Source organism: Bufo bufo, chromosome 7, assembly GCF_905171765.1.
Source record: "Bufo bufo chromosome 7, aBufBuf1.1, whole genome shotgun sequence".
Lineage (NCBI taxonomy): Eukaryota > Metazoa > Chordata > Amphibia > Anura > Bufonidae > Bufo > Bufo bufo.
The window spans coordinates 200474834-200619012 of NC_053395.1; the positions used below are offsets into that span (position 1 = coordinate 200474834).

A 144179-nucleotide genomic window follows, 5' to 3' on the forward strand; every position below is an offset into this window, starting at 1 on the left:
TGTTTCCTTCACCAACAGACACATCACCATGTATTGAAAAATACCAGATTTAGGTTGAGATTACAGAAGACACAACCTTTCATTTTCAGTGTTTTCGTCTTCGCTGTCTTTCCTTGTCTGGTAATAAAGGAAATGAGTTTTAGAAGGAGGAGAGGGAGTCTCCTGTATAAATAGCCCTGTGTTATTTAATAGTTTATGAGCCTTTCATATAACTTCTTGTGACTTTGGAAGAGGAACCTCATGTGAGATCCTGTCTGTGTGGTACAAGAGAAACGAGTGGCATTCTGATCCAAAGATAAAACACAAAGGATCATTATTCTTTATTAGCAACATACCTGTCTGGTAACCCTCATTCAGAAATGTAGTCTTAGGAAAACAATGAGGACATTAGTAAATCTTCTGAAATGTATGCATAGGTTATGGGTTACTTATGAATTGATCAAAGAGATCACCAGGAACGAGCCACTGGTTGCGGGTCGTTGGTTTAGATATTCAGGCAATTCAAATGTCAGACGACTAAAATATGGCCATACCCTATCAAGAAGAGTCATTTATAGAAGATTTATGACATACAAGAAATCAACTGAGAGACATTTTTATACTTCTGTATATTGTGGTGTTTCGCTCTGGTAGACAGGGTAAGCGGGCACAGTACAGTTGTGTACAGTTGAGGCAAAATGCAAGTTCTTAACTCAAAACGTCAGTGTTTATTCACACTTGAGGCAATTGCACAAAACAGCACGTAACTTTGCAGTCTTGGTGTTAATTCACACACAATGGAAAGTTCATATAACACAAGTCACCTTGCTGGCAGTTCTGCCTCCAGTAGTCCTCAGCAGGCTTTAGGGGGTCTGTTTCCCCAGCATGTGTCTCTCAGCCCTCCAGCACGGCACAAAGCCTCAGATCCCAAAAACAGAGACATCTCTGCTGAGCCCAGCTGCCTATTTAAGGACAGCCAGGTGCTTCCAAAACCCGGACCGACACTTAAACTCCGATCTGGTATTTGACCTCACCTGGCTGGAAACCAGCCCAGCCGCACATGCTGGGAGGAAAATATCTGCCTTGCCAGACACAACCCCTCACTGTGTCACAATATATTAACTCTTTCCTGATGCAGCGATTTTCATTTTTTTTGCATTTTTGTTTTTCGCTCCCTTCCTTCCTGAAGCCATAACTTTTTTATTTTTCCATTCACATAGCCGTATGAGGACTTTTTGCAGAATAAATTGTACTTTCTAATGGCATCATTTAATATTGCATAGAATGTAATGGGAAGCTGGAAAAAAATTCCAAAAGGGGTGGTATTGGAAAAAAAATGCATTCATTATGCGGTTAAACTGACTTGTCCTCTTCATTCTCCAGGTCAGTCCGATTATGGCAATACCACACTTGTATCATTTTTCTTTTCATTTTTTTTGGGAGGTAAAGAGATGAAAAAATGATGAATCGGCCATACTTTTTTTTTGCTGTTACGCCATGCACCGCATGGGATACGTTTTCACATGTGGTAATGCCCATGATTTTGATTTTTTTTTTTATTGTTTATGTATTTTGATTTTGGGGAAAGGGTGCTGATTTGAATTTATATATATTTTTTTTTACTTTTTTTTTTACTTTTTTCGGTTTTTATTTTAGGTCCCTAAGTGGACCCCAACATGCAATCATTAGATTGCAATTTGTATAGTGTAATGGAATTTTCTCCATTACCCTATACATAGATCACTATATTACAATTCAGTGCTACCTAGTATAGGCTCTGGCTCATTATTACAAGGAACACCTTCCCCGATCTCCGCCAGGGTAGGTGTTCCTGCCCACGAAGTGCGCGTTTCCGGGTTTTCAGACTCTCAGATGCCGTGGTCACATTTGAGCCAAAGGGCTCTTTCACACGAGCGGATGCCGTGCGGGTAATCTACTGCGTGAAAGAGTGCCAAGCCCCGTTCCCGACAGCAGAGACACGAGCATTAACATGACTGATAATGCTCTTTGCCTCTCTGTGATCTTTTTACTACAAAATCACAGTGAGATAAAGTTGTCATCGTGATTTTGTAGTAAAAAGGTCACAGAGAGGCACAGGGCATTATCCATCATGTTAATGCTCCATGTCTCTGCTGTCCGGAACGGGGCTTGGCTCTCTTTCACGCAAGCGGATTCCACGCACAGGATCCGCTCATGTGAAAGAGCCCTAAATCTCCACGATCAGCATTAGGCCTCTTTCACACTACCGTTTTGTTTTTTTTTCGTTTTGCGGCCCGTTTTTTGCGTTTTGGATACGGTCCGTATATGGAACCCTTCATTTCAATGGGTCCTCAAAAAAAACTGAATGTACTCCGTATGCATTCCGTTTCGCTGTTTTCGTATCTCCGTCCCGTGCAAAGATAGAACATGCCCTATATTTGGCAGCAAATCACGTTCCGTGGCTCCATTAAAGTCATCGGGTCAGCCAAAAAAACAGAATGCATACAGAAATGCATCCGTATGTCCTCCGTTTCCGTTCCATTTTTTGCGGAACCATCTATTGAAAATGTTATGCTCAGCCCAATTTGTTCTATGTAATTACTGTATACTGTATATGCCATATGGAAAAACGGAACCGAAACGGAAACACAAAGAAAAAAAAAACCTGAACAATGGATCCGTGAAAAACGGACCGCAAAACACTGAAATAGCCATACGGTAGTGTGAAAGAGGCCTTACTGCTGATAGTGAACGTTAGCTGTGGGTGTCTGCTGTTTATAACAGCAGGCACCCGGTAGCAATGTAACTTGGTCCGCTCTGGAGTGGACGGCATCTTTAAAGACCCAATATTCACCATACGTGTACGGAGGATGTCGGAAAGGGGTTAAGGTGTTTCACTAGTTATCAGGATTTTGATGGGAAATATCAGAATAGACTTCTTAGCCTGACAACCACATGCGTGGCGCCTGGTGTTGGGCTTTAATCTGGAGTGCCGTACGTACATGAAGGGAGATCAAAGCTCCTGCTCCTGGTCTGTCAACATGGGTGGACTCTGTATTTAAAGTGGTCCTGAGAAAAAAAAACTAAAAGTGTCCCCATGTTGTAGGTGGGTCCAAATTGACAGAAGGCAGGGCAACACAAGTAGGCAGGTAACAGAAGTAGGTGGGGCCCGCAATATTGTAGTGCAGCATAATATACCTCCCAGAAGAGCCAAATACCACAGCGCAGCACAAAATACTAGTGTCTGCACCACAGTATTCAACTGTATTACCATCCTGAGGATAGTGATACAGTTGAGCTCAGGAAGGCTCCTGCGGGTAGTGGCCATGTGCATAAGTACCTGATACTGCTAGCATTAATTAATACCTACAGCATCAGATCATTACGTACCCGGCTGTAAGGAGTCCCTGGGCATTGGCCCACCGGGGAACTTTCCTGTAGGGTCTATGGCCAGTCCACCCCTGGCTGTCAGTGACAGAGGTGGTTTATTACTGCTTCTGCCGTCTTCTTTTCTCTGAACATAGAGCTCTATGAATGCTATGCAGTGAATAGAGGAAGGGGCTATGACGATTCCTTTATTGGACCCATAAATCATGTGCTGCTGTTTTTCCCTAGAACTGGATCACCTTTAAATGCCCCAATTACAGTGGAAAAGTGCAAAAAATAAAATGTAAATATGCAAAAAATATATTGCAAAAATAAGTAAAAACAAAAAGAACCCATTATAATAATTAATTCTGGTATCAGTTTGCATATTTTAAATGATCCCCTATGCACATTATAAGAGATATCTAACTGATCGCTGGGGGACCAACCGTTAGGACCCCCACCAATCCTAAGAACCGGGGTCCAATGTCCCGGTCCTGATGGAGCATGCATCCTGTCACAGCCTACAGCTATTTATGGCTGTCCCATAGAGACAGGGACATGGGGCTTGGGATCGGTGAGGGTCCTAGCAGATGGACCCCCAGTGATCAGTTAGGACCTTCATACATTTATGCACTATTTTGCAGACCCCAAATGCTGCCTCCACTCTGTACGTGATCTTCTTCTGACCTCTACTTTCGACTGGGCAGAGTGTGCATGTGTTCTCTATGGGCAGAGGGAAGTAAGCTGTTACCAGAACCTCTGGCTGCAGCTTATCTCCGGTAAGAACAAAAGGATTTGGTATGTTAAAATTCAACATACCTGATTCATTCTTTCCCAAACATCTGCTGGATAATCAGGACGCCCACATACACATTAGAAGGTTTCTGGTCCCGCTCCCAACATTGCTTAAAGGGGTTGTCTTAGGGCTCTTTCACACCTGCGTTCTTTTCTTCCGGCATAGAGTTCCGTCGTCGGGGCTCTATGCCGGAAGAATCCTGATCAGTTTTATCCTAATGCATTCTGAATGGAGAGAAATCCGTTCAGGATGCATCAGGATGTCTTCAGTTCCGGACCGGAACGTTTTTTGGCCGGAGAAAATACTGCAGCATGCTGCGCTTTTTGCTCCGGACAAAAATCCTGAACACTTGCCGCAAGGCCGGATCCGGAATTAATGCCCATTGAAAGACATTGATCCGGATCCGGCTTTAAGCTAAACGTCGTTTCGGCGCATTACCGGATCCGACGTTTAGCTTTTTCTGAATGGTTACCATGGCTGCCGGGACGCTAAAGTCCTGGCAGCCATGGTAAAGTGTAGTGGGGAGCGGGGGAGCAGTATACTTACCGTCCATGTGGCTCCCCGGGCGCTCCAGAGTGACGTCAGGGCGCCCCAGGCGCATGGATGACGTGATCACATGGCACGTCATCCATGCGCATGGGGCGCTCTGACGTCATTCTGGAGCGCCCCGGGAGCCGCACGGACTGTAAGTATACCGCTCCCCCGCTCCCCACTACTACTATGGCAACCAGGACTTTAATAGCGTCCTGGGTGCCATAGTAACACTGAACGCATTTTGAAGACGGACCCGTCTTCAAATGCTTTCAGTTCACTTGCGTTTTTCCGGATCCGGCGGGCACTTCCGGCAAATGGAGTGCATGACGGATCCGGACAACGCAAGTGTGAAAGAGGCCTTACAGCATCTCTTCAAACAGCTGATTGGAAGGGATGCTGGCAGTCGGACCTTCACCGATGTGCAGGGGCGGTGTAACGGGGCGCCGAAGGCGCACTCGTTCTCCCATCAGCCACAGACCTGCTGCTTAGCTTCGGGAGCGGGGATCTGTGTTCGGCCTCGTTCCCAGGGCGGCTTTGCTAGCTGGGAGGCTCCCTGCTCCTAGGTCTGCCTTGAGCGCCGAGCTGATCACTTGGTGCTCGACTTGCCTGTCTGTCGGTCATGTGACGCTGGCCATGTCACATGACCCTCACTCCCCACTATAAATACAGGCAACCTGATGGCTACAGGTTGCCTGTGATTTTGGTCCCTTAGGCTGTGTATTATTATTGTTATTTATCTTACCTTTGGATTTGACCCTTGATCTGCTTCCTGACACCTCTTCTGCCTGCTCCCTGAACCTTGACGCTACCTCTCAGATTTTGACCTCGGCTTGCTTTTGGATTTTGTCTTTGCCTCTTCCCTCGTACTAACGGGACCTCCTGGACTGACCCCGGCTAGTTGACCCGCCCTGCCCTTCCGTTTTTGGTGGTACCTTGCTAGTTCCACCTCTCTGTCCGCTCTAGTGCTACCTCTCATTGGCTGTCCGCTTCTCTGCTGTCTCTATCTCTCTGCTTGCACTTACTCAGGTCAGGGACTGTCGCCCAGTTGCGCCCCATCACCTAGGGCGGATGGTGCAAGTAGACAGGGACAGGGGACCGGGTGACAGCTCAGGGGGTGCACCTCCGCTCTATCTTTATACCCGTGACGCTACTCTGTGACAGGCGGATTGGCCATAGACCCTACAGGGAAATTTCCCAGTGTGCTGATGCCCAGAGGGCCATCTAAACCCTTCTCTTGACCAAAAGCCAGGTACATACAAGATCTTATGCTCTCAGCAATAATTAATTTAGGGAGTATTTTGTGCTGCACTGTGGTATCTGGGGCCACTTTTAGGTTTTTTTCCAGGGCCACTTTGAGTTCCAGTCCGCCCCTGACGATGTGATATTGATGACCTATTCTGAAGGCCATTCAAACAGAACCTTAAAGGGGTATTCTCATCTTGAACATTGGGGGCATATCACTAGGATATGCCCCCAATATCTGATAGGTGCGAGTCCCACAGCTATACTTAGAATGGAGCCCACAAAGTGCAGGAGGGCGTCACAGCGCTGTTAATTTCTAAATGAACGGGAAACCCACCGCTCCATTCACTTCTATAGGACTTTCAGAAGTCTTATAGAAATGAATGGAGGGCGGCCGCACGTGCATGGTGCGCCCTCCGGCACTTTGCCAGTTCTGCTATCAGACATTGGGGCATATCCTAGGCTACCTGACTGATGAACTGGCATCACTGGCTTAGACCTCTTGCACACGACCATATGGCTTTTTCAGTATTTTGCGGTCCGCGAAAAACGGATCAGCAAAAAATACGGATGAGGTCCGTGTGCATTCCGTTTTTTGCGGAATGGAACAGCTGGCCCCTGATAGAACAGTACTATCCTTGTCCGTTATGCGGACAATAATAGGACACGTTCTATCTTTGAACGAAGTGGAAAAACGGAAATACGGAAATGGAAGGCATACGTAGTACCTTCCGTTTTTTTTGCGGATCTATTCAAATGAATGGTTCCGTATACGGAACGCAAAAAACGGAACGTAAACCGAAAATAAAAACGTTCGTGTGCAAGAGGCCTCAGGGCTCATGCACACCAGCATATGTATTTTGCGGTCTGCAAAACGCGGATCCACATAAAATATGTATGACGTCCATGTGCATTCCGGATTTTGCGTAATAGAACAGCCGGCACTTAATAGAACAGTCCTATCCTTGTCCGTTATGCGTACAATAATAAGACATGTTCTATTTTTTTGCGGAACGGAAATGCGGACATATGGAAATGGAATGCACACGGAGTAACTTCCGTTTTTTTGCAGACCGATTGAAATGAATGGTTCCGCATATGGTCCACAAAAAACGTACATGGAAAGCAAATACGTTTGTGTGCATGAGCCTTTAGGAGAGTCCGCAGCAGGGTATCGGACACTCACTGATCAGATACTGATGACCTATCCTGATGACAACCCTTTTAGAGCTCATGCACATGCCCGTATATATTTTGTGGTCCACAAAATACGGATTCGCAAAAAATACGGATGACGTCCGTGTGCATTCTGTATTTTGCGGAACGGAACAGCTGGCCCCTAATAGAACAGTCCTATCCTTGTCCGTTATGCGGACAATAATAAGACATGTTCTATGTTTTTGCGGAACAGATATGAGGAAACGGAATGCATATGGATTGACTTCCGTTTTTTTGCGGACCGATTGAAATGGAACGGAGACGGAAAAGAAAAAAAACGTTTGTGTGCATGAGCCCTTAGAAAGGGTCCGCAGTAGGGTGCTGGACACTCACTGATCAGATACTGACAATCTATTCACATTAGCATTCTATTGATTTATGATGCTATGTAACCCTTACAGTTCTGGAATGTATTGGATAACACGGACAGCATTATGCCAGTCTTATCCAATACATTCCAGAACTGTAAGGGTAATACATAGCATCATAAATCAATATAATACTATGTGACCCCTGGCAGCGCTGGGAGGTCAGGCCGGGAGCTGCCTTGCCGACTCGCTGCGGGAGGAACGCTCGTCTGCAAGGGGCCTGAGAGTTCCATTTGCCCCAGTTATAAAGCATTCTTGTGAATATCTGGTAGATTGTAAGCCCTCGGGGGCAGGGTCCTTACTCTTTCTGTACCAGTCTGTAACACGTCTTGTTCATGCTTCGTGCAATTGTCTGTATTATGTATGTGCACCGCTTATCATGTACAGCGCCTTGGAATGATGGGCGCTTTAATAATTATAATAATAATATATTGCTATATACCTATCACCCCGACAAAAGCTGAGAGAACAATAATGGCAGCCATACTGGTTGTCGGGGATGTAGTCGCAGACGTAGTGGTTACACCTGGAGACATTTAAGTAGACAGCAGTTAAATGTCTGTTGTTATGGATTTTGCATTTCATCCCTGGAGAGTGTAGTTACATCTCTGTTATAGCTGTCACCCAGCTTTCCCAAGAACAGACAGAAACAGCAGAGTTCAGGGACTTCTATTGATTTATAATGAGGGGAAGTGATCTCCATCCCATTACACCAGCACAAGACCCAATCAACACCCCAAATAGTATTGTAATGGATATGCAGAGAAGGTGGCTGAACCTGTCCCCATGTCCCTTCAGCCTCCCCTCACCTGCCCTCCTCCTCCAGCCCTGCCTGCCTCATTCATGGAGCCAATTCCCCTCCCCTGTCCTCTCCCAGCCCTCCCCTCTCCCTCTCCCAGCCGTCCCCTCCCCTCTCCTAGCCCTCCCCCTCTCCCAGCCGTCCCCTCCCCTCTCCTAGCCCTCCCCTCCCCTCTCCTCTCCCAGCCCTCCCCTCTCCCTCTCCCAGCCGTCCCCTCCCCTCTCCTAGCCCTCCTCTCTCCTCTCCCAGCCCTCCCCTGTCCTCTCCCAGCCGTCCCCTCCCCTCTCCTAGCCCTCCTCTCTCCTCTCCCAGCCCTCCCCTCTCCCTCTCCCAGCCGTCCCCTCCCCTCTCCTAGCCCTCCTCTCTCCTCTCCCAGCCCTCCCCTCTCCCAGCCCTCCCCTCTCCCAGCCGTCCCCTCCCCTCTCCTCTCCCAGCCCTCCCCTGTCCTCTCCCAGCCGTCCCCTCCCCTCTCCTCTCCCAGCCGTCCCCTCCCCTCTCCTCTCCCAGCCCTCCCCTCTGTGGAGGAAATGATGTGTAATGCCTGGTTAATTACAGCTCCAGACAGCCATTGGAGCAGCCAGCCACTTCCTTCTCCTCAGACACAGTGTCCCGGGCTCTGGCTGTTTGCACAGAACTTTTGCACAGTCCTTCCCCTTGGATCCCCAGGGTGACTGTATCTGCTCCCCCAGTGAGTGGTGGTGGGAGGTCTTCTCCTTGTCCTGGGTGCAGGGGGAGGTGTCCTGCCTGGAAGATGAGGATTGCTGCAGGGGAAACCCTCCTTCCCATCCGCTGTTGCTGCTGTGATTGCTCAGCCCCATCCATGGCCGGTCTATGGGATTGCTAGGAGGACAGAGCGCCTGATCAGCTGCACGACCGGCGTCAACACCGAGAAGGCAACACTGCATCGACCAGAAGGTAAGAGAATACAAACAGGAGGCTGCAACATTGTATCCAGGGCAGGGACACAATAGGACGGAGCTGGGCGTCCAGCCCTCCTGGAGGGATCCTCTGCACAGCTGGGCTGGGAGGTTCTGCAGCAGCTGAGGCATGCATTGCCGAGCTGTGTGGACAGGTGGGAACTTAACTGGCTGTTTTTTAGAGGGTATGACAGTCACTTATTCCATGGGACACCCTAGTGGTCACTTGTACCATGCTTATGAGGTCTTTCCAGGTGGTGGGGGCTGGTAAGAGGTGTCCATGGACTAGGGTCAGAGATAAAATTGAAGATGGTCTCCTGGTCTGTCCTATACTAATAGTGAGGATGTAATATAGATAGTGTTTGTGACACCTTCAATGTATATAGATTCCTGTTAGATTTAGTGGGTTGTTAGGTGGTGGCAGGGTCACACTGAGGTTCCTTGGTCCCACCAGAAGAAATTATTCTTGGGGTCCAACCCTTATATCATCTCATAGCTTTTTGAATCAAAGAAATAGACCTGAGTGGCTAGTGATTATCTCAAAAGGCATTTAGTTTTATTGCGGACCCTTGGGGCCCACTGTTTCATCAGAGAATGAGCCCACCAAAGGATCTTCTGGAGGGCCAGTCAGACCCTGAGCAGTGGGGTCATGTATATGTTGTCTGAGGCCTAGAACATTATTGGTGCATAGTCACTTTAACTATATATGACTGTAGTGCATCCCTAGAACATTGCTAGACATTGTTTATAGGGCCCTGAGACCTCTTTAGAACCACCCTGAGGTGGAGGTGTTGTGGACTCTATGGAGCCTGGGGCTGAAGCAGACATAGACCCTTGCAGTAGGCTAGCCTCCTCTGACATCTTGTCAGGGGTTGTTTGCAAGGTTGTGTGGCCCCTGGGGAAAGTTCTTACTGATATTTTTAAGGGGGGGTCTTTGCAGATTGGTAAAGTCACGTATGTGCTCGGGACAGAGTGAGAGATTGCACATGGTATCTTGCAGCACAGCAAAAGCCCCAGCTAGCTGGAATACTATACAAACATATTGTGGGAAGAGAGCCAGCGTTCCTCCCGGGAATTTCTTCTTCGTCTGCTGCTTGCTATGTTTATCTGTGTGGGTGGATGGAGGTCTATGAACTACTAGACAAATATATTTCTGTTGCTGTCTTTTTTTATTTAAAGAGCTGGGGAGATGTGATGGAGGGTGGGAACACTGGAGGCAAACATCCATGAAATCTGATGCTTCCCAGACCTCATATATTATACTGTGGTAGTGTCAGTCTACTCCAATAAGACAGGAATGTGACTTTCATCTGCACAGGGCAGTAGGCCTGTCCCCATCAGACACTGGGAACTTGCACAATCCCATTTGATAGGACTGCAATTTCTAGTATAGCTTGCTGGGAATTGTGGTTCATTCATGTGGAGTAGAAAATATGGAATCTATAATATACTGCACATAAACCACTTTTGGCTGCGTGCTTTCCGGTTTTAAAGTTGTGCCATTTTCCATTACTTACTATTTTATGGAGGTATTTTGTCCTAGAAGCAATGTTCTATATTATAATGTGGTGCAACATGGAGGTTCGATGTAAAGGCACAAGTAGGATCCACAAGGACTTGGTATCTCGCTGTACAGTCTCCAGATCGACCTATTTTCAGGCCTCTTTCACACGGGCGTGTGTGCCCCGTGGTCGTGCTGCGGCCCGCAATGCACGAGCACAGTCCGTGGGGGAGCAGATCGCGGACCCATTCACTTGATCCGGCCGTTCGGCAAAAAGATAGGACATGTCCTATCTGTTTGCGGAACGGAAGTACGGGACGAAACCCCACGGAAGCAGTCCGTGGGGTTCTGTTCCGTGCTTCCGTTCCGCATCTCTGAATATGCGGACCCATTCAAGTGAATGGGTCCGCATCCGTGATGCGGCATGCCCACGGAACGGCACCCGTGTATTGCGGATCCGCAAATGCGGTCCGCAATATGGCAACGGGGCGCGCACACGCCCGTGTGAAAGTAGCACATGCTCTAAGTGGAGCTACCACCACCACCTGCCCCCTAGACTGTGAGTTCCTAGAAAGTCATATTCGTCGACGTCCTTCTGGTAGAACACTTGCACTTTAAAAAATTTCCAGATTTAAATGTGGAAAATCTAACAAAATTCATATCTGCAGCACGTCAATTTATGTTGTGGATTCCGCCCTTTGTAATATTAAGGCCTCTTTCACATGAGCGTGACGGATTGGCTCAGGGTGTGTTCAGGGAAACACGCACCATTTTGCGAGCAAGTTCGGTTGGTTTTGTCTGCGATTGCGTTCAGTTTTTTCCACGCGGGTGCAATGCGTTTTCATGCATTTTTCATGCGCGTGATAAAAAAAAAAAAAAACCTGAAGGTTTACAAACAACATCCCTTAGCAGCCATCAGTGAGAAACGCATTGCACCCGGACTGTATGTGGATGACATCCGGACACAATGCGTTTTTCACTAAAGCCCCATTCACTTCTGCGGGGCCAGGGCTGTGTGAAAAACGCAGAATATAGAACATGCTGCGTTTTTCACACAATGCAGAACTTATGCGTGAAAAAAACCCGCTCATGTACACAGCAGGCCCATTGAAATAAATGGGTCAGGATTCAGTGCAGGTGCTATGCGTTCACGTCACGCGTTGAACCCGCGCGGAAAACTCGGTCGTGTGAAAGAGGCCCAAGTATGAAATCTGTGGCACATTTGCAGCATTTCCACACTGAAATCGGCAGAAAAATCTACTTTATTTGGTGCAGATTTCGCCAGATACTCTGCATACTTGTGACTTGGATGCAGTTTTTGATCCTGTGCATTTCAATGCAAAATTTGGATGCGGATTAGATGCGGAATCTGCACCAATAATCAATGTCTCTTCTTTTCTTTCCATGGCACTTTTTTTTTTTAAACGGGGTAAAATTAACAAGCGTTTCCCAATTGAAACAGATGTAGGTAATTTGCAAGCGTTTTCGGTGGGGTTTTGGTTGCAAAGTCAGCACCAAAATCAATGTAGGAAAAAAAACGGTGTAAACATGCCCTAAAGCTGACCTTTAACATTAGACCCTTTTAATTGGTGGATCCTGACAATTCCATTGGGATCTGTTCCAACTAGTGTTGAGCGAACTTCTGTTTTCAAGTTCGGCGTACAAGGTTTGGGTTATCTAAGAAGGTCCTTGGTAACGGAATCCGTAACGGAATTCTTAGATACGCCTAACTTGAAAACAGAAGTTCGCTCATCCCTAGTTACGTCGTCTACAGGAGCTGGCTGCTAGGCCTTTGCGGTCCGCAAACCACAGTTGCAGTTCATGTGCCATATGCATTTTTTGCGGAAAAGTTGACTTCAATGGGTCTGTGATTTATTTATTTGCGGAACGGACATAAGGATGCAAAAAGCACATGGATGATCTGTGTGCTTTCTAGATCCATATACCCTTCTGCAAACAGATACAGTGCCTTGCAAAAGTATTCACCCCCTTGACTTTTCGTGTTTTGGTGCCTCACAACCTGGAATTAACATGGATTGTTTGAGGATTTGCAGTCATTTAATTTACAGAACATGCCCACAACTATGATGTTTTTTTATTATTATTATTATTATTATTATTATTATTATTATTTTTATTTTTTTTAACCAAACAACAAATAGGACAAAATAACAGAAAAAGTCAATGTGCATAACTATTCACCCCCCTAAAGTCAAGACTTTGTAGAGCCACCTTTTGCAGCAATCACAGCTCCAATTCGCTTTGGATAAGGCTACATGCACACGAACAAATTAATTTTTTTGGCGGATATGATGCGGACCTATTCATTTCAATGGGTCAGCAAAAAATGCAGACAGCACACCGTGTGCTGTCCGCATCCGTATGTCTGTTTCTTAGCCCCGCAAAAAAAATAGAACATGTCCTATTCTTGTCCGTTTTGCGGACAAGGATAGGCATTGTTACAATGGACCCCCCCCCAAAAAAGGATGGCATACGGATGTCATCCGTGTTTTTTTTTTTTTTTTGCAGACTGCAAAACACATACGTGTGAATGTAGCCTAAGGGCTCATGCTGCCCGTTGCCATATTGCGGACCTGCAATACACTGGCACCGTTCCATGTGCATTCCACATCAATGGGTCCACAAAACCCTCTGCCCGCCCATCCTTTCCCTCTGACCGCCCATCTACTTACTTCTTGTTTCGCCGAGATCCCGCGCCTGCGCACTCAGTCCGTCGGCCGGCGCATGCGCACTGCGATGCCCATTCCTTGTACGGCATCACAGTAATTAATGCGCATGCACCGGCTTTGCGCCGTTAGCCGGCGCCTGCGCATTAATTACTGTGATGCCGTACAAGGAATGGGCATCGCAGTGCGCATGCGCCGGCCGACGGACTGAGTGCGCAGGCGCGGGATCTCGGCGAAACAAGAAGTAAGTAAATGGGCGGGGAGAAGCGACGATAAGGCTGAGCTAGCTGGGCACCTACGAGGGTAACGCCGCCCCTGGGCACTTGTGAGCCCTCATTTGCATATGCTACTAAGTTGTTTTTTGCCGGTTTTATAAGTCCAGGATTGCTCATAAAGGTAATGTTTTTATTAACTGTAAGGCTGCTAGAAAGCTATGGGAAGGGTTAAAAAGGTGAAATGTTGATGACAGACTCCCTTTAAACCACTCAGGTGTTGCTTTAGCCGTGTGTTTGAGGTCATTGTCCTGCTGGAAGGTGAACCTCCGTCCTAGCCTCAGATCACACACAGAGTGGGACAGGTTTTGCTCAAGAATATCGCTGTATTTAGCACCATCCATCTTTGCCTCCACTCTGACCAGTTTCCCAGTCCCGGCTGCTGAAAAACACCCCCCCAGCATGATGTTGCCACCACCATGTCTCACTGTGGGGATGGTGTTCTTTGGGTGATGTGATGTGTTGGGTTTGCCCCAGACACAGCGTTTTCTTTGATGGCTGAAAAGTTCAATTTTAGTCTCATCAGACCAGAGCACCTTCCTCCATACATTTTGGGAGTCTCCCATATGCCTTTTCGCAAACTCACAACGTGCCTTTTTGTTTTTTGCTGAAAGTAATGGGTTTCTTATGGCCACTCTGCCATAAAGCCCAACTCTATGGAGCATACGGCTTATTGTCGTCCTATGTACAGATACTCCAGTCTCTGCTGTGGAACTCTGCAGCTCCTCCAGGGTTACCTTAGGTCTCTGTGCTGCCTCTCTGATTAATGTCCTCCTTGCCCGGTCCGTGAGTTCTGGTGGGTGGCCGTCTCTTGGCAGGTTTGCTGTTGTGCCATGTTTTTTCCATTTGGTTATGATAGATTTGATGGTGCTCTTGGGGATCATCAAAGATTTGGATGTTTTATTTTATTTTCATAACCTAACCCTGACTTCTACTTCTCAACAACATTGTCCCTTACTTGTTTGGAGAGTTCCTTGGTCTTCAGGGCAGTGTTTGGTTAGTGATGCCTCTTGCTTAGGTGTTGCAGCCTCTGGCGCCGTTCAAAATGACAGATCATGTGACACTTAGATTGCACACAGGTGACATCATTTCACTAATTACGTGACTTCTGAAGGTAATTGGTTGCACCAGAGCTTTTTATGGGCTTCCTAACAAAGGTGGTGAATACATACGCACATGACAATTTTCTGTTTTCTATTTCTAAACAATAGTTTTATTTTTCTCATTTCACTTCACCAACTTAGACCATTGTGTTCTGATCCATCACATCACATTCAGATTAACAAAACATTGAACTTAAAGGGGTTCTGCACTTTCATTTAACTGATGATCAGCACACCCGCCGATCAGCTGTTTCAGAAGGCAGTGGCACTCCAGCAGCGGCGCGGCCTTCTCACTGTTTACCGCCGGCCCACTGACGTCACGACTAGTATCAACTAGCGTGGGCGCGGCTAAGCTCCATTCAAGTGAACAGAGCTTAGCCGCGCCCACGCTAGTTGATACTAGTCGTGACGTCAGTGGCCCGGCGGTAAACAGTGAGAAGGCGGCGCCGCTGCCTTCTCAAACAGCTGATCGGCGGGGTTCCCGGGTGTCGGACCCCCGCCGGTCAGGTGCTGATGATCTATCCAGAGGATAGATCATCAGTTAAATGGAAGTGCAGAACCCCTTTAAGGCTGTAATGTAACAAAACCCAAAAAAAGTCAAGGGGGGTGAATACTTTTGCAAGGCACTGTAGAACTTAGCCGCCAATTGTGGAGCACGGACCCATTGAAGTCAATGGGTCAGCAAAAAATGTGAATGCAAAACGGACGGTATCCGTATTTTGTGGATCCGCAATGTAAATACGGTCCTGTGCATGAGGCCTTATCCTGTGACCCCCTTTAGTCTTCATGAAATCCCTATATTGCTGCATCCTCTTGCAGAGCTGCGCTTTGGAGGCACATATATAACTGGCAAGTTTACAGCCGGCTGCTGAAGACTTGATCCGCATGCAGATGTCTTGATTTGTTATCCAGAGGACACAAAGGGGTTAACTCAATTAATGTCCATACTAATAGGGGTGGGGAAGACCACTCGGCAGCTCTCTGTCAGACAGCCATACCCCCTGATGATGAGCGTTAGACATTTACATTTTAATTACTCTTGCAGCCATTTCATGTGGATAAGCCCGATCCTTTTGGGAGCAGATTGGTTTCCCATGAAAGGTGTCTGAGGGGTGCTCGGCGCAGAGGTGATCGGCGTGCAAAACCTTGCTCTTTGTCATGCAGAATGGGCTGTGAACGTGACTTGCACTTTCCTGTTGATTTGAGCTCAGACATGCTTGGAGATAAGCGCAGTACAATAGACAGTGTGTCTGGGTCTCTTCACTTCTCCTTTGAAGTAACCCACCGCTAACTGGTCTGAAACCAGGGCATTAATTGATTTCAGATAAAAGTTTTTGGCTCATGCTGTGCATTGTGAAGTCGAGAACTGCAGCTATTGGAAGGTCACAGCACAGACAGCCTTTTTTTTTTTTTTTCTGGCAGACAACTATTCATTTTGCTTTGCAGTCCGTTACTGACTTTAATATTTAAAAAAATTAAAATAAATCATATAATCAAGTGTATTTAGAGTTAACATATTCCGTAGCTTAAAGAAAAATTAAATTACAGTGGTCATAAACTTAAAGGAGTTGTCTTAATTTTCTTCACCTTATCACCATCCACCCCCCGTCGGCTCCTTGGCTACCACGCCATCTACACCGGACTTCCAGTCCCCGTTTGTCATGTGTGCTGCTCCATCAATACCTGGCCACAGCGGTGACATGTCCCTGACTGCGTGTGACCAGCAGTGATGAGCTGCTTGGGGACACGTCTCCACTGAGGCAGCGCTGCGTACGTGACCCGATCTGTGGGGACTGGACGTCCAGTGGAGAGAGTCCAGGAGCCAGAATAGGGGAGCAGGTGAATATAGATTTCTCCATAGGTACAGCTGGCTGGGAAGCAAATAAAAAAAATAATAAAAAAAAATAATAATTTGGACTTGAAATGTCTAAAATGATTGGATGAAAGATTTGTGTGAAAAATTAGCAAAAATGTGGGAAAATATTTTTTTTTCTTTGTGAATTTTAAAGGGGTTCTGCTTAAAATATAATGGGGCAGATTTGTGTAAAGGTACCTTTTTACATGAGGCGATTATCGTGTAATTTATGGTTAAATCGAGCGAAACTGCACGGTTATCGAGCAATGTAAAAGCAATGAACGAAAGAGCGACAACCGACAATCTGTAGATTTCTCTTTGCTTCGATCGTTTGTGTGGGCACAAAAATCACAGTTGGACGCTAACGATTTCATACGTGTTAACAGGAATCGTTCACTGCACGCCACTCAAATTTTGCAACAGTCTTCTTTACAAACAAGGGAATACGCAATCGAAATTACGATTTTGTGAGCTATAATCGGCGCGTCTAAATAGGATAGAACATAAGATATATATATATATATATATATATATATATATATCTATATCTTCATATCTTTTTTTGCAGACCACGGAACCCACATCTTTTGCGGCCCCATTGAAGTAATTGGGTCCGCACCCGAGCCGCAAAAACTGCGGCTCGGATGCGGACCCGAACAACGGTCGTGTGCACGAGGCCTTAGTATGAACACTCGTTAGCGATCATCTTGCAGTGTTTGCCAATTTTTTATTTGAATTTTTTCGTTTGCAGGCGGCAGATCATGGTGTCTAATAACCATCTGCTGCCGGTAAACCACTATACAGCATGGGGACAAGCGATGACATAGCGATCGCTCCTCTCCGTGCTGCGGAGGAGATCCCTCCCGACAATCGTCTGTCACCTGCAGCCTCTTTCACAGTCAGTGAGCCAAAAACAGAATTGAAGCCCTTACATAGACACCGCATTTACATGACAATATTTTCGGTCCATGCCCAATCCACATTTTTGCGGATTGCACACAAACTCATTCATTTCTGCCGAGCTGCAAATTATAGAACGTGTCCTGTCCTTGTCCATATTGTGGACAAAAATAAGCATGTTTTCAATAGGGCCCATAAAGTGCGGGCCACACATGGACCACATCCATATTTTGCTGATCTGCGATTTGTGGACCAGAAAACTGCTATGCTTGTGTGAATATATCCTTATGGAAAGATTTGAACTTGAAGCTGTTTTTTTTTTTGACCCGTGCCTGGTTTTGGCTCACAGTCACTAACGGAAACTGCACCAGACTTATCACTGTGGATGATAAATCTATCACATCTTTAGGGCTCATGCACACAACCATGTGCATTTTGCGGCCTGCAAAAAATATGCATGACGTCCTTGTGCATTCCGTATTTTGCTGAGTAGAACAGTCGTAATCAGGACAATAATAGGACATGTTCTATTCTTTTGAAACGGAATGCACATAGTGTAGTTTTTTTGCAGACCCGATGAGATGAAGGGCCGCAAAAAATAACTGAACACACACGGAAAGAAAATACATTTGGGTGCATGAGTCCTTAGACGTCCCAGTCTGCCTTTACACCACCTATTTGTTGGCCCACTTTTTCTTAAAAGATGTGCCAAAGGTCACTGGTAAACCATATCCCCTTTCCCGTGAAGCCATACCCCTTTTGTCAAATGAGTCACAAAAAGTATCAAAAACATAAAAAACTAAAACAAAAAAAAGTGCAAAGCATGTACGGCAGTTTTTTGGTGCCAATTTTGAATAGTAAATCTCCCACAATGAGTGTGACCGCAGCTTTTGGGCCGATGTGTGCAATTGTGTTACGGATATGTATTTTGGCATTCGTAGCTTGCTGGCGAGGCTCCCATATTTTACCCTTTTTGTTCCCCAATATTGTATGGGGAAAATGAGTTGAGATGTGATGCATTGCTCCAGGTTCATACAGGTCCACAACTCGGATCCATTGGGCTGCTGTTCATGGTTACTGTACACAGGGCTCCCACGTGAATGAGCCTTGGCATTTGCCGGGTCAAACTGTTTGGGTTAAATGGGTTTGACCCATCTTGGACATTGGGGGCATATTGTTAGGCTATGCCCCCAATATCTGATAGGTGCTGGTCCCACCTCTGAGACCCGCACCTATTCTTAGAATGGAGCCTGCAAAGTGAAGGAGGGCGCGCCGCGTATACACAGCTGCCCTCCATAAATTTCTATGGGAGTGCGGAAATTTGCAGTGCAGTGCAGCGCGCTTGGCTAGTTTCACAAGTGCCATTGAAATGAATGGGAAGCGCACCACGCAAGTGCATCCAGCGCTTCATTCACTTCTATGGGGCTTACGGAAATGGCCAAGCACATCACTCGGCTATTTTTGGCAGTCTCATAGAAATGAATAGCGGCCGACTGCGCATGCATAGTGCGGACTCCGGTCTAATGATGGGTGTGGAACCTGCACCTATGAGACATTGGGGGCATATCCTAGTGATTTCCACTAAATGTCCAAGATGAGACGACCCCTTTAATCTGTCCCATCCTTTATTACTCGGGGTCATGCTTCAGAAGGGAACAGTGGACAGCTGCTATAAAGGTCACTTCTTCTATAAACATGTAGTGACACAAGAGGTCGAGGAGGCTAGCCGCTCCTGGAACCTGACGGGGCTCACAAGATATTTAGTCACTAAACAAGTCTGTCATGTGTCTTAGTATACATAAAGGAAGCTGGGAGACAAGTGTGCATTTTGGATTCTAGTGGGCTGGTCGTCTGTAGTATTTCTTAAAGGGGTTATCCTGGAAAATATATTTATGGCTTATCCTCAGGATAGGTCATCGGTATCGGATCTGGGGGGGACGGGGGACACCCGGGACCCACGACCCACACCTATCGTACATTAAGGGGAAATCCTAGTGAGGTGCCCCCAATGTCTGAGATAGGAATAACCCTTTAATATCCGACCATTGAGGGTCTGACACCTCACACCCCCACCAATCGGCTGTTGACTGCAGCCCGGCTGTGAAACTATTACTATGAATGGAACACTACTCCGTTCAAAGGGTAGTGGTCGTGCTGGGTTACTGCAACTTTGCTATAATTCACTTCTATAGGAAATGAGCTGCAGTACCCCGGCATGACCACTACACTTTTAATGGAGCTGTGCTTCCTGTTCCATTCACCGTGCCAGCATCAGAGGGAGCAGCTGATCGTGGGGGTCCGGGGTTTTGGACCCTCACTGATCAGATATTAATGACCTGTCCTGATGATGGGTCGCCAATATCAAGAGTCTTGAAAACCACTTTAATGAAGGTTGTTGACCTTGGATATTGCTTTTATGTTACCAAAGTGGTCAACAAGCTGTAAGCCAACAGAGAAGAAGAGGTCACACACAACAAGGAATGCCTCATTTCTAGTGTTGAGCGAACTTCTGTTTTAAGTTCAGCGTCAATAATGGCCGATTATTGATTCCGCTACCACGGACCACAACGGAATTCGGAATCCATATCGGGATTCTTCGCTAACCGGAAGCCGAACTTTAGACGCCGAACTTAAAACAGAAGTTCGCTCAACACTAGAAATGAGGCATTCCTTGTTGTGTGTGACCTCTTCTTCTCTGTTGGCTTACAGCTTGTTGACCACTTTGGTCGCAGTATTGTGGCCCATATGGAATTGATGAATGGGCAGATTGTTGTGTCCTGCTGGGTAGGTTATCATGCATAAATGGCGTCACTGGTAGTGACATGCCGTTCAAGCATGCGTGACTGCTGAGGCCACTGATTACTGCAATAGTCATGGGACCAAGCCACTTCTGGTCCGGCAGGGACCGGCGGAGGTACAATGGACTCGCATTGAGGTTAACAGCTCCTAAACTGGACAACCCCCTTTAAAGGCTCATTTACACAGGGCAACGATTGGCGAATGACCACAGCCATGTGCACTCGTTTCCGATCGTTGCCCCACGTCAACATGTCCACCTATCAACGGATCATCGAGCAAACGCTTTTTGTGGGCTCATCATTTCTTCTATGTGGATAGTAAAATCCTCCATTTGTCAGCAGCGCATCACCCCAAATAAACGAGCATGTGCTGCCAACAGTGATGAGACTTTGTGTGAACGACGGATTAGCATTCGCTCGGTCACATGCAGTCACGATGACTGCTCCATGTAAACGGAGTTAGAGCAGTGCCGATGAACTTTCTCTATTGTTGATCGGCGTTTGTTCCTGGCAGAACGGCTGTCAATGGAAACGAGTCCTTAGTCCATGCAACAGTCTGGTATGATGTCATCAGGGACCTGAAAGTACCGCTGGTTACTGATGGTCCCGACAGCCCCCCACCCAAAAATGCTGAACTTATCTAATTAATTGCTATTTATTTATTTATTAATTTTTTTAACCACTTGCTGTCTGGATACATTTCAATGCATTTTTCTGACTTATCAGGCATTTTTAAGACTAAACAGGATCCTGATCGGTCTTACAAATGCCATCAGTTGGCATACGTTTTGCCGGATCAGGGCGACGGAACTGCTTGCCGCATCACTCTGCCGCAAGTGGGAAAGTAGCCTGACACAAAAAAACTGAAAATGATACATTTCTCTCCAATATCTTGATTTACTATGAATGGTAAGTTTTAAGCGATCTATCTTTACACTCGGCTGAGCATGCATGTGTTCTGAATGGGGGGAGCTAAAGGTCTCTTCAAACAGCTGATCGGTAGGGTGCTGGGAGTTGGACCTCTACTAATCTGATATTGATGACCTATCCTGAGGATCGATCATCAATATTGGAAACTGAACCGACCCTTTTAATCTGATGTGTATGGCCAGATTTACTGTAGGCATGAATACTTACATCCCAACATCTTGGAGGAACGTTTTGGCTCCCCTACCATCTGTCATTGTTCCGGCAGGGAACAAGAAACCACCGCCTGCCTGTCGTTGAGCAGAATTGCTTTTGCTTTCTTGTTTGGTATCGATTTTATTCCATGGCTGGATGATTTGTCGGCTCTGCTGCGATTGCGGCATGTTTCTGGCTTGCCTTGTATGAGAAATTCATTCACAGGTCCTTGTTGGGCTGATGTTATGGTTTCTCCATTAACTATTCTTTGTGGCACTTCATCTCTGAAATACCTCTTAGCACTCTGGAAAAAAGGCAGTAAAAAATGGATTCATTCCACAACAGGAAAAGATGTGTGAACCCACTCAGCTCATAAAAGTGCACAGAAAGCTCCAGGATTTCTACATCAGAACATGTCAGCATTTTGGAAAAGTGCCTGGAAAGTATTACAAATGGAGATTTGTGTCCCCCTTCTCCATTTATAAGATAGGAGAGAAGCTGAAGGTGTTTGAAGTGCAACATTCCTGTACTAATGCATTGGCTTAGATGGTCTGCCTTAGGAGGAGGAGATTGGGATGATTTTTCTATCCTCTTTGGCAAAATTAAAGGGATTCTTTGGGCCTTTTTAAAAATCCCATGCCTTCTTCTGTGCTGTGGAAGAAAGACAGTTTAGTTAGTATACACCTGTCCATCGCTTAACTGCCACTGTGGTCTCTACTGCATTCTCTTGGCCATGATACTCCGCCAATCAGCCCATTGCTGTACCAAGACATAGAAGAAGGGGTTGTCTACAGTAGAGAACCCATTTAAAGTGGAGACCATTTAATTAGGAAGATTCATATTTTTTTTTCCTTCTCTACATCTTACTAAATTTCACATAGTTGGCGCCCTGATAAGAGTCCATGGGTTGGTGTCTCCTAGGTGGCGTTCTGGTAGCACAATTGCAGACTACAAATATCTATATGTACACATATAAAGTCTACTGGGATATTCTACTTATATACATATACACAGAGGCGCACATATAACTTGCTCCTGAAATGATGTGGGTCCAGGAAGAGAGAGAGAGTCCAAAGTCTCATGTCACCTATATGTTCCTGTGTCCCAGCCCCCCCCCCCCCCCCCATGGACTCCACCCTGTGACCACCCAAATATCTTCCCAATCTGTTGGCCAAGAGAATGTTGTCCAACTGCTTTTACAATGTGCCCTTCTGCCTTTGATATACTAACAAGGGACACAATGACCAAATGGCTTCTGGCCTTACTGATGTCACTCAATGGGTGCATTTTACTGAATAATATCATATTTGTGTGGTCTTGGACTGAGGCTCTGGCTGGGAACCATATTTTCCTGTAACAGTCTGATAAATGAGCCCATAGGTAGGTGTCTCCTAGTTGGTGCTCTAAATCAGCCCACAGGTAGGTTAGGTGTCTCCTAGTCAGTGCTCTGATTAAATGAGCCCATGGGCAGGTATCTCCTAGGTGGTGCTCTGATAAATGAGTCCACGGGTAGGGGTCACCTAATAAATGAGTCCACAGGTGCCTCCTAGTTGGCACTCTGATAAATGCAGTATATAGATACATATTTTTGAGCACAAGAACAAGCCAGTAGCTGTCCACTTTCTGATTTTGAGTATTGGGCCATGGTCGCTCATTTCTACAACTGTGGAAATATTAAAAACATTTATAGTTATGTCTAAACAAAACCTTATGGTATTCCATACAGTTATCAAACTAAAAACGGCCCCAAGCAGATCTGCGTTTCGATACTCAAAATAATTTTACCAATTCATTTGTTTGTCAAAGAGTCCTGCTAATTGTGCCGTCTATACTAAAGGTGGCCATATACATTAGATGAATATGTGCAGGACCTGCCAATGTTTAAGACCAACCATCTACTGTGTATGTATGGTGGGGTCCTCGCACTTCCCTAATAGCAGATGTTGGGGGAAGGAAGTATGGTGCATGTTCCCTAAGGAATGAGCCACCATAGGTTTCTGGCTCTTACTCCTCTCTCCCTGTTGTGAACATGCATTCTCGGCCAAGAGTTTGTCGCATCAGGCACCTACCTCCATCTGCATGTAGTAAACAAGCCTAGTCGCAACTGTTTAGGCAAAGGGGGGCTGGCCTTCCTCAGGGAAAATGGAGGGGATTGGGAGCAAATGGACCCCCAGATATTGTCTAGCTGGAGGATAATGAAAGTATGTGATATTTTTGTTTTCAAAGATTTAGCATCTGCAAGCTTGGGAATCTATGGGCATGAGCAGCCTTAGGGATGCTGCATAAGTTCCGTATTTTAGTGCAGAAAAAACACAGGGTAAAATAGTGCAAGCAGAGGAAATGAGACCTGACTAATCTCTTGTACACTTTGTTTTATTTTTCCATCACGGAAATGTACTTGCCATGCAGATTTAGAAATCTCCCATCATGTCAATGGTTTGTGCACCTTATGTGGAGTGGCTTTCCCCATAGACTTCAATGGGGTTGTTAATATAACCAGAAAAACTGCAATAAAAAGAGCACAAATGCACCAAAACAGTGCTAAATAGTGCAGATTTATGTGTTTTTCTTTTTTTGGGGTGCGTAGATTTTCCGCATACAAATCTGAAATTCCCCTTAGATTCTTTTTGTGTATAGCTGCTTTAGGATTCAGAATTATTTGCTGGTGACCTAAGGAGAAATAATATAAATTTAATCTAGTTATATAGTTGGTAAGAAAATGCAAAGTAACATTTCCCTCCCGGGATCCAGACATCAATCAGGACTGGTCAGTCTCTGTGAATTCCTGACTTGTCTGCTACTTTGAGGTCAAGTGTTGATTTGTATCAAAATTGCTTTACGCAAATATTTGTTTTATGGCTCTTTTTTTCTTCTTCCCTAAGCTCTGCTGGGGGATGGAGGTAATTGCTGTCATATGATGCTTGGAAGGCAAGAAATCACCGACTGGAAAGTGGAATTAGATGCTATAATATCTTCAGTGGTTTCTTAGAATGTCTGGATTGTGTCATGACATGAAAATAGATTCCAATCAAGTGGCAGGTTAGGCTGATTAAAAGAAACGTGCTTTCAGAACCCCCCCCCCCTGAATATAATCTTTTTCATGATAAAATTTATTGTAATTTTGTCTTTTGATAAATTTACAGATTTTTCTTTTTTATTGTGTAAAATTTCTGTTTATTTTTGTTTGGCTTCCTTTCTGCGTTCTGATTGATGGCTGCGTTTTAATGATCATCACTGACTGTAATTTATCAGAAGTTATCATTTTCCATTGATGATATTTGCTTCAATCACAATTGAAAGTGTGAATCGCTACAGAATTGTAGCTTGTAACCCCCGGTATTACTCTCCATCCAGAGATCTTGGACCTACCCTTTGGTACCATATTATTTCTGGTTCTAGATTATTATATTTATTTGTGCTGTATGATATTTGGTCGATAAGATTTGTTTAATGCGCTTGCAAATGGGGAAGTTTAGGTTGATACATTATTTGCTCCGCAGCAAAGCTGCCTATATACAATACATAGGCCAAAATTTTGTAAACTTATTTTTGACCGGTTTGGATAACTTTTTGTCTAGAAATTATTGATCAAACATCCAGCAGAAATCTACTAAACCATTGGTTATTCAGTTGGATTTCTTTGGGCTGTATCACACCAGCAATGGTAAGTGAATGGGATTGCCGGATGGATATATATTTTTTTTTATTTTTTTTAACACTGTCTGGTAAACTTCTTGAAAATGAACATGCACGCTCCTTTTGTACACTCGTGGCCAAAAGTTTTGAGAATTACATAAATATTGGAAAAGTTGCTGCTTAAGTTTTTATAATAGCAATTCGCATATACTCCAGAATGTTATGAAGAGTGATCAGATGAATTGCATAGTCCTTCTTTGCCATGAAAATTAACTTAATCCCCAAAAAAACTTTCCACTGCATTTCATTGCTGTCATTAAAGGACCTGCTGAGATCATTTCAGTAATCGTCTTGTTAACTCAGGTGAGAATGTTGACGAGCACAAGGCTGGAGATCATTATGTCAGGCTGATTGGGTTAAAATGGCAGACTTGACATGTTAAAGGGAACCTGTCACCAGGATTTTGTGTATAGAGCTGAGGACATGGGCTGCTAGATGGCTGCTAGTACATCTGCAATACCCAGTCCCCACAGCTCTCTGCGCTTTTATTGTGTTAAAAAAACGTTTTGATCCTTATGCAAATTAACCTGATATGACTCCTGTGTCCGGAGATGAGTCCAATTTTCTGAGCGCAGCACCGCCCCGCGTCCTCTGAATCTCCTCCTTGCTGGCTGACGTCACAGAGCTAGAGAGCCGAAATCTCGCGATGTGCGAGCTAGCGCATGCGCAGTTCGTTCCCTGTGCTGATGCCAGCACAGGGAATGAACATTATGCCGACACTGCGCATGCGCTAGCTCGCGCATCGCGAGATTTCGGCGCTCCAGCTCTGTGACGTCAGCCAGCAAGGAGGACGCGGGGCGGTGCTGCGCCCATTCATGTGTGGGGTTGCTTCTCATCCAAGGGAGTGGGCTCACTCACAATTTTGCCCAAAAACACAGCCATGAATAAAGAATGGTACCAAAACAGCATCTTCTTCCAACAATCAAACAACAGTTTGGTGAAGAACAATGCATTTTCCAGCACGATGGAGCACCGTGCCATAAGGCAAAAGTGATAACTAAGTGGCTCGGGGACCAAAACGTTGACATTTTGGGTCCATGGCCTGGAAACTCCCCAGATCTTAATCCCATTGAGAACTTGTGGTCAATCCTCAAGAGGCGGGTGGACAAACAAAAACCCAATAATTCTGACAAACTCCAAGAAGTGATTATGAAAGAATGGGTTGCTATCAGTCAGGAATTGGCCTAGAAGTTGATTGAGAGCATGCCCAGTCGAATTGCAGAGGTCCTGAAAAAGAAGGGCCAACACTGCAAATACTGACTCTTTGCATAAATGTCATGTAATTGTCGATAAAAGCCTTTGAAACGTATGAAGTGCGTGTAATTATATTTCACTACATCACAGAAACAACTGAAACAAAGATCTAAAAGCAGTTTAGCAGCAAACTTTGTGAAAACTAATATTTGTGTCATTCTCAAAACTTTTGGCCACGACTGTACATCTAATAACCATTGTCATTAAACAGGGGTATCGTGTACAACTGAGCCAAGATATCGAGTGATCGGTTATACACTTTGCCAAATATTTATTGCCAATGGTGAAGCGAATTTGCCTTTGGTAACTTTTCAAGGTCTGAGGCATCATTTATTTCTATGGGGCTGCAAAAAATACAGACCGCAAACGGATATCGCCCATGGGCTCTCCGCAGATGTGCCGCGCCCGCAAAAATAGAATGCGTCTTATTCTCGTCCATTTTGCAAACAAGAATAGGCATTTTGAGAACTGGGTCTGTGGAAAAGACCACAAAATGGATACGGCAATGTGTCTGAGGATTTAGGCTCCATTCACACGTCCGTGGTGTGTTGCGGATCCCGGCACCCCTATAGAAATGCCTATTCTTGTCCGCAAGCTGCGGACAAGAATAGGACATGTTCTATCTTTTGTGGAGCTGCGGACCCGAAGATCGGGGCCGCGCTCTGCAAATGCGGACAGCACACTGGGTGCTGTCCGCATCCATTCCGTCCCCATAGAAAATTAATGGGTCCGCACCCATTCCACAAAATTGCGGAACGGATGCGGACCCATTTGCGTACGTGTGAATGGAGCTTTAGTGAACTGTCGGGATACTTTTGCCTTTAGGAAGGAGCAGCGAGCCAGTGCTTCAGCTGCCCTGATGTAGTAATCGCAGACGTCCATAGCACAGGAGCATTGGCCAAATAAAAGGCAGAGCATTGGGTTCTCAGACAACAAATGCCTAGCGCCCTGTCGTCCTTCAGTTTAGTGACAATTCGGCCTTGATCTAAAGAAATGGTATAAAAAAAAAAAGGGCTAATGTGGCCTCCCAAAACTTAGAGGTTTTCTGATAATTAGATATTGATGGCCTATCCTCAGGATAGGTCATCAGTGTCTGGTTGGTTGGGGTCCAACACCCCGTACCGATCAGCTATTTTGCGGCGCAAGTCTATACAGAAGATGGAACTGGAAGTATAAGGTTCCATGGGGTAGTGCAGCTCAACTCCCATTCAAGTGAATGGCGGTGCTGCACGTTTTATCTAAGCCCGAGAAAACACCAATGGGATTGCCTGAAATTTATCTGATTTTCTTTTGTTCCAGAAACTGTGCCACTCTGGTCCATGGGCAGGGCTGGTGCAAGGATTTCTGCCGCCCTAGGTGCAAGATAAAAATTGCCGCCCCCCCTTATCAAATGATCTGCCCATATCATGACATCACATAGTTCCACCCATTTCTCAGCATTTTAAATTAAGAGAGTTATATGTTGCAATAAAGCCCCCTATTAAGAATGGTGGAGAATAACTACCATAACTTAAGCCATAGCTAAAGAAACAAGCCTTGGGCGAAAAACAATAAGGCGCCCCCCCCCCCCCCCCCATGACACTTGATGACTTTTACAGAAGAAACTGTATATTGTGGGGCACAGTGGATGCTATATGTGTATAACATAAACATATTTCATATGAAAACTTACAATTGCTTGGCCCTTGGGGATCTCGGACACCACTTCAACACTTTGGCCGGGGGCTCGGCGGAGCTGATGTTGTGTTTTATCCTAATGAGAAAGTAATAAAGCCCACCATAATGCCCCCCCCCCCCCAGTAGAAATAATTCTCCTTATAATGTGACATTGCAAAAAATACCCCCTTGTAATGCCCCCAGTTGAGCTAATGTCCCCATAGTGCCCCCATAATGTGCCAGTATAAAATACCCCTATATAGTGCCCCCAGTAAATGCACCCATAGTGCTCCTCTCCCCCCTCCCTCCTAGTGCCCCCCATAATGTACCAGTATAAAATGCCCCATATATAGTGCCCCAGTAGATGCCCTCAGTGTCCCCCATAATTCGTAAGTATAAAATACCCCTTCTCAGTACCCCCGTAGATGACCCCATAGTACTCCTCTCCCACCTTCCCAATAGTACCCACCATAATGTGTTTCAGTATAAAATGCCCCTATACAGAGCCCCCATATAAAATAGCCGTTCTTTGTGGCCCTATAGTGTCCACCCAATGCCCCTATAGTGCCTACCAATAATGTGCCAGTAAAATGTGCCCTCATAGATGCCCCCCAATCATGTGCCAGTAACAAGAGCCCCCCCACCATCATGTGCCAGTAACAAGAGCCCCCCCACCATCATGTGCCAGTAGCCATAGGGCCCCCCACCATCATGTGCCAGTAGCCATAGGGCCCCCCACCATCATGTGCCAGTAGCCATAGGGCCCCCCCTATCCCTATCATGTGCCAGTAGCCATAGGGCCCCCCCTATCCCTATCATGTGCCAGTAGCCATAGGGCCCCCCCTATCCCTATCATGTGCCAGTAGCCATAGGGCCCCCCCTATCCCTATCATGTGCCAGTAGCCATAGGGCCCCCCCTATCCCTATCATGTGCCAGTAGCCATAGGGCCCCCCCTATCCCTATCATGTGCCAGTAGCCATAGGGCCCCCCCTATCCCTATCATGTGCCAGCCCAGTAGCCACCAGTATTGACAAAAAAAAAAAAAAAATATATATATATATATATATATATATATATATATATATATATACATACTTACCTCCATGTCAGTGATGCAATGCAGGCCTCAACGGAAGCGCTCATCTCCGTGTCCGCAGTCCTGACTCCTGCCTATAGTTAGTTGCGGGCCGGCGCCCCTAAGGACTTTATGGAAGCGCCGGCCCTGCTTACTAGAGCGGCGGCGCAGCATGAGGGGCGCCGCCGGCCACTTTAATCAAAGTTCTTTTTTTTTTTTTTTTTTTAACCGCACGGTTCCTGCGCCCCCTGCTAAATTGCGCCCTAGGCGGCGCCGGCCATGTCCATGGGCTGTGTCTGGTGTTATACTTCAGTTACATTTGCTTGTGAAAATTATACAAATGAAGGGATGAGCTGGTAGACAATAAAAGTTTGTTCAGAAACCCCTAAGGCTACGTTCACATCTGCATACATCAATCCAGAACTCTGTTCCCGGCGGAGGAGCAGAATTCCGGAATTTCCATAGCTGGGGCCCGCCGGATACCCATTCACTATAATAAGATCCATTGGGTTTCTGGCTTGGATAAATAAAAATACCTCTGCATGCAGGAATAGAATAGCGGAATGCCGTACGCCGATGTGAACGTAACCTAATGGGGTTAACTCTCTTCTCTCCTAGGGTCGGGCCACGCCTTTAGGCCTCTTTCACATGTACAATACGGTTTGGCTCCGGATGCGTTCAGGGTGCGTTCAGTGAAACTCGCACCATTTTGCAAGCAAGTTCAGTCAGTTTTGTCTGCGATTTGCGTTCAGTTGTTTTCCGCGCGGGTGCAATGCGTTTTTCACACGTGTGATTAAAAAAACTGTAGGTTTACAAGCAACATCTCTTAGCAACCATCAGTGAAAAACGCATCGCACTTGCTTCTGGATGCAATGCATTTTTCGCTGAAGCCCCATTCACTTCCATGGGGCCAGGGCTACGTGACACAAAAAAAAACGCGGAATATAGAACATGCTGAGTTTTTCACGCAACGCAGAACTGATGCGTGAAAAAAAAACCGCTCATGTACACAGACCCATTGAAATGAATGGGTCAGGATTCAGTGCGGGTGCTATGCGCTCACGTCACGCATTGCACCCGCGCGGAAAACTCGCTCGTGTGAAAGGGGCCTTAGACAGGTTGTTGTCCGATCCTGCATTTTCTGTGCCTTTTTATGTAAATATTTGGGGTTTTTTTTAGCTGCTTTTTTCATTCTGCAATGTTCTTTCCATGACAACCATTTTGACACCGGATTGTCCCTGTATTTTTGTAACAACTTTTTTCTATTTTTTTTAAATATATTTCTGCATATAAAAGGAGCCTCTAATGTGGTTTGAGTTAAAACGTATTCCAGTCTGTGCTTCTTCGCATGGACGGCCAATGTGAAATTGTTTATTCATTTGCATGGCATTCAGGATGATGACCACGGATGGCGTTGTCTAGACACAAGTAGCCGTCGGTGATTAAGCACATGCACTGTTTGCTCAGGTAAATTTTACAGTGTAATTATTTGCTCACATGGGAGGTGGACTATCAGAAAGCCGTGTTCTCAGCTTGTTGTTATCTGGACATGTCTGGGGTGAGCTTTTCCTCCTATTGATTCTTGTGATCTGTGGCATACGATAAAAAGCTTACTTAAATGACACCAGAGACGGCTGTCTATCTCACCAGAACATATCTCTGCCCGGTTAATGGTGCCAGGACGCTTCAACCCCCCCCCCCCCCCCCCCCTTTTCTTCCTGTGTTACAAGACCTTGATAATATTAACAAAAAAAAAAAAAATCTCGATGTGCAATTTCTTTTTTTTTTTTTTTTTTTTTTTTAGGAAACGTCACAATCCTGTTACCGTTTTATATGTCTTGTAAAATATCAGCAAATTTTAAGATGTCATTTACACCTTTTCTATAGGCAGTGCAGTAATAAAAGGTAAATTGTCTAGTTTTACAAAGTTTCCTGAAGAGGAGATTGTGCAGTAACTTCAATCATTTCCTATGAGCGGGGAAAAAGTGGCAGGCCACCTTGTAACTACTGCGCAATTTTTACTTATAAAGTTGCATTTCCCATAAATTTTTATGCTGCCGTGTAGCCTCCATTCCCAGGGCTCATACTCGCGGACCATTATGAATCCATGTTGTGTGGACCCCTGATACAGTATCCATAGAAAGCTGGGAGCCCAGTTCTGGTTTCATAGGCATTGATTCTAGAGCAGAATCCTGTGCCATACAGAGGTATCATTTGGTAGCATGCCACATCTTGTATTCTGGACCCATGGACACTCCACATAGGCTCCATTCACACAGCTAAAGGGCCATCAGCTCTACATTTTAAGAACCTTGGCCAGTGGAATAACTGGATTTTAAGATTTCTAATAGAAATAAGATGGTGATCCCTCAGGATACAATATTTTCAACATAACAATGGTCTTTTCTGACCCATCGTAAGTTGAAACCAGACTTGACCTACAATGTCTCAGATCCAATCGATCCAGGCCACTTCTCTGGTAAAATATCTGTATTAGTTGCTAGTGATCAGCTATTCCTGACTGTTATATGTAAGGACTTGTTTTATCTGTCTTAGTTATCTGCCTTTTTTCCCTAAATCTTCATTTTCTCTTATCTTGGATGACATTTTGGGGCTTTGGAACCGATTACTCAACTTACAATGGTTATCCTGGAACCAATTAATATTGTATCTTGAGGGACCATTGTACCCATAAATATGAGATGGTTAATTGCTCCAAGGCAATTTAAAAAAAGAAAATCTGTATTTTGCAATATATGTTGTTGCATACCCTTATTATATACACATTGGTTTAACTTGTATCTATTTTTCTAAATCTTATTGTATTTATTTACTTTATTGTTTATTTATTTAAAATTTTATTTATTTTGACAGAGGTTTTCCGGGATTTTGATACTGATGACCTTAGGATAGGTCATCACTGATCAATATCTGATCGGTGGGGGTCCGACACCCTTTTCCGTGCTTACCAAGCGCTATACAAAGTATGGCACTGTGCTTGGCCGTGGCGTACTGCACTGTGCTGCGAAGAAGACCGTGGCGCTCACAGTTGTGCCTTCTCAAACAGCTGATTGATGAGAGTCCTGGGTGTTGGACCCCCACCGTTTAGATACTGATGAACTGTCCTCAGAATAGTATCTCGGAAAACCCCTTTAGGCTGAAGACGTTGATTATGAAAATCGTAGCCTTCTTGTAGACAACAGTAGAGTCAGCAGGACTGCTTGTCACAGAGGGGAATGCAGCTCTTTACAGACATTAGCATCACGCTGTCCCCAATGGGGCTCACAATCTAAGTTCCCTATCAGTATGTCTTTGTAATGTGGAAGGAAACCGGAGTGCCCAGGAGAGGGGCAGAACATACAAACTCCATGCATATGTTGTCCTTGGTTGGATTCGAAACCAGGACCCCAGCGCTGCAAGGCACCAGGGCTAACTACTGAGATGCCCATCACACTAGTTGCCAGCAGGTTAATTGGGTGTTACCACAGTCAAACATGGACAGCATTGATTGGATAGTGTCACATTGTGAAGGGACACATGCCTATCTGGTAACGCCCAGTTAGACCTAATGGCTAATTATTCATAAGCTTATAGAAGGGATATCAGGAATGGCGTAACGTAGAGTTACATGAATAGATGCTCCAGAAAGTATTACATGGGGAATACTTATTGACATGGTGAAACCCTATGCATGACCATTCTTCCTTGTCTGAAAGTGGCCTGTAACCTTTTGCACAAGGCAAAGTCAACACGGTAGCATAGACCTTTTGTTTGAAGAAGGGGGATACCTCCATAATATGATGTGTACTGGGGCATGGGTTTCGTATGAATAACCTTTCTCGGTATACAATTGGGCATACAGTATAGGTGAGATCCATGAGCTCTTAAAAAGGTTGGTCCCATCTCAGATAATCTGATAGTTGCAGGTCCTACCTAGTTAGCTTGGGGGTCCTCAAACATTTGTCAAACCTGATGAGGAAGTAGTAGTCTAATCCGGACAATGACAAAGAGGCGACTTTCTTCCATGGGAATTGCAGAAACAGGGGCCACTCCATGTAGGTGGGACCAGCAGCCATCAGACATTTTATGGCGCATCCGGCCATGAGTGTCTGAAATTGGAATTCCCCCTTTAAATTTGTTGAATCCTGGCTGGCGCAGTGGCAACAAGCAAATAAGTAAACAGGGTTTATTTGCAGCTATATCTGCGCAGCTCAGAATAATAATTGTTGCCACATTAAGATTTCTTTTTCTGACTTGAATTGTTGCATGTAGTAACCGAACAAGTTCCTATTTTGACGTCCAGCACAGCTGTCCCCAGGAATTGGAAAGTTAATATTCAGAGTATATAAACCACAGAGGGTACCAAGCTATCTATGTCTCAAACGTTTTGTGTGTTGCTACAAATATCCCCATTTTTAGACTCTCCGAATTACAGCGGCTTCTGGTGCCTCAGCCGCTTGTATCAGTGTTTTTTGGCCCGATTTATTTAAATGAGCAGCTGTGCATTTGTTCCTTCGCCAAGGCGTGATTACTTTTTGATTCTGCTTCGACAAAACGCACAAGAAAAACATGTTTTAGGCTGAGTAATAGTTCTTTCCATTGAATGTATTCCAGATATGTTGGGGAGAGAAGCTCTCTCAGATCCTGATAATAATAGAATTTTACGTTGTATTCAACTAGAAGATCATGAAAATGTCAGGGTTCGATCCTTCGACAATGGTTCATCATTAGCAGTTTACTAATACTTTTTTTTTTTAAGCCTAGGAAAGGAGGGAAATGGCAAAGTTTTATATAAACTCTAAACTCATAGTTTGTAGTAAAGGTCAATCTCGCAAATCCTTTACGGTAGGATTGTAGGTAGTGTGTTGTCCAGTCTTTGTTAGGCATAGGTGCAAAGAGGCTAGCCCATGATTAGTGTAAAAAAATGACATCATATAGTAGATGACAACCTCGAACAAACCTAGAACCAGCCCTGTACCTCACATGGATCCAGAGATCTCCTCCCCCCTTCAATTATTCTGCTAAATTTCAAGTTGGCAGTTTAGGGGGCATGTCCTTTCTCAGAGGGCATGAACTGGGCATGTGCTTCTGTCTCTGTGAGCAGGACAGAGAAATTAGGAAAAAGAGCAAACAGCAGGTGGCGCTATACAGATTTCATTGAATATTTTAGTAGCTATAATTGCATAAAATAGACCAAGGTGCTGTTTTGAAAACTGTAGAAAAACAGAGCTCATAAAGACGACCGTAGTGTTTTGCAGATCTGCAGAACTCTAATGGCAGCCCGTGTGCGTTCCGCACATGGCCGGCACTATCATAGAAAATGCATATTCTTCAAGAATACAAGAATAGGACACGTTCTATGTTTGTTTTTTTTGCAGAGCCTCGGAATGGAACTACGGATGCGGACAGCACACAGCATCTTTTGCAGCCCCATTGATATGAATGGGTCCGCACCCATTCTGCGAAGTTGTGGAACGGGAGCGGACCCGTTCATACGGCTGTGTGAATGAGTCCTTATTCATGGGACGACCCTCTTTTAGAATTTTGGTGTTTTAATTTGCATGTCACAATCTATATTTATTTAAAAAAACAACCCCTGAAATCTTTCAGTTTTCACAATGGCCACTGAGCCTCATAATAGACTGACACTTCCTATAGAGTAATTTTTTTTTAGAAATGAGCGAAGTTATCAAAAATTAGATTTGGCTTCTTTGCTGAAGTTCATGAAGAAATTCGATTTGTTATGAATTACTTTGTCACAATTCGCATTCCATTGTATGTAGCGAGCACAATTACTGGGAGCGGCAATTGTGCCGCCCCCTGTCATTGAACTTCTGAGATGCTATGTTCAACGCTGATTGTGGCATCTGACAGTCACATTGTGGCCTTTCAGTGGTTAATCAGGGGTAAAAAAAAAAAAACACACACAAAAAAAAAAATACATACCTCATCCATTTGCTTGTGGAGAGGCCTTCGTGGCCATCTTGTTGAAAAAAAACTCGCAAAATCTCACGCGTGATGACGTCGCCACATCATCACGCAGGCTAGGCGGGATGACGCCATCATTGACGTCCGGCCAGTGCGATGACATGGTGACTTCACACCCTTTTTGGGGAGAAGAGTTGTAATGTGGTTACACTTTTTGTAATGTGCACAACTTCTTTTATACAAAATCACATTTTTGTTCTGTGTGATTATAAGCATTTGTTCCTAGAAATCAGTGTGTTCCTATCAAACACTCGCAATTAGTTTACAAAATGAATGTACAATCGACGTTCCCTTTTCAGATCTCCGTAACCCTAAAGCCCCGTATGGTGAGGGCAACGCCACATCTCTGGAGACATTCATACTTTTCGCTGTCACCCTCCGTTCTATGACTGCAACGTACAAGCTGAAAATCTCCCCCTCTATTAATAGACGGCGACATCTTCTAATTTAGACGTGACCATAACTCTTGTGTTCTCGTTGGTGTGTCTGCAGATTGTGAAACAGGACAACACATATCTAGTCGCTAGGAAATAGTTTAATGACAACTCAGGTGCTATGCATGACTAGACACATTGATCCCAGCTCACGTCAAAGACGGGGAGCGAAAGACGAGAGTCTCGGGATCGTCAGGGTTGATGTGAGCTGTTGGTCAAAAGACTTTTAGGTTTGAAGGTAAACGGCCTCTGCTACTATGTGTATACTGTAGTAGTGGAGTATTTATAGGCCTTGTTACCATGAAAAGAGTCATGCTGGTAGGTGGATTGTAGACCTTGTTTGTGTTGCATGGAAATTAAACATTTCATTGAGGCACGGTGTACACCATGTATGCAACCAGGTGCATACGGGTCCTTGGAGGACCGTAACGATAGGCGCCATATCTCACCCTTAATATTGCAGCTCAGGATCCTCCTTACACAGGCCAATACTGGGCCAATAAGGACCTCCGATCAATTTTTATATACAAGTTTAAAGAATTTGGACAATCTGGGACATTGATGACATATCGCCAGGATATGCCATCTATGTCAGATAGGTGCAGGTCCCACCTCCTGGGAACCTCTCCTCCTTTCTGCAGAGAGAGGGCCCCATGAACTCTTTTAGGTTTTAAAGGTGAATGGCCCCTGAAGTGAAGGAAAGCACACTGCGCATGTATGGCCACTTCTCTCTTTACTGCTATAGGAGTTCTGAATATAGCAGAACAATGGTTGGCTGTTTTTGAAAGTCCCATTGGGGTGAATGGAGAGCCAGCATGGGCATCTCTCCATTCACTGCTATGGGACTGCCAGAAATAACAGAGCCAGAGCTCCCTCAGCGGTGAAGGAGGGTGGCCATGCATGCTTGGCTGCTCTCTGGTTTACTTTGGGGAGCCCCATTCTGGAGATAGATGCGAGGGCCTCCTCTGGAACCCACACCTAACTCCAGAATGGAGCGCCCCCCCCCCCCCCCCCAAAGTGAACAAAGAGCAGCTAAGCATGTGTGGCCACCAGGGGTGGGACCCGTACCTATCTGACATTGATGGCATATCTTAGCAATATGCCATCAATGTCCCAGAGGGGCCAACCTCTTTAAAGTGTGGCCCAATGCAGAGTGAACTATCATTATGAAGAGCGGCCATTCTCCGTTCACTTTGCATATTGTCAGCAGCACATCTCATGTGTATGCAGTGCGCTGGTGCTGATAACAAAACATTATTATTTTTTATGTACCACATGAGAAATGTGATCATCCAACAAACTTTTTGCTCCTTTTGCGACACTTTAATGCCCCAGTTATCAGGAACGAGTGTTTGTACTAATGTTCAGTCCCAATACCTGGCCTGATCATTGGCCTGTGTGAGAGGACCCTTAGGCTACTCTCACACTAGCGGTTATTGCGGATCCGTCATGGATCTGCAAAAAAATTCTTCAGTTACAATAATACAACCGCATTCATCTGTCATGAACGGATCCGGTTGTATTATGTCTTCTATAGCCATGACAGATCCATCTTGAACACCATTGAAAGTCAAAGGGGTACGGATCTGTTTTCTATTGTGCCAGAGAAAACGGATCCGTCCCTATTGACTTACATTGTGTGCCAGGACGGATCCATTTGGCTCTGCTTGGACAGTCGGACAGCAAAACGCAGAATGCAGATAAATAACCAATTTAGTATTTTTAGACTTAAACCTTTTAATATAGCAAGAAAGATGTAAGTTTGTCTTTATTTCTCTTCCCTTGGTTTTAAAGAATATCTATGTGTGCACCAAGAGGAAGCTAAAATATTGATTCTGAAGCCAGAAGACGATTAAGTAGTCGGTCAGGAATATAGTCGGTGTGCGGACAAAAAATATTATTACAATTGTGTCTAAATGGATTAACGGAAAGAAAAACACTCTTGTGATGACTCTACAGAAAGGGAATATTATTGTGCTGGACAGAATTGCCCTTTAAGGCTGTGAAAATATCTGTCAAGACCGTCCATTCCCTGTTCTTGCAGCTAAGAAAACATTGGAATGGAAACCTTACTGTTACTTTTGTGTTATCCTCTGGTTTCACCTACACATTTTTTTGGATGACTAATCCTCAAACTTTATTAATTTTTATAATCACTTTCAGCTTCTGCTGTTCTAGGCAGATGTACAACCCATGATAACTTATTCTGTGACTTATCAGATCTTGCTAAGAAAAATTATCCTCAAATTCAGTAATAAATAAACTATCCTGTAAGTTTTGAAGGGGTTTTTGGGTTTCCAAAAATAAATCCTTTAAACTAATCTGTTATAGAGGTCGCTGTAATTCTGTAATGTATTTCTTTTACCTTTTATTGCCCCTATCTCCTGTTCTGGGCTGTGGTCACATGACCATGCCGCTCTTTCTTATTTCCTGTGATGTCCATGGGCGGGGCAGTGATAGGGGAGTGTCTATGTAACTAGTTGGGTGGGAGGAGCTATAAACTAGCTGGGCATTGTTTGGACGGTGCTGGAGCTGTGGCAGAGGAAGGAGAAGTGCACCATGGGATTGGTTGGATACAGGAGCGGGAAGTGGTTTACGAATGGCCACTTCCTTTTACGAGAAAATGCTTCAATAAAAAAGAAAAAATTGTAAGAATCAGATGATTAACAAGAATATCTTCAGGATAGGCCATTGCTATCTGGTTGGTGTGGGTCTGATCTCTTGGACCTTTGCTAAATAGCTGTTCTGCATTAGCTCCTGGACTACACAGCTTTATCTGTTGTGCAGTGTTGATCCCTTTTCACGTGAATGGAAGCAGTACTGGGGTAACCGGCTGTGTAGTTCCAGCACCGGCACTGTACTGCGAAACAGCCGATTGGCAGTTGTTGGATCCAAGGCGATCCAATTGTGATGGCCTATCCTGAGGATAGACCATCACATGTAAGGGGTTGCACAACTAGGACTGTAATTTGTACAAGTTTCTGGCGCAAAGTATAGTGAATCTTTTGGGCTGCCCTGCAGTAACACATTTGAATATGGTCGAGAAATGTGAAAAGTCGCAAATCATAGTTCAATTAGGAAGGGCTCCATAATTTGTGATGTAACTGCCCCACTGCATGTCTACCTTTTAAACCTGGTCATACGGAGGTACATGGTATACGGTTCCGTATATGGTCCTGGAATGGGAAGCTGGAGGGAACATTTTAAAGTATTTACTATTATTTTCTTATATATATATATATATATATATATATATATATATATATATATATAATTTAAGCAGACTTGTCTCCCGATTAGAGTGTCACTTTAAAAAAGCTCATTCCATTTGACAGACCATTATAATTTCTTAAAAGAAATAGAACTTCTTCTCTTTCATATATTCAGTTTTCAGAGCCGAGCCTCCTACTCGTTGCGAAAATATTTTTAGCAGGTTTTGTACCTTTTTTCAGATTGTGAGTTGTTTTTTTTATTCTTTTTAGCGAGTGCATCGCCATGTGACGCATGGACTGCATTGACACCATGTCTTAAACATGTTTGAAATGGTCCTCTGTTTGTATTTACCGTACATACACCATCTAAAAAAGACAATAGGCTGCCATGTAATCCCTTTGCAGATGTACAGCCGTGGGAGTGAGCTGTGATTCATTCTGTTGGAGGGTGTAGTTTTTGTCAGCTAGAACCGCAGATGTGGAGTTAAACCACAAAAATGTCTAATCCTTCCAGGTGAGAAGAAATAGAGTGCTTCTGCTTCGCTCCCCCTCGCCGTGTGCTTTCCCTCTTGCGGTGCCAAAGACTAGCTAACTTCAAACAAGTGGGGTTTTTGTGACGGTTATCTAGCAGCAGGCAATGTGTAATCTTCGGGAAAAAGACGTCACTTGGAAACTTAAGTTGGTGAAGAATAGAAAGCGGCTGGCGAGAGGTTCTTATCAGTCGATGGGCCTGACGTTGTTGGGAGATAATTTCAATGGAAAAATCACAAGGGGCTAACTTTCGCTGGGCCTCATTTTTGGAACCGTGCCCTTTTGCTGCTTTCTTAACTAGCGAGCCGATCTATAGGACTAGCTGTGGCGGAGCCGGCATGTCTGAGAGGATACGATAGGACTTGTGGTTCCTTAGCAAGGGCTATGTTGTCCACATCTGTCCTACAACCTGCACTGGTTTATCTTTTGTGTTGTATGTCTAGAAAAGAGATCTCAGGAATGTTGTAGTCACGTTCAGAAGTTCCTCAGTCGCGTATGTAACCAAAGGGTGGCCTCTGCAGTTTAAGACACAGGAAATTGCGCTTTTTTTTTTAATGTTATTGAGGTCATTTCATCATCACAGACATGAACATCTCACTCCATGGAGCTCACAGTCTAAGTTCCCTATCCGTAGGTCTTGGAGTGTGGGAGGAAATCAGAGAATCCAGATTAAACCCACACAATTATGGGGAGAGCATACAAACTAAATGCAGATGTTGTCCTTGTCCATTGACTTCTATGGGAGAGTTTTCTAGGCATGTCTGTGACCTATGGGCAGTACGCCAGTAGAGCACTGCAAAAGGTCAAATACTGCTGAATGAGCGAAGACCAAGTTGAATACTGTGATTTATGGATAAAGCAGTTATTGTTTTTGCACTGTGTAAACTCCGTAGCAAATGTAGAGGAAGTTACATGGTTAACATTTGTTTACTGGTTAGGTTGCTGGGGTGATGGACCAAAGTCTGCCCCATCGTTAGTGAGTCTAGTCTGAGCAGTGCTAGGGAGAAGACGTGTGAGTGAGAGAGTCTCTGCAGACCAGGACTTCAGCTCAGAGAACCCCTGTCTCTGAGGCTTCATCTGACTAGCAAACAACTTAAACAACAGAGTAGTCCTCCTGAGAGGAGACAAGCCATCTTATAAGGTCTAACACTGCATCAACACCCTGCGGGATAATATCAGTGAGCTACAGCCCGTTTATGGCAAGGGACTTTGATTCTGCGGACAAGGAATATTGCTCAAGCACCTGCCACACTTTGATACAGATTGGCCATCCGTTTCTTAAATCTGCACCCCTCAGCTTGGGAACTGCAAGGGTTAATAGGAACAGGATAGCATGCTTATGGTTAGGAGTGTCTTTAGAGAGAGACTGGGACTAATACAACTATGATCATTATTGCTGCCTACGTAGGGCCGTTAGGGAAATACTACTTGTGAAATAACTTTGAAAGTCTTATTGCTGCTACCTGTACTGCAACTCTCATCATCAACTCGGTAAACAGATTTAATTTGTTGCAACTGATGGGGTTGTTCCATAATCTGCCTGCCCTGCATCCAAATTCCTGCCTTGCACCCTTTCCAACTGATCACCATCAAGGGCAACCCTAAGTACCACCAGACAGGAGCCTGTTGCCCCGAGGTAAGAAAGGGTGCACCCTCATTTCATTGCAAAGCCCCAGAGAGCGCCAGGGTGGAGATTGCCACTGTTAATTGCGAGTACTACTACTGTTGTCTTAGCCACTACCACTCCTCCTCCTGTCCTTGCATCCCCTCATGTGCAGAGGTAGGGAAGGAGGTAGATAAGCTGTGATAGCACCTTTTTGTGAATGATGGATCATGTGTTATCTATGTATAGGTGATATCGGTAATTGTAATCCTGCCTATAATGATAAGGAAGTGACTGTACAGACCAGGAAGTGGCGCCTATTTTTGTTTTTAATACATTGAAAATAAAAATAACCACCAAATTTTTTTTAAAAATATGTTCAACGCAAAAACTTGGTTTAAACATTTGATGATGACAGGTTGCCTTTAACACCTCTTCAAACTGGATATTAGATAAAAGGCTGACAATTTTAATTGGGTTTGGGGGCTTCCTCTGGGGACATAGATGGTGACCCAATGTTATAACTAGCACATGGTATAGTATTCTAAATTTTGCATTGGTTCCCAGAAACTTAACATTATGCTTTTGGAGCCTCCTGAAATCTCCCTCAACAGTAGAGATTGGACATGTTGGATTCCAAAATGGCCAATTCTTCGTCATGAGGAAGATATTCTGCTGCGTTAGGATCTGTAGTCACCGGCTCCCCATTAAAAACAAGAACTATACATTTTTAGTTGAGCTGAATACGTAGGTCTGTGGTGGAGTTTGGTCAAATAGCTTTCAGCCAAAGTGTTTCCAACTTGCAACACGGGTGCAAGCCACGTGGCCAAAAGCCACATTACAATGCCATGGTCATTTTCAGTAAAACTGAAAACATTTTAGAAAAATGTTCTCAATTTCAAAATGCTCTCAAAAGCTTTCAAAGTAGTTCTCTGTCCCCCGGACCTTTAAAAAAAAAAAAAAAAAAAAAATGCATTCCTAAATAGCCACGTGGATGCTTTAATTGGCCTCCATTTGTAGCATTTGCTCACTTACTTTATGGAAGGATTTAAAAATCCTTGTTGGGCGGCAGGATTGGTCCATTTTTAAGTGTCAAGCATTGGGGCGCCCTCTTTTCTCACCTGATCAAACAGATTTTCTTTTCCCCTTGCTTCCTGAAAAAAAACTGTTAAGCCTAAAGGGAAAACAAAAATTTTCAGGGTTATCCCTCAGTACTCAGCCTTGCATTAATAGATTTAGACAATTATGGCTATTATGACTTCTCTTGTGTTATCATAGTCTCACACCTGCCCCTCATAGACCTGCCTGCACGTGTCCTGCAGCTGTTTGAGGAATTACTGCATGCCAGTTTTTTTATTATTATTATTATTATAATTTTTTTTTTTTTCCAAGTCTACGTCATAATAAACAAATTTGCAAGAAATTGAAATTTTATATGAAGTGTCAGGGTTAGACTAGCCCACCAGAATACCAGAGAAGATCCTCTGGTGGGCCCAAGCTCTGATACCATAGTGGGCCCCAAAGGTCAAGGGAAAAAAAAAAAAAAACATTTGGAGCCAATCACTTACCACTAGGTCTATTTCTTTGATTCAGAGCCTATTAGACTTTACAGATGATATACAAGTTGTGCCCCAAGAAAAAAATTCCTCTGGTGGGCGCAAAGAACCTTAGTCTGGCACTGTGAAGCGTTCGGCTTCTGTTAAGAGTTAACCTATATGAGAACAGATCTGATGGTAGCCACTATATTTTTGGGGTTCCTGCACATGAGCGTTTTAAGGATCAATGGGGTACAGATTTGTAATACGGAACACAGAGAATCTTTTGGCCCAAATCTTTTGGGCATGAGGCCTAAAGATGGTGATCTGGAAAAAGCCAGGAGCTCCAGCATGCTCTGTTTTTAAAAAGAAGCGAGAGACAAAAAAAAAGTGCCTAATGAACAAAAATACCAGGAGCAAAAAACGCATATATGGTCCCGTGCTTTATATTTTCCATAGACTTCCATTTAACATCTGCCGCTGGCGATTATACCACAAAAACACACTGCCCCCCCCTCAAAGAACAGCACAAAAAATGCAAGAGCAAAAAAACACCAGCAAAAAACATGTGAACCCACCCAGCCTTAATCAATATAGGAAGAGTTTTTCAGAATTTAAACCCAAGGATATGGAAAACCTCAGATATGCCCTCAAATTCTAAGACGGGAAATCACCCCTGGGACATTGCAGAGCGTCTTTAGTCCAGTAACACGATGCCATTGCAACCATAAAAAAAAATACGAATAATACAAAAATAAATAAATAAACAATCTAGAACTGCTCCTATGATGTCAGGGCTGCACTGAGCTGTTAAGTAGGATGCCGGTTATTGCAGTAGACAGCAGCGTTTTGTGGACTATCGTTATTTGCACATTAAAATGATTAAGGTTTATTTTTACCTCTGTGAATTACAGCAGGGCTCGGGGAAAATGGAGTCCGTCTGCAGAGGCAGACATCACTTAGAGCTTTCTTGGCAGGGATTCAGAGATCTGAACCATTTGGTACACGCCTAGAATAGCAGCGCTGGAAGGAAGAATTGATTTAGATTTGTATTTTCTTGTTTAGTTCTTTATTGCCATAGAGAATAAAGGTAGAAATGCTGAGCTCATGGTTTTAAATCTAGGTTTAAAAAAAAATATAAAAAAATGATGGAGAATAAACCCCCAACATTTGTTCATGTTTTCTCCATATACAATATTAACAGGTATGGCTATTACGGGTTATATTCCTGTATAGTTTTGTGTGTATTTTATTTATTTATTTTTGCGTTTTTAATCTCTTTGCAATTTCCCTTTTAATTCTTTTTGACTGTCAGTATGCATAATTTATTACAAGCCAAAGCACCTGTATCTGGATACTTTCCAGACTACTTATCTGGCCAAGCCGTCTTGGAGATGACAGCAATGCTGTGAATGATGATCAGTCCAGACGATATCTGTTTCTTGCACACCCAGGAGGCAGCCATTGTGTTATTAGATTACCGTTACATTGTCTCGAGCAATATTCGGCTTCAACAGAATTTAATGACCCCCTTAAAGGCATACTAAGGGAGTGGTGCAGGAGCCTGCAGGGTTACAACATTGGGCTTCGTGATCCGTTGAGAAAATAATTCTACCAACAGGATTTTTTTAATCTCTAATTCATGGTAAGGCTATGTTCACATGTGCCTGAAAATACAGTGGAAAAAATCTGCAGCAAAAACAGAAACAAAACCCTTGTGTATTGCATACAGTTTTTGCTGCAAAAGACGGTGGTTTTGCTGCATGAAAACCTACCACTGCAAACCCACAGCTATCAATCATGTGTGGCTATAGCCTAAGGATGCTTTCACATGGGGCAGAAAATCTGCGGCATAAAGACTTTCCCCCCGGATTATCCGATGGGGTAAAAAAGTGTCAATCCCTGCGCATTCTGCAGGATAAGTAATGATGTTTTGCAGCTTTTCTGCAGGAGATTGTCTCCATTCATTTCAATAGGGGATAAGAGCCACACAGAAATCTGCACTTTTGTAAAAAAAAAAAAAAAAAACACCTGCCTATTTTTCTGCCAGATTTTTTTCCGCCACGTGTTAAGGCACCCTAAGGCCTATTGCACACGGACGTTTTTTTTTCCCGTTTACTGGACGTTTTTTGCGTTCCGTATACGGTCCGTATACGGAACCATTCATTTCAATGGGTTTGCAAAAAAAAATGAATGTACTCCGTATGCATTCCGTTTCCGTATTTCCGTTTTTCCGTTCCGTTTTAACATAGAACATGTCCTATTATTGCCCGCAAATCACAGTCCGTGGCTCCATTCAAGTCAATGGGTCCGCAAAAAAACGGAACACATACGGAAATGCATCCGTATGTCTTCTGTTTCCGTTCCGTTTTTTGCTGAACCATCTATTGAAAATGTTATGCCCAGCCCAATTTTATCTATGTAATTACTGTATACTGTATATGCCATACGGAAAAACGGAACGGAAAAACGGAACAGAAACGGAAACACAACGGAAACAAAAAACGGAACAACGGATCCGTGAAAAACGGATCGCAAAACACTGAAAAAGCCATACGGTCGTGTGCAATAGGCCTAAGGGAGATTTTTGTTGCAGAAATTTCTTGGACTGGAAGTTTGTTCCATTCATCTAAATGAGGCTTACAGAAATCCATGTGCTTGCCATTAGTGTTGAGCGAAGCAAGGCATCCAAAGCGGAATTCCTTAGATTCTAAACGAATCCGGATTTCCTTATGCCTCGTGGTAATAAATCAGTTTTCCTGAAATGGCGGCTGCAAAGTGAAAGTAAGTGTAGAGGAGTCCGGGAACGCGAGATCACCCATAATGCTGTGCAGCCAACCAATCTGCAGGTAGCCACCCCCTAGTGATGTCACAGCTAGGCAGAGCCCTATAAAACCCTGATCCCGTGGGGTCGCTGCCATTGTCCTGTGAGCTGAGCATAGGGATAGACGTGACAAGACGCTCATACACTAGGGACAGTTTTGCTGCAAACTGTTAAGAGTGTAGGACAATATTGGAGAGGGCGAGTACAGGGAGAGTGTAGGAGGCTGCGGAACTACGGACTCTGCTACAATTTATTGCTGTGTACATAACTGTGCAGTGCACTAATCTGTTCTTTTAGCTGTAGAGTTCCTGTGCCATCAGTATTATAGGCAGGTCTATCAAGTTATTGCTGTGTACATAAGTGTGCAGTGCACCAATATTCATAGTTAATCCGTTCTGTTTAGCTGTAGAGTTCCTGTGCCGTCAGTATTACAGGTCACTGTTACTTTTAGGCAGATTGGCCTGGATTTACCTGATTTATAGCGATTTGTGACAAATTTATGCATAACTAATCAAATTTCTTGTTGAACTTTGGCAAAGCTGCCGAATCAAATTTTTCAAAACTTCGCTCATCTCTACTTGCCGCCAACACAACCCCATTCAAATGAATGGAACTGATTTCTGCAACAAAATCTGCCATGTGTGAATGCCGCATCCAGGCACTGGTGGTAATTACTGCAGCTTCAGAACCTTGCCTGTTTGGCCAATAGCTATGTCTCCTGACACATCAGCAGCGGGATATACAGCTGCACACACTTATGACAACGCTCATCTCCAGGGGAACAAGTGAAATAAAGTATGCCTGTTCTTCTTTCCTCCTGACAATAGAGGTGGGTGGGAATAGCCCCATATAGATACAGATCAGCAGCCGATCCCGCAAATCTGTAGGGCCAGCATTAGGCTCATTTACATGGCAGAGCTATCATGTCTTCATATTCCGTTATACTCTATGTGGATGACATTGTTCCCCCTAGGCGAGCACACGTAATATGGCATTTATTGTAACATGGACTGTCATATGCGACCAGAACCATACAGAGGTATTAGAAAGGATCCCATGCACTTACAGCTTAGTTGCCAACTCTATTGGAATGTATAGGAGTCTCCTGGGAAAAGGGAAGACCTCCCTGATGAGCTGGCGAAGTTCATGAAGGGTTGCTGGCTCCTGGATACCGGTTCTCCTGGAGCTCTAACTCCGTAGCGCCAGGATGCCGCGTCATTACTCAGCCCTTGCACCTATACTTGTTCTGAAGGGGCGCGCATCATGAAAAGGGCGAAACGGTCTTGGCAAATTGGTGGGGCTTATGGGGGAAAAGGTGTGACTATGCCCTGAAAAATTTCAATGACTCACTTCCTTATCTCTCACATGTCAACAGCTAATCGTTGGCCAGTATGACTTCCAGAGACACTCTGTACAAAACCGAGCTGTAATTTGACCATGTGCTTGTGGACTTGTACTGTGCATGTACCGCCTTACTAGGCACCATTGGCAAATTGAGTCCCTACCCTGCTGCAAAAATCAAGGATGGGGGTGAAGGGAGTTGGGATGAGTATTTTTACTGCAATCATAAAGGAGACTTGGGCTTCATGAACACGACCATATTTCATCCGATCTGCATTTTTTGTGGCTCAGATGCGGACCCTTTAATTTCAATGGGGCCACAAAGGATTCGGACAGGCTCAGCACACTGTGTGCCGTCTGCATCCATATGTCTTAGGCCGAATGCACGCGGCCATATTCCGCGGCCGAGAGCGGTCCGTGGTATGCCGGGTTGGATTCCTGTTCAGAGCAGGAGCGCACGGCGTCATTGGTTGCTAGGACGCCATGCGCTTCATGCCGCCGCTGCTGTACAGTAATACACTATACGAGTGTATTACTGTACAGCAGCGGCAGCATGAAGCGCACGGCGTCATAGCAACCAATGACGCCGCACGCTCCTGCTCTGAACAGGAATCCAGCCCGGCATACCACGGACCGCTCTCGGCCGCGGAAAACAGCCGTGTGCATTCGGCCTTATCCGCGGCCCTGCAAAAAAGATAGAACATGTCCTATACTTGATCATTTTTGCAGATAAGGATTTGTTATTTCTACAGGAGTTTCCAAAAAAATGGTGGCTTGCACGCTGTGGGGATCCGGATATGGTCTTGTGCATGAGCCCTTACTCTAAGATTCCAGCATATGATTGTACTATGAGACAGTAAAAAATGTATATAAAATATTGGAGACTTTCAACTATCGGAATTTTTTACACTTGGATTGGTGGTTCTTCAAAACTAGATTACAGAAAATAATCTTGTGTAAGAACATGTGCATTCTCATGCGGTACGGTTTCTTTAGCGTAATTTATGTATGTTTGTCTCTATTTGTTTGACTACCTTTTTAGCTTTGGAAACATGTAATTACTAACACATTACATCCAAAGAAGCCTACAGGCCCCGACACATCTCTCCAAATTGCATGTTCCCTGTATTTACAGAGATGCCGTGAGTTGTAAATGTTATGAAATGGTTTTAGTATTTCTCTGACTAATAACCTTACTGGATAATGGGGTTCAGAATGGAGCAGGGGTTCCGTGTTCCGCCTTTTGTAGTTGCAATCTGTGGAGAAGCTGGGAAAATTGAAACAAGACGATCAGCCATATTGTTTTGTCGCCCCCCCCCCCCCCCCTCCAACAAATCCTTTTTCGCATGTTTTGTATTCACTGTAAAGTTAAACCCAATTTGTATAGTATATTGTTCTTTTTTTTTATCAGCCAGCTCAGACTGGTGAGATACTGGCTATAAAGCTGTTTGCCAACTCTCCTGGAAAAGTGGAGACCTCTCAAAATGCTGGCAAATATTCCGCACAGTTGATAGAAGGCTGCTTTCTCCTTGTACATGGCAGGATGCTGCGGTTAGATGCAGCCCTAGCGCCCATACATGCTCTGAAGGGGCGTGGTAAAAGGGATGAAGTGTCTGAGAGAGGTGGGGCCCATCACCAAAGGGCGTGTCCAGGGGCATAGCTAAAGGCTCATGGGCGCTGGTGCAAAAGTTCACCTTGGGCCCCCTTCTCGACCTAACCCTTTCCCTCCAGCCAGAGGAGTAACTTGACCAGCATGTTCTTATCTATAATACCAGTGTCTTCTTATGCGGCACCAGTGTCTTTGGGCCCCCTCAGGATCCTGGGCCTGGCAGCGACTGCTACCTCTGCACCCCCTATAGCTACGCCCCTGGGCGTGTACATTCCGTGAAAATATTTGGCATCAACACTTTGCATGCTACGCTTGGGCAACCACCAGAGGTCGACTGCTACAAGATGGGTACGTATGACTGTAAATGCCATTAGTATACATTCTTTTTGAAAAATTCAGAGCATTTAAGCCTCACCCTGAGAACTACCCCCACCCCCCACACACACAGGTTGGGACCTCCAGTGACCGGGCTTACAAATTTGCCTGGACTGAGTCTGTCTCTGAAAATCAGGTACAATCCCTGCAAATTTGGTACTGTTCTCAACTATGCATTACTAAAGGTATTTCTAGAAACATCCCTGCCACCATGATCTCTTTATGTCTCCTTTCTTCAGATCCGAAACCTTCTAGAAATATTTGGGGTGTATTCGTACAGGACAGTCGAATCACAATTTTGTCATTACCGGAGAATTTTTCTAAATGAATGGAAAAGTTTGTGCATTAATATTAAAAACCCATAATTCCACCCCCATGCCTTACATAAAATAGATACTCCACGAAGGTGCTCTCTGTATGTTTTTATGAGCCATTGACCTTTGAGCTATGGAGGATAGTACCCTGTGGGAAGGCTAATTGCTTCCTCCCGGAATCCGAATCTAGTTCCAAGAAGGAGCACACGTGTGTATTATTAATGACTTATGGTGGTAAAAGCCCATCTCTACCCAAAACCAATGTGATTGCAGTAAAGCCCAAATCTGTGCCACTCCCCAAGTGTCACTCAATGGTGTCCAGCGAGCTAGGATATGGGGTGCTGTTTTTAGTGCCCTCCTCTTAGAGAACTTAGATTGTGAGCCCCATTGGGGACAGGTTGATTCTGTCTGTAAAGTGCTGTGAAATATGTCAGTGCTATATAAGTGAGCAAAATAAATAAAAACTGCATTGTGTGGGAAAATATTGGAGTCACTTTTTTACTCTTTTTACCCAAAGCTGCCCATACATGTTCGATTTGATGATGGCAGATGTCAAGGTGAAAAAAGGTGTACTTTGCTCCTGCTGAAGAAAACCTGCTTATAAATCTCCCTGGCATTCATTTTTTATAGTAGTCTGGTAAAATCTGGGCAACGTGCATTAAAGGGGTTCAGACATGTCGTGCATGACAATCTTTTTCTAACAAAGCTAGAACCAGCCCTGTACCTCACATGGATCCAGAGATCTCCACATTTATTGCTGAAGTTGCTATGCTAGGTTCTCTTCAGGCTGCTCAGGGCTGTGTCCCTTCTGAGAGGGCATGTCCTTTTTGCGCTGCGGCTCGCAGTTATGTCCTTTCTGGTGCAGTGCTTCCCCCTGTTACTGTCACCGCTTCGAACCGTAGATGCAGCTGATGGAGTTGAGAGATGGAACTGTGCATGTGTGACCACTCTTCGTAAGTGGACATGCACATTAATATACTGATTAAACACCTGGGGGGCATTATAATGTAGAGAGAATATGTCACAACTGGAGAATTTTTGTAACAAAGTAGTTTGGTTTATTATTTCAAGTTGTGTTATATTAAAATAACATTTAATGATCGCACAACCCCTTTAGGCTCGATTTAGGGCATATGGACATCGTAGATGTCCCCTCCCAATAGTGCAGAACTGCTAGAAAATAGTGGCGTTCTTTTTAGTAGACCCATCTCTTCCAAATATTATAGGATCAGCCCAGCATGTCATAATATACCACAAATGCTACAGAGGAAATGTATGGCCAGCAACTGCTGATTGCTGTGGATTTCTAAAGCCAGGCCAGATATACGAAAGAGGGTGTAGAGACGAGACCAACCCTTCTGTCCAGTGTATATTAGTTCTCGTTCCCCCATTAACATGCACATTTTGAAACATTATCTTAGAACAGTGATGGCTAACCTCTGGCACGCCAGCTGTGGTGAAACTATGACTCCCAGCATGCTCCATTCATTTCTATGGAGTTCTGAGAACATCCAAGCAAGTGCACATCTTGGGAGTTGTAGTTTTACCAGAGCTGGAGTGCTGGAGGTTAGCCATTACAGTTAGACCGTTAAAGATGAGTGGCTACTAACCCTCTGAGTTGTCACTTATACATACATAGTAACATAGTTTATAAGGCCGAAAAAAAGACCTCTGTCCATCCAGTTCGGCCTGTTATCCTGCAAGTTGATCCCCTTACTGTTTACATGGCCAGCTCTGGTTTTTATGTCCCCTTATTGTCTACATAGCCAGCTCTGCTTCTCAGGTCTCCTTATTGTCCACATGGCCAGCTTTGGTTCTTAGCTCCCCTTATTGTCTACATGGCCAGCTCTGCTTCTCAGGTCTCCTTATTGTCCACATGGCCAGCTTTGGTTCTTAGCTCCCCTTATTGTCTACATGGCCAGCTCTGCTTCTCAGGTCTCCTTATTGTCCACATGGCCAGCTTTGGTTCTTAGCTCCCCTTATTGTCTACATGGCCAGCTCTGCTTCTTAGGTCCTCTTATTGTTTACATGGCCAGCTTCGGTTCTTGGGTCTCCTTATTGTCTACACAACCAGCTTTGGTTCTCAGGCCCCCTTTTACACTGAAAGCAAAGATGCAACTCCTAATAGACAAGAGTGTCGAGGATGGTATGTCTCAGTATTTATGAAATTCAAGATGTGTTGGATACTTTTGAAACTGGAGAAGCCTGCAGGACAGTGCGAGAGAGAGAGAGATCCTTTATATTGTGCAGACGAGGGATGTTATGTTTTGTCTATGGAGCATACTTCAGTGCCATGAGATTAAGTACAGCCTGAGCCTTTGTCATCTTCACTGGAAGTGTGGTCTGTCTGTGAGTGTTTGCGTCTGCTGCACAAAAAAAGGGCCTCTTTGTAACGTGTGCCAAGCTTCCTTCAAAGGGAAACCACAAACAAACGGTTCATTTATCCAGTGTCTCCGACCAGGTTAGTTGATTCGTGAATGAGAAGGGCAGGATATGAGCACAACATGAACATTGAAGGGGGGGGTAATAAAATAAATAAATATAAATTTTTTTTTTTAGCTTGGCACCTATGAACTGTCTTCGCCTTGGCAAATTTTTACTCTCGGCATGCACCACTTCTGAATCGGGAGGAGAAGCTTTTGCAGGCACTACATTATAAACCTGCAATGCGGGTTCTGTGCACACTTGCGTCGGTTTCCATTTATAAAGGATACCATAAGGCGCCGCCAGATGCCACCAATGTTACCCCCGTTGACTTACAATGTTACCCTGACTGGTTCCTGTCATTTCAACGTGAAGAATAGTGCCAGGGCTGGTAAGAGAATGTTCACACAGCGGATTCCGTGGCAGAAGTCACCGTGGTTTTTCACTTTGAATGCCGTGGAGTTAAACCACGAGCTGGCTCCTGCCGCGGCTTCTAGCACCGTCTGTTTGGACACCGCACCAATAAAGGACATGCCCATTCTTGGTGCGGTTGCGGTTTTAAACCGCCCACCACATGAACAGCAGCGCCACCTCCTATTACAAACAATGGGAGGTAGACACCACGAGGGTGCAGGCGGAGTTTTGTCTCAAAATCTGCTCCATAATTCCACCGTGTGAACCGGCTTCTGACCGCAGTGTGAACACACTCTCTAATACTTTCTGAATGTGTGTTTATATTCCAATGTGCACTTGTAAAATGAAAGCTGATTTTTGATTGGTTGCTATGGGCGGTAAGGACTATGTGAGACTTTTTTTTTTTATGCACAGGTTCCTTGGTTGAGGTGCAGCCTATCAGAGCTTACCTTTCATTTTGGCAGTTCAGTTTGTAAAATAAAAGCAGAGCTGTGACTGGTTGCTATTGCGCCATAGCAACAAGGTACTTTCAGGCCTAATGTATGGAAACTGCCTTGGACCTTAGCAACCAATTACATCTTTGCTTTTATTTTCCAAACTGCACTGACAAGATGAAAGCGGAGAATTGATTGGTTGCTAAAGCAGCAGAGCAGCCTGGTGGCCATTTTCATACAGGCCTATATTAACTCCATGCTGCCCCTAAAGCTGTGGGCCTTGTGCTATGATTTTTTTTATATTTTTTTTGTCTTTTTTATGTTTTAAATCCCAACTTTACCTATGTGTTTGTGTGCAGCTTGAAAGAAATTATATCTTCTGGAAATCCATGTTTCATCCATGCACGTGTATTGTACTGTATTTGCCATATTAGACGGGCAGAAAATTTTCTGCCTGTCTAATGGCAAACTCTGCAACAGAGGCTTTAAATGAAACCTCTGGGAAAGATGTGAACAAGGTCTTATATTTGCTGTACTTCTAACTGCAAGACGGCAATTTGAATATGACTGGAATATATAATATCTGATAGAAAATATCTAAGAGGAGGTTTTTCGGCAGTTAAATATTGGTTTGCCGTCAGGATAGGTCATCAATAGCTGATCGATGGAGGTCCTACACCTATACCACCATCGATCAGCTGTATAAGGAGGCTGCTGGGCTCCGGTGAGCGCTGCAGCCTCCTCGCAGCATACCAAGCACAGCGCCATATAGTGGCTGTGCTTGGTATTGCAGCCCAGGCCCATTCACTTAAATGGGACTGGGCGGCACCTCTGCCATGTGACCATTGAACGTGATGTCACTGACCTAGAAGGAGGCTGATCGGTGGGGGTGTCGGGATCATCTGTTTCTGATTGACCTCCTGTCCGGAGGATTGTACCCCAGGAAACCTCTTTAGCACTATAGGTTCCTATGACTATATACTGTGTATTTCCAATATGACATCCCTAATTTGCTATTTCCCTGAATGTTGTCTGTTTTTCCTTCTTGTTGGCACGGCTTTGTGTGGTTCTGTTTGTTGTTCTATTGCTGGGCGCCTAGTGTGTTTTTTATTGAGCTCTTACTCAGATGAGTTTCGTGATTCGCTTTGTGTAGGAGGGTTATTTAGTAATGTCATCTTTATTGGAGGATCTATAGGGGAAGGATGTTGGCGCTTGGCTCATCGTTATGTCTCTAAGTGGAATAGGCAATCATTTGAAGGAGACAATGGATTTATTGGAGCAGGGGAGGGAGATGCGCTCCATAGAAAGGCGACAGCTACAGTGTAAGAAAAAAGCATGTACTCCATTGTGCACATCATATATTTCTACAGAGAGGTTATACCGAAAAATGTATATTGTGCTCACCTGATAAAATGATGCTGTGCATGCGCAATCCTTGCTGGTTCCGCTGCTGCCAGCTCCATTCATCGAGGTCTTTGTCAATTACATTAATCAAAAACCGGGGCACTTTCCACGCTCGTAGAAGCACTTCGGAGGATCCATGGAGATGAAATATTAAAGGGGTTTTCTGGGATTTATATTTTGATGGTCTTTCTTCAGGATAGGTCATCAAAATCTGATCGGCTGGGGTCTGACACACTGCACCACCGACGATCGGCTACTGCAGAGTAACTTCGATGCGGAACGACACAACTCTGTCCATCCATGTTGTGAGTACTGCTCCCATTGAAGTGAATTTGGAGTAGTGCTGCAGTAGTTCTGCTCTGGGGTGCAGGGTGTCAGACCCCCACCAATCAGCTAATAATGGAATATGATAATTCATAAGCCATATACTCAGGGGCGTAACTACCATAGTGGCAGACCATGCGCCTGCTATGGGGCACAGGTCGAGAGGGGGCCCAGTTGGGATCATCCCCTCTTCTCCTGGGGGTGAAAACTTGGTCAGGACTCTACCCTCTAAAGGAACAACTTTTAGAAAATGAGGCAGATGAAAAAATGGCCCAAGGATCATTGAAATGGTTTAGGCAGAAACCCTTCTGTCCTGTGTGAGGGGCCTGGTTTGATCCTTGCTATGGGGCATGGGCGTCCGCAGAAATTTTTGCAGGGGGGGGGGGCATAATTTTATTGACATCCATGCTCTTCTTGTTTCTGAGAATGTAATGAAGGGGAGGGGCATATTCATTATCACAAAGTATGATACCGCATGAGCTGTGCAGTGGCGGATCCAGAGCCTGGTCTCGGGAGGGGCACTTCCAGATTATTTTCTGTCCGCCGCCACAAAACAATGGTGCTTATAGAACAGACTACACAGTGTAGCGGTATACTGTATATTGTGTGGCACAGTGCAGGCTATATGTGTAGAAGGCTTCATGCACACGGCCGTGTTCCGCGGCCGAGAGCGGTCCGTGGTAACCTGGCCGGGATTCCTTCTGACAGCAGGAGCGCACGGCGTCATTGGTTGCTATGACGCTGTGCGCTCCTGCTGTCAGAAGGAATCCCGGCCGGGTTACCACGGACCGCACTCTGCCGCGGAACACGGCCGTGTGCATGAGGCCTAACATAAACATATTTCACATGAAAACTTACAATTACTTGGCTTGGCCCTTGGTGATCTCGGACACCACTTCAACACTTTGGCCAGGGGCTCGGCGGAGCTGATGTTGTGTTTTATCCTAATGAGAAAGATTTCATAATAAGGATTTGGAGAAGGGGCAGAGGAATAGCAGAGCAGGGAGAGGATGGTGCTGCTACTAGGGGGTCATACCATGGGGGAATAATAAAGCCCACCATAATGCCCCCCAGTAGAAATAATTCTCCTTATAATGTGACAGTGCAAAATATATCCCCTTGTAATGCCCCCAGTTGAGCTAATGTCCCCATAGTGCCCCCATAATGTGCCAGTATAAAATACCCCTATATAGTGCCCCCAGTAAATGCCTCCATAGTGCTCCTCTCCCCCTTCCTCCTAGTGCCCCCCATAATGTAACAGTATAAAATGCCCCAGTAGATGCCCTCAGTGTCCCCCATAATTTCCAAGTATAAAATACCCCTTCTTAGTGCCCCCCGTAGATGACCCCATAGTACTCCTCTCCCCCCCCCTTACTCATAGTACCCACCATGTGTCCCAGTATAAAATTCTACTGTACAGAGCCCCCCATATAAAACACCCCTTCTTTGTGGCCTCAGTAGATGCCCCTATAGTGCCCCCAATAATGTGCCAGTAATAGCCCCCCATCATGTGCCAGTAATAGCCCCCCATCATGTGCCAGTAATAACAGCCCCCCCCCATCATGTGCCAGTAATAACAGCCCCCCCCCATCATGTGCCAGTAATAACAGCCCCCCCCATCATGTGCCAGTAATAACAGCCCCCCCATCATGTGCCAGTAATAACAGCCCCCCCCATCATGTGCCAGTAATAACAGCCCCCCCCCCATCATGTGCCAGTAATAACAGCCCCCCCATCATGTGCCAGTAATAACAGCCCCCCCATCATGTGCCAGTAATAACAGCCCCCCCATCATGTGCCAGTAATAACAGCCCCCCCATCATGTGCCAGTAATAACAGCCCCCCCATCATGTGCCAGTAATAACAGCCCCCCCATCATGTGCCAGTAATAACAGCCCCCCCATCATGTGCCAGTAATAACAGCCCCCCCATCATGTGCCAGTAATAACAGCCCCCCCATCATGTGCCAGTAATAACAGCCCCCCCATCATGTGCCAGTAATAACAGCCCCCCCATCATGTGCCAGTAATAACAGCCCCCCCATCATGTGCCAGTAATAACAGCCCCCCCCCATCATGTGCCAGAAATAACAGCCCCCCCCCCCCCCCCCCCATTATGTGCCAGTAGGCAGAGACCCCCATTATGTGCCAGTAGGCACCAGTATTGTACACAAAACAAAAATTATACTTGCCTCCTCGGCAGCGATGCGATGCAGGCCTCTTCCGGCCTGTGTCCTGCGCTGTACGGCTCAGGCGGCGCGATGAAGTCAATGGTTCTGCATACGGTTCGCCAAACAAACTGAACGGATACGGAAAGAAAATACATTTGTGTGCATGAGCCCTTACTTGCATACAGCAAACTGCTTCCCAGTAGGTGTTTAACTCCTGGAAATGTTTCTGATCGGAGTGTGAGATCTTTTATGCTCTTCTCTAGTATTATTTGGAATTCCTAAGCTATTGCATGAATGCTTATTCAGTTTAAAAGAATCTTGGCTAATGTGAAGGGTCGGGACGCTGCTTTTCCTTTGTTTCCTGAAGCATCGGTTAGAATCGCGTTCTACATAATAGGGTGTAATATCCTAGGAGAGTGGGAAGTTTATGCTTCATTATATCTGCAAAAAATGAATACACTTGAATGTAATTTTTTTTATTTATTTTTTTTGTCTTGAAGCAGCAAGGGGAGTTCACATCGTTTCTGACATATGTATTATTTTTAATTTTTTCTAGGGCTGTACAATGGTGGATGGTGGTGTAATTATTCCCATACTCATAATGGTCGCCTTTTCATCTTCTAGCATGGGAGGTGAGTATAATAAAACTGGTAATGTGTTAATACAAGCAAATATCTTTTCAGTGGTATGTCACTATTCCATTGTATAGAACATAGAGGTTTGCTATTGGGAAAAATGATTAGGCCATATGCAAAAAAAAAAAAAATCCTAACAAGGTAAATATTCACTTTAGGCCCACAGCATGTAAATTAGATTCTTTGTTTGCTTTTAGGTCAAACATTCTGTGACATAGAGATATACAGCTTTATAGGATAGGTCCTCAATATCAAATGGGTGGGGATCCGACGCCCGCTGCATTCTGGTGAGCGCTGCAGACTCATCAGACCATGCTGTGCACAGCGCCATACATTGAATAGTGGCTGTGCTTGGTATTGCAGCCCAGACCCATTCACTTGGACGGGACAGAGCTGCATATAGACCATGTGTCCTATGAATGTGATATCACTGACCACCTCACTCAAACAAACTTTTCAGTCTCGCCCACAAAGCTCTCCACAGTGCTGCACCTCTCCTAAATCTCCTACCCCATCTCTACCTTTCACCTTACTCCTGTATGCACTGCAAATAATTTAAGACTTATACCCACCATAATCCGAACCTCTGCAAGACTTCCCAGAGCTGCACCAGTTCTCTGGAACGTCCTACCCCACGCAATTAGGTTAGTTCCCACCATCCACAGTTTGTCGTGCCCTAAAAACATGTGTTTTTAGAGTGACCTATCACATCCCACTAATCTAACTCTTCTCCACTCCCCTTCAGCCTCATCCCTCAGAGCCTGATCAAACCAGCAGTAAAGTGCATTGAGAGGACTCCTCCTTGAGTCCTCTCCATTATGTGTGTGAGCTTGGAAGTCCTCTCAAGGCATTTTACTGCTGGTTTGTTGGAGCACAGCGTCGAAATGCAAGTATGAAGATAAAAATGACGTAGCCGGATTCCACACCACTCGCACTATACATCGCTTACTCTAGTTTGGGGGGGTATTTTGTAGCTGACCGATTCCATTTAAGAGCTTACTCCATACTGCCTTGAGTTCATCCGTACAAAGTAGTCACGTAAGCGCCCTCTAGTGGACGCAGGTAGCCAGCATTTTTTTTAAATGTGTGTCTAGGCAGTGGATTTGAACTTCAGAAAATAAAAATTCGATTTTTAATGAGGGCTTAAATTTGGGACCACCTAGCTTTACGTTCAATATAAGTGGGTTACTTTGCTAGTGCTTGCACAGTTTGTGAATGCGGATTCGCGCGCAGACGCTGAAAATGGAGGCACTTTGTTTGGAGGATGCTGCCTCTACTTTTTCGTGGCTATGGAAAAAAAAAATCTAGGCGATTTAACCTTGACATTGAGGCTGGAACAGAGCCTCCGCTCCGTAAAGGAACACTTCCAGCCGGTGTGCCACTGTCTTGCAGCCTGTCCGCTCGCTAATAATATTTTTATTTTTTTTGGCAGTCAACAAGTGTGATACATAATTTATTTGTCTCTTCAGAAACTAGTCTGAACATCTAAACGCTTCACACGCCCTTGTTACACGACAACCCCTAATACCCATCTGCAGCTCATAAAGGTGCACATCTCAAAGGGTTTGTCTCTTACGGACTCCCTGCAGACAGCTAATGGCGGCCTTGTAAACATCGGGCCTCCTCTTTAGTCCTTTGCATATTTTAAATTCCATGTTACAAAGGTTTTAACGCCATGCACAAGACGGTGGAAGACCCAGTTTTTTGTTTTTTTTTTGTCTTTTTTTTTTGTCTTTTTTTTTTGTCTTTTTTTTTTATAAATAAGGATTGATAATAAGGTGAGGAATGTGCAGCATGAGATCTCCGCCCGCCTTCCCCCCGAGGCATGTTACGCACTGCTCGGTCTGCTGCCACTGTTGTGTCTGGCCTGGCTTGCCTGGAGAAAATAAGGGCCTTTTAAACTGATGAAAATAGTTTTGTGATGTTTATTGAAAGCATTTTCTCTCATAAAGTAGTCTCGAGGTATGGTGGGAATAGACTTTAAGGGTAATGAGAGATAATGGAAAATGAGTAAAATATACATAAAAAGACTAAAAATACTGTAATATAAATGAAAAAGGCCAAATATATTTTAGAAACTGGCTAAGGTTCCGTTTTTAGATGAGGGCAATTGATTCACTATCTGTTACAAACCTTTTAGACCATTGCATAGAAAAAGAAAAAAGCCCTAGAAGACTAGAGAAAATTGGCCAAGACTTGTCAAGCTGTGGTCAGAAAATGACCTATGGTTTAAATCACGTTTTTATGTTGAACATATTTTTAAAGAATTTTTGATGGGGATCTTTCTTCCATGTCAATATCTATATTTAAAGAAAAACAATAAAGTCCTGCAGCTTTCGCACTGGCCACTAAGCCTAATAGGCACCACTTCTGTGTCCGTACAGATCACTTTACTGCTTAGGCTAGTTTCACATCTCCAGCATTGTGATCCGGCAGAGAATGCCGGGACTCGGCCGGACACAAACCGCTGTGTGCAGCCGTTTCTGTCCAGTACTTTTGCTGGATAGTGGCTGGACCTCCACCGGACCGTATTAAAGTTAATGGCGCCAGCGGGTATTCGGGTTCCATCCAACAGTGCCAGATCTGGAGAATTTCGGCAGGCTGGAATTGCTGCCGTAGATGTTAAACTAGCCTTATCTGTCATTCTAATCCTGCCTGTAATGATATCACCTCTGTATATAGATAACACAGGATCCACCATTCACAATAGGTGAATGTCAGATCTTATCTAATCTCTCCTTGTACAATGACCTCTGCACGGGTCACAGAGCATGCCCAGAAAACTCAATGAGGTCCCCTCCTGACCATTGTGTCTATGGACCATGGGGCTGCCGTAAAGCAATTTTCTAAATGCTTACTAAACGCTGGTAAGAACAGCTCGGGCAAGATGGCCGCCCCCAAAATTATGTTCAGTAAACAGCATTAATAAGCATGTAATCGGAAAATAAAAATAGATTTAGAAAAAAAAGGATATGTGTCACTATCTGGTTTTGCATGTGTTGCCTTTAGGTTCTGAAGGGGTTAGGCCTCTTTCACACTTGCGTTGTCCGGATCCGGCGTGTACTCCACTTGCCGGAATTACACGCCGGATCCGGAAAAACGCAAGTGTACTGAAAGCATTTGAAGACGGAACCGTCTTCCAAATGCGTTCAGTGTTACTATGGCACCCAGGACGCTATTAAAGTCCTGGTTGCCATAGTAGTAGCGGGGAGCGGGGGAGCAGTATACTTACAGTCCGTGCGGCTCCCGGGGCGCTCCAGAGTGACGTCAGAGCGCCCCATGCGCATGGATGACGTGATCCATGTGATCACATGATCCATGCGCTTGGGGCGCCCTGACGTCACTCTGGAGCGCCCGGGGAGCCGCACGGACGGTAAGTATGCTGCTCCCCCGCTCCCCGCTACACTTTACCATGGCTGCCAGGACTTTAGCGTCTTGGCAGCCATGGTAACCACTCTGAAAAAGCTAAATGTCGGCTCCGGTAATGCGCCGAAACGACGTTTAGCTTAAGGCCGGATCCGGATCAATGCCTTTCAATGGGCATTAATTCCGGATCCGGCCTTGCGGCAAGTGTTCCGGATTTTTGGCCGGAGCAAAAAGCGCAGCATGCTGCGGTATTTTCTCCGGCCAAAAAACGTTCCGTTCCGGAACTGAAGACATCCTGATGCATCCTGAACGGATTTCTCTCCATTCAGAATGCATTAGGATAATCCTGATCAGGATTCTTCCGGCATAGAGCCCCGACGACGGAACTCTATGCCGGAAGAAAAGAACGCAAGTGTGAAAGAGCCCTTAGAGCAGGGGTGGGCAATTATTTTTTCGATGGGGCCACATGAGAAACTGAAAATATTTTGGAGGGCCGGGCCAAAAGGCTAAACTCAATACTGCATAAAATCAATTGTATTTCTTTATAAAAAGCAGTAAATATCATTGTTGGACAACTGGTACGAGTACTTGTTATAGTTAAACAATGAAAAAGTGAGGTTGCCTTACAAGAAAAAAATTTAAATTTATTAAACAAAATTTCCCAAAACAATGAACATTTTTCACTATTTGTGACTCATATTAGTGAAAGCCATTGTCCCCCTGTGAATCCAGCCATTGTCCCCCTGTGAATCCAGCCATTGTCCCCCTGTGAATCCAGCCATTGTCCCCCTGTGAATCCAGCCATTGTCCCCCTGTGAATCCAGCCATTGTCCCCCTGTGAATCCAGCCATTGTCCCCCTGTGAATCCAGCCATTGTCCCCCTGTGAATCCAGCCATTGTCCCCCTGTGAATCCAGCCATTGTCCCCCTGTGAATCCAGCCATTGTCCCCCTGTGAATCCAGCCATTGTCCCCCTGTGAATCCAGCCATTGTCCCCCTGTGAATCCAGCCATTGTCCCCCTGTGAATCCAGCCATTGTCCCCCTGTGAATCCAGCCATTGTCCCCCTGTGAATCCAGCCATTGTCCCCCTGTGAATCCAGCCATTGTCCCCCTGTGAATCCAGCCATTGTCCCCCTGTGAATCCAGCCATTGTCCCCCTGTGAATCCAGCCATTGTCCCCCTGTGAATCCAGCCATTGTCCCCCTGTGAATCCAGCCATTGTCCCCCTGTGAATCCAGCCATTGTCCCCCTGTGAATCCAGCCATTGTCCCCCTGTGAATCCAGCCATTGTCCCCCTGTGAATCCAGCCATTGTCCCCCTGTGAATCCAGCCATTGTCCCCCTGTGAATCCAGCCATTGTCCCCCTGTGAATCCAGCCATTGTCCCCTTGTGTACAGAACACCCCCCCGGCCCCCCCATCATATACAGAACACCCCCCCCCCCCCCCTTACAATAGTACACACCCCTCCCCCCCCCCCTTGCCTTTAGAAACGTAATGCTCAGAGATGATCAGCCTTGTGTTAGTCACACTGACTACACACAGCACAGGGGGAGGCGGCCGCAGCTTCATGCTTGTCGGCTCTGTGACTGTCAGTGTCAGACAGTCACAGCCGATACTATGAGAGCCGCGGGCGCTGCGCTGTTACAGAGAAGGGAATAATTGCGGCCGGCCGGGTCCCGGGTACGGCTCGCACGAGGCACCCCCCCCCCTGCTGTGTCTTACCTAGACAGTACTGCCGCTGACGCTGCCTCCCTGCCACCGCGCCATGCCACACGCAGCACGCCGAGTCGGAAGTCCTCTTCATTCGCGGAGGAGGGGTATCGTTGCTTGGCACGCCTCTGGCTCCGCCCGGGGGCCGGATTAAAAGGTCCGCCGGGCCGTATACGGCCCGCGGGCCGTAGTTTGCCCAGGTCTTCCTTAGAGGGATGGAAATGAGACATGTTATGACATTGTTTTCAGTTCTTGGTTGTTCAGGGGTCGTTATTTTGTGGGTGCCATCAAGCCAATTAGATCAGCTTTGATACTATACAGATGCACTAATTTAAAGAAAGAATATCCTGGTGTTGGGTTCTCTTTCATTAAAGGGGTTGTCCGGGTTCAGAGCTGACCCCGGACATACCTCCATTTTCACCCAGGCAGCCCCCCTGACTTGAGCATCGGAGCAGTTCATGCTCCGATGCTCTCCTTTGCCCTGCACTGAATCGCGCAGGGCAAAGGCATTTTGTGGAGTTTTGGTGATGTACCGGGCTCTCCATTGGGCTGCCAAGCGGAGGCTTCCACCCAGCAGTGAGCTTGGTGACATCACCGACACTGATGGGCAGGCTTTAGCGCTGCTCTAGCCTGTGAAATGACTAGGGCAGCGCTAAAGCCAGCCCATTTGAGCTGGTGATGTCACCGGGCTCACTGCTGGGCGGAAGTCTCCGCCTGGCAGTGTGTTATGGTAAATAAAAGAGCCCTTGCCTTGCGCGATCCTGCACAGGGCACGGAAGAGCATCAGAGCATGAACTGCTCCGATGCTCAAGACAGGGGGGCTGCCTGGATGAAATTATGGGGGCTGAACCCGGGCAACCCCTTTAAGTGGAGAAATACCCCAAAAATTGCATTTTAATGTCATGTAGAGTGTAAGGCTACTTCCACAATTGCGCTTTCCCTTTCTGCTATTGAGATCCGTCATAGGAGCTCAATAGCGGAGGAAAACGCTTCAGTTTTCTCCCCATTCATTGTGAATGGCGACAAAACTGAACTGAAGGGAACGGAGCGCACCAGAATACAAGCATGCATGCGGCAAGCAGCGTTTTTGAGTGCACCCTGGTATACGGAGCAAGACGGATCAGTCATGAAGCACAATGCAAGTCAATGGAGACAGATCCGTTTTCTTTGACACAAAAGAAAACCGATCCGTCCTCCATGACGAATCCAGCAAAAACGCAGATGTGAAAGTAGCCCAAGACGCAGCTCTGATAACTGTACTGCAACTTCAGAGAGCTGTTTGTCAGAGTGATCATGGAAGTAAACAATGACTGTTCCTACAATGACCGCAAGCAGAGATCTTGAAAAACAGTGAGGCAATTATACATTGTGTATATTTGAAAATTGTATAACCTTTATCCGCTGAAACCAAAATAGCCCTTTAAAAACAGGTATTCTGGATTTAAGCAACTTCTTACAAGAAATCCTGTCGCCTGCTCCCCATCACTTCCTTGCAGTGGAGTGACTCCGATCCCAGGCCTGTACACATCCGGATGTGACTACGTGCGCAGTTGCGGCCAATCATTGGCCTTAGCTGTGACATTTCCCCAAGCGGCATGTGACCCTGCAGTTATATGCTGCTTGGGGACACTTCACTGCTGAGGCCAGTTATTGGCTGCAATGGCGCACATGACCCCGTCTGGATTTATACAGGTCTGAAGCATCGCTGAACAGGTGAGTGGATTTCTTTAAGAACACCACTGTACTGGTCAAATGTAAAAAACAAAAAGTGAACTCCCCCTTTTAAGGGGGTTTCCAGGACTAGGAAAAAAGGTCTACTGCTTTTCCTGTAACAGCACCACATCTGTCTGTTGGCTCGGTCTGGTACAGCAACGCTTTCCTATTCAAGTGAATGAAGGTGAGCCCCCACTATTAGATACCACCCTTGGATAGTGCTGTTTCTGGCAAAATGTCATATACCCCCTTTTTTTTTCTTTCCTAGTGCCGCTTGGTCTAGTTCTCGGGCCGTTAAATTTTCCGGTGTCTTTAAATCTGTTAACAACGAAATTAAGACTAAAGGGGGAGATTTATTAAGCCTGCTTTTAAAGGAAAACTGGTTTAGTTGCCCATAGCAACCAATCAGATTCCACCTTTCATTTTCCAAAGGAGCACTGAAAAATGAAAGGTGGATTTTGATTGGTTGCTGTGGGCAACTAAGCAAGTTTTCCCTCGCACCAGTTTTGAGAAATCTCCCTCAAAGTGCACATAATGCTAAATGAGCTGTAGATCTACAGGTCGGGTGAAAACCAAATCCCACTACAAATGGATGTAAGAAATAAAAAGATAGACTGCTAATATTATCGCTGCAAACTCAGGGGAATGCGTAATTCATAAATGCTTGTAAATATTCTCCAGATAAACATCTCCTCCTGCTGTTCTGCGCATCAAAATGCGAGTCTGAAAATAAAATATTGCTGACGGCTTAGAAATTGGAAATTCAAAATCGGGCGTTATTACTGTTATCATCTGCTCACTCCAAGCTCTGGACCTTCACAATGTCCGCTGTGGCACAGCAGGACGTATATTTATACTGTTCTGACATCTTAAAAAAAAAATAAAAAAAATTTGAGTCTGTTTTCTCTCCATTTGCAATGCAGTTGTATACAGTCAGTTTTTCAGTAATCGGCTATTTCAGCCTGAGCAGAGGTTGACTCTGTAATATCTGACCCAGAAAAATCCCTGCCCCCTATGATCACTGCTTTATTTCTTGTATTTCTCCAATTGTCTCTCACTTGCTTAAATGTCAATGAATTATGTCTGATTATCTTATTATACAGTGCACTTCTATGAGTTATGAGCTATAGGTGTAGTACTCCTTTAAAATGTGTTTCTTACACCAAGTGTTAAAGGTCATCTATCAGCAGACTTGTCCCTATGACACCGGCTGACCTGTTGCATGTGCACTTGGCAGCTGAAGGCATCTGTGTTGGTCCCATGTTCATATGTGTCCGCATTGCTGAGAAAAATGATGTTTTGATATATGAAAATGAGCCCCTAGGTGCAACGGGGGCGTTGTCATTACACCTAGAGGCTCAGCTCTCTCTGCAACTGCTGCACTCTTTGACAGGACCAGGGAGTGAGAACATGATCTCGCCTGCAGGCCCTGTCCTTCAAAATGCAGAGGTGTGGTAGTTGCAGATAGAGCAGAGCCTCTAGGTGTAATGGCAACGCCCCCGTTGCTCCTAGAGGCTCATTTGCATATATTAAAACATCATTTTCCTCAGCCATGTGGACACGTATGAACATGGGACCAACACAGATGCCTTCAGCTGCCAAGCGCACATGTAACAGGTCAACCAGTGTCATGGGTACAAATCTACTGCCAAATATAGTGCCCTGTATAGCGGTATCATGTGTGGCTAATACCTTGCACTAATACACTGGTTTCTGTCTACAGATGAGGAGGTTAAAGGGAATTCCGTCCAATATAAATGTGTGTGTGAGGGGATTTCCTGCGGCAGCAGAGACCGCTGTTACGGACAGCAATGCTTCGCCTCAATCAGTATGAACGATGGTCTCTTGGTTTCTCAGAAAGGCTGCTTCCAAGTCTACGAGCAAAGCAGAATGACCTGCAAGACCCCTCCTTCTGCTGACCAGGCAGTGGACTGCTGTCAGGGCGACCTCTGCAACATGAACATTACAGCGCACTTACAAAGTAAAGGTTATATTTCCTCTTTACCCTATATATTGTTCCGTATTAAGCTGGTCATACAATATAAATGGCCGTCTGATGAGTGTTGTCCTCTGATTCGCTCGTAACCGAATATGTATTGCCATAGGGAAAGCACAGAAAACGGCTTCCAGGCACCTTTAGCCACGCTGCTAGTTTGTGGTTGCATCCTCTGCTGTAAACCGTGGCATGGTCATATGACCTCATCCAGTGGTGGTGGTGGTGGTGGTGGTGGTGTGGTGGTGGGGGGTTGCTTCACCCACCCATCCATTCAGTCGTGCACACTCCGAGCTTTCATTTTATTCCGCAGACTCTGTGTCTACCTCTGCTTGTTCTTGTCTCATCCATCGTTATTACTTCTACTGCGCAGGAGGGAATGTTCTGCGCGTGCCCAATCTTTGCCTGCTCAGCTTCGTGATATGAAGAGTTGCGCTTAGACAGATCATGCGCCAAACACATCATAGGGAGTCGGCACAGTGAAAACTAGAACCGGAGCCTGCATGTATCGGGAAGCAGAGCAGGAGAAGACTGGGCGTGCACAGAACGCTTCCTCCTGCGTCTGAGCAGTACAAGTAATGCTTGATAGGACGGGAGCAAGGGGAAACGGATGATCCGGCGTCTGCGCAGTAAAAGCTGGGAGCAGACCACCACCGATCTGATATTGATGACCTATCCGGTGATTTTGATATATTGGGGAAGTTCGGCCCTGTTCTAGTCAAAGGCTAGGGCTCCTTGGTGACTTGGTGGTCATGGAAAATAGGCTGATCATAGCTCAACTCCAGGGCTTCCCTATACAGGAAAAAGCTTCAGGAGAATTATTAGAATTGTCTCACTGCGTCTTCCACCTTAGGGAAGCATTGAGGTCAATAAGCCTTGATTTTCCCCCAACTGGTGAGTGACCAAAAGTTGCCGTGGAGTAGTAACCTATAGGTGGAGCATGCGAGAACATCAGAGGAATCTGTATTTTTCTTATTTATCTCGTCTTTAAAGACTAAATTATTCTTAAATTATATCGGCGACATAAAACAATAAAAATGTTTTATCCATTTAATAGAAAATTTATATTTTCACTAGTATTAATTTGACAGCCCCCTATTAATCATTATGTCCCGAATGGTGATCTTCTTTAATTTTTTAACCAATATAGCACATGGGGTCATTTTCTGTGTTTACCGTGCAGTTGGTTGCTGATCAGTTACAATACGGCAGCTTCTGAAGTCTATATATTTTTTGCTCGTAAGATGATTATAGTTATTTGCATCCTTTGGCGCTAAAACATTTCCATAATTTGCTGTCTGACTTGTCAGTCCGGGTGGTAGCAAGAATATATAATCTACACCATGGAATAAAACATTCTTCAATTACTCTTCAATATAAAACTGTCAGTTCTTATTATGTAGATTATACTGTACTACAATATAAAAAATAATCACATATTAATCGGATAACCTCCATTTGTGTTCGTTCTTAAATGGCTGCTTCAACACATCGAGGAAGAATGCCTTAAAGGGTTTTTCCCGTTTCCTTCAACATCCTTTTAAGTAATCATTTATGATGGTCGCTGTCATTTTGTAATGTATTTCTTTTCCCTTTTATTGCCCCTATCTCCTGTTCTGGGCTGTGGTCACATGACCATGTCCATACAGCTCTTCCTCATTTCCTGTGATGTCATGTCCATGGGCAGGACAGTGATAGGGGAGTGTCTATGTAACTAGCTGGGTGGGAGGAGCTATAAACTAGCTGGGTGTTAGGGGCGGTGCTGGCGCTGTGGCAGAGGAAGAAGTGCATCATGGGTTTGGCTAGATGCAAGAACAGGAAGTGCTACATACAGGATAGAAACAAACTCGAGGGATTGGTTTACATGATGAAAATGGGTTGGGAGCATCTTGAAAAAAATTAAATAAAATGCATGGCGAAAGTATACATGAGCATATCTGTTAAAAAAAACAAAAAAAGTAGGGATTTTGGAAAACCCCTTTAAAGGAAACTTCTCTCAAGCTAGTCATCCACATTAGATGTAGAAACTGGTGTTGGCCAAATAAACCTTCAGCCAATGGGTATCTTGTGTTTACGGCCAGCCTTACCCTTTAAGGAGCCTTTTCCCACAAAATCTCCAGTCTATGAATGATTGTCTTTAGGCAGGTTCTGATAGAATAGCTTATCTTTAGCTGTTGCATATCTGGGCTGGAGAAAGTTGAGTGACAATCAATATGGCTGTCATTATCAACTACCTTTTGTCAGGCTTCTGAACTGCAGATCAACTCTCGCACACTTCTGTCCCACTTCCTTATGGAGCATTACATCTCCAGTTCCATGACTAGTGAATTAGTAGGTATATTTGCTGTTAAAAACACTGCAGGACCACCAGTATGGCTGCCATTACTGCTCCAGCAGCTCTTGCCATTTATTTTAAAGGGTTTCTACCACCTCGTTTTGAGAAATTTAGCTGTCCGACACTAGCGATCCACAAACTTTTATCGATATGCTAATGAGCCTCTAGGTGCTATGCGGGCGTCTTTTCAGCACCTAGAGGCTCGGTCTACCTTCACAAAATGCCGCCCAGCGCGTCCCTCCAGCCCGCCCATCTCCTCTGGAATGCGATCCTCCTGAGTCAGCGGACGAATTCTCGCGCATGCGCCGTGCGCATCTGTCTTCGGCGCAGGCGCAGTTAATGTCTGACCGTGGAGATGTCTATGCAGAAAGCAGTCAGACATTAACTGTGCCGAAGACAGACGCGCACGGCGCATGCGAGAATTCGTCCGCTGACTCAGAGGGAGGATCGCATTCCAGAGGAGATGGGCGGGCTGGAGGGACGCGCTGGGCGGCATTTTGTGAAGGTAGACCGAGCCTCTAGGTGCTGAAAAGACGCCCGCATAGCACCTAGAGGCTCATTAGCATATCGATAAAAGTTAGTTTTTTATGGAAACGGCTGCACAAAAAGCTATTATAATAGCATTGTTTGGTAGAGCAGACACTAGCGGATCGCTAGTGTCTGACAGCTAAATTTCTCAAAACGAGGTGGTAGAAACCCTTTAAGGCCATGATCCAGGATTTACTTGCACCATACCCTCCCAGGCTCTATATAAGCCTTGGGCTTACGGTCACATAGAAACCCCTTCAAGGGGACATGAGAAATGTAACCTTAGTGTTCCTTTGGAAAGTCTTCAGACCCTTTCACTTTTTTTCATTTTATTAGGTTGCAGCCTTGTGCTAAAATAAAACTAAAAAAAAATCTGTTTTTCTCCCTTTTAATATGCACACAATAATAAGAAAGTGAAAACAGAATTTTAGAAATTTTTTCAGATTTATTAAAAAGGAAAAATTTAAATTTTGCGTACATGTAAGCATTTAGACCCTTTGCTATAACACTTCGAAATTTAGCTCTCGGGCCTTCCATTCCTCTTGATCATCTTTGAGCTGTTTCTACACCTTGATTTGGATGATCCGTGTGCTTACCGCATACGTATTTCCATAGGATATCTCCACAAAATGCGGACCACGGACCCGTTGAAAACAATGAGTCTGCAAATAAAAAGCGGACGGCACGCGAACCGCATCTGTATTTTGTGGATCTGAGATTTGCAGACCACAAAACCAAACACGGTCGTGTGCATGAGGCCTAAATCTAGAGTAAAGGGTCTGAATGCTTATTTCCTTTTCAATTATTTAGCAAAGTTTTCTAACATTCTGTTTCCACTTTGTTATTATGGGTTATTGAATGCAGAACGATGGGGAAAAACATTAATTAGTTTTTATTTTAGCACACGGTCAAAGCATAGAAAAATTAGAAAAACGTGAAAGACCTTCAGAATGCACCATATCAATATCTGACTGGCACCCTTGCACATCATCTGTTGTTCAATAGCTCTGGTACTGTAAAGAGGCACCAGAACTACACCGCCCCATCCATTGTGTAGAGGACGGAGCTGGCTACTGCCTCAATGATCTCATTGAGAGGAACACTGTAGGATCCAGCTCCATCCACCACACAAAGGAGTTGTCTACTTCTGACACCTATTTCCAGTGCCAGACGTTGCTGACCTATCCTAAGTCTAAACTGTCAATATCAAAGTCCGGACGACCCCTTTAACTTTCTGAATGCATTGTACATGTTGGCCATTCAAATGATATATAGATGTTATCGATGCATTTATGTCCAGCTGTTCTAGATCATGGAGCGAGGTCCTGAGTAGATCTGCAGTGATTTCCACCACAAAATCAGCATGTGACACGTGCATATTTTTCGGAGGATGATTTGCGGATTTTACTCTAATCATCACACAGTGTAAAATCTGCATAAAAAATATAATCATTCCACAATTCAAAACCATCCACTTTTTGCTATGAAACCAGTTCAATAATAAAATGTCATTCTTTACTGAATAATGTAGAATTTGAAGTCATCTAAAAGAGGCTATCCAATGTCTCAAACATGTCCCCAAATGCCCGGGCCCCTCAAATAGATTATACTTAGCCTGCTCCCTGGTACCCGCGTCGCTTCTGATCCCTGCGCGGCTACCGCTGCGGAGCAGGCCGTGATGGGGACGAGCCTCCATAGCATCGCGGGTTACACTAGGAAGGCTCATCCCTGTCGCAGCCTGCTATTGGCTGCTCCCCCCATCTCTGGACGTTTTGAGCCGTCCGACGGGGAGATGCAGCGGCGGCCATGCGAGGATCAGGAGCAACGTGGGTGCCGGGGAGCAGGGTAAGTATAATCTATATGAGGGGCCTGGGCATTTGGGGACATGTTTTAGACCTTAGATAACCCCTTTAATGTAAGAGTCCAGCCCCAGATACCCGAAACAGCTGATATTGCTGGGGTAAGTTGCCATTGACTGATTATATCCCCTGTAGTGACCTCTACTGATGATGATGTAGTATTACATGGAAACAAAAGTGCATAAGCAGCACTAAACGGTCCGTCCTAGGGAGTTGCAACAGCCCCGCACCAGGTCCGTCCTAGGGAGTTGCAACAGCCCCGCACCAGCCACGGATCCAATCAGCCTGAGAATACGTGAAAATCAAACAGCGGTGGCAGCATCTCCCATCATTCCATCTTTATTTAAAAAAATCAGCAACGTTTCGGCTGTACAACAGCCTTTGTCAAGCATGTGACAAAGGCTGTTGTACAGCCGAAACGTTGCTGATTTTTTGTATGCTGTGAAGCTCTAATAAAGACGGAATGATGGGAGTTGCTGCCACCGCTGTTTAATTTTCACCTATTCTCAGGATTGGTCATCAATATCTGATTGTTGGGGGTCCAACTTTGGCACCTCTGCTGATCAGCTGTTTGAAGAGGCCGCAGCGCTCTGGTAAGGGGCTGTGCTTGGTATTGTAGCCTAGAACTGCAAATAAGCTATGTGACCAATGAATGTGTCGTCCCCGGTCTAGGAAGAGGCTGTAGTGCTCAACAGAGCGCCACGGCCTCTACAAATGGTTGATCAGTGGAGATGTTGGGAGTTGGACCTCCACCGATCAGTTCATCAGTTATAATCCTCAGAATATGTCATCAAAATCTGATAGAGACTCCCAGAGAGAGAGTAAGTGCTCGTTAGCGACTCTCACCTCTGGCTTCCGGAGGGGGGACCCAAAGCATATGGGAAGGGTTTGCTAAGGAGAGACAACTTTAAAGGGGTTATCCGAGATGAAAAAATGCCCCTCACACTGAATCTACTTGCCTCGCTCCTCGTCCCTGTTGTTGCTTCTCCCCATGCGCGGATGAAAACATCCGGTGTTGGGGAGGGGGGGTGTTGAGCAGCCAATGGCAGGCGGTCATGGGGACGAGCCTCCCTAGCATCGCGTGTGATGCTAGGAGGCTAGTCCCCATCACCGCCTGCCATTGGCTGCTAAGCCCAGCCCCCCCTCCCCCCGACACCAGATGTTTTCATCCGCGCATGGGGAGAAGCAGCAGCGGCGGTCCGGGGAGCCAGGTAAGTAGATTCAGTATGAGGGGCCCGGGCAAATGGGGGGCATTTTTGAGTCTCTTATAACCCCTTTAAGTTTTTATTAAGGTGTAGTCTTCTGTGGATTTGAGAACTGAAGTCGATGTGCCGGGCAGTGGATTTGGGTCCTTGTTTCTCTATGGGAATAGCATTGCTTATGGAACGGAGTCATTAAACATTTGATTTGGCCATAAAAGCCAGTGTCACAGCTGTTTAATGGATAATTGCGGTAACATAACGGAGGTGAAATTGTGTCCTTTCAAGGACTCTTAGCTGCTCTATAGAGATGTGAAATAAAAAGATCTTGTGCCCTGTGCCAGTTATTGAATATTCAATTCTCTTTTCATCTAGGTAAGTCGGGCACCGTCGAGACATTAAATTACAGCGTGGAAACCCTGGCAATATTTATCCTGGCTCCAGTAGTCGTACTAATAGTGCTTTCAGTTGTGGCCCTTCTGGTCTTCCGGAAAATTCAACAGCGGCACATGGAGCGGCTGAGTACACGAGATGCGGAGTATGGGACTGTGGACGGGCTGATCGCGTCCAACGTGGGGGACAGCACACTTGCGGTAAGTGTTATTTTTCTGTATTCTCGAAGGCGCCTGTGCTTGTGTTGGTTAGGGGCTAAGGAGGGTGGGCAAAGAGAAATGACAACTGCTCGAAGCACATTTTTGACTTCGAAAACCTAGTTTTCACATGTCAATTTTGGATGTTCATAAAAATGAAGAAAAAAAATTGCCCATTGACTGTAGTAGTGACGCTCAGATCAATTTTTGTGAATGTTGCTGCAATGTCAGAAACGGCCCACTGACCAGAAAGGAGCGGTTTCTAGGGAAAACACAGGTTCTTCTTCCTAATCCCGGACAAGGCCATTTAGAGGGTTATTTGCTATTATAGACGTTTTATGGCATATCCACAACTTGGACCCTTGGGCACCCTCCATAGTGAAATTGCTTCCTCAGCTCTTTCCATTCCTCCACAGATTCAGTACACGTGTCTACCTTTCCATTAGTGAGCATATAGAGTGTACCAGCCAGTAATCAGCGAGCCGGAGTCACAGGACCCTTGTTTTCCTGATCGAAGAGGGTCCCAGAAGTTGGACCTCTGTGGATATGCTATAAATGACTAAGATGGAAATATCCCTTTAAGTAGTAGTTTACCTACTGCCGTCATACTGTAGACAAAAATGTGCCTGAAAGGGTAGAGGAATGTTGATATCTAACTAGAGTACCTTGTGAAACAGCAGATACATCCTATTTATAAACCGGACGTGCCCTCTGGTGTGGTATGAAATCGATAAGGTTTCCCCTGCTGACTACACTAAATAAAAAGAGTACTGATAAGATAAAGTAAGAGAGGTAATCAATTTTGTTGATTTAATCCTTCATTTCAATTTCTTGCCATTTCTACATATTTTTAACTTTTTTTAATTTATTTTTTACATGTACAGTGCTGCCACCTAGTGCCAAGACTGAATATTTTCCATTTAGGATATTGGAGTACAAGTACACACTTGCGGTCAGCTCACCTGGCTTCTTAATTGTAGTCTTCTAGGTGCACAGAAAATAGCTGGAAAGCTTCAAATATGAAGAAAGGAATATCCGGCACGCCTGTGACCGGTATAAAATCTTCTATACTTTTATTTCAAAACCTCAACATTGATACATCTTCAATATCTTTGCTCGATGATCGAAATGCGTAAGCGAAGATATTGATGTTGAAATCTTCTATTCTTTATTTGAAAACCTCAGCATGGATACATCTGCAATATCTTTACTTTACGCATTTTGATCATAAGATTTTATGATCGAAACGCGTAAGCGAAGAAATTGAAGATGTATCCATGTTAATGTTTTTGAAATAATGTATAGAAGATATTATACCGCACACAGGTTGCCGAATAGTCCTGTCTTCAGAAGATTGGAGTAATTTGATAGTGTCTATTTATTCACAGCGCTACTTTTTGAGCATTTTTTGTTAAAACCTGTCAAATGCAGAAAAGTGAAGTTTGCCTTTCCTCCGTATTTCTCCAGGATCTGCTGGATCACACGTGCACATCTGGCAGTGGGTCTGGGCTTCCCTTCCTGGTGCAGAGAACAGTGGCCCGCCAGATCACCCTTGCAGAATGTGTTGGTGCGTATTGAATGTTTATATGCAGTACTTGCAAATGAGTGTGATTGATCGAGCACCGTAGTGCTCGGGGGCTCGGACCGAACACATCGGGATGTTCGGGTGCTCGACCGAGCACCCGAGTATAATGGAAGTCAATGGGAGAACCCGAGCATTAAACCAGGTACCCCCTGCTCTGAAGAGGGGAGGGTGCCTGGTTCATAGGAAAATGTCAGAAATTTATGGAAACCCCACCGAAATGGTTCTGTAACAGCATGGGGAGGATGTCTGAATGCATCTTGGACTCGCAGGTCGCTGCTGGGAACGATGTTGTCCGAGTAGTACGCCACTTTTACAGACTGACAATAATAGGCACAAAACCGAATAAAAATTTTCAGAGGAAAAATTGTTAGGAAACATTCTTTCCTGTATATTTACTTGTATATAAAGTGCAAGTGCTGCCAAAATTTACAAGGAAGAGGCACTCCGATACAACCTGTATATCACATAAAGGAGGGCCTCATTCACATTGTGGCATAATTGTTCAGGTAGTGGCACTCCTACACTCATAAAGCCTATGCACTGAGTGAAAGGGCTGCCAAAAATTACAATTGTTACACATAAAGGAGGGCATCATACACAGCCTTGAAAAATTATGATTGATGGCCTGCTGGTGACCCTCAAAAACATTTGGATCAAGGGCCGCGCTGATCTGACCATCTAAAACATTATGGGTGAGGGTCTGCTGCCGCTTTGGTACCTCTAGTAACCGATCGCACGTCCCTGTGATGGCGACGATCCATTCGGATGTCTGGCCTATCAACTTTCGATGATGTTGTCAGCGCAAACAATTGTAACTACGGGTAACTGGATATCAGTGTTTGATTTAGGAGAGGGAGCCTGAGAAACGGCTACCACATCCAAGCAAGGCAGCATGCGCGCAAATTACCTATTGGGTATAATTAGGTGAGGGCCTGCTGGTGAGCTGACCCTCTAAAAAAAAATTATATGCGAGGGTCTGCAGCTGAGCTGACCCTGTAAAACATTATATTTGAAGGGCATATATGCGAGGGCATTATATGTGACAAACCATCATGTTGATATGATGGAAGAGGAGGAGGATGAGAAAAGGAAGATTCAACCATATACCCTTGTTTGTGGTGGAAGGGGTGCATGGGAATACAGTGTATTCAGTACATTATAAACAACACATTTAAAGTGCCTTTATGTTCATCAGCTTTCCTCTGGTGTAGTCAAGAAGTCATGGTCAATGCAGGCCTTGTTCGTTTTTATAAGAGTCAACCTGTCAGCATTTTCAGTTGACAGGCGGATACACTTATCTGTTATAAATATTATGCCACCAGCAGCACTAAATACCCGGTCAGACAAAACGCTGGCAGTAGGGCAGGCCAGCAACTCCAAAGCGTAGAGCGCCAGTTCATGCCACGTGTCCAGCTTGGACACCCTGTAGTTGTAAGGCACTGAGGGATCATTGAGGACTCTGACATGGTCCATCTGCCAAAATTTTTCTCTCCTTGTGACAGTAGGCCGCGCATCAGTGTCAGGGTGCTGGCAGGGTGTCATGAAACTCTCCCAGGGTTTGGAGAGTGTTGCCCTGCCTCTGTTGTAACTGCTATGTGTCCCCCTTGTCTCCCCTCCTTGGTTGGCCAAGGAACTACGGACTCTGCCGCCAGCGTTGTCAGATGGAAATCTTTTAGTAATTTTTCAACAAGGATCTTCTGGTATTGCACCGTTTTGCTCGTCCTCTCCACCAGAGGAAGGAGATATCAGTGGTTCTCTTTGTGGCGGGGGTTGGGAAGGGTGAACAACCAGTAATCGGTGTAGTCTAAAATGCGTATAACGCACAGGTCGTGGGAAAGGCAGCCTAACATGAAGTCAGCCATGTGTGCCAGAGTACCAATAGGCAAGACTTCGCTATCGTCATCAAGAGGATCACACTCAATTTCCTCATCCTCTTCCTCCTCTTCTGCCAACCCACGCTGAACAGATAGAATTAAACTTCCATGGGCACTACCCTATATAGCAGAGGCAACCGTCTCCTGCTCCTCCTCTTCCTCCTCCTCATCGTCCAATTTGCGCTGAGAAGACGAACTGTGGATGGTCTGGCTATCACCTTATGCACTTTCTTCCTCCATTTCCACCTCTTTGACATGCAAAGCGTCGGCCTTAATTGTGAGCAGCGAGCGTTTGAGTAGACACAGAAGTAGGATGGTTACGCTGATAATAGCGTTATCGCTGCTCTCCATCTGCGTTGATTCCTCAAAGTTTCTTAAAACCTCAGAGGTCAGACATCCATGCCTACTCCTTGCTTGTGAATAGCGGAAGCTGACTGGAAAGGCGACAACCATGTTGCAACTGGTATTCCACTACTGCCCTCTGCTGCTCACAAAGTCTGGCCAACATGTGCTCACGTCGCACAACAGTCGGCGAGCTGGCAATTTCAAGTGCTGCTGCAGCGTTGACAGACCGGCCAAAGGTGTTGGTGATTTGCGGAAATGTGCGCACACGCGGCGCTCCTTCACCAGTAGCTCAGGCAAATTAGGGTAGGTTTTGAAAAACTGCTGAACCACAAGGTTCAACACGTGGGCAAGGCTTGGGATGTGTGTGAGCTTGCCGAGCTCCAAAGCTGCCACCAAGTTACGGCCATTATCAGACGCAACCATGCCTGGTTCTAGGTTGAGTGGCGAGAGCCATGGCTCAGTCTGGTCTCTTATCTCCTGCCACAGCTCTGCTGCGGTGTGCTATTTGTCCCCCTAAGCATATCCGCTTCAGCCAGGCCTGTTGCTGCTTCCCCACTGCAGTGCTACACTGCTTCCAGCTACCGGCTGATGACTGACTGGTGCTGCATTTGGATAATTCAGAGGTTAAAATGGAGGAGGAAAAGTGGGGGTTGGAGCCACTAACATAGGTGCCGGCGGAAACCCTGATCGACGTAGGGCCCGCTATCCCTGGCATCGGTAGCACCTGTGCCATCCCAGGGTACGACTCTCTCCCAGCCTCCACAACATTCACCCAGTGTGCCGTCAGGGAAATATAGCGTCCCTGGCCGAATGCACTTGTCCATGTGTCCGCGGATAAGTGGACGTTCCCAGTAACTGCATTGGTCAGGGCACGTGTGATGTTACAGGACACATGTTGGTGTAAGGGGGGAACACCTTGACAAATAGTGGGGACTGCATAACGCAGGACGGCCGCCAACATCACGCTGCTGGAGGCCTCAGTGTCCACTAGCCTAAATGGCAACATTTTTAGGGCCAGCAATTTGGAAAGTTGCACATTTAGTGATATGGTCTATGGGTGGGTGGCTGGGTATTTGCGCTTTCGTTCAAAGGCCTGGGGTATAGACATCTGTACGCTGTGCTGGGACACGGAAGTGAATGTGGTCGCTGATGGTGCTTGCGAAGGTCCAGGTGCAGGGCGGGAGGCATCCAGGCCTGCGCCTTCGACAGGGGATTGGCCAGCATGTAACATAGGGGAAGAGGGGGCAGTAGTGTGACCAGCAGGCACAGATTGTAAACCCAGGCGTTCGTCCGACTTATTAAGGTGCTTGGATGCCAGGTGGCGTATCATGCTGGTGGTGGTGAGGTTGCTAGTGTTCACGCCCCGGCTCATTTTTGTATGGCAATACTTTTGTCGTTCGCACGTTCTTCAAAAAAAAGCCAGACTGCGGAACATCTACCCATTGGCAAGAGAGATTTCCGCAAGGGGGTGCTCCGTGGAACAGTTGTGGGCCTGTTTGGTGTGGCCCACCTTCTCCCTTTTGCCACCCTACTGCCTTTTCCAGCCTGTTGCGGTGCTGCAGTTCCCTCCCCCTCTGTACTGCTCTCCTCGCTCTGGTTGTCACCTTCCCAGGTTGGGTCAGTGACCTCATCGTCCACCACCTCCTCTTCCACTTCCTAACTCTGATCATCCTCCCTGATTTGTTGACCTAACCACAACCTCAGTGATTGCCAACTGTGTCTCATCCTCTTCATCAACCTCTTGAGACAGTAATTGCGGTTGACTCATTGGCAACTGTGTCTCATCATCATCCACCTCATTAAACACTAATTGCCGTTCCCCACTGTCATGTTCTTGTGAATGTGGATGCTCAAGAGGTTGGTAATCGGGGCACAAGAGCTCATGTCCCTCTTCAAGCGTGCTTGGCGAGAGGGCCAAATCAAGTAATGGCGCTGAAAAAAGCTTCTCGGAATATCCGAGTGTGGGATCACTTGTTTGACCACACTGTAAATGGTTGGAGAAAGGAGGATCAGGGTGAGGATTGTGTGGACCAGACTCCTGGCTACTGAGACTGGACTTGGTGGAAGACCGGGTGGTACTTAACCGACTGGAAGCATTATCTGCTGCAATCCAACCAACCACCTGCTCGCACTGGGCTGACTTCAAGAGTGGTGTCCTGCACCGCCCTGCAAACTGGGACATGAACCTAGGTATCGTGAATGAGTGCGTTTCTTGTGCTCTGGCAGCAGGCACAGTTTCTCTTTGCCCAGGGCCACGGCCTCTGCGTGCACCATCAGCATCACGGCCACTTTCCCGTCCCCTACTGCTCGCCTGCTTCATTTTAAATGTAATATATTCTTGAAAGTATGTCACACGTACAGTAGTGTAGGATTTGTAAGTGTATGCGCAAAAAAATTTACAGTATTTGTGATGAGGAAACGTTATACAGGACAGATACCAAAGGTATTGTCTCAGTTCGCAGTGTCTACAGAAAAACTGCACCGGATGTCACTGATATTTTAGGAATGCGCACACTTGAAACAGGAGATGTGGCACGGATAATTTAACAGTCCGCAGCGGACACCGTCTACGGAAAAACTGCACTGGATGTCACTGATATTTTAGGGATGCACACACTTGAAACGGGAGATGTGGCCCGGACTGTCTGCAGCGGCCCATTACACGGTATTTAGCGCAGGATGCACTAAAAAAATATGTTGCTGCTGTCACACACAATAGTCCTTAAAAGGACTTTTGGGTCTCTGAAAAGTTTTTTGTATAAAAATCTTCCTATTACACTCCCTACACTGTCTCTCTTCCTATGCACAGCTGTCCCTGACACTGAGCAATTTAGCGCAGGTTGCGCTACAAAAATATATTGCTGTCACACACAATAGTCCTTACAAGGACTTTTGGGTCTCTGAAACGTGTTGTACACTTATAATATTTGATTACACTCCCTACACTCTCTGTCCCTTCCTATCCTCAGCTCTCCCTGACTACAAATGAGCCGAACACGCGTCATCGGGTGCTATATAGCACCCGATGACGTGTTCCGGCCAGCCAATCACTGTAATGCCAGTAGCCAACATGGCTACGGCGTTAATGAGGGCAGTTCTTACCTGCATGTCTATTGGCTGCTTAGCAGCCGTGAAACGTGTGGGGAGGAGACTCGAGCATTGCGTTCGAGCACATGCGATACTTGGCCGAGTACCGCCATGTGCCGAGCATAGCGATGCTCGAGCCGTACTGGTATTCGGCCGAGCATGCTCGCTCAACACTAAGTGTGAGTAATGGACACCAACTTCTTTGGTAGCAATTAAAAATATTTAAAACTTGAAGGAGTCGAGCGTTTTGCTAGAAGAGTCCCCCATCATTAAGACAATCATAGAGAATACTTTTACTGGGAGCCCTAGAACTTTTCTAAAAAAAAAAATTTTTTTTTTTTTTATGTGTTTCCACTATTACTTCTACAATTTTTCGGAATCTCTTGCATGTAGATGGCGCAATTTCCCATCCAGCTCATTGAAGTCCTGGCTCTTGCAGGGTATATATAGAATTGCGCTTTGCAGACTGTGGAGAGAGTAATTTTATCCTTATCGTATGTGTCCTTTTTAAAGCAAAGTTAACTTTTCAACTAAGAAAGTGAGTTTTAATAGGCAAACTTTTAGCCACATTCTTGATTTTTAACACCTGAAAATTCATGACGCAGGTCCTAGTTTTAAGCAGATAAATTTAGCCTATCCAAGGTGCTTTTATCTGCTAGATTGTTAACGTCAGAACAACCGCTGACACAAAAGCTGCATTATATTCCACTTCTTTATGCACCGAGCAGCCAAGTCCTGTAACAAAGCGCTGGCATGGTCCTGGTTTCTTTCACTACTGTATAGCTGCAAGGATTTTCCTATTGTGCAAATCCCCTACATTTTAATGAGTGTCAGTTTATAAAATTCTTGGCAGAAGGGTTCAGAGTTTACTGCACGGAGGGATAATGTAAGACGTATTACCATGCAGTGCCTTAAGAAATATGGGGCAGTGCCAAAGAGATTCAGATTACAATCCTGGAGCCCCATTAGTGCAGATTGGGTTTCGTCTGTTCCTATTAGGCCGAGTTTTTATTTCATGTGTCCTCTGTGGATCATGGCCGATATGCACTTAGGTCTAGTATCGCCTGTTTCTTAAAAAGGAGACTAAATGGCGGTGCTCTTAACCCCTTTTTACCCCCCTTGCCACTGTACAGCCATGCGGTGCTCCATCCTCTCTATATGTCCGGATTTGAGCAAGAGTGATCCTTAGTTCCTATAGGGAATGAACGATTACAGGGGGTGCCTGGCAGTGACTTATTCCCCTCTACCTTTTGAAATATATGTGAATACTTGGCCGAGCATGCATGTTTGTGGGGGTTTGGCAGAACTTCTGTAAGGCTACTTTCACACTGCCGTTTCTGGGTCCGCCTGTGAGATCCGTTTCAAGGCTCTCACAAGCGGCCCAAAACGGATCCGTTTTCCCCCAATGCATTCTGAATGGATAAGGATCCGTTCAGAATGCATCAGTATGGCTCCGTTCAGCCTCCATTCCGCTCTGGAGGCGGACACCAAAACGCGGCTTGCAGCGTTTTGATGTTCGCCTGACGATGCGGAGCCAAACGGATCCGTCCTGACTTACAATGTAAGTCAATGGGGACGGATCCGTTTTTACTGACACAATATGGTGCAATTGAAAACGGATCCGCCTCCCATTGACTTACATTGTAGTCCAAACGGATCTGTTCTGAACGGATACAAGCGTTTGCATTATAGGTGCGGATCCGTCTGTGCAGATACCAGACGGATCCGCACATAAACGCAGGTGTGAAAGTAGCCTAAGCTGAACAAGTGTTTGTCTGACAGTTTGTGGGTATTGCCGGTTTTCCTTTTACATCAGTTTTGCAAAATCTCCTCCATTGTAACCGAGGACAAGTCCAATTGAGAAATTGAGACTTTTTTTTTTTTTTTTTTTATGGAAATTGATTGATTATGCCCTAACAGGGTTGTCCAGAACAATTATAAATCTCGGACAAGCCCTCGAATGGTGTGAAATATAAAAAATTATGCTATAATTACCTCTTCCTCCTGCGGCTGCTTGTTTAACATGCAGGTATATGGCTCGTGAACACTGCAGCCAATCGCTGTCCTGAGAGGTATACCATGTGCCATACATCTCCACGCCACAGTCACAAATTTATTTATTTATTTTTATGAAAAAAATTCAGGGTTTTCAATTTTTCAAAAAATTTAATTAAGTGATGTTTGTATTTTCGTTTTTGTCCAGGTAAGGGTCGGTACGGAGAAGTATGGCGCGGCCACTGGCAGGGAGAAAGCGTCGCTGTAAAGATCTTTTCATCCCGAGATGAGAAGTCCTGGTTCAGAGAGACTGAATTATACAACACGGTGCTGCTAAGACATGAAAACATCCTAGGTAAGCAACTCCCAGCGCGGCTACATACAGTACGTGCTTTTATGTAAGTGACCTGTCAGCTGCAGACTAAAGGCGTTGCTGCATTAAGTCCCTGACATCCGGAATTTTGGACGTATCCTAGCACGGTCTGTAGATGGAACAGGGCCCGGGTTATTGCGAGTGTCACAGAATTCTTGGCCTGCCCTTTGAGAACACGGTTGAAGGTTGGGTTCGGGAGGATTTAATTAGCAGAAGCCTGTCCTGCATTCTCACCAGATGGTTATAGCTGATGGGAATGCGAGACAGCTACTTGTTTTAGTAACTGTTTAATAGCAACTACTGTTAATGGAAAACTACCAATTTCCATCTCCCCGGGCCTTGGCGTTGTCAATCTGGTGTGCGTAACATTTCTTTTTAATTGATATGCATGGGCACTGCCAACTGTAAGCCTCATATTTCTTGATATCTTATCTCAGGAAAGTAAAATTAGTGGTAGGCGCTTTAAAAGTCTGAATTTGGGTTTTAACCGTTAAGACTGGGCTCACAAGAGACTAAAAATCCAGCAGAAAAATCTGCTATAGTTTTTCCTGCGTTTCCACAGCCACATGTATTGCATTCAGTTTTTGTGTGACAAACAGACCAATGGATTTCACCCTCTCCATTGCAAAATGTGAAATCTGCAAGAAAAATCCACTGTATAAGGCCTCATGCACATGGCCGTTCCCGTATTGCGGCCTGAAAACAACAAGTCCACAATACGCGGGCACTGGCCATGTGCACCCCGCATAACTGGGAAGGTCCGGTGCGGAACAGAGGCATGGAACCTCACGGAAACACTACGGCGTGCTTCTATGGGGTTTCTGTCCGTGCCGCCGTACTGCAAAAAAGTGCATGCACTACTACTTTTTTGCGGTGTGGAATGACCATGGACCCATTCATTCATGGGTCTGGATCAGTCTGCGGAACCTGCACAGTCTGGATCCATCTGTGGTCCCTAATGCACGGAACGGTCGATCAACGGCCGTGTGCATGAGGCCTAAGGCTAGTTTCACACTAGTTGTAAATTCTTCCCGACAGACTGTTGTAGCAGATTGTGTCCAGCACAGCCGGATACTACCTGATCCCGCTTGGAGCCCATTGACTATGATGGGGCTCGGCGGGGATCCAGCCTGTGTCCGGCGTTGGTGCAGAGATTCCGCCAGACAATAAACATAAAGTTTGTGTGCCACTGATGGCGTTTGCAGCTCTGCATCAGAGAAACACAACTTTCACCGCTATAAAGACCTATTAAAAATGTTTCTTTCTTGGGCCAAACATTGACATGACAGTACGAGATGGGGAATCCTTTCAAGGGAAAGTTCACTCTTACAACACCTGTTCACACTGTGTGGCTGAAAACTGTCCATTTGTAGGGTATGCAGCAATTATTTCTCGGATTGCTATATAATTCTCCAATGAGCCTGAAAGGCATCATGCAAAAGCTGCAAAACCGTTTTCTAAAATCGTACATCTTGGTCAACAACCATATCCAATTCCTGTTGTCTGCGACTTTATAACTTTACATTAGTGGCATTTAGGCCACAAAAAATATTTCAGTTTTGCCACTCTGGCCTTTGTATATGGCCGATTGGTAGAATGTGGCTTTCGAATCTGAAGACCCAGACTTTATTTAATATTACGCGCATGTGTTAAGGATCACATGTACTCCATCACAACCATCCCACCAGTGTATCGAAAATGAAATATGGAGCAACTTTTCAAACAGGAAATTTTTCATCAAGACTGTCATTTGGATGAGGATCCAGCTCTGAGGCATCTCCTTGGTAACAGACTTCAAAGAAATGCTGCGTAGTCAGATCGTGCAGTCATGCATTCTTCCATATTCCCCCTACTTCTTTCTTACAGAATATATGTTGGCAAGGATTAGGGGACCGATGCAAGGGGGTATGACTGCAGAGTCGGACTACACAGGTTTCCATAATGACACATACAGTACAGACCAAAGGTTTGGACACACCTTCTCATTCAAAGAGTTTTCTTTATTTTCATGACTATGAAGGCATCAAAACTATGAATTAACACATGTGGAATTATATACATAACAAACAAGTGTGAAACAACTGAAAATATGTCATATTCTAGGTTCTTCAAAGTAGCCACCTTTTGCTTTGATTACTGCTTTGCACACTCTTGGCATTCTCTTGATGAGCTTCAAGAGGTAGTCCCCAGAATGCCATCACTACCTCTTGAAGCTCATCAAGAGAATGCCAAGAGTGTGCAAAGCAGTAATCAAAGCAAAAGGTGGCTGCTTTGAAGAACCTAGAATATGACATATTTTCAGTTGTTTCACACTTGTTTGTTATGTATATAATTCCACATGTGTTAATTCATAGTTTTGATGCCTTCATAGTCATGAAAATAAAGAAAACTCTTTGAATGAGAAGGTGTGTCCAAACTTTTGGTCTGTACTGTACGTCTGCATAAGGGCAGTAGACAAAGAAAAAAGAAGATTTTAACGATGACCTATTTCATATTTGCTCCATTTTCATTTTGCCTTCAATAATACCACTTATAATCACATTTAAAAGCCTAGAGCAATGGTGGCGAACCTATGGCATGGGATCCAGTGGCCGCACTCTGTGGGCACCCGCACCCTGGAAAAAGTCTATGGTGTACCAATATGTCTTGGACTTTTCCTTCCATTCATCAGCGCAGGACGCACCATGAACAGCACAGGCAGTGCACTGAATGTAGGCAGGATATTATAGCTAAATTATAAAGTACATGGAAGATATTCTATACTGGACTGTAGTATTCAGGTTAAATTGCCGTGTTGGCACTTTGCGATAAATAAGTGGGTTGTAGGGTTGCAGTTTGGGCACTCGGTCTGTAAAAGGTTCGCCATCACTGGTCTAGAGTAAGTCAGGAAAGCGGTGCTCTTCTTGCTCTAGTCTTAGTTCTGCAGTTAAGCATCTTCTTCCTGCTGTCTATTACACTAGGTTTCTGCTTGCTTGAGTTCTGCCTACTGAACTATCTCACTCCCAGTTTTCCATTTTCTATCAACCTTTTGTTTTTCAAGAGACTACATTCCAGGCGTTATGTTTTCTTTTCCTTCTCATTAGTTTTGGCTTTTCTTCCTGAGTATCCTTGCATGTTCAGACAGCAGTGCAGCAACGTAAGAAATTGTTGCTTGCACTTAGGTTCCGGAAACGCAGCATCCCTCTAGAAAATCTGTTTAGCTGTGTGCACATCCTCAGTGCCTTGGGCTTAATTGTAGCGTTCAGTCTGATCTCCACTCCACCTTGTCCTGTTTTACAAGCAGGTTCTTACTGTCTGAGCAAGCTCGTCTATTGCTGCGTGTTCTCACTTTTTATTAGTGGGATTAGGTTTTAACGCCATGTGTACCAGTAAACAGAAGGCGAGGTGCAGAATGAGTCTGTACTTGAGAAAGATCACACAAGTCTCTGAAATATGCACACTTGGTTACAGCTCTGGGATTAGCTGTCTATGGAATAAATGGATTTATTATTTTTCGTATATATTTTTCTTAATTTTTTCATGACCTGAATAATCTTCTTGTATTATTGCACTTTCGGGTTTGCTTACTGTGTTGTCTGTGTTCTGCTTTGTTGGGGTCGTCTTATGCAAGTCTATTCCCCCCCCCCCCCCCCTTTTCCCGAATCCAGTACCTGAACATAGAATTAATAAGCACTCCCTGTGCAAGTGAATTAATTCATAAACTATTTAAAGGGAATATATTTGTTACAGTGGCGACTCGCCTCCTGCTCCACTCTTCCAGGTGGGTCTTGCTGGCAAGGGTTCTCCTGCTCTGCCTGTAGAGTTTTTTTCTCCCTCCGGCTCTTAAAGGCCAGTATGCACATGTCTTAATTCTCGCCAGCCAATGGCTGGTCACATTGGGGTACTTAGGGTCCATTCACACGTCCGTTGTTTCTTTCCTGATCTGTTCCGTTTTTTGCTGAACAGATGTGGACCAGATCTGGACCCATTCATTTTCAATGGGTCCTGAAAAAAATCAGACATTGAGCTGTCCGTTTTTTTTCCAGGACCCATTGAAAATGAATGGGTCCAGATCTGTTCAGCAAAAAACGGAACAGATCAGGAAAGAAAAAACGGACGTGTGAATGGACCCTTAAGGCGCCTTGCCCTGTGGGAAAGTACCTGAGCAATAGGTCCTGCTAAGGTGTCTGTTTTGTTGGCTGCCTGTATAGACTTTCTGCCCATTTCCTAGATTGTGAGCATCAGCTGCTCCATATTGACCCTTTGCTGCTATCCTGACCTTGGACTCTTTATCAGCTTCCTTGTACTCTGTCTGTTCTTGGCCTGTCCCTGGCTATGATATTACCTGACGCCGCAGTGCCCTTCACTGGTGTCTCTTGACCCATGGATCAAATGTCAATTATACAGAGACTACTCTAGGAGGTAGCAACCTGGTGGTTCCCCTGCAGTGAAGTCCAGATCCCTTTGTAAGGGTTAGAGGGTGAATAGGGTTAGGGTATTACCAGCCTAATGTCCTTAGGAGTAGCCCAAAGCCAAATCCATTGGTTGACACACTATCTCCAGACCCACTGTCGTTACAGTATTAGTTCAATATATATTTTTTCTTTACGAATTAAATCCAGATATTGACACGCATTCCTTTTTTAATAATGTTGTAAAAGTAAAAATCGGTGCGTTTAAGCCTCACCCCTTAGGCAACTTGGGACTGCTCACAAAATGCCCTAAAGTATTCACTTTAGGTGTAGGGCTTCCATAAATCCATCCCTTTTACTGCCCGATTTTCAGGATTTTCCCGGCAAGTATGGTACATGTTGAGCCACCTTGTCTGACCACCTGCTCTGCCCTGTTCAAAGATATGATTTGAATTAGCCACATGGACAATAGGAAACTGTAGACTGGGGATGACTTTTATGGGACATAATTATGCCTAGAACTAAGGTCACTGTGGAGAGATGGGGTGGAGATGACTTGTAGGTGACGTATCTTCCCTCCCAGCCTACAGTCACCAGTTCTGCCACCTCCATGCAGAAGTTCAAGCTTGCTCCCCAAGATGACCAAGCTGCTGCCTATCACTTGCACAGCCTGGAAACACTGACATGGATTGTCTGCACTTACTTGATTTATGGCCAGCCTAGGTCATGTCCTGTTGCCCTCAGATTGGCCAGCACTGCTGATTTGAGCAGTGATGGCCAATCCAAGAGCAGGACTGGACAAGGAGAAAGCATTAAGTGAGCTGAGAAGCTTTTTTTTTTTTTTTTTTTTTTTTTCCTTTCTTGAACCGGAGGATCGCTTTAAAGCTTTTCCAGTCCATGGCTGCAGATGCTTTAATGGAATTGGGAAGGGTGGGTGGGATGGAAAACAAAGGTTGTAAAAATGTCACACAGCCTTTTTGGAAATGATTCTATGATGCACGATTTAGTTTGCAGTGGCATACTTGGCCAAAAGTTTCTAAGTGTAGAAAATATTCCATGCTTCCCAAAACTACTTAAAGAAAATTTGCAAAAATGGTGGGACAAACCCATTAAAGAGTTAGGAGTTAGGAGTATACAGGTCTTTATCAGAGGCAGCAGAGGCCACCCTTATACATTGGTTATTTCTGGTATTGCAGCTAAGTTACATATGTCATTGCGGTCGTATCAGTATCAGACAGCCTGTGAACAAGACGCTGCTGCTTCAGGAAAAAGCCGGCAGTATTTTTTTTCCCCTAACCCTGGACAACCTCATATACAGTATATTATACATGTTATATAGGATCCTATTCGATAATCAGATTTTTCTCTGCTGATATCCCTGCTTTTCTCTTCCCAGGTTTCATTGCCTCCGATATGACTTCAAGAAACTCCAGCACACAGTTGTGGCTTATTACGCACTACCATGAAATGGGATCCCTCTACGATTACTTACAAGTAACCACATTAGACACTGTGACCTGTCTCAGAATTGTCCTTTCCATAGCCAGTGGACTAGCGCATTTACATGTGGAGATTTTCGGTACGCAGGGGAAACCTGCTATTGCTCACCGGGATTTAAAGAGCAAGAACATTCTAGTTAAGAAGAACGGACAGTGCTGCATTGCTGATCTAGGTAACGTTCTCTGTCACATCTACTAATCCAGGAAAATGGGGGCAATATAAGTGACATGTGTGGTTGTATATATTTAGATGAAACCATTTTGGGTGACTGCACCAAAACTCATTGCACAGGATACCTAGAATCTTTTGGTTCAGGGACACAGGTTAAAGAGGTTGTCCCATGGCTAATGTGAAAAAATGAAAATCGGACATCATACAGCACATGACAACCTGTTTCTGACAAAGCTAGAACCAGCCCTGTACCTCACATGGATCCAGAGATCTCCCCATTCATTGCACTGCTAGATTTATATCAAGCTGACCGCTTAAGTCATTGCTCTGCTAGATTTTCTGCAGCAGCTCAGGGGGCGTGTTATTCCTGCTGCAGCTCTCTCCCTATCACAGCTCAGGGGGCGTGTCCATGCTCTCCCTATCACAGCTCAGGAGGCAGTTGAAGGATGAAGCTGAGCATGGAGTGCATCTTGGTAGTAATAATCTCTGTGCTTCATATGTCCTAGGTGATGTAGCACTGGGAGAGTCACTTACAGAGAAGGATTTGGGTGTCCTTGTGGATGGTAGATTAAATTATAGTATACAATGTCAATCAGCTGCTTCTAAGGCCACCAGGATATTGTCATGCATTAAACGAGGCATGGACTCGCGGGGCAGGGATGTTATACTACCACTTTTTACAAAGCGCTGGTGCGGCCTCATCTGGAATACGCAGTCCAGTTTTGGGCACCAGTACATAGAAAGGATGCACTGTAGCTGGAAAAAGTACAGAGGAGAGCGACTAAAATGATAAGGGGCATGAAGGGTCTTAGTTATGAAGAAAGATTAAAATAATTGAATTTATTTAGTCTTGAGAAGAGACGTCTAAGGGGGGACATGATTAACCTGTACAAGTATATAAATGGGCCATACAAAAAATACGGCGAAAAGCTGTTCCATGTAAAATGTGCTCAAAAGACAAGGGGGCACTGCCTCCGACTGAAGAAGAAAAAGTTCAGTCTCCAGAAGCGTCAAAGCTTCTTTACTGTAAGAACTGTGAATCTGTGGAATAGACTTCCTCAGGACATGGTCACAGCAGGAACAGTAGACAGTTTCAAAAAGGGATTAGATGAATTCTTAAAAGTAAAAAACATAAATGCTTATGAAAACATGTAGAAATCTGAGTCTCACTTCCTTCTGGGATTCGCGTCCCCACCTATCCCTTGGTTGAACATGATGGACGTTTTGTCTTTTTTCAACCGTATTAACTATGTAACTATGGGGTGCACCTAGCTTTTCTGCTGCCTGAGGCGAAAATTGAAACTGCGCCCCTCCCATGCCAGATTATCAACCTAACCCCCTCCCTATGACCCTACTGTTAAAGACATATTTGGAAAACATTACATACAAAGCTACAACACATACATGGTAATACAGTGCCACATACCTATTACATCCAGTGATGTAGATTTTCTCTTTTCTCATCTTCTCCATTTGAACCAGACCACCATGATGATTTTTCAGCTATCTCTGGTCTCTGCAGAGTTTGACACACACACACACACACACACACTTCTTGGTTTCCTACTTTTCCATCTTCTGAACACCTCATCTTGTGCTCCCCAATACTATACTGCAGAAACAGATAATTCCTTTGAAAATACTATTACCGCACATATGATGCCCCCTACAATGATGATTGCCACACAGTACTTAAAAAAATTACTGGGCCCAACAAATAGTGGTTTTGACAGTAATAGTGTTGTAGCTATAGTGTCCCCCAAAAATAATTGTGCTAAGCTGATACTATGCCAGGGCACCCCCGCAGTATTGGTCATCCTAAAAGTCCCACCAATAGATATAATTCTCTGCCAGAGTGTCCTTAGTGTTAATAGTGCCCCCATTGTGCCTCAGAAGTAATAATGCCTATACTAGTAATCATGTTCCCCATAGTCCCCCAGTAGTAATAAACCCACCATAATGCCCCCAATAGTAATAATCCTCCTTTCAATGTGTGCCAATAGAAAAAATACCTTGTGTGCCAATAGAAAAAATACCTTGTGTGCCAGTATAAAAAAATGCCCCCTTATTACATGTGGCAGTACAAAAAAAAAGTCCCCTTGTGTGACAGTCCACAAAATACCCCCTTATGTGTGCCAGTATGAAAAATGCCTCCTTTAAACATGTGCCAGTACAAAAAAAACTTTTATAAAATCCCCCCCCCCCCCCATAGTTGGCCCACCAGCAAACAAATATTTACCTCCACGTGGCTGTCAGCGATGTGGTGCAGGACACATGTGTCTTCCGGTCTGTACCCTGAGCTGTAAGCAGGCCGACTCGGGCAGCGTGCTGATGATGACGTCATTGCGTTGCTTGCACTGGCCTCTGAGCTTCAGGCCTAGTGCCTGCAGCCTACTAGAGGGAACAATGGGGCAGAGAGACATCGCTCCCATGCCCCGCTGCAGCATTAAACTTTATCGCAGTCCTGAATATGCAGTTGAATACCCCCTTTTGATGGAAGTATCCCCTTTTAAGGGTACATTCACACATCCGTGTGTGTTTTGCAGATCCGCTGACCACACATTGCCGGCACTAATAGAATATGCCTATTCTTGTCCGCAATTGCGGACAAGAATACGGCATGTTCTATTTTTTTCGGGAACGGAAATGCGGATGTGTGAATTAAGCCTAAGGGCTGTTTCACACGAGCGGATGACGTGCGTGACATCCGCTCCGTGAATGACAGCCAAGACCCGATGCAGACTGCAGAAGCACGGAGCATTAACATGATTGATAATGCTCCGTGCCTCTCTGTGATCTCTTTACTACGAAATCACAGTGACCACTTTATCTCACTGTGATTTCATAGTAAAGAGATCACAGAGAGGCACGGAGCATCATCCGTCATGTTAATGCTCCGTGCTTCTGCAGTCTGCATCGGGTCTTGGCTGTCATTCACGGAGCGGATGTCACGCACGGCATCCGCTCGTGTGAAACAGCCCTAATTGCCGGACAAGTGTCCACTTTTTCCCCCCAATTATTCTCACGTTGAAATGCAGCAAGTGTCCACCAGATGGCAGTGTTTGTAAGAGTTATTATGGTCTGTATGTTTTCTTGGTATACAAGGCTAAGACTAAAGACCAGTGGCTGCATACAAGGGGGAATTTATCATGAAGGGGTCCATTTTGCTTTGTCTGTGTTGCTGTAATTTGCGCCAAATTTATCAAATGGCTTGCGTTGTTTGATAAACTTGGCACATCATTAAACATAACATTTTGTCTAGAGCTCTTGCGCTAGTTTCTGTGCACCACCTCCCTACTGGAGTAACTTTTAAAAAGTTCCAGTTAATAAATATGATGTGCAATGAATTCACCTAACGTTTTCCAAAGAGGGCACGGTTAGATTTGTTAATTTGTTTAAAATCGGCAAAAGATGCAATTTATTATTATTTTTTTTTTTTAAATTTGTGCTCAAATATTTGTAACTGTTCTTGTAGTAAACAGCCCCATCCGCTAAACATTGGACGGAGCTCGGTAGTTCCAGCACCTATTTCTGGCACCAGAGCTACTTCAGGACAACTGATTGGCGGAGTTGCGGGCTGTTGGACCACCGCCGATCGGCTATTGATGGCCTATCTTGAGGATAAGCCACCGGAAAGCCCCTTTCATTGGTTATCTATGGTCAGATCCCAAAATATAGTAATTGCATATTAAATTCTGTATTTTTAGCATTGAAAACTATTTCCTGATCCTACTTTATTATAAAGTGAAAAACGGGAATCAAAGTATTCATTAAATGTATTAAAAGGGAATCTGTCACTAACGACCTCCCTATCAAAAGGTTTTCATAGACACATAGCTGTGGTTCACCTGATTTTAAAACGCTGTTTTTCCTTTGTTGATCCAAGCTCCGTTCCGGAGTTATGATACTTTTTCTTAATATGCAAATTAGGCCTCTGATGCAATTAGGGCGTCACTATTGCTCTTGGTGCACCCAAGCTCCACTCCTTTCTGCGGCCAGCCCCTCCTTTGCTGCTTTACCACTGCCTGGCTCTGTCAATCAAAGCAACCAGGGAGGAACCGGTCACAGAAATGAGTGAAGCTTGGGTGCAACAAGAGCAATGGTGACACCCTCATTGCACCAAAGGCCTAATTTGCAAAGTATGGAGAAATTATCATAATTCAGGAAGGGAGGCTCGGAGTAACAAAAGAAAAAACAGCATTTTAATCAGGTGAACCACAGCTATGTGTCTATGAAAACAGTTTGATAGGAAGGACGCTGTTGACAGATTCCTTTCAATCGGACATCCAGTAATGCGCTTGTTACCAGTGCAGAGCTGCAATATAATGTGGAATTACACCAAATAATATATATTCTCTATTACAAGTGCGTTTTAAACACTGACCGTCCACTATTTAAAACTACTTGATAATTCGGCCCATCTTATCGAATGTTACTTGTCCGGCTCTAACTGCGAACTCCTCCATTTCAGGATTGGCCGTGATACACTCACAATCAACCAATCAGCTCGATGTCGGGAATAACCCCCGTGTAGGAACCAAGAGGTACATGGCTCCCGAAGTCCTCGATGAGACGATCCAAGTGGATTGTTTTGACTCTTACAAAAGAGTTGATATTTGGGCTTTTGGCCTGGTCCTCTGGGAGGTCGCCAGACGCATGGTTAGCAACGGTAAGCTGTTTGTGTTTTCCGTCTCGTACCACGTGTTCACACTTCTTTTTTTTTTTTCTCCCCTGCTAGCTCAGACATTCTCAGAAGCGTTGGCTCAGACAGCTATTTTGAACTTTTATAAAATGTTCCTTATGTTTTATTTGGGGTCGAACTATCACCCAGTTTTAAGGATCATGTTACTGTTTTTGTTTTGTTGTGTAGTGTTTGTCTGGCGCGTCGATCCTGCCAACTTGTAGAAGATCTATCTGATAGAAAAGAGTTTTCAGAAAAAGTTATTTAAAAATGACAGTTTTTTACAGTTTTAGAAATTCTATTTGTTATATTGATTGGCACTTTTTTGTACTTTGTGTCAAAGTACTTTTTGTACTGAATGTACAAGTTTAGTATTAGAACCTGCCATGTCTATTATAAATCAATAATCTTATCTATATTGAATGGTATTTTCACACACTTGATAGTAGAGATGAACTTTGATTGTTTATGAATGTTTGTTCAACTAGGAAAAAAACTAGGAATAAATTCAGTTTCTTAAAGGGGTAGGCCCATCTCAGAACTTATAGTACATCGCCAGGGTATGCCATCAATGTCATATAGGTACAGGTCCCAGCTCCTATCTGCAGAATGGAGCCCCCGAAGTCCACCATCCATTCACCCCTATGGGAGTCCTGAAAATAGCCAAGCTTCTTGGCTATTTTTGGCAGTCCCATAGCAGTGAATGGAGTGCAGGCTGCACTTGTACGGTGCACCCTCCACTCACCTCTACAGGACTTGCGAAAATAGCTGAGCACACACGCTCAGCTATTTTGGAACTCCTATAGCCATGAATGGAGCATGCTAAGCTTGTGCAGCGTGCTCTCCTCCACTTTAGGGGCTGTATAGGTGGTACCCGCACCTATCGGATATTGGTGGCATATCCTAGTGAAATACCATCAGTGTCTGAAATGAGCCTACCCTTTTAAGGCCCTCTTACGCAGACCAAGGATCATGGTAATTATTGGCAATGAGTGTTCATACAACTGCTAGTTCCCAATAATTGCCTTGTATAAAGGTGTAGCCGATTTCCCCCCCCCCCCCCCCCCCCCCTCACCCCCCTAATAAACGAGCAATGGCTCCTGATCACATCTTTAAAGCAGGACCTAAAATCCTCTTTTGCCGCCAGGATCCCCATTCTTAGAGGATGATTGCTGCATGTAAATGAATCTCTCCCCTCTGCTCAAAAATAGGTAATTAAAGGGAAAAGAACAGTTCATTCCTGATAGTTACCTGTGTAAAAGGACCCTTAGTCTTGGTTGCATAGATTCATGCATATAATAACTACTGATCTAATGTAGCCAGAAATGATTTGTGACCTGCATATTTGTCTCTCCATCCCCTCTGCTGCTTTCTCTAAGGCCCCTTTCACACGGGCGAGTATTCCGCGCGGATGCGATGCGTGAGTTGAATGCATTGCACCCGCACCCATTCATTTCTATGGGGCTGTTCACATGAGCGGTGATTTTCACGCATCACTTCTGCGTTGCGTGAAAATTGCAGCATGCTCTATTTTTTGCGTTTTTCACGTAACGCAGGCCCCATAGAAATGAATGGGGTTGTGTGAAAATAGCAAGCATCCGCAAGCAAGTGCGGATGCGGTGCGATTTTCACGCACGGTTGCTAGGAGACGATCGGGATGGAGACCCGATCATTATCGGTGTTCTGTAGATTGTATTATTTTCCCTTATAACATGGTTATAAGGGAAAATAATAGCATTCTGAATACAGAATGCATAGTAAAATAGCGCTGGAGGGTTTAAAAAAAAATATATTTTTAACTCACCTTAGTCCACTTGATCGCGCTGCCGGCATCACTTCTGTCTCCTTCTTTGCTGATTGCAGGAACAGGACCTGTGGTGACGTCACATGATCCATCACACGATCCATCACACGATCCATCACACGATCCATCACACGATCCATCACACGATCCATCACACGATCCATCACACGATCCATCACACGATCCATCACACGATCCATCACACGATCCATCACACGATCCATCACACGATCCATCACACGATCCATCACACGATCCATCACACGATCCATCACACGATCCATCACACGATCCATCACACGATCCATCACACGATCCATCACACGATCCATCACACGATCCATCACACGATCCATCACACGATCCATCACACGATCCATCACACGATCCATCACACGATCCATCACACGATCCATCACACGATCCATCACACGATCCATCACACGATCCATCACACGATCCATCACACGATCCATCACACGATCCATCACACGATCCATCACACGATCCATCACACGATCCATCACACGATCCATCACACGATCCATCACACGATCCATCACACGATCCATCACACGATCCATCACACGATCCATCACACGATCCATCACACGATCCATCACACGATCCATCACACGATCCATCACACGATCCATCACACGATCCATCACACGATCCATCACACGATCCATCACACGATCCATCACACGATCCATCACACGATCCATCACACGATCCATCACACGATCCATCACACGATCCATCACACGATCCATCACACGATCCATCACACGATCCATCACACGATCCATCACCATGGTGATGGATCATGTGATGACCGGAGTGACGTCACCACAGGTCCTGTTCCTGCAATCAGCAAAGGAGGAGACAGAAGAGATGCCGGCAGCGCGATCAAGTGGACTAAGGTGAGTTAAAAAAAAAAAATTTTTAACTCCTCCAGCGCTATTTTACTTAGCATTCTGTATTCAGAATGCTATTATTTTCCCTTATAACCATGTTATAAAGGAAAATAATACAATCTACAGAACACCGATCCCAGTGTGCATGCCCCGGCCTGGCGAAGAAGTGCGCAGGCGCGGGATCTCTGCCGGACCTAGGGATGATACAAGGAGGGCGGGCAAAGGAAGATGCTGGGAAGGAATAACGGTGAAAGAAGGCAGAGCAGCCTGGGCTCCTACACACTGAACGCCGCCCCTCGGCACTTGCGAGTGCTCATTTGCTTATGAATTAAACGTCGTTTTTTTTCCTGCTTCTCTATGTCTAAAGAAAATGACAAAGGTACCATTGCATTCATGTATAGGTGTGCTACAGAGCCATGTAAGCACTGTATATGGTCATATAGCGGTGACAGACTACCTTTTAATGAGCTGTGTCACATTTTCTCTTTTGAAATTGCTTAACAAGTGAATTTGATTATATAGTTAATATTATATATGTTTTTGGTTGGACCGCGCTGCTTCAGGAGATCACGAAAGAAAGTTTCTTGCACCAGAACCATTTAGAAAAAATTGGACATGGGAAAGCACTCAAGCCACACGAAGCCTCCCTCTCTCCTTTCTCCGAGCTTCTGTGGAAAACCAAAGGTTGCGACAATAGGGAAGCACCTTCACATGAATTGAGATAAAAGGATTTATTATACTCACAAGCTCAGTTCGATAACAAGCAGTGTACAAAAAGATAAAACGCCCGACCCGGGTTTCGCTCCAAAAAGCTTCGTCAGGGGCATCTAATCCACCCATTCTTTTAAACTCATAGGTAAGTATACACCCACCTCCGTACATTGTCATATCTTAGTACAACTCATTATTCCGTATTCAAATACATATACATAGAACAGCTCCTTATTCCATATTTAGATACATATACATAAAATAAATAATACCAATATGCTATCGTAAAAAAACTCATTTGTTGCGCGAATCTAAAACAAACCATATTATCCATTGCAACTCCCGTGGTTGGGCTTCATTCATAAAATCCTCCTCCCACGTCACCCCCCACATGATACTTTAGGCCAATCCTGGAGTTACTTCCCCTACTACCCAAGATCCTAAAACTATTTCTCTCATTCTCAACACTCCCACGTCGTACAATACCGCCCACCTGAAACTCACATGTTACACTTGACCCAATCCTGGATCACATAGTCTTGCTGCAGGAGGTCCTTCAACTCCTTCCTTTCTTACAACCGGCACAGTTCCTCTCACGTAAGACATGATTTTAAATCAAATTCGACATTCATCCCCTTTGGTTGCAAAGTGTCCATCATAAAGATACATTCCACCCCCCGTTTGTTGATTTGCATTACGGTATTTCCACCCTGCCAATGTGGCTTCACCAGCTCAACCCCGGTAAATTGTAGTCCACCAGGATCTTTTTGGCGTGCCATCTTAAAATGCATCGAGACGCTGTGTGTTTCGAGACCCTTTCTTATATTCCTAATATGTTCTTCGACCCTTACCTTTTAGTTTCCTTATTGTTTGACCTACATATTGGAGGCCACATGGGCAATCCAATGTGTAAACGACCCCAATGCTCTCACAAGTAATCTGTCCCTTGATCTTAAGGTCAAAATTTCTCTGATTTGAATGTACATTTTGTAGATCTCTTTTCCTATTCTCTTTTTTTTTTTTTTCTGCAAGAAAGGCAAAACCCGCACCAGGTGAAATATTTTTTTCCTTCCCTTTTTTTCCTTCTTTCTGCTTTTATCCAGTATAAAACTATAAACTAATGGAGTGCGGAGACTTGGGGCTTTTTTATATATCACATCTGGTTGTATAGGAATTTCTTTACCCAAATAAATAATCTTTTTGTACACTGCTTGTTATCGAACTGAGCTTGTAAGTATAATAAATCCTTTTATCTCAACTCATGTGAAGGTGCTTCACTATTGTCGCAACCTTTGGTTTTTCACAGAAGCTCGGAGAAAGGAGAGAGGGAGGCTTCGTGTGGCTTGAGTGCTTTCCCATGTCCAATATTTTCTGAATGGTTCTGGTGCAAGAAACTTTCTTTCGTGATCTCCTGAAGCAGCGCGGTCCAACCAAAAACATAACTCTTGTATGTGAACTGTTACCCACTTCACTATTGGGACCTGCGACGCTGGCATCATAGGCAACGTTCTAAAGGCATTTTTATTTATTTAGTTAATATTATATGTTAATTGTAGAATTTTATTTTCTTTCCTGTGGGTACAGAATAAGAATGTTTGATTATAGTTTACTTCTTGGTTTAAGTTGTTTCCATTTTTGGTGGGAACAAGTTGTGCCGACTGCCTTCCTAAGAACTGATTATAATGATGCCTTCAGGCTCAGTTGTAAGTGCACTCACTACCCAGGCTGAAGAACATGGCGAACACAAATTCCTTTCTACAGTAGTTCCCGGTGTGTGAAATATTATAGACATGTGGTGGGTAACAGTGGAACCTGGGCCGGTGTACATAAGAAACTATTCAAAATGTTGCTCTGATCCCCAAGTACATGGGTCCTTGTAGTGACATTATATATGACAACGCCAATGTCACTTTGCATATGAATTTTAATGTATTTGTTCTATACACATTGATAATTACTTATATGTTTATATTGTATTCATTGAGCTTGGATCTATGGCTCAGTCTCTACAGAACTAATACAGGGAATGGACCTGGACTGGTCTGCTCATTATATTCTAAGGCATCATGCACATAACCATATTCTAGTGTTGTAATTGGACTCTTGTAGCCATAAAGCACCTCAATAAGCATTACCTCTGCAATACGGCATCACGCGGAATGCTTACAATTCAACATGCCGCTACGCAGCCTCCTGCGTGAGTCCTCTACGTGCATGGGAATGGAGAAGCGCATTTAACATGGATTTTATCTAGTAGTGTAAATTTATAGAAAAATGTCTTGCTCTTGCCACTTCAAAGGACTCTGGCTAATAAGTAACAGTAAATCCACAATGTGTAATCCCTGGACTGTCTCATTAATGAAAATCCTCCATATCACTGATAGCACTCATACTTATCTGCCTCACATTGTGCATGTCCTTGGGAAGTCCATTTTTATTTTTTTTAACTTTCCAGTTAAAGGGACTGTTCACAGCAGCTGGAATAAACAATTTTGTCATCTAAAGTGGTTGTGTCACGTAGACAAGCCTTGTCCAGGTGTACAAATAGATCCTGTTCTGGAGGACCTGAGACGTTCTTGCATTACATGAACAGACATTCATCTGAATGGCTACCATGTAATTCTCCATTTACTCTACATCGGATGCGGTAGGGGAAATGTCTGGCTGGCCACGGCTTCCTCTGGCATAATCACCTGATTGTCGGGCATACCGGCTGCTTTTTGAAAGGGGTTGTCAAAATAAGGTGCCCTCTTAATTGTGTGCCCAGTGTTCAATCTCCTTACAGCGTCACCACAGGGGAAATAAGACATTACATAGGACATATTGAAATAAATAAACTATCTTTGTACAGGATCTGCTTTCTGCTACAACTAACTGATTCTGGCCCCGCTGTAGGGACTCTATTAAACGGGTTTTCCAAGACCAAGTAGTTCCTGGAAAGCCACCATAACCATGTATAACTTAAAAAGTTTATAAAATACTCACCGTTTCAAAGTTGCACGAATCGGCCTTCCCGGGAATCCAGTCACATGACTTTACTGAAAATCTGGCTTCTGCCGATGTTATGTCCTTTACCAGTTTTCCGGCCTGGGCTATGGACGGGAGGTCACTTCCGCTGTGGGTGGGACCAGATCTTTATCTCTCTGTGGAACATGTGTAAACTCTTGAATCCACATGCTCCAGGGAGAGGGATGGGTTTGGGCCCATTCAAAGCAGAAGGGATGGTCCCGTCCATAGATCAGGCTGGAAACCTGGTAAAGGACGTGATGTCAGTGGAAGCTGGATTTTCAGAAGAGGAGCATCACGTGGCTGGGCTCCCAAGAGGCTCCTCCAGGCAACTTCAGAACGGTAAGTATATTACAAACTTTCTCCTACAGGTCTGTTATGTATAATTATGGTGCCTTTGCAGGACCTGCTGGGTCCTTTTACAATCCACTTTACTCATAGTGCCTTAATGGGGTGTTTCAGATTGGGTTATATATCTATGCACCATAAAAAAAAAATTGTATACTGTGTTATGCCTACAGTCTAGCCTAAGGGTGTGGTGCATGACTCAAATTCATCAAAGAGTAAATCTGTGTCATGCACAAACACGAAGTACCTCCATTAGTTATAACACATTAGGACGGGTTTACTAATAAAAAATAAAATAAAAATTACGAGAATTCTGGTGCACATGTTGTGCGCCATTTATTAAGTGTAATTTATTAGGTGCCTCGCTCAGCAAGTGGGCATGACTTAGCTACAAAGGAGGCATGCCTTATCTGAAAGGGGCATGGCTTAAGTTGCGATACCTTGCACCCAGATTTCTTTAAAAGTAAGCTAGCCAAGAGTTGTCTAGAGTTGTCAATGAGTAGAACCACTGTCTTTATAGGGATAAGGGGAGTATCGCCAGGACAGGAGCTAAATACATCATTTACTATAAGGAGAGTGTGTGTTTTTTTTCCTCCTTATATGAAGACTTGGAGGGTTTAGAGGGACAGTGTTTGGGGGAATTATATATTTCTTTACTGGGGTCCACCTGATTCTTTATTACCACATTTTCTACTTTTCTAGGTATTGTTGAAGATTACAAACCCCCCTTTTATGACGTTGTTCCTAATGATCCTAGTTTTGAAGATATGAAGAAACTTGTCTGTGTGGATCAACAAAGACCAAACATTCCTAATAGATGGTTTTCAGACCCAGTAAGTATTTACACAATTTTTTGGGCATAGGCAAATCTAATTAGGAGGTATGATTGCTGTAAGGCTAGGGCATCACAGGGGGATAGTCACCTGAGATTTGTGGTAAAATCATGGTGTTACCTAAGGGAGTATGTGGGGAGGAGGCATTGGGGGGCTAGTAGGCTATGTGCTGGGTCCTGGGCTTCATGGAGAAATTCTGCTTTGGCCTAGGTGTTCAAGGCCAGGACAGTGAACTGAATACTTGCCAAGTTGAATAGCTTCCTTGTCATGACTTGTGTTACCACAATTCATGGCGATTTAGTTTCCCAGTAGGAAAGAAATTTGCAAGCAACCTTGTAAAAGTCACAAAAAATCAACCTGGGTAGATTCTGGAGATTTATTTCCCCACAGGGAAGCCTTGAAGTTGCTTATGAGATGTAGTGATGTTGTGATTTTACCACATATTAAGGGTGATGCTGTGTTGCCAAAGCCACAATGCTTTCTGAATATGCAGTTTCCACTTTCTGAATATGAAAATACAAATGTCATCTCTCAGCCATGTCACATATCTTCCTACTTGAGTTAAGTGCACAATGAGTTACCTGCATTAACTACACTCATTGACAAAAGGAAAAAATAACGCGCCCAGATGTAAATGTTGGAATGCTGCAAAACTCTGTAAATGATTACAGGTATAGTCTGATTAGACACTGGGTCTTGCCACAGGAGGGCGTAAAAGTGCTTCCTCCGCTGCCTTATAAAAAGGCTCTCAGAGGCTACTTTTTGGTAGTGTACCTTTTTGGTGAGAGATCGTTGATTGCTAGACAGTTTGCCCAGTTGACAGACTTTGAGAGGAGGCATCATTGGACTGAGAGAAGCAAGACTGTAATTTCGATGAATTGCCTGTCATCTAGGCCACTCTGACCTAGCTGTTAGGAGGTGTTGGGAGCAATGGTTAAGTGAGGGAACACACAGCGAACAGGCTTTGAATGGCCCAGACCTCCAGTAGAGAGGATTGTTTGATCCGCTGATGACCACGAGCAGCTCCCTCTTTCGTTTTCCACCATCCAGACACAGATGGCACCTTCATTACATACCCCCATCTCTGCCTGGACCATTTCCAGGCACTTAGCAGAAGGACATATGGCAGGGATGGACAACCTGAGGCTCTCCAGCTGTTGCAAAACTACAATTCCCAGCATGCCCAGATTGCCTACAGCTATCAGTCTACGGCAGGGCATGGTGGGAGTTATAGTTTTACAACAGCTGGAGAGCTGCGGGTTGTCCATGCCTGATATATGGTGCACCCAATACATGTCCTGCCATTGACAGACAGCCACAGTCAACTTTATTTGCAGTGCTGTCTTGAAGATGAAACCTGGACTGCTACAGATTGGAACTATATTGTCTTTAGCGCTGAATCTAGGTACTGTTTGGGATCTGTTAACGGTCGGGTTCAAGTATGGAGGTCTTATGGTGGTCGTTTCTATCCTGCCTTCTCTGTGAAGTGACACTGCTGGTGTGGTGATCAGGGAGCCATTGCATATGACAGTCGGTCACCCATGGTAGCGATACAAGGGACAACAACAGCTCAGCCATATGTGCAGGACATCCTTCAACCACCTGTGTTGCCTCTCATGGCAGGGCTTCCAGCTAAATAATACTCACCCACACACAACAAGGGTAACCAGGAATGTCTTTATCAGATTGCAATGCTTCTTTGAGCTGCCCAGTTGCAAGATTTATGGCTAATCGAGCATTTATGGGACCCGCTGAGACACCAGCTTCGGCAAACTTTGAGTTTGCAGTATCTAGAAGCACAGCTGCAACCTCTGTGGGCAAATGTACTGCAGGATACCATACTGAACCTGTATGCCTCCATGCCCAACAGTATCTACGGTAATCTTGTATCCAGGCTAGAGGCAGTACAACAGGGTCCTAGAGCCTCCTTTCAATTGTTTTCTCCAATAAACGACTCCTTTTGCTGTAATATTGTAGTCACTTAGGCTACTTTCACACTGCCGTTTCTGGGTCCGCCTGTGAGATCCGTTTCAGGGCTCTCACAAGCGGCCCAAAACGGATCAGTTTTGCCCCAATGCATTCTGAATGGATAAGGATCTGTTCAGAATGCATCAGTTTGGCTCCGTTCAGCCTGGCGATGCGGAGCCAAACGGATCCGTCCTGACTTACTTACAATGTAAGTCAATGGGGACGGATCCGTTTACATTGACACAATATGGTGCAATTGTAAACGGATCCGTCCCCCATTGACTTTCAATGTAAGTCAGGACGGATCCGTTTGACTTACACTTAGCCTCCCCTTCAGAACAGATAAAAAATGTGACCACTGATGAAGGTCTGAAATGACCGAAACGTCTGGTCTTAAATATACTGTTTGTACAAAGGATCTAATTGGGCTTTTTGGATGAAAATACTGCAAAAACTTGAAAAAATAAAAAAGTTTTGATTGCAATAACCTAAACCTGAGTGCCTCAATTTTCATTACATGTATACTGGCTGTTCGCAGCCCTTGATTGGCACCAGGGACATTTGAATTGAGTGCGGTTCTCCATCCTATTCATCACTTAGACTTAGACAGAGTAATGCAGACGGATCCGTTCTGAACGGATACAAGCGTTTGCATTACAGGTGCGGATCCGCCTGTGCAGATACCAGACGGATTCGCACCTTACGCAGGTGTGAAAGTAGCCTTACACATATCATCATTACATTCACAGGCAGAAAGTTTCATTTCATTCCAACAACTCCTTCTTGGTGTTTAGTTTTTTTTTGTCAATGAGTGTTTCTAAAGGCTATCGCACTTGTGCAACATGTTATTATTTTGATGCATCTAAAATGGAAAATATATCAATTTTGCAATAGGTATAATGAAAAAATGTTCCTACTATTTTGTTTCAATTGTGCCTATGTAGACTGGGTCTCCATTGTAACAGACCACAAACTAACTCTTTGTGGTCTGATTCTGCAGTCATATTCTCCTCTGTTTGTTTGTTTTTTATTTTATATATCCTACCTAATGTATACAATCATAAATGGGGATGAGCGAATCGTCTTCGGATGAAACATCTGAAGTCGATTCGCATAAAACTTAATTCTATTACTGTACGGAGCAGGAGCTCTATACAGTATTGGAATGTATTGGCTCCGATGAGCCGAAGTTATTGCTTTGCGAAGTCTCGTGAGACTTTGCGCAATAACTTCATAAATTAAAAAGCCATTTCCAAGTGGATCCGAACCAGAGTTGCTGCGACGGATCCAGATCTGTCCACACCTCAAAAAAAAATGGAACATGTTTTATTTTTTTGCGGTGCAGAGGCTTTGAGAGAAACCTCACGGGATCACTCTGTAGTGCTTCCGTGGGGTTCCATGCCTCCATTCCAGATTGCGGACCCGTTCACATCCGGGCAACGGCCGTGTGCATGAGCCCTAATGCTGACAGATTCCAATTCGCAACCAGTAGGGGTTATAATGGGCAGTTCATACCTGGCACTGGTTTGCAATTCACATTGCTAAGGGTGAACAGGGACCAAAGGCAAGTATTTGCAAAGCTATTCACTATTTATATAACTTTTCACTAGCTATAGAATCTGCTAGGGCCCCAGTGGGGTTCCCAGTGATCAAATTTTTTGCAATAGGTGGGTGAAAAATATATTCTTTTTTAGTTTTATCGTTATTAATTAAATTTTTTAACAGTTTTTAGGATTTTCACCTATACGTTTTTGTCAACTTTATTTCTATAATGTCTCTTGTTGCAAATAAATTGTAAAATCTTAGATTTTAATTTTAAACAAAAACTTGAAAGAAGGTAATTTTATTAAATGTTATGCTATCCATCATTTGTTTTTGTTTTTTTTCTCTCGACATTCTCATTTGCCCCCATTTTTTATATATTTTTTTTCCCTCCTTAGACGCTATCATCCCTGGCTAAATTGATGAAGGAATGCTGGTATCACAACCCATCGGCAAGACTCACAGCCTTGCGCATCAAAAAGACTTTAACCAAAATCGACAATTCCTTAGATAAACTGAAATCGGACTGCTGAACGTCAGCGAAAAAGAATCGGACACAGTGCTTGATTGCCGAGGTGTAGGCTTTTTTTTCCCTTCTTTTTGCAAACTGTAACTGTAAAAGCCGAACTTCTTAACACATAACCTGCCTTTTTCAAGACAATCCTGCTATGGGTGTCTCAAGATATGGCCTACAATTCCTATAGCAGCAACCTGGCAGGATCCTGGCTACAACAGTCCACTTGCAAAGATTTAGACCCATGCAAATGACCATGGGAGTGGAGGGGAGGATTTTGGATATATTTGGGCATTAAAAGCTAAATTTTTGGAAGCGGAAGATGTTCCCCCGAAGCCCTCGGCCATTCCCAAGGAATTCACATGGATCTTGGCAGATTTTAATTAGCAATATTTCCTGTGCGTCTCCGTTCTATTGCACTAGAAATTCTTTGCATTCCTTGCTTGCGCTGTAAAGGTTTAATTTAATGACAGATGCCAAAATATATGGTTGACCGTGTACGGATCTGTGTTTTATGAATTACACCAATTCAGTTCTGGGGAATGATCTAAAAAGCCTGAAATACAAGTCGTCAGCATTAGCTGGATTTTACACGTGTACTGATGTTTACAATAATGCTGAACATAAGAATTTTTTTTTTTTGTAATCTATAAAAACTTCAATTTTATTTATTATATGTGCACTTAAGTTTCCAAAAAAAAAAAAAAAACTTGACAGTGCAAATGGCTACCGCTATATTTTGTTTTCTTCCAGCTGTTCACTACTTCTTTTGTATCACACGACGATGAGGAATAGTCTGTTTTCTGTACGATCACATTGCAATTTCACATTATTATTTCTTCTCCATCTTGCGAAGCGAGTGGTCTCGTAATCTGTTGTCGCTCTCCTCGTTCCCGCCCGCGTTTTACGGACATAGGAAATGGGAAACAACATTGTGTTTCAATTTCCAGAGACAAATTCTGGAGGTGGGAATTGGGGGAGGAGCACGGGAGATGGCTTTCTTTTAAGCGATATGATATGTTGCATTGTAAACTCTGCCAGAAGATAACTATTTTGTTTTAATCTACTTTTTGTATTTAGTAGTTATTTGTATAAATTAAATAGAATGTTTTGAAGACTAAATTAGTTTCTTTTATTTGCTGTATTAAATAAGGATATGGTATTCATATTTTCAGCTCTTTTGTGTCCCTATAAAAGTTAATTTCCTTTCCTGAATCGGGCTTCCCATTTTGTAGTTTCTGAACTACTTTCGAGTGTCCAGCTAAGGCTAGGTTCACATTACGGTATATTGTTAACACAAAACATGTTGATATACAGACTGGTCCTTTTTAAGGCTACTTTCACACTCGCGTTTGGTGCGGATCCGTCATGGATCTGCACAGACGGACCCGTTCAGATAATACAAACGTCTGCCTCCGTTCAGAACGGATCCGTTTGTATTATCTGTAACATAGCCAAAACGGATCCGTCTTGAACTCCATTGAAAGTCAATGGAGGACGGATCCGTTTTCTATTGTGCTGGATTGTGTCAGTAAAAACGAATCCGTCCCCATTGACTTACATTGTGTGTCAGGATGGATCCGTTTGGCTCAGTTTCGTCAGACGGACACCAAAACGCTGCAAGCTGGGTTTGGGTGTCCACCTCCAAAGCGGAATAGGGGCGGAACGGAGGCAAAATGATGCATTCTGAGCGGATCCTTTTCCATTCAGAATGTATTAGGGAAAAACTGATCCGTTTTGGACCGTGTGTGAGAGCCCTGAACGGATCTCACAAACGGAAAGTCAAAACGCCAGTGTGAAAGTAGCCTTACCTTTCCTTATGTCTGTCTGTCTCTCTTCTAATGTCATGTTTATCTGTCTCATCTCATTTCTGGCTGTGCGTCATATTAATTCAGTCACCAAACTGAGCCTTTAGGGCTCATGCCCACGACCGTATGTATACGGATGACGTCCATGTGCATTCTGTAATTTACGGAACAGATGGCCCCTAATAGAACAATACTATATTTTGTCCATAATGTGGACAATAATAGGACATGTTCTATTTTTTTTGCGGAACGGAAATACGGAAGTGTGCATGAGCCCTTAAAGGGATATTCCCATCTCATTGATCCTATTTTAATTTGTTACAGAAGTGCCTGTGAGCATTTTTGTATTTATGTTCCTTTAGCAAATCCCTAGCTATCTTGGAAAAAATCTTTCAATCCTACCCCACTGTTGTCTTCTGGTATCCACTAGATACAGCCACCGCTTGTGTGCCGCATCAGTGGGCCGCGACTGCGTAGAACACATTTTCTTCCCCCGGCCGGGCCGCACATCGCTGTCTTGAACAGGCACGGCGGCGCGCACGCGCTGTGGTGACTTCTTCCTGGCCAGTATAGTACAGACCCGCGCACGCGCACGCGCAATGGTGACTTCTTCCTGGCCGAGTATAGTACAGAGACTCTCGTGCTTTGTATGCAGCGCAGCTCTGTACTATACTCTGCCAGGAAGAACTCACGATTGCGCATGTGCGGCGGTGTGCGCGTTCGCGGCTCTGTACTATACTGACCAGGAAGAAGTCACCATGGCGCATACGCGTTCAAGACGGCGATGCGCGGCCCGGCGGGACAAGCCTTCAATCAAGCTCACTAAGCCCTCCCAGCCTCACAAGCTGGAAACAAGGAAGTGAACAGCGCAGTTCACAGCAGGTGAGTATGAAATTGCTAGATGGGACAACCCCTTTAAGTTTGATTTAGACGTGCAGATTATCAGTAGGGATGAGCGAACTTCATATATTGAAGTTCGGGTTGGGGTATATCCTGAATTGATTTATGGATTCCGTTACAATGGACCATAACGCAATTCCGTTTCCGTTATGCAAGAGAGGACTCCAGCATAACAAAAACCGGACGGATCCGTTATGCAGCCCATAGACTTCTATTATGACGGAATACCTCTAAAGGCATTCAGTTATGCATTCTGTCATGGAATTGCATTATGGTTCGTGGTAACGGACTCCATAACTCAATTCAGGATATACCCTAACCAGAACTTCAAAATATGAAGTTCGCTCATCCCTAATTATATCAGGAGCGAACGTTCCTGTGAACGCACATTCCCGACAATCTGCCTGTCTAAATGTGCTGCAAATCCCCTGATGAACAAGTGAAATAATTAGGTGAAACTGTCCTTCGCACAGGCACCAAAATTATCATTTCTGATCAAATTGTGCGGTCTAAACAACGATCTGCTGTCCACAAACAATGCAGCAGTGTGGAGATGAGTAGAGATGAGCTAATTATTGGAAAATTCGATTTTGCTGCTTCGCTGAATTTTATTTAAAAAAAATTAGCTTTGTGATGAATTACTTCATCACGAAGCGCATTCTTTGTAAGTAGTGGGTGCAATGACAGAGCGTACCCAGTCACTGTACACCTCAGATGCCGCATTCGTACATGATCACGGCATCTGATATAAAGAACATTGTAAAATAAAAAAATACTAAAATCATACTTGGCCCATTTGCTTCTGACGGGCCGGCCACTGCCATCTTGCTTGAAGATCTTGCATAAAATCTCACGCGGCCTGAGATGAAGTCATCATGCCGGCTAGCGTGGTGACAGCATACGTCACTGCACATGGGATTTCGTGCAAGATTTTTGGCGGCTTCCGGCTCATCAAAAATTCTATTCGCGCTGAATCCGAATTTACTCACGCTTCGTGGTAACACATCACATTTTTTCCTAAAATGGCTGCTGAACGTGTTAGGACATGGAGCAAGGAACTCTGGGAACGAGGGATCACCCACAATGCCATGCATGCAGCCAATCAGCAGCTAGCCAGCCCTGTGATGTCACAGCCCTATAAATGGCCTCAGCCATCTTGGATTCAGCCATTTTCCAGTGTACTTAGTGCAGGGAGAGACATCAGCAGGCACTAGGGACAGTGTTAAAAAAGACTTTAAAACTTTTATTTTGCTATATAGAAGTTCAGGGAAAGGATAGGGATGAATTATTCCACAGTATTGATGCAGAACAGGGTTCAGTAGGGGAGGTTACAGCCTGGGTAATAGGAACAATCCTATTACACCTTGCTGCACTGACTGCAGATCCAAATTGCCATTATACTGCTCTGTAATTCCAGCAAAACATTCTTGTTATTGGGGTGCAAGTGCTGTTTACAGCCATTAACAGGGTTTATTACAAGGAAATATTTATACGTTTTATTTGCCCTTGTGCGGTGCAGTTCTATGTTCTAAAGCATTTTTTGGCTTGTATTAGTGGGGGAAAAAACGGGCTTTTTAGCCGTTGTCTGGTGAAGTGAGAAAATTACAGCCCTTTTTGGCGTGTATTAGTGGCACAAAAATATATATTTGCCGTTCAGCATTGCAGTTATGTTCTAAAGACCTTTTTGGCGTGTATTAGTGGGGAAAAAAAAAGGGCTTATGTTTGAAGTGAGGTGAAGTGAGAAAATTACAGACTTTTTTGGGATGTTTTAATTTCCTATTTATTTATTTATTTGATCTAACAGTATGTCAGACAGAGAAGTGGTAGGCCTTGCACAGGGGAGTTGCAGAGGCCTAAATGTTTCTGGCGCAGGCACAGGTTGCAGCAGAGTAAGGGGCCGTGGCAGCAGGTGTTGCAGCGAGAGGCCTGAGCTCCCGGTGTCATCTAGTGGTCGTGTCTTGACCAGCAACCTAGCGATTCTTGAATGGTTGACTCAGTCATCCACTTCCTCCCAAGTGACATCAGACACCCCCAGCCAAGAGTCGGTGGGTTCGTCAGACACAACCCTTAGTAGGCATGGCCCGGGAGCAGGCCCTGTGCCCTCACCTGTCCTCAACCTGCCTCTGTTCTTTTCTGTTCCCTCAGCCAGACAAGTATTATATGCTGTGGGCTCAGCTCCACTTTACAGCGAGGACGAGCTACTAGAAGACAGTCAGCAGCTACTGGCCGGCCAAGATGTGGAGGAGACATCCGCTGCTTCCTTCGGTAGGCAGGCAAGTAGTGCTGAGGAGAGTGGCGTGGGAGCTGGTGTTGTGAGCGGTCAGGCTCCTGACCCAGAGACTGTTGAGGAGAACATCTGTGACGTGCAGACAGTACTCGATGATGATGTAGCTGATCACATTTGGGAGCTGTCTGAAATGGGGCTTCATCATCATTGGGAGAAGAGTGTGGCAGCTTGCCCGTGAGGCAGCAGTGGAGCCAGCAAGTTGCTAGCGTGGCCGGGAGTCAGCAGTGTGGCAGCAGTGGGAGGTCTGGAGCCAAAAGTGCCCAGGGTAGACTACTCGCTTCGCAGGAGCCTATCTGCCCGGAAAGTAGTGGTGCAGGGGTTCACGGAAGCAGCGGCGGTAGCAGTCAGTCAGTGCGGAGTGTTGGGGGTAAAATCACCTACTCAGCCATGTGGCTGTTTTTTGTTAAACCGCCGGAGGAAGTGAACATGGCCATTTGTAGAATCGGTGGGCAGAAGGTGAAGCATGGCCAGGGTGCCAATGTTGGCACTAGAGATGAGCGAATCTAATCCCACGAAGTAGAATTCGATCTGAATTTCAGGAATTATTCGATTCTCTTAGAGGCTGAATTTACTTGTGCTTCGTGTCAGCGAACCGATTAATCCTGAAATTCAAACTTACTGCCTCCATTTGCGCTTGAAGGGCCACCAGCCTCCATCTTGCTTGAAGATCTCGGACGAAATCCCGTGCGGCGCGAGATTTCATCATCACGTGCCGCACGTTATTTTGGCCGAGATAATCCATGGTGCCACACCAACACTTTGACAAAAGAGACCGGTTTCTTCTAGCTACCTGCCTCGGCTACTATTCTGATGCTGCCACCTGCCTGATGCCACACATCTGATGCCAAGTGCTCCTTCTTTCACCCATTTTCACCATCTTCAGCTGGTACTGGTATTGCCACCAACCTCCCCACTCTGTCACCGGGTCACTCTGTGGTCTCCTGATGCTGCTGCCACCTCCACACTGTGTCATTGTGCTACCCTGTGGCCTCCTCCTGATGCTGCTTCCACCTCTAGACTCTGTCATTGGGTCACTCTGTGGACTTCTCATGCTGTTCCCACCCTCCCCACTTTATGACTGGCCTTTCGGCCTGGCTGACATCATTTATTTGACCCTTGTTCTGATCTGTCAGAAGGAAAAATGAGATGCACAATGGATCCTGTCTATGTAACAGCTGTAAGGCTTGCATGACATGGTCCCTATTTTGCATCAGAAGTGGCTTATGATTTGGTCGCCAAAAGCAGGAGTGGGTACAAAACACAGAAGACATGCAAATATTCCATTCACGTGTCACCTCGGTTTTGGATCCACTCCTGTTTTTTTTGGCTTTAGCAATACTGATGGATGACTGACCGAGTGAAGGAGAATGCTTCACAGACAGGATCCGTTTTTTTGGGGGTTATTGTTCTGACGGATCAGAGGAAGGGGCAAACTAATTGGTGACGTCAACACAAACGTACTGCTGACACCCACTACACTCTGTCGGGGGGCTCTTCTTGTTCAAGCGTTTAATAGAACAGGTTATGTAGAAATCTATGTGGAATCAGTGAACTGGTGTAATAGAAGTGCGCTTTTTCACACTATAGTAGAAAGTTGGGCCTCTGGACAGTTCTTTATACCTGGCGCTAACATTGACCTGTAAGGCTGAGTTCACACTTGAGTTATTTGATCAGTTTTGGCCTCGTAACTGCCCAAATAAGTGAAGTGTGCAGTGATTCTAAGGGTACTTTCGGCAGAGGATTCCGGCAATCCGGACGCACACTGATGGCATTTGTCAGACGGATCCGTCTGACAAATGCATTGAAACAACAGATCCGTGTCTCCAGTGTCATCCGGAAAAACGGATCCGGTATTCATTTTTTTTTGCATTTTTAAAGGTCTGTGCCGGATCCGTTTTTCCGGAACACTTAATGCTGGATCCGGCACTAATACACTTCAATGTAAATTAATGCTGGATCTGGCCTTCCGGCAAGTGATCAGTATTTTTGGCCAGAGAGAAAACTGCAGCATGTTGCGGTATTTTCTCCATCCAAAAAAAATTATCACTCCATTCAGAATGCACTAGGATAAAACTAATCATTTTTTTTTCCAGTATTGAGCTCCTGTGACGGAACTCAATACCGGAAAACAAAAACGCTAGTATGAAAGTACCCTAAGAGCGATGCCTGTCATCTACATGTCATACAGACTCACAGTATTGTGTTACTATCACAGCAGACTCCCTATGCGTGTTACTGCAAGGTACAGTGTTCTACACCACTATAAAGGATTTCTGCAGCCAGGAAATAGCCGTTTTTTAACGCGATTTGCCACAAATAAATTTGGATGGAACCAAATTTTTTCCAAAAATATGGCGAACCGGCCAAATCAAATTTTTTTTGAGATTCGCTCATCTCTAGTCACAAGCAAATGGAAGAAATAAGTATGATTTTTTTTTTTCTGTTTTTTTTATCTATTTCAGATTAAATCGATTCGCTACCATGAAGCACCAGTAAATTCAACTTCTTTGAGAATCAAATTTATCCTGAAATCCAGATCGAAGTCCACTTTGTGGACTTCCATTTGCTCAACACTAGATGAGCAATCACAATAGTCATCCCTTGTCCTCATACTGTGGAGGTGATCACTGCATGTACAGGGTGGGCCATTTATATGGATACACCTTAATAAAATGGGAATGGTTGGTGATATTAACTTCCTGTTTGTGGCACATTAGTATATGTGAGGGGGGGGAAACTTTTCAAGATGGATGGTGGCCATTTTGAATCCAACTTTTGTTTTTTCAATAGGAAGAGGGTCATGTGACACATCAAACTTATTGGGAATTTCACAAGAAAAACAATGGCTTGGTTTTAACGTAACTTTATTCTTTCATGAGTTATTTACAAGTTTCTGACAACTTATAAAATGTGTTCAATGTGCTGCCCTTTGTGTTGGATTGTCAATGCAACCCTCTTCTCCCACTCTTCACACACTGATAGCAGCACCGCAGGAGAAATGTTAGCACAGGCTTCCAGTATCCGTAGTTTCAGGTGCTGCACATCTCGTATCTTCACAGCATAGACGATTGCCTTCAGATGATACGAGATGTGCAGCACCTGAAACTACGGATACCGTAAGCCTGTGCTAGCATTTCTCCTGCGGTGTTGCTATCACTGTGTGAAGAGTGGGAGAAGAGGGTTGCATTGACAATCCAACACAATGGGCAGCACATTGAACACATTTTGTAAGTGGTCAGAAACTTGTAAATAACTCATGAAAGAATAAAGTTACGTTAAAACCAAGCACACCATTGTTTTTCTTGTGAAATTCCCAATAAGTTTGATGTGTCAAATGACCCTCTTCCTATTGAAAAAACAAAAGTTGGATTCAAAATGGCCGCCATGGTCACCACCCATCTTGAAAAGTTTCCCCCCCTCACATATACTAATGTGCCACAAACAGGAAGTTAATATCACCAACCATTCCCATTTTATTAAGGTGTATCCATATAAATGGCCCACTCTGTAAATGCACTGCTTCGCCTCCACTTAAAGAGAAGCCGACTGTCGGAAAGGAACGCTTCCCTCCTGACAATCTGCTGCTCATCGGCCTGTCTAAATCCACCTTCAGTTATCTATTGACACACAGTTATAGGGTGACACAATTTATACATGATCCTCAATAAGGTTGTTTCACTGTTCAACAAGCTCCTACATAAAGATAGAATTAAAAGATACTCAGGGAGATTTATTATACCCCCCTGCCCAGAATTGTGGTGCCAAAAAGTAGCAAATTTTGCACAAAAATTTGTGACTTTTTGCTCCTTCCACACCACGCTTGCCACTTTTGTTAAACATACGTACGGTATGATAGTTGGAGATGTGGTCTAAACAGCCCATCACAATTATCATTACCTATGCCTGTTTTCTGACGTAAGTAATGTTTAAAACCTATGCCAGCTCCTAATTGGCATAGCTTTCAGATTCTGATGCATGGACCAGGATTATTTAATTTTGGCACATCTTGCACCACCACACTCAAAATCAAGAATGGAGTTAGAAATGCCAGTCCTGATAAATGTTCCCCCACTGTGCTGTCTCGTAGCTGCCACCACTAGAGGGAGCTCATTGCATACTAGTTAATTATGGAGTTTGCAGTAAGCTCCATCTAGTGATGAAGAGTCTGCAGATTTTTATGGGTTGGGCCAAAACTTGAATGTGTATGGGGGTGCCATAGTAATTCCGAATCATTTGTTTGCAGTTTAATAATAGTGATTATGTGCAAATATTCACATCAAAAAAACGTGCAGAGTGTTTATATAGTAATAGAATAAAGAATATATGAACTTTGCTTTCCTAAGGTCCTACGAACTGTAGGAGAACACTTGGCTTGAAATTGTTTGGTTTTATGTGGTCAAATATTCTATTACACTTGATATGCTTCAACATAATTTTGGCTTCATCCTATTGCACGGTGTGCAGTAATGTTCTCCAAGAAGCAAGCTCCTCAAGGGACTGGTGAACTTTGGATTAACACCTAGACAAGAGGCTGCAGACATTTCATATGTGGTCATCGATTTGATGTATTTTTCAAGCAAGTAAAAGGAGGGAGGAGAACATATTGGCCTAGAAAACCTTTTCCATACATTAGTGAAAATAGTCATCACTTCAGGTATTGGCTTCAGCAATGACCGTTTTCATGTTCTAATTGGGAACACTGTACTGAGTGACGTATGTATAGATGAACCATCTATAAAGATCCTTTTACATGGACTGATAATTAGGCCAATAATCAAAGGCAGGGTGGATAAAAATCAATAATTTAAAAAAAAAAAAAAAAAATCGGATTTTACCAGGAAAAGATTAAAGGACCTTAACATGTATAGCTTGGAAGAAAGACGAGACAGAGGGGATATGATAGAAACTTTTAAATACATAAAGGGAATCAACAAGGTAAAAGAGGAGAGAATATTTAAAAGAAGAAAAACTGCTACAAGAGGACATAGTTTTAAATTAGAGGGGCAAAGGTTTAAAAGTAATATCAGGAAGTATTACTTTACTGAGAGAGTAGTGGATGCATGGAATAGCCTTCCTGCAGAAGTGGTAGCTGCAAATACAGTGAAGGAGTTTAAGCATGCATGGGATAGGCATAAGGCCATCCTTCATATAAGATAGGGCCAGGGGCTATCCATAGTATTCAGTATATTGGGCAGACTAGATGGGCCAAATGGTTCTTATCTGCCGACACATTCTATGTTTCTATATGTGTAATTTTTTTGTTAAATAAATTCCATGAATCCATTCACAATGTCATGCTCTTCCAGAGGTTTTTGTAAGATTATTGGGCAGTTTCTCTGCCTACAAGATATTATCACAGATGCTTAGTTTACTTTTGCAGTTCTCAAAACTGAATTTGACTCAGCAGAGATCACATGCCTCTTCTTCACAGCAAAAATGTTATAACATGAACAGAGTTGAGAAAAATACCTTAATCCTAACTTCTACAAATCTATAAATACAGAATCAACCTAATCAAACTAATATGAAAAGTTGTTTAAATCTTCATCTACTTGCATATTATAAGTTATACCAGCAAGAATTAGTCTTTATGTAGAAAACTATGATTTAAATCAAGCCTTACTGACTAGTGATTTAAATCGTGATTTAAATCATTTTGATTTAAATCAAATCCACCCTGATCAAATTTGAGCATTTGTAGAGAAGCTTATTCCCGATAACTGGCCTGTGTAAAAGGAACCTGCCATCACCCGATGAATGAGCAAAAAATTAGTTCATCAGGAATCTTTTGGTCAGAACATAGTCATTGTGTCACAGTGGAGTTGAGCATGTAAATGCAGCTTCATTTCTGCTGATGATTAGGCAAGTACTGGGAACGTTTGGTTCCCGATAATTGCCTGAAGTATTAGTGAGTGTGAAAGGACTTTTACACCTCTGCAAATATGGAAATCCACCAAAGGGAATAAGCTAATTAACCTCCAATTGCTGATATTCTTATCTGCATTTCTCTAGGTTTCCCTTGAGTGTTGATGATAAAATGAGTTCTTAAAGGTAGATTTACAGGAGTTGATTTTGTCAGTCTGTGCTGCTTTGTTCTACTATAAATGTACAAAAAAAGACTAAACTTTAGAAATTTTTGGCAAAATGGGCTCATGTAAATGTATATATTTTACTTGCATAGCGCCAACATATTCCACAGCGCTTTACAGACACTATCATCATTTGCTGTCCCCTGAGGAGCTCAGGCTAGATTTCCTACCAGTATGTTTTTGGAGCGTGGGAGCAAACCCATACAAACTCCATGCAGATGTTGTCCTTGGTTGGATTTGAAGCTAAGACCCCAGCGCTGCAAGACACCAGTGCTAATCACAACCCCTAATGACATCCCAGCCACGACCGCAATCAGGGTTGCCAACTGTCCAGAAATTCCGTAAAAATAGGCATCTTTTTTCCTGTCTGTGTTTTTTTTTTTTTTGGTTTTTTTTTTGCTGGTGCTACTTGGCTAGACTATTTTGGTGGTAATTATCATAATACAGTAAATGCTGGTATTGAGTTCTTATCAGTATACTGAGCTATAGACATGTATTCTGTATAATCTTTAGCATTCATTATGGTTTTCTAATTTGTCCGTAAAAATTGTTGGCTGTCTGTGATTTTGGGATAACTTGTCCAGAAAAAGAAAAATTCTGGTTGGCAACCCTGACCACAACATCCAGAGCCCCCTTGGTACTACTCAACAGACCTTAGATTACCATAATGTTCTGTCGAACAAATTGCCAGCCATTTGCAATGAAGGTCTAGATGGGTGTTACCAGTTCGGAGGGTGTCCCTGCACAGTCTGACACTGGCAGCACTGATAATGTCAGGTTGGGCAGGGACACATCCCCAACTGGTAACACCCCTGTGCACCTTCATTGCAAACTGTTAGCAATTTAGTCATAACAGAAATCAGAGGAATTGCACAACATAGGAGTCCTAAGAATAGATGTTCAAGAATTGTTATTACATGGGGGGGTGCCATGGGGAAGGAGTTACTAAAGACGAACATTTCGGGAGGAGGGACAGGTCCTCTTTAGGCATTTGTATTATGGTTATCGGTTCAACTAAGCTGAACTTTGATTTTCATAGAACCCTCTAAAGTTGGCTATGTTAAACCATGGGAGGTCCGTGTATTGCAGCCATAAAACAGAACAGATTCTAAAGGCGACAGCCTTTGGCCTGGGTTAGACTTGATTCATACTACTTTTGACCATATAGTAGGCAATATACATCTGCTGCTTTAGCAAGTTAATGTCTGTATCACTTTTTTATTGCTTTACAATTCTGGAAAACATATGATTTTATCTCCTGCCACAAAGCATAGACTTTCATTTTTATTTTCTTACTTGACATAATCCTGATATTATTTTTTATGTGTTGGATAATACATTTAGTACCTTAGGCTACTTTCACACTAGCGGCATGGACCTCCAGCAGGCTGTTCCGTCGGGTGAACAGCCTGTCGGATCCGTCCTGCCGCTAGTGACCGTGTGCCTCCGGGCTGCCGCTGTGTCCCCATTGACTATAATGGGGGCGGGGGCGGAGTTCCGGCAGATGTCGGACATGTCGTAGTTTTATTCCGGCAGCCTCTCGCCGTGCACTGCCGTGCCTCGCCGGAACTCCGCCCCCACCCCATTATAGTCAATGGGGACGGAGCGGCAGTCCTAGCGGCAGGACGGATCCGACGGAACAGCCTGCCGGAGGTCTGTGCCGCTAGTGTGAAAGTAGCCTTACTTGGCGATCTGCTTTTTTCCCGAAAAGATGCTCCACCACTTCACTGAATTGCCATACTTTTTGTTGTAAAGGTCAGGTCAAGATACAATTGAACATTACCCAGTGTCTTGGCAGACAGCAAATGATTGCTAATAATACAGGCGAAGATACTGTTCTTGGTTGTTGCAAAATAAAGGAACTTATATTGTGTCCTTGGGTATTGAGAAATTCAGATTTTTATTCAGACGGCTTGTAAATGTTGCTGGCTTGTCTTCCTTCATTGCAAAATGCAGCCAAAAAGTTATTCAGTCTGATCCCTTTGTTTGTATTTCTTCTAAGACGTAAGTTCACAAGAAGATTAATACCATACAATTAATTCTGCAACTTTGTTTGCAAATTTATATTAGTATTTTAGATTCTATTTTATTTTAATTTTATTTTTTATTAAAATATTATAGTCCAGCGAATATGGATGAAGTATTTATACGATGGGTCAGCAGGTGAATAATACCAAAGTCCAGCTAAGAAAGTAACCCTTATACAGAAAATTATAATTTTAATAATAATTATACAAAATTACGTACAACATTAACCTATTGTAGGTGGAACCACAAGAAGGCTGGGTGAGCTAGTATTGGGTGGGGACTCTCTCCCTACCTAAACACCCTAAAGCTATACCCTCTGCCCAGGGACGGCCCCTAATGGTGGGGACTCCCTGTCCTCGAGCCTTGGCTACCAGCTCCTATTATACCCTAGATTTGTGTCCGCTGGTAGATTTGAGCCTAGAGGTGGACTCCTACATAGACAGACAGGCAAGACAAACACAGAAGTGCCCTATGTATACAACCCTGATGATGTGTAGACAACAAGAGGTACACGGTGCACTTAACAAATAACTAAAAGACACCCTATTATGATAGTATATTTGATATCGAAACAAAATTATAAAGCAAACCCCAACGCGTTTCCCGCACGGTGTGGGATCATCAGGGGGTAAATGAATCTATATATTTGAATAGATGGTAGAACAAAAACAGAACGGACGGGGAGCCATGTTATAATGTTACGCCTCCGTAAGGCGGGTGTATATCACCGTTCGGGATATAATGGTGTCAATCCACATACAATGATTAAAATGGACCAGGTGATATTACTAAGAGGAGGAGCAGGCAGATCAAGTGTCGCACCCCCAGATTGCGTAAGCAGTTGTTTCATGCGATCAAGGACTCAGGGTAGGTTTTGTGTCCAGGGGGTACTTGGTGTAAATCTGGGTGCAGTATATAATGCAATAAGACCACACAGGTCATGGACCAACTTGAATTTTATGATGCCCAACAGGACGATCATCAACATGCGATAGATGAGTGCAGCTCAGATACGCCCCAGGTAGAAACCGGCCAAGAGTAGATGGCTTGTTGATTACGGTCACAGTCAGGGCCTGTTGCGGCTCTTCCTCCAGGATAGATCCTCCTAGGGTCCAAATCTATCCTGGAGGAAGAGCCGCAACAGGCCCTGACTGTGACCGTAATCAACAAGCCATCTACTCTTGGCCGGTGGGGGGAAATTGCCCCTGCGTCTTATGGGGCGAATGCTTCCATTTTACATCGCAGACTGCGATGTATGAGCCGGGAGAGAGGAGGGGCTGGAGTCCGGAACTAGGGGTGGGGCCCGGTGCAGTCACTGTACTCTTACACCGGGCCCCGCCGCTCACCAAAGTATTTATAAACATGAATCCTTATCCTGTTATAAAGTTTAACTAACGCTGCGCTCTCCCATGTTCCCCTGTATCCCCACAGCACTTCCGAACAAGCTTCAATAGCAGGCAGAGCGTACGGCAGCAGTAACGTCACTCACTGACGTCGTGCGTCTGCTCCGCCTGCTTCATTCATGAAGTGGGCGGAGAAGGCGCTTGATCCGTTCAGAGTGCCGCACCTGAGGGGTTAATTGTGCGTATCATAGCCCCCTGTAAGAGATCAGGTGCTGCCAGGCAGCAGGGGCCAGACCCTCCTCCCTCCCCAGTTTTCAATTCATTGGGGGCCAGTGCGGCCCCCCCTCCCTCCCTCCCCAGTATTATATTCATTGGTGGCCAGTGCGGCCCCCCTCCCTCCCCAGTATTATATTCATTGGTGGCCAGTGCTGCCCCCCTCCCTCCCTCCCCAGTATTATATTCATTGGTGGCCAGTGCGGCCTCCCCTCTTCCCCTAATTAAAATCACCCCCCCCAATCATTGGTGGCAGCGGAGAGTTCCGATCGGAGTCCCAGTTTAATCGCTGGGGCTCCGATCGGTTACCATGGCAGCCAAGACGCTACTGCAGTCCTGGCTGCCATGGTTACTTAGCAATTTTAGAAGCATTATACTGTACTTACCTGCAATGTCTGTGACCGGCCGGGCGCTCCTCCTACTGGTAAGTGAAAGGTCTGTGCTATAAGCAATGCACCGCACAGACCTTTCACTTACCAGTAGGAGGAGCACCCGGCCGGTCACAGACATCGCAGGTAAGTATAATGCTTCTAAAATTGCTAAGTAACCATGGCAGCCAGGACTGCAGTAGCGTCTTGGCTGCCATGGTAACCGATCGGAGCCCCAGCGATTAACTGGGACTCCGATCGGAACTCTCCGCTGCCACTAATGATGGGGGGGGGGGGGGGGTGATTTTAATTAGGTGGGGGGGAGGAGAGGGGAGGCCGCACTGGCCACCAATGAATATAATACTGGGGAGGGAGGGGGGGGTCCGCACTGGCCACCAATGAATATAATACTGGGAAGGGAGGGAGGGGGGGGCCACACTGGCCACCAATGAATATAATACTGGGAAGGGAGGGAGGGGGGGGCCGCACTGGCCACCAATGAATATAATACTGGGGAGGGAGGCCGCACTGGCCACCAATGAATATAATACTGGGGAGGGAGGGAGGCCGCACTGGCCACCAATGAATATAATACTGGGGAGGGAGGCCGCACTGGCCACCAATGAAATAATACTGGGGAGGGAGGGAGGGGGGGGGCCGCACTGGCCACCATGAATATAATACTGGGGAGGGAGGGGGGGGGGGCCGCACTGGCACCAATGAATATAAATACTGGGAGGGAGGGAAGGGGGGGGGCCGCACTGGCCACCAATGAATATAATAGAGGGAGGGGGGGGGGCCCGCACTGGCCACCAATGAATTAAAACTGGGAAGGGAGGGGGGTCTGGCCCCTGCTGCCTGGCAGCACCTGATCTCTTACAGGGGCTATGATACGCACAATTAACCCCTCAACTGCGGCACCTGAGGGGTTAATTGTGCGGATCACAGCCCCCTGTAAGAGATCGGGTGCTGCCAGGCAGCAGGGGGCAGTTATGTACACAGTTCTTTTAGTATATTCTAACTTGAAGCACCCCCATCACCATGGGAACGCCTCTGTGTTAGAATATACTGTCGGATCTGAGTTTTCTCAATGTGAAAACTCAGATCTGAAAAAGCTGTTATGCAGACGGATCCGTTCTGAACGGATGCAAGCGTTTGCATTATAGGTGCGGATCAGTCTGTGCAGATACCAGACGGATCCGCACCGAACGCAAGTGTGAAAGTAGCCTAAGGTGTACACTGTGACACATCATCATCAGGGTCACTACTACTCCTATTCTCTGCTCTAGCTCCTCAGGGGCTCACTACACAGGTTAAGCACATGTTTTTATGCACACTACCTTCCCTCGTTTAAAACCCATCCTGAAGAGGACAGGAGCCTCCTCACGGTCCTTTACAGTACACACAAGTAGCAGACAAATAAAATAGTGCGGCACCTGAGGGGTTAATTGTGCGGATTACAGCCCCCTGTAAGAGATCGGGTGCTGCCAGGCAGCAGGGGGTAGTTATGTACACAGTTCTTTTAGTATATTCTAACTTGAAGCGTCCCCATCACCATGGGAACGCCTCTGTGTTAGAATATACTGTCAGATCTGAGTTTTCACAATGTGAAAACTCAGATCTGAAAAAGCTGTTATGCAGACGGATCCGTTCTGAACGGATGCAATCGTTTGCATTATAGGTGCGGATCCGTCTGTGCAGATACCAGACGGATCCGCACCGAACACAAGTGTGAAAGTAGCCTAAGGGAGTACACCGTGACACATCATCATCAGGGTCACTACTACTCCTATTCTCTGCTCTAGCACCTCAGGGGCTCACTAAACGGGTTAAGCACATGTTTTTATGCACACTACCTTCCCTCGTTTAAAACCCATCCTGAAGAGGACAGGAGCCTCCTCACGGTCCTGTACAGTACACACAAGTAGCAGACAAATAATATGGATTTGCCTTCACTTGGTACCAAAAGGAGCAGCTCATCCTGGAACCGATATTGAGTAGTATAGAGAATGTAGTACTGCCTTGTACTGTAAAGTGGCCGTACTAGACACCCTAAATGAGTTTTCATTGATATTAATATGACATATTGTTTAAAAGTTATGAGTTTTCTGAATATACTTAGTTTCCACCACAGATCAGACAACTTTTTGTAAAGAGGCAGTACACCTTCAAAATGTGTCACTTTCACGTTATTTTAACATTGTATCTATGTTTTGATAAAAACTTTAGTGATCTGCTCCCCATAATTCTATTTTTAACCTGTTTTACTACTAGACAGCCAAGACTTCAATAATACAGGTGTTTTACCAGTGAAATGCCAATGCTGGTTGGTGGGATTGGTCATTGGTTGCATTGCATATTGAATCGGGTTTCAAGTTACGCTGACCCAGGAAAGACGACTGAAAATTTTGTAACCTGAGGTCATGGTAACTTACTATACCCCAATAGGACAAGTGAACACTATTGTTCATGTGCCTGGTATTTCAGCTCAACCCATGGACATTCAAGTGAATGGGTCTGAGCTGCAATACCAGAGGCAGCCCAGGGACAACAGTGGAGAGGCTTCTGGATGGAATGGAAAAACACCTAAAAAAAAAACACCATTGTTTCAACATGTTAGCATTAAATAGAAAAAAACAAAAAAAACCACATATGTATCCTGTTTTTGTAAGGTCATTTTTCAGCAAACATCCCCACTAAAAATGCAAAAGTTCTATGTAAATCCACCCTTAAAACAAGGGGTATTCCCATCTTGGCCATTCATGGCTGAGATTGGAATACCTGTTGTATGTGGCTCCCTGGGTTAAGAAAACAGCTGAGACCACCATGAATACCTGAGATGGAAATACCCTGTTAAAAGGGTTCTCCGGGATTTACATATTGATGACTTTCCTCAAGATAGGTCATCAATATGATATCAGTGGTGGTCCAACTCCTGGGAGATAGTCCCCTGAAATGGTTTTCACTTCACAGGTGTGCCCTGCCAGGTTTAATAAGTGGGATTTCTTGCCTTATAAATGGGGTTGGGACCATCAGTGGCGTTGAGGAGAAGTCAGGTGGATACACAGCTGATAGTCCTACTGAATAGACTGTTAGCTGCTTTTTTCTTGCCATAATACAAATTCTAACAGTCTATTCAGTAGGACTATCAGCTGTGTATCCACCTGACTTCTCCTCAACGCCACTGATGGTCCCAACCCCATTTATAAGGCAATAAATCCCACTTATTAAACCTGACAGGGCACACCTGTGAGTGAAAACCATTTCAGGGGACTACCTCTTGAAGCTCATCAAGAGAATGCCAAGAGTATGCAAAGCAGTAATCAAAGCAAAAGGTGGCTACTTTGAAGAACCTAGAATATGACATATTTTCAGTTGTTTCACACTTGTTTGGTATATAATTCCACATGTGTTAATTCATAGTTTTGATGCCTTCATAGTCATGAAAATAAAGAAAACTCTTTGAATGAGAAGGTGTGTCCAAACTTTTGCTCTGTACTGTATGTCTGTGTAAGGGATTAGGAGCTCTATATCAGGAAAGCAACCTTCTTCCTATAGAATAAGTTTTTGTTGGGTATTCACATCTCAGGAGATATGACAATGCTTCATATTAACCTTGTTAGTCATGTTCTCTACATCAAATAATGTGGTATAGTAGAAGACCAGCTATCTTCTCCGGTACAAGTCATAAAATAACAAGTCTGTCTACAATATATTGTCCTTGATTGAAATGTACATTGCCCATAATATAATGGAGTTATCCTGTGAATTATCCACAGATTGAATCTGACTCTAACGATACGTAGTTACATATTGAATACTGTTGAAAAAAGTACAATCAAGTACAATATAACAATATGCCAATTTAGAGAAAGAACATTAAGCTAGCAAAGAGATTTTAACATAAACTTCTCCAGCAGGTTCAATTAAGGCACAAAGAGGCAAAAACAACACTAAAAAGTTAAAGTCTGAAAAGGTATAACCAGGACACAGAGAAACTGCAAGAAAGGATAATATGACCAATCCAAGGGTCTGAGTAACAGGACTGTGACAGTATCACCCCATGAACATTAACTAATGATAACTAGTACCCCTTCACACAAAGGGACACCATGCAATTATTGAAAGGAAAATGCATTTGAGAAGACTTAAAGAGGACCTGTCACCGCTCCTGACATGTTTGTTTTAATAGCTTCATGCATTTCCCATGTAGTAACAATTCTGGAGCATCTATTCTTATGTCTGTATGTTGCGCCATTCCTCTGTTATTTCTACTAGAAGTTCTGAATGAATTGCTATCAGTCTGCAGAAAGGGTACAGAGGGGCGGTAACCAGTTGGGGGTGTGTCCCTGCACAGACTCACTCTATCCAATCAGTGCTGCCATTTTCAGACTGTGCAGGTACACACCCCCAACTGGTTACCGCCCCTCTGTACCCTTACTGAAGGCTAATAGCAATTATTCATAACTTTGTAGAAATAATAGAGGAATTGCACAACATACAGACATAAGAATAGATGCTCCAGAATTGTTAGTAGGTGGGGAATGCATGAAGCTATTAAAACAGACATGTCACGAGCAGTGAAAGGTCCTCTTTCAAGGGGTTTCCAGGCTGCTGATATAGGACATAGATCATTAATATCCGATTGGTGAGGGTCTGATACCCCGCACCCCAACGATCATCTGTACCTTGCAGCCTCTGGCTCTGGAATTAGCACTTTGAATGGAACAGGAAGCACAGCTCAGTTCAAAGAGTAGTGGCCGTGCTGGATTACTGCAGTTGAGCTCTGATTGAAGTGAATGGGAGATGAACTGCAGTAACCCAGCACGGCCACTACACTTTGAACGGAGCTGTTCTTCCTGCTCCATTCAAACTGCTAATTCCAGCCAGGAGGCTGCAGGGAACAGCTGATCGGTAGAGGTGCAGGAGTGTCAGACCCTTACCCATCAGATAATAATAACCTATCCTCAGGATATGTTATCAATATCTGCATCCTGGAAAAACCTCTTCAAGGCCATGTTCACACTTCAGTTATTATTATTGGTCAGTTTTTTTCATCAGTTATTATGAGCCAAAACCAGGTGCGGGTCAAAAACACTTAACAGGTGTAGATCTTTCCATTAAATCTTATATCTGAGTAGGCTTCACTACGAGTTTTGGCTCACAGTAACTCATGGAAATAAGTGAAGTGTGAACCTAAGGAGGGTATAAAAATGGATTAGAAAATGGGTATAGACAGAGTAGAGGAATTGAGACTGTATCACACATGGCTTTTTAAAAAAAAAAAAAAATTTATATATAGTTTTTGTGGCAGTTTTTGAGCTAAAGCCAGGAGTGGATCCAGCAGAATGGAAAAGTTTGGGTCCTTCCTTTATATTTTTAATTCCTTTTGAATCCGCTTATAGTTTTGGCTCAAAAATACTGCCAAAGCTAATGCTATGTGTGAAACCACCTTTAGTTTTTGACCCAAAATCCAGAGGTAGCCACAATTGTTGATTCTGATTGCACTCTTATTGATCATACTACACTGCAAGCACCTACTTCATCCAAAGACCTAGACATGTTCTGTATAGCAACCCACCCTTATTATAATTTTTTTTTAGTAAGAAAAACAAAAGGAGGCCCAGGGGATGTAGGGGTGGTGGGAAATACAGAGAAAAAAATGTGATAAATGATACTGGGAATTCTAAAGAATTCATTCAGATTTTTAACCTATCCCGATATATGTTGAAACAAAGTGAACGATCACTTCTACAGAAGGGTCTGTCTTTTTTCCCCAATTTTCTTCCTAAGAGCTCATGCGCACAACCATTGTTTTGCAGTCAGTTTTTCACGGATCCATTGTTCCGTATCTGAGGGGTCTTTTTTTCAGTTTTGAGTCAGCATCCGTTCCGTTACTCCACAAAACATATCCGTATGGTTTCCGTATGTGTTCTGTTCTTTGCAGATCGTATACGGACGAAAGAATGAGACAATAAAGACTTACAAATTTTAGCCACTTCCCGTTTTTCACCCCCCCTATTTAAGATGGTCATGTGATTGCCTTGACAGCATTTTCTCCAGCTTGTTTCAGCATCGAGAGCTTTGTTGGCACACTGTGCTTGGCTGGCATTGTTTTCCGGCTACTGCTATCTGTTGGATCATGTCTGACGATTCAGAGGAAGAGTTTCTCCTGTGCTGGCTTATTTCTCGGAATTTCGGACGGCAGCCAACTATGCGGACTGAGGAACCGAGGAGGAGGCATTGGGTTCACCCAATTGTCTCTCAGCGGAGCAGGAAGGGCCACTTCCACACGCTGTACATGGATCTGCGAGAGCATTCTGCGAAATTTCATGGGTTTTGTCATATGTCTGTGAGCAGCTTTGACATTTTGTTAGCGGCTCTGCGTCCTGGCATCACATGCCAGGACACAAATATGAGGCTCTGCATTTCACCAGAGCAACGGCACATCGTGACATTAAGGTAGGTTTCCTAAATTAGTTTGTATATTAAATTTCTGTTACCTTTTATAGTGTCATTTTAAATATATTTCCTGATGGGTGTGATATACGGTAGTCAAATGTACTTGTAATATCCTTTTTTTAAATTTATTTTTACACTTTAGATTCCTGGCAACCGGTAATTCATTTGCTTCACTGCATTTTGAGTTCCTGCTGGGCGTCTCAACCATTTCTCGGATAGTTTGTCAAACATGTCAAGTCATTTGGCAGCAACTCCAGGACACGGTGATGCCAGAGCCCAAGGTAGATGATTGGATGCAAATCGCTGAGGGCTTTGAACGTGATTCGCAGTTCCCAAACTGCATTGGGGCAATGGATGGCAAACACATCCGTGTGAAGAAGCCGCCTCACTCAGGGTCGCGGTTCTACAATTAAAAACAATATTTTTCCGTAGTGCTTTTAGCTTTGGCTGACAGTACCTACAAGTTTATAATTGTTGATATCGGGGCCTATGGGAGCACCACAGATGCCCGCATTTTCGGTGCTTCTAGAATGGTGATCGGCTTCAAGCCAACCAACTTGCCCCAGAGCCCAGACAGCTGCCAGTATCTGCAGGACCACTGGCTCCATTTGTAATAGTGGCTGACGAAGGGTTTGCCTTGACACACCATGTCATGCGACTCTTCCCCAGACGCAGCATGGATGACAGCAGTCGTATATTCAACTATCGGCTGACAAGAGCCCGTCGGCAGTGGCGTAGCATTGGGGGAGGGGCTGCCGTTGCCCCGGGCGCAAAATTGCAGGGGGTGCCATTAGGCCAGGTGAGGCGATCGTGACAAGAGGGGGCCGGCGGCAGGGCACAGGGAGATGAGCGCTCATCTCCATAGTCATCTGTATCGCCGTCCTCAGGACAGCGATACAGATGGATGCTGTGGGGCAGCGGAGGGAGAGGCGTCTCTCTTCCCCATTCCTCTGATAGGCTGCAGGCCTATCAGAGGCCGGTGACGTCATCGCGCCACCTGAGCTGTACAGTGTGGGACACAGGCCGGAAGAGGCCAGCCTGATGGAGGTAAGTATGTGAGTTTATTTTTTCTATATGGTAAAATATAGGAGAGGAGCGCTGTGGGGGCACTTGTTACTGCCACATGATTGGGGGGCATCTATAGGGGGTGCTTCTTACTGGCACAGGATTGGGGGGCATCTATGAGGGGCACTTCTTACTGGCACATTATTGGGGGGCATCTATGGGGGAAATTCTTACTGGCACATTATTGGGGGGCACTTTTTTACTGGTTCATTATTAGGTGGCACTATGGAGGGATCTATAGGAGCACTTCTTACTGGCACATTATTGGGGGGCACTATGGGGGCATCTACTGAGGCCACAAAGAAGAGGTATTTTATATGGGGGGTTCTGTATAGGGGCATTTTATACTGAGACACATTATGGTGGGTACTATGGAGGAGAGGAGCACTATGTGGTCATCTACGAGGGGCCCTAAGAAGGGGTATTTTATACTTGCAAATTATGGGGGACACTGAGGGCATCTACTGGGGCACTATATATGGGGCATTTTATACTGGTACATTATGGGGGCACTATGGTGACATTAGCTCTACTGGGGGCATTACAAGGAGGTGTTTTTTCACTGGCACACATAAGGGGGCATTTTTTGTACTGTCACATTATAAGGAGAAATATTACTACTGGGGGGCATTATGGAGGGCTTTATTACTACTGGGGGTCTATGGGGAACATGATTACTAGTATGGGTACTATGGGAGCATTATTACAACTGGGACACAGTGGGGACATGTTGGGGGCACTGTATGAGCACTATTACTACCATGTGTGCTATAGCAGAGAATTATTACTATTGGTGGTACTTTTTGGAGCACTATTACTGTGGGGGCACCTTGGCACAGTATCAGCTTACCACAATTTTTTTTGGGGGACTTTATGTTTGCACTATTAGTGTCAGGGGCACTATTTGCTGGGCGCAGTTATTTTAGGCACTGTGTGACAATAATTATTGAAGGGCACTATCTGTATGGTACTAGTATTATCAGGGGGTTTATCTGTTTCTGCAGTATAATATTGGGGAGCACAGCGGCACAGTATTGGAGGTGGTAGCATGATTTGTCCATAAGATGGGAGGATGATGGAAAAGTAGTAAACTAAGATTTTTTTTGTTAAACTGCAGAGACGAGAAATGGTTGAAAAATGGTGGTCTGGTCTGAAAGGAGAAGATGAGAAAAAGAGAACATCTACATCAAAGGAGACGTCACTGGATGTAAGAGGTATGTGCGCTGTATTACCATGTATGTTCTGTAGTGATGGGAGGGTGGAGTGGACCACAATCTGACAGCTACATCTGTTGGATATGATCATAGCCGCCATAGACGACCTGGCACAGCTGGAATGGCAGTTCGGGAAACGTATGCCAACTATTTCTCCAACCCTGAGGGGGCATTGCCATGGCAAATGGATGCAGTTCGTGGCAGACATTGATGAATGCTGGACTCTGGGTATCTTATTTATTTATTTATTTTTGTCAGGTCCTTATTATTTTCTTATTTGCTAGATAGTGTAAGGACTCGCAAGACAATGAGGACCCTTCACGTGGGCTTGTGGGCTGGGGTATATAGTAGGCAAATGCCATGGTTAATGTAATCATTTCATCTTGTGTGCCAGTATATTGGTCATAAGAACATGTGACAATAAAGTGACCATATATTTAAATATATATACCCTCTAATACCTCATTAAATGTTTTAATTAAAGGGGTTGTTTTACTTCTGCAAATAACATTGATTAGTACCATAAACTTCATACTAGCAAGATACTAAGGTATTGTTATTAACCATATTGTTTCCTTAGATGGCAGCCTTATTTTCTACATCATATTATATGCTTGTTTCCATTGGTAGCGACCAGCCACCAATCCATCAGTGGTGGTAGTGCTTGAACACTAGATGAAAGAACGATGGCTCATGTGCTCTCCCGTGGTCCCGGCAACTAAAGACGCCTGCGCTTTATCATCTATTGTGAAGGCACTACCAGCACTGATGGATAGCAGGGTGTTGTTTATACCTTGGAAATGAGCAATATATAATGGTTTATAATAACCCTACAGCATAGGAAGCAATAGAGCTACTTACAGTCTCTTAGTAATCTGCTTGTATTAACTTTATCATGTCAAAATTTTAAATTTTATACGTTATCCAGCCCCTTTAATTAATTAATGTGCTTATGTATTACTAATTTGTCATATCTGTTCTTTTTCAGGTCCTATTGTAAGGATGAGAAGTGTACGTAGCAAACCATGGATGTCCTTGAAATCCCGGAAATGGCTCGAATTTTATAATGTTTAAATGTACGAGTGTATGTGCTAATAAAAATAATGTGTTTCTGTTATGTTATGGAAAGTCTCATACAATGTGTTTGCGTAAATAAACTACTTATGTTGAATAATTTCAGTAGGCAACAAAGGATTTTGTGTAAAGAACAGTATTTTTTATATAACAAAAATAAAATAAATATGGCTTTTACTTCAGCCTTTTTACCGGACTAATATATTACAATATAAGACAAAAATTAAGGAAAATTTTTAATCAAACAGCTCTCTTGTAAAGGGGCCTTGTCCATGCCTTGGAGGCGCACCCATTTCCCTGGTGGGCCAAAAGAATTATGGGGCCCTGACAAAACTGGACGCCCATAATTGGGCCCTTCTTGAGTAAACAAAGGCTAGGAAAAACCTGACAGACTTTGCCCTAGACTAGCTGTACTCGGGCCTGGTTGGGGGTGTATTTCTCTAGCTAGTGCCCGATGTTTAAGTTGGTCTACGCATTTCACCAACTCCAAAGGATTCATGTTGGTGTCCATTATGTTGATGACCGATGTCACCACATTGCCAAATATGGTTTGCTTCTCCTCAGAATATTTTTTTATATAGGGAGCAAAGCCTTTTAGAAGGTGCTCCTCCTTTGATTCATCTTTTTTTTTCTGGAGATACTCGAGCACATGATGGTCTATACCAGGGGTACTCAACTGGCGGACCGCGGTCCAAATACGGACCGCGGCCGCCAGTTGTCCGGACCCCGGCCATCCTTCAGAGCGCTGCTCCTCTCCTGCACACTGTGCCGTGCAGGAGGAGGAGCTTACCGGCGCACTTCCACCTGTCCCACAGCGCAGTGAGACAGGGCTTCCTCCACATGTAGCGCTCCTCCTCCTGCACACTCTGGCAGCTCTGCTCCATACAGCGGCGGGCACAGGAGCTGATAGTTCTCAGCAGCGCAGGAGGAGTCTCTCCCTCCCCCCCTGTGCTGCTGCTGTCCCCGCCGCTGCCAATAAGAGGCAGGAGGAGGAGGGGAGGGGCTGTGGCCACTGCGCCACCAATGAAGAAAACTGACCTGTATTACAAATACAGGAGGCGGGTGCTGGAATCAAATAGCCGGCACCCGACCTCTGTGACAGGGAGCTGCGATCAGCTGCAGTTGAGTTAACCCTTCAGGTGCGGTACCTGAGGGGTTAATTGTAGCTGATCGCAGCCCCCTGTCACAAAGGTCGGGTGCCGGCTATTTGATTCCGGCACCCGCCTCCTGTATTTGTATAAGAAACGTTGGTGGCACAGTGCGCCCCCCCCCCCCTAGTATAAGAAACATTGGTGGCGCAGTGCGCCCCCTAGTATAAGAAACATTGGTGGCGCAGTGCGCCCCCCCCCCCTTCCCCATTATAATAAACATTGGTGGCTCAGTGGGAAGTGCCAATGAGGGTTAAAAATAATAAAAGAAAATTAACTCACCTCCTCCAGTTCATCGCGTAACTGCCGGTCTCCAGTTCTTACTTCTTTCTTCAGGACCTGTGGTGACGTCACTGAGCTCATCACATGGCCCATTACCATGGTGATGGATCATGTGATGAGCTCAGTGATGTCACCACAGGTCCTGAAGAAAGAAGTAAGAACTGGAGACCGGCAGTTACGCGATCAACTGGAGGAGGTGAGTAAATTATTTTTTAACCCTCATTGGCACTGCACCACTGCACCACCAATGTTTATTATATTGGGGGGGGCGCACTGCGCCACCAATGTTTATTATACTGGGGTGATGGGGGGGCACACTGCGCCACCAATGTTTATTATTTTGAGGGGGGGCGCACTGCGCCACCAATGTTTATTATATTGGGGGGCACACTGCGCCACCAATGTTTATTATATTGGGGGGCACACTGCGCCACCAATGTTTATTATATTGGGGGGCACACTGCGCCACCAATGTTTATTATATTGAGGGGGGGCGCACTGCGCCACCAATGTTTATTATACTGGGGTGATGGGGGGGCACACTGCGCCACCAATGTTTATTATACTGGGGTGATGGGGGGGCACACTGCGCCACCAATGTTTATTATTTTGAGGGGGGGCGCACTGCGCCACCAATGTTTATTATATTGGGGGGCACACTGCGCCACCAATGTTTATTATATTGAGGGGGGACGCACTGCGCCACCAATGTTTATTATACTGGGGTGATGGGGGGGCACGCTGCGCCACCAATGTTTATTATACTGGGGTGATGGGGGGGCGCACTGCGCCACCAATGTTTATTATATTGGGGGGCACACTGCGCCACCAATGTTTATTATATTGAGGGGGGGCGCACTGCGCCACCAATGTTTATTATACTGGGGTGATGGGGGGGCACGCTGCGCCACCAATGTTTATTATACTGGGGTGATGGGGGGGCGCACTGCGCCACCAATGTTTATTATATTGAGGGGGGGCGCACTGCGCCACCAATGTTTATTGTGATGGGGTGCACTGCGCCACCAATGTTTATTATACTGGGGTGATGGGGGGGCGCACTGCGCCACCAATGTTTATTATTTTGAGGAGGGGCACACTGCGCCACCAATGTTTATTATATTGGGGGGCACACTGCGCCACCAATGTTTATTATATTGGGGGGCACACTGCGCCACCAATGTTTATTATATTGGGGGGCACACTGCGCCACCAATGTTTATTATATTGGGGGGCACACTGCGCCACCAATGTTTATTATATTGAGGGGGGGTGCACTGCGCCACCAATGTTTATTATACTGGGGTGATGGGGGGGCACACTGCGCCACCAATGTTTATTATACTGGGGTGATGGGGGGGCACACTGCGCCACCAATGTTTATTATTTTGAGGGGGGGCGCACTGCGCCACCAATGTTTATTATATTGGGGGGCACACTGCGCCACCAATGTTTATTATTTTGAGGGGGGGCGCACTGCGCCACCAATGTTTATTATATTGGGGGGCACACTGCGCCACCAATGTTTATTATATTGAGGGGGGGTGCACTGCGCCACCAATGTTTATTATACTGGGGTGATGGGGGGGCACACTGCGCCACCAATGTTTATTATACTGGGGTGATGGGGGGGTGCACTGCGCCACCAATGTTTATTATTTTGAGGGGGGGCGCACTGCGCCACCAATGTTTATTATATTGAGGGGGCCGCCAGACGAAAAAGTCGGACATGTAGTACTTTTAGTCTGGCGGCCTCTCACCGTGCTGCGCCGTAACTCTGCCCCCATCCCCATTATAGTCGATGGGCACAGAGCAGCGGCACGGCGAAGTAGTGGCAAGATGGATCTGACAGGGTGAGCAGCCTGTCGGATCCATCCTGCTGCAAGTGTGAAAGTACCCTTACTAATGAGCGCTTCCATCATGGAACGCCCATTAGTACAGCCTTTACCTCCACCGCTACTTGTGCTAGTAAAAAAATATATATATTACGCCCGGTACCTCCACCTCCATTTGCTCACGCTGTGGAGAACACTCCCTGCTGACTAGAAGCTCAGGACAGGACCTACAAGACGCCATCACGTTAGAGCACCGGCGGTCCTGAGCTTGCAGTCAGCAGCGAATGTTCACCGCAGCCAGGTGAATGCAAATTTTTTTATTTTTTTTGCAAAAGCAGAGAAGGGGGGCAATACTCTTACTGGGGGCACTAATGGGGACATTAATCTTACTGGGGCACTAATGTGGCCATTACTAATTCTGGGACTTACCCGGGGCGCTCCACTATAACGTCAGAGCGCCCCACGCGCATGTATCACATGATCGCATGGCATCTTTACTGTTGGCGTTCAGCTCGGACCTTCACCTGACTGCAGACCCTGGTATGTGGACCTTTAATAAAACTAGTTGAGTACCCCTGGTCTATACAGTCAGGTCCATAAATATTGGGACATTGACATAATTCTAACATTTTTGCCTCTATACACCACCACAATCGATTTGAAATGAAATGAACAAGATGTGCTTTAACTGCAGACTGTCAGCTTTAATTTGAGGGTATTTACATCCAAATCAGGTGAACGATGCAGGAATTACAACAGTTTGCATATGTGCCTCCCACTTGTTAAGGGACCAAAAGTAATGGGACAATTGGCTTCTCAGCTGTTCCATGGCCAGGTGTGTGTTATTCCCTCATTATCCCAATTACAAGGAGCAGATAAAAAGGTCCAGAGTTCATTTCAAGTGTGCTATTTGCATTTGGAATCTGTTGCTGTCAACTCTCAAGATGAGATCCAAAGAGATGTCACTATCAGTGAAGCAAGCCACCATTAGGCTGAAAAAACACAACAAACCCATCAGAGAGATGGCAAAAACATTAGGCCTGGCCAAAACAACTGTTTGGAACATTCTTAAAAAGAAGGAATGCATCGGTGAGCTCAGCAACACCAAAAGACCCTGAAGACCACCGGGGGTGCTCCTCCTTCTTGTAACTCATCACAGGTCTGTGCGACGCATTGCTATAAGCATAAGCAATGCGCCGCACAGACCTGTGACGAGTTACAAGAAGAAGGAGCGCCAGGCGGCCACAGCGCATGTAAGTATGCTGCAGAGTAACTGGCCATGGCATACAGGACTCCAGTAGCGTCCTGGCTGCCATGGTAACAGATCGGAGCCCCAACATTACACTGCTGGGACTCCGATCGGAACTGCCGCTGCCACCAATGATGGGGTGGGGTCTGCACTGCCCACCAATGATTTTAATACAGGGGAGGGCACACTGCCCACCAATGATTTTGATACAGGGGAGGGGGGGAGGGCACACTGCCCACCAATGATTTTAATACCTGGGGGGGGACGGCACACTGCCCACCAATGATTTTAATACCTGGGGGGGACGGCACACTGCCCACCAATGATTTTAATACCTGGGGGGGGCACACTGTCCACCAATGATTTTAATATGGGGGGGAGGGTGCACTGCCCACCAATGATTTTAATACAGAGTGAGGGGGGAGGGTGCACTGCCCACCAATAATTTTAATACTGAGGAGGGGGGGCACTGCCCACCAATGATTTTAATACCAGGGAGGGCGCACTGGGGGCTGATGGAAATGGTACTGGGGGGTGATGGAGAGGGTACTGGGGGCTGGTGAGAGGCTACTGAGGGCTGCTATGAGGCATGGGGCTCTTATCTGAGGTCTGATTGGGGGTCATTCATATAGGGGTCTGAGCTGAGGTGTGATCTGAGGTCTTATTGGGATCTTATTAACATTGGGGATCTTATTGGGGCTGTCAGCTGAGGTCTGATTAACATTGGGGGTCTGATTGGTAGTCTGACCTGAGGTGTAATGACTTTTTTTTTCCGGAGCAGCTTGGAGAAAAAAGGCCTCACAGTCTCCCACACTCCTTCTGCCCGGCCAAGCCAGCCAGCACCCCTGAGGCCAAGCCAGCCAGCCCCCCTGAGTCTTCAGAACTGTAAGTAAATTATATATAAGGGGAGCTTATAATATGAAAGAGACGAATTATGTCAGAGCGGCTCTTCACCTACATGTGTATCAACACTAGATATATACCCCTTACTCTCCCTAATACACAAGATACATATCCCTGCCTTCTGTCTAATATACATACACACCCCACAATATGTACTTTCACCTTCTTGTGTACAATTTAACAATCTTCTTTAATACACAGACATTTAGATTCATACATTTCCTACCCTGGCACAAATGCAATGCCAGTGACCAACTGTCTGTGCTCGGTCCTACGCGTAACCGTCGCAAGTGCATGAGGAGCTGCGGATGTGGCGGTGAGGTCCGAGAGGTATGTGGGGGTGGGAAATCCGGGAGGGGGGGGCCCATAAATTCTTTTTGCTATGGGGCCCAGTCATTTCTAGCTACGCCCCTGATCCCACCCCTTCTGGCCTGGACAGTACATTTTCTGGTGGCTCGGGATTGGATGCCTCTTCTGTTTGTTCCTGGCTTTGGGGCTCCTGGGCTGGGATTCCTTGTCCCTCTGACAAATGGGCCGCTGGGGAGTGGGGCCCTGCTGGCTCATCTGGGTTTGAGGAGGACTCTCCGGCAGCCTCTGTCATTCTCCTTTTAGTACTGTGGACAACCTTCATCCAAAGGTTTAAAGAGCGTCAACATAAACACGAATAGGGAAGTACATTATGTGCATATACACATTCACGATTAGAATATTTGCTATCAACACTAGTCATTAGGAGGATGACTCTCAATCTCCTCATCCTCTTCTGCCCACCGACGCAGAACAGATGGAATTAAACTTCCATTAGTACAACCCTCTGTAGCGGAGGCAACCGTCTCCTGCACCTCCTCTCCTTCATCGTCCAATTCGCTCTGAGAAGACGAAATGAGGGTGGTCTGGCTATCATCCTGTGTAATGTCTTCCCCCATTTCCACCTCTTCCACATGCAAAGGGTCGTCCTTAATTGTGAACAGCGAGTGTTTGAGTAGACACAGAAGTGGGATGTTTACGCTGATAATAGCGTTATCGCCGCACACCATCTGTGTTGATTCCTTAAAGTTACGTAAAACATCACAGAGGTCAGACATCCATGCTCACTCATCGCTTGTGAAGAGCGGAAGCTGACTGGAAAGGCGACGACCATGTTGCAGCTGGTATTGCACTACTGCCCTCTGCTGCTCACAAAGCCTGGCCAACATGTGGAACGTCAAGTTCCAGTGTGTGCTCACGTTGCACAACAGCCGGTGAGCTGGCAATTTGCAACGCTGCTGCAGGGTTGACAGACCGGCTGAACATCTCGATGACTTGGGGAAATGTGCACACAGGCGCTGCACCTTCACCAGTATCTCAGGCAAATTGGGGTAGGTTTTGAGAAACCCCTGAACCACTAAGTTTAAGACGTGGGCTAGGCAAGGGATGTGTGTGAGCTTGCCGAGCTCCAAAGCCGCCACCAAGTTGCGGCCATTATCAGACACAACCATGCCTGGTTCTAGGTTGAGTGGCGACAGCTCAGTCTGGTCTCTTATCCCCTGCCACAGCTCTGCGGCGGTGTGCTGTTTGTCCCCTAAGCATATCAGCTTCAGCGCGGCCTGTTGCCGCTTCCCCGCTGCAGTGCTACACTGCTTTCAGCTACTAACTGATGACTGACTGGTGCTGCACGCGGATAATTCAGAGGTGGAAATGGAGGAGAAGAAATAGGGGTTGGATCCACTAACGTAGGTGCTGGTGGAAACCCTGATGGAAGTAGGGCCCGCAATCCCTGGCGTCGGTAGCACCTCTGCCATCCCAGGGTACGACTCGCTCCTGGCCTCCACAACGTTCACCCAGTGTGCCGTCAGGGAAATGTAGCGTCCCTGGCCGAATGCACTTGTCCATGTGTCCGTAGTTAAGGGGATCTTCCCAGTAACTGCGTTGGTCAGGGCACATGTAATGTTACGGGACACATATTGGTGTAAGGCGGGCATGGCACACCAAGAAAAATAGTGGTGGCTGGGGACTGCGTAACGCGGGACGGCCGCCGACATCAGGCTGCGGAAGGCCTTAGTGTCAACAAGCCTAAATGGCAACATTTACAGGGCCAGTAATTTTGAGAGTTGTGCATTTAGTGCTACGGCCTGTGGGTGGGTGGCTGGGTATTTGTGCTTGCGTTCAAATGCCTGGGGTAAGGACATTTGTATGCTGCGCTGGAACAAGGAAGTGGATGTGGTCGCTGATGGTGCTTGTGAAGGTCCAGGTGCAGGGCGGGAGGCATCCGGGCCTGCGTCTTGGACAGGGGATTGGCCAGCACGTAACACAGGGGAAGAGGAGGCAGTGGTGTGACCCGCAGACACAGATTGTAGACCCAGGCGTTTGTCCCACTTATTACGGTGCTTGGATGCCATGTGGCAGATCATGCTGGTGGTGGTGAGGTTGCTAGTGTTCACGCCTCGGCTCATTTTGGTACGGCACAGGTTGCAAACTATTATTCTTTTGTCGTCCGCACTTTACTCAAAAAAGCGCCATACTGCGGAACACCTACCCCTTGGCAAGGGAGATTGCCGCAAGGGGGTGCTCCGTGGAACAGTTGCGAGCCTGTTTGGTGTGGCTCGCCTTCTCCCTTTTGCCACCCCACTGCCTCTTCCAGCCTGTTGCGGTGCTGCAGATCCCTCCCCCTCTGTACTGCTGTCCTCACTCTGCTTTCCACCTTGGTTGGGTCAGTGACTTACCGTAATCGTCCACCACCTCCTCTTCCACTTGCTCACTGTGCTCATCCTCCTGACTTGTTGAGCTAACCACAAGCTCAGTGATTGACAACCGTGTCTCATCCTCATCATCAACCTCTTGAGGCAGTAATTGCCGTTGACTTACACCCTGTACCAAATTATTATGCAAATTCCATTTAAGTGTCACAAAGATTAAATATTTTGTTTTTCAGTTTAACTCATGGATGGCATTGTGTCTCAGGGCTCTTGATCACTGAAAACAATCTCGGACACCTGTGATAATTAGATTGGCAGTTGAGCCCAATTTAAGGATAAAACTACTAAAGGAGGGTGTTCCACATTATTAAGTAGAGCACCATTTTCAAGCAATATGGGGAAGAAAAGGGATCTCTCTGCTGCCGAAAAGAGAGAAATAGTTCAATGCCTTGGACGAGGTATGAAAACATTAGATATTTCACGAAAACTTAAGCGTGATCATCGCACTATTAAGAGATTTGTGGCTGATTCAGAGAACAGACGGATTCGTGCAGATAAAGGCACATTGAGGAAGATTTCTGCCAGATCCATGCATCGGATCAAGAGAGCAGCTGCTAAAATACCATTACATAGCAGCAAACAGATATTTGAAGCTGCTGGTGCCTCTGGAGTCCCACAGACATCAAGGTGTAGAGTCCTCCAGAGTCTTGCAACCGTGCATAAACCTTCTATTCGGCCACCACTAACCAATGCTCACAATCAGAAACGGCTGCATTGGGCTGAAAAATACACTGCGTGCAGAATTATTAGGCAAATGAGTATTTTGACCACATCATCCTCTTTATGCATGTTGTCTTACTCCAAGCTGTATAGGCTCGAAAGCCTACTACCAATTAAGCATATTAGGTGATGTGCATCTCTGTAATGAGAAGGGGTGTGGTCTAATGACATCAACACCCTATATTAGGTGTGCATAATTATTAGGCAACTTCCTTTCCTTTGGCAAAATGGGTCAAAAGAAGGACTTGACAGGCTCAGAAAAGTCAAAAATAGTGAGATATCTTGCAGAGGGATGCAGCACTCTTAAAATTGCAAAGCTTCTGAAGCGTGATCATCGAACAATCAAGCGTTTCATTCAAAATAGTCAACAGGGTCGCAAGAAGCGTGTGGAAAAACCAAGGTGCAAAATAACTGCCCATGAACTGAGAAAAGTCAAGCGTGCAGCTGCCAAGATGCCACCAGTTTGGCCATATTTCAGAGCTGCAACATCACTGGAGTGCCCAAAAGCACAAGGTGCGCAATACTAAGAGACATGGCCAAGGTAAGAAAGGCTGAAAGACGACCACCACTGAACAAGACACACAAGCTGAAACGTCAAGACTGGGCCAAGAAATATCTCAAGACTGATTTTTCTAAGGTTTTATGGACTGATGAAATGAGAGTGAGTCTTGATGGGCCAGATGGATGGGCCCGTGGCTGGATGGTAAAGGGCAGAGAGCTCCAGTCCGACTCAGACGCCAGCAAGGTGGAGGTGGAGTACTGGTATCATCAAAGATGAGCTTGTGGGGCCTTTTCGGGTTGAGGATGGAGTCAAGCTTAACTCCCAGTCCTACTGCCAGTTTCTGGAAGACACCTTCTTCAAGCAGTGGTACAGGAAGAAGTCTGCATCCTTCAAGAAAAACATGATTTTCATGCAGGACAATGCTCCATCACACGCGTCCAAGTACTCCACAGCGTGGCTGGCAAGAAAGGGTATAAAAGAAGAAAATCTAATGACATGGCCTCCTTGTTCACCTGATCTGAACCCCATTGAGAACCTGTGGTCCATCATCAAATGTGAGATTTACAAGGAGGGAAAACAGTACACCTCTCTGAACAGTGTCTGGGAGGCTGTGGTTGCTGCTGCACGCAATGTTGATGGTGAACAGATCAAAACACTGACAGAATCCATGGATGGCAGGCTTTTGAGTGTCCTTGCAAAGAAAGGTGGCTATATTGGTCACTGATTTGTTTTTGTTTTGTTTTTGAATGTCAGAAATGTATATTTGTGAATGTTGAGATGTTATATTGGTTTCACTGGTAAAAATAAATAATTGAAATGGGTATATATTTGTTTTTTGTTAAGTTGCCTAATAATTATGCACAGTAATAGTCACCTGCACACACAGATATCCCCCTAAAATAGCTAAAACTAAAAACAAACTAAAAACTACTTCCAAAAATATTCAGCTTTGATATTAATGAGTTTTTTGGGTTCATTGAGAACATGGTTGTTGTTCAATAATAAAATTAATCCTCAAAAATACAACTTGCCTAATAATTCTGCACTCCCTGTATTTCTTGTTGCACAGAAATAGGCCACTATATGCTTTGACCAGAAAATAAAAATTAAGAGTGAAGTGTGTATATATTTTTCTTGTCGTACGGAAACACGCCCCTATATGCTTTCACCTGAAATAACTGCAACAGTGCAGTAGGTATATATATATATATATTTCTTGTTGTACTGAAATATGCCCCTATACGCTTTCACCAGAAATAACTTCAGCAGTGAACTGAGAAGGTATATTTCTTGTTGCACTGAATTAGGCCACTATACGCTTTGACCAGAAAAAAATATTTAAGAGTGAAGTGCGTATATATATTTCTTGAAGTACTAAAATACTCCCCTATACTCTTTCTCCAGAAATAACTGCAGCAGTGGTACTTATGGAAAATTGGGGAAAGACCCAAGATTTGATATAGCTAGAAAAAATAGTTTTTTGGGTTCATTGAGAACATGGTTGTTCAATAATAAAATTAATCCTCAAAAATACAACTTGCCTAATAATTTTGCACTCCCTGTACATGAAGACTAATTTTCAAACAGTCCTGTTCACTGATGACTGCCGTGCAACCCTGGATGGTCCAGATGGATAGAGTAGTGGTTGGTTGGTGAACGGCCACCCTGTTCCAACAAGGCTGTGACGTCAGCAAGGCGGTGGTGGAGTCATGTTTTGGGCTGGAATTATGGGAAGAGAGATGGTCGGCCCCTTTAAGGTCCCTGAACGTGTAAAGACGACCTTCTGACTGACCACTTTCTTCCCTGGTACAGAAGGAAGAACTATGCTTTCCGTAATAAAATCATCTTCATGCTTGACAATGCACCATCTCATGCTGCAAAGAATGCCTCTGCATCAATGGCTGCTATGGGGATAAAAGGAGAGAAAGTCATTGTGTGGCCTCCATCCTCCCCTGACCTCAATCCTATTGAGAACCTTTAGAGCATCCTCAAGCAAAAGATCTGTGTGGGTGGGAGGCAGTTTACATCCAAACAGCAGCTCTGGGAGGCTATTCTGACATCTTGCAAACAAATTCAAGCAGAAACTGTCTAAAAACTCACAAGTTCAATGGATGCAAGACTTGTGAAGCTGCTATCAAATAAGGGGTCCTATGTTAAAATGTAACGTGACATGTTAAGATGTTTAAAAAGTTAAAATGTTGTTAATAGTTTGATTGAAATTGCTTTTGATTTCAATAAATATGCTGCAAACAGAACAAATGACAATTTTCAGTTCTTTACAACCTATAAAGTGTTTTGAAACTTACTGTGCGTAATAATTTGGAACAGTGCATTGTAAGTTTTTTATGTTTTAAAAAAAAATACTGTTATCATTAGCAGGGTTTTTTCAATGAAATTTGAATTGTACTTTTAACCCCTTCAGGACAGAGCCTTATTTCACCTTAAGGACCAGGCCATTTTTTGCAAATTTGACCAGTGTCACTTTATGTGGTGATAACTTTAAAACGCTTTTACTTAGCCAGGCCATTCTGAGATTGTTTTTTCGTCACATATTGTACTTCATGACACTGGTAAAATTGAGTAAAAAAAAATTATTTTTATTTATAAAAAAAAATACCAAATTTACCAAAATGTTGGAAAAATTAGCAAATTTCTAACTTTCAATTTCTCTACTTCTAGAATACATAGTAATAACTCCAAAAATAGTTATTAATTTACATACCCCATATGTCTACTTTATGTTTGGATCATTTTGGGAATGATATTTTATTTTTTGGGGATGTTACAAGGCTTAGAAGTTTAGAAGCAAATCTTGAAATTTTTCAGAAATTTTCAAAAACCCAATTTTTAGGGACCAGTTCAGGTCTGAAGTCACTTTGCGAGGCTTACATAAAAGAAACCACCCAAAAATGACCCCATTCTATAAACTACATCCCTCAAGGTATTCAAAACTGATTTTACAAACTTTGTGAACCCTTTAGGTGTTCCACAAGAATTAATGGAAAATAGATATATAATTTCAAAATTTCATTTTTTTGGCAGATTTTCCATTTTAATAATTTTTTTCCAGTTACAAAGCAAGGGTTATAAGCCAAACCAAACTCAATATTTATGGCCCTGATTCTGTAGTTTACAGAAACACCCCATATGTGGTCGTAAACTACTGTACGGGTACACGGCAGGGCGCAGAAGGAAAGGAATGCCATACGGTTTTTGGAAGGCAGGTTTTGCTGGACAGTTTTTTTTTGACACCATGTCCCATTTGAAGCCCCCCTGATGCACCCCTAGAGTAGAAACTCCATAAAAGTGACCCCATCTAAGAAACTACACCCCTCAAGGTATTCAAAACAGATTTTACAAACGTCGTTAACCCTTTAGGTGTTCCACAAGAGTTATTGGCATATGGAGATGAAATTTCAGAATTTAAATTTTTGGGCATATTTCCATTTTAATCCATTTTTCCCAGTAACAAATCAAGGATTAACAGCCAAACAAAACTCAATATTTATGGCCCTGATTCTGTAGTTTACAGAAACACCCCATATGTGGTCGTAAACTGCTGTACGGGCACACGGCAGGGCGCAGAAGGAAAGGAATGCCATACGGTTTTTGGAAGGCAGATTTTGCTGGACTGTTTTTTTTTTACACCATGTCCCATTTGAAGCCCCCCTGATGCACCCCTAGAGTAGAAACTCCAAAAAAGTGACCCCATATTAGAAACTACGGAATAGGGTGGCAGTATTGTTGGTACTAGTTTAGGGTACATATGATTTTTGGTTGCACTATATTACACTTTTTGTGAGGCAAGGTAACAAGAAATAGCTGTTTTGGCACAGTTTTTATTTTTTGTTATTTACAACATTCATCTGACAGGTTAGATCATGTGATATTTTTATAGACCAGGTTGTCACGGATGTGGCGATACCTAATATGTATACGTTTTTTTTTATTTATGAAAGTTTTGAAGCCAAAAAAATCATGTTTTAGTGTTTCCATAGTCTGAGAGCCAATTTTTTCAGTTTTTCGGCGATTACGGCTACTTTCACACTAGCGTTCTGCTGTCCGCTCGTGAGCTCCGTTTGAAGGGGCTCACGAGCGGAGCAGAACGCTTCCGTCCAGCCCTGATGCAGTCTGAATGGATGCGGATCCGCTCAGACTGCATCAGTCTGGCGGCGTTCAGCCTCCGCTCCGCTCGCCTCCGCACGGCCAGGCGGACAGCTGAACGCTGCTTGCAGCGTTCGGGTGTCCGCCTGGCCGTGCGAAGGCGTGCGGATCCGTCCAGACTTACAATGTAAGTCAATGGGAACGGATCCGCTTGAAGATGACACCATATGGCTCAATCTTCAAGCGGATCCATCCCCCATTGACTTTACATTGAAAGTCTGAACGGATCCGCTCAGGCTACTTTCGCACTTAGAAATTTTTCTAAGTTATTAATGCAGACGGATCCGTACTGAACGGAGCCTCCGTCTGCATTAATATGATCGGATCCGTTCAGAACGGATCCGATCAAGCGCAAGTGTGAAAGTAGCCTAACTTGGGTAGGGTATGATTTTTGCGGGATGAGATGACGGTTTTATTGGCACTATTTTGGGGTGAGTGTGACTTTTTGATCGCTTGCTATTATGCTTTTTGTGATGTAAGGTGCCAAAAAATGGTTTATTTAGCACAGTTTTTATTTTACATTTTTTACGGTGTTTATCTAAGGGGTTAGGTCATGTGATATTTTTATAGAGCCGGTCTATACGGACGCGGCGATACCTAATATGTATCCTTTTTTTTAATTTATGTAAGTTTTACACAATAACAGCTTTTTTAAAACAAAAAAAATTATGTTTTAGTGTCTCCATATTCTGAGCCATAGTTTTTTTTATTTTTTGTGCATTTGTCTCAGGTAGGGGCTCATTTTTTGTGGGATGAGGTGATGGTTAGATTGGTATTATTTTGGTGGGCAAACTTTTAATATAATTTATTTAGCACAGTTTTTATTTTAAATTTTTTACGGTGTTTATCTGAGGGGTTAGGTCATGTGATATGTTTATAGAGCCGGTCGATACGGACGCGGCAATACCTAATATGTATACTTCTCCCCCCCCCCCTATTTTTTACCAATTTTTGCTTATTTTTAATTGAAACTTTTAATTTTTAGGGGGGAAAACTATTTGTTTTTCAACTTTTTTTTTTCACTTTATTTTTTGTCCCACTTTGGGACTTGAACTTTTGGGGGTCTAATCCTTTACAATGCATTCCACTACTTCTGTATTGGAATGCATTGGCTGTATGAGTAATACTGTGTGTATTACTCATACAGCTTCCGGCCACATGCAGCCGAAAACCGCAGGTAAAGCCGCAAACCACAGGTCTGAATTGACCTGCGGTTTGCGGCGATTGCTGACACAGGTGCCAGCTCAATCATTTAGCCAAGGTGCCAGCTCAATGATTTGAGCAGGCATCGGGTTCCGGTCACCGCCCGCCGGGCGGCGGTGATCGGAAATACACAGGACGTACCCGTACGCCCTGTGTCCTTAAGTACCAGGACATCAGGGCGTAACGGTACGCCCTGTGTCCTGAAGAGGTTAATAGTTGATAACATGAGAATTATGCTGACTGTTATTTACATAAATTATTTAGGTAAATTAGAAAAATATAATTTGCATAATAATTTGGAACAGAGTATTGTCAACTGCATCTCATCATCATCCACCTCATTAAACAGTAATTGCCATTCCCCACCATCATCTTCTTGTGACTGTGGATGCTCAAGAGTTTGGGAATCAGGGCACAAGATCTGTCCCTCTTCAAGGCTGCTTGGCGAGAGGGCCAAATCAAGGAATGGCGCTGAAAACAGCTCCTCGGAATATCCGAGTGTGGGATCCCTTGTTTGCCCAGACTCTCCATGGTGGGAGGAAGGAGCATCAGGGTGAGGATTGTGTTGACCAGACTCTTGGCTACTGAGACTGGACTTGGTGGAAGACAGGGTGGTGCTTAACCGACTGGAAGCATTATGTGCTGCAATCCAACCGACCACCTGGTTGCACTGGACTGACTTCAAGAGTGGTGTCCTGCGCTGCCCGGCAAACTGGGACATGAAGCTAGGTATCGTGCTCTGGCAGAAGGCACAGTTTCAATGCGCCCAGGGCCACGGCCTCTGCGTTCACCATCAGCATCCCGGCCACTGCCCCGTCCCTTACTGCTCGCCTTCTTCATTTTAAATGTCATATATGCTTGAAAGTCTGTCACATGTAGGATTTGGAAGTGTA

General features: G+C 44.7%; 1 protein-coding gene across 2 annotated transcripts; it reads left to right on the forward strand.

Annotated features, from left to right (window-relative positions):
- Positions 1-8819: 8819 nt before the first annotated feature.
- On the forward strand, positions 8820-104756 carry ACVR1 (activin A receptor type 1). Of its 2 annotated transcripts, none has more exons than XM_040439487.1 (10): positions 8820-9199; positions 56614-56689; positions 65206-65469; positions 71772-71989; positions 73454-73553; positions 81081-81227; positions 87033-87308; positions 91779-91976; positions 99480-99610; positions 103519-104756. In XM_040439487.1, the coding sequence occupies exons 2-10, from the start codon at positions 56623-56625 to the stop codon at positions 103651-103653; spliced, it is 1536 nt and encodes a 511-aa protein (XP_040295421.1). In that variant the 5' UTR covers positions 8820-9199; positions 56614-56622; the 3' UTR covers positions 103654-104756. The 2 variants fall into 2 exon arrangements, with proteins under 2 accessions (XP_040295421.1, XP_040295422.1); XM_040439488.1 differs by having other exon boundaries at positions 8821-9199; positions 65206-65463.
- The last annotated feature ends 39423 nt before the right edge of the window (positions 104757-144179 follow it).

Coding starts and splice junctions, on each gene's coding strand:
- ACVR1 (XM_040439487.1), top strand. CDS start 56,623: ATGGTGGATGGTGGTGTAATTATTCCCATACTCATAATGGTCGCCTTT. Junction 91,977..99,479: donor CAGACGCATGGTTAGCAACG/GTAAGCTGTTTG, acceptor CTACTTTTCTAG/GTATTGTTGAAGATTACAAA. Junction 99,611..103,518: donor ATAGATGGTTTTCAGACCCA/GTAAGTATTTAC, acceptor TTCCCTCCTTAG/ACGCTATCATCCCTGGCTAA.